The sequence below is a fragment of the Hippocampus bargibanti genome, linkage group LG05, assembly GCF_051943395.1.
Source record: "Hippocampus bargibanti isolate YZ-2025 linkage group LG05, ASM5194339v1, whole genome shotgun sequence".
Lineage (NCBI taxonomy): Eukaryota > Metazoa > Chordata > Actinopteri > Syngnathiformes > Syngnathidae > Hippocampus > Hippocampus bargibanti.
In genome coordinates this window covers 28,635,628-28,779,806 of record NC_142738.1, presented here as the reverse complement: position 1 = coordinate 28,779,806, position 144,179 = coordinate 28,635,628, and the positions used below count along the sequence as shown (strand labels likewise).

The 144,179-nt window shown below is 42.6% G+C and overlaps 3 protein-coding genes across 9 annotated transcripts; all 3 read right to left on the bottom strand.

Annotated features, from left to right (window-relative positions):
- Positions 1–48,183: 48,183 nt before the first annotated feature.
- chst6 (carbohydrate sulfotransferase 6) lies at positions 48,184–65,730 on the bottom strand. 2 transcript variants are annotated; one of them, XM_088997598.1, is made up of 3 exons: positions 65,397–65,730; positions 61,346–61,398; positions 48,184–50,284 (listed from the first exon to the last, which is right to left on the bottom strand). In XM_088997598.1, exon 3 carries the CDS (start codon positions 50,209–50,211, stop codon positions 49,015–49,017), a length of 1,197 nt encoding a protein of 398 aa, XP_088853724.1. In that variant the 5' UTR covers positions 50,212–50,284; positions 61,346–61,398; positions 65,397–65,730; the 3' UTR covers positions 48,184–49,014. The 2 variants fall into 2 exon arrangements, with proteins under 2 accessions (XP_088853724.1, XP_088853723.1); XM_088997597.1 differs by lacking the exon at positions 61,346–61,398.
- Positions 65,731–77,540: 11,810 nt separating this feature from the next.
- Positions 77,541–92,198, bottom strand: tmem231 (transmembrane protein 231). Of its 2 annotated transcripts, XM_088997596.1 has the most exons (8): positions 91,534–92,198; positions 91,262–91,428; positions 91,040–91,168; positions 90,235–90,378; positions 88,677–88,758; positions 84,257–84,362; positions 77,944–78,110; positions 77,541–77,822 (listed from the first exon to the last, which is right to left on the bottom strand). In XM_088997596.1, exons 1-7 carry the CDS (start codon positions 91,670–91,672, stop codon positions 77,948–77,950), a joined length of 930 nt encoding a protein of 309 aa, XP_088853722.1. In that variant the 5' UTR covers positions 91,673–92,198; the 3' UTR covers positions 77,541–77,822; positions 77,944–77,947. The 2 variants fall into 2 exon arrangements, with proteins under 2 accessions (XP_088853722.1, XP_088853721.1); XM_088997595.1 differs by having other exon boundaries at positions 77,542–78,110.
- A 10,212-nt stretch (positions 92,199–102,410) lies between these two features.
- Positions 102,411–143,891, bottom strand: sntb2 (syntrophin, beta 2). Of its 5 annotated transcripts, none has more exons than XR_016115121.1 (7): positions 141,911–143,890; positions 132,898–133,102; positions 130,204–130,414; positions 122,661–122,803; positions 112,129–112,325; positions 104,793–106,955; positions 102,411–103,532 (listed from the first exon to the last, which is right to left on the bottom strand). XR_016115121.1 is itself a non-coding variant. In XM_088997610.1 (7 exons), the coding sequence occupies exons 1-7, from the start codon at positions 142,611–142,613 to the stop codon at positions 103,440–103,442; spliced, it is 1,701 nt and encodes a 566-aa protein (XP_088853736.1). In that variant the 5' UTR covers positions 142,614–143,891; the 3' UTR covers positions 102,411–103,439. The 5 variants fall into 5 exon arrangements, 4 of the variants coding, with proteins under 4 accessions (XP_088853736.1, XP_088853735.1, XP_088853737.1 ...); XM_088997610.1 differs by having other exon boundaries at positions 106,765–106,955; positions 112,171–112,325; positions 141,911–143,891; XM_088997609.1 differs by having other exon boundaries at positions 106,765–106,955.
- Between the last annotated feature and the right edge of the window lie 288 nt (positions 143,892–144,179).

The following is a 144,179-nucleotide window of genomic DNA, read 5'->3' as shown; positions in this document are numbered from 1 at the left end:
CTCCTGGAGCTGTCTGGGCGTCTCGGGCCGACGTGATGGATGGTGTCCACCACACCAGGGATCTTGTCCTTGGCCTCAGGCAGCACACCCTGAAGTACTTGTATGGTCTCCTGACGGATATTCTGCTGGTTGTTTCCTTCCAATACATGGAGGATAAGATTCCAACTTCGATGATAGGTCTCCCACTTGGAAATGGGGTTTGTCATGTCTTTGTTTAAACTGCGTGGGTGAGACTCCAGTTTTCCCAATCTATCCTTTATTGCAACCGTTTCTGCGTGCATCTGCTCCAGAGAAACTTTCAAGCCATTTATTTGTTTTGTATTTTCTTTTCTCTCTGCTTGTACTTTTGCAATAGTCACGGAGTTCATCTTAATCATAGCCTCTAGGGCAGGGGTGCTCAATACGTCGATCGCGATCGACCAATCGATCTCCAAGGTACTATTGGTAGATCGCGTGACATTTGTCATGAACTGACGCTATACAAATGAAGTTGAGCTTTTTTTGGGGAAAAAAACTTGACGTTAGCCAATCAACCATCCCTTCACTTGATTGACACACCGGACAACCAATCATATGACATCTCATTATTAGGTACACTGTGCGTCCTCGAACAACGCAAAGTTAACAAGCTAGTCGTTAGTTACATCCTAATTTTCGCTAGGTTTTATCTTCTTAAACGTAAGGGTATAAAAACGAGTGGGGGAGCTAGACCAAGTCAGAAGAAAAAAAGCATCACTTTCATATGTAATGGGAGTGGGACTTTTTTTTTTCCACGATGACATTTTCCAAGTGCGTTTGTCTCGACTGCCAGTTATCGGCGTGAACTCGGGTAAGGGCAAAAAATGGACAGAATTATGTTGTGCTACGTATGTGGTTATACATGAACATAAGTTGCAAGAATCGTCAATATAACGACGAATAGAACGACCTTCTCATAGCAGCGGATACCGGCTCCCTCTGGAAAGGAGAGGAATGAAGATCAGTCGCAGCAAGACGGAATAATTTTGTTTTTGTTTTTCCAAGATGGCGCCTGAGTAGGCAGCCGTCAGCAAGTGCTTTGATGAGCCTTGCTTTTTTGTTGTTTTTGTCTTGTTATTGTGTTTTCTTTTGTCACTTTATGTTGTTGTGAGTCATGTGATACGGATACGGATTATTTTCAGAATTTTTGGCCGCGACAATCATCAAGGAGGAGACTGCGCTGAGCGGTTGCGCCTTTCGGCAGCATGAATATGCCAGTACTGTTTTTGAATGGGAGGAATGTCGGTGCCATTTGATTGTCATCGCTGAACAGCTCTGGGGCCATTGTGCTTTTTTTGCGCCTGTAATGGGCAGCATCTTCACAGCCCCGCTTTGTTCAGCGGAAAGGACAGTCTGGGCTTGAGGAGGCCGTGATAAGAAGAAAGGAATGTCAGCGCAGATCTTCTTCTTTTCCTTTCGGCTTTTCCCTTCAAGGGGTCACCACAGCAAATCAATGTCCTCCATCTTTAGAGGTTTGATCTGCATGCGCCGATGCATATGTGGAACTGTCGCGGCTTGGAAATGAAGCAGATTTATGTGGAACAAGAGATGTGAGACAATCTCTTTTCGTCAATAGATGCTACAGCTGCGTATTTGCTTTCAACATTTAGCTTGTAGTCGCCGTGCACATTCCACCATGACGTCCCTGATCCACTGGTGGAAAGACGCTTTGATCCTCTCCTCTTTCATCTAGTACTGCTTCATGTCATCACAAAGAGGATACAGCAAGTCCTGAAGAATGAATGTCTCTCTGTGTCTTTGTTTTGTCATATTGTCTCTATGCTGTCATATTATTTGTTATTTAGTTTTTTTTTTGTTATTTTGACTTGAAGACGGCGCCACGAGAGTAGCTGCCTTTCCAGAAGTTCATGTATTTTGTTTTTGTACTTTCATTCCTTTCATCACTTTGCTGCTGTGAAATGTAATGCTGAAGCCTCACCGAGACCGGGCTGAAGATGGCCTCGATGGGGAAGGGACCCGTGAAGCGTGGCCCCAGTTTAGCTGAAGTCCCCGCCAGCCGAAAGTCCCTCGTGGACAGCCACACCTCCTGCCCGACCTGGTAGCTGGGTGCCTGTCAACGACGACGGTCCGCGACAAGTTGGTTCCGGGACGCCGTGCGCGACAGGGCGGCCCTGGTCGCCTTCCAGACTCGGTGGGCCCGTCTGAGGTGCTGTTCAATGGATGGGACTTCCACCTGGCCCTCCTGGGTGGGGAACAGAGGCGGCTGATAGCCATAGGCGGACATGAACGGGGACCGACCTGTGGCTGTGGAGACCAGGGTGTTGTGGGCGTACTCCACCCAGGGTAAGTGGAGGGCCCACGACGAATAGAACGATTCTCATAGCAGCGGATACCGGCTCCCTCTCTCTCTCTCCGTCTGTCTGTTGGTCTGGGGATGGTATCCAGACGACAGGCTCGCCGACGCCCCTAGGGACCGACAGAAACGTTTCCATACCTTGGACACGAACTGCGGTCCCCGGTCCGACACGATGTCCGTCGGAATCGCGTGGAGACGGACGACGTCGTTAACCAGGAGTTGAGCCGTCGCGATGGCAGATGGCAACCTGGTTAACGGGATGAAGTGGGCCGACTTCGAGAAGCGGTCCACCACGGTGAGGACCACCGTCTTGCCACGGGAGGGGGGAGGCTTGCAACGAAGTCGATGGAGATGTGGGACCAGGTTCGGGAGGGTACCGGTAGTGGCTGGTGGAGTCCTGCCGGGGGTTGGTGGGAGGCCTTCCCACGGTCGCAGGCCGGGCACACCTTCACGAAGTTAGTGACGTCCCTCCTGTACTCCGGCCACCAGAACCGTTGCGAACCGGCGATGAGTTGGATCGTCCTGTTGACCCCCGGGTGACAGGCTACCGTGCCTCGACTGGGATCACCACCTTATCGTGGTGAGGCACTTTGCGCGTCTCCGTGACCCCGAGAGCTATGTCGGCTGGAGTCTTGTACTCCTGGCAGGGTCACCCAAGCCGAACAGGTCGGAGGGTAGAGGCCAGACAAAGAGTGATCCCAAATCCGCACCCGGGGGTAGGCGTAGGCGGAGTCCAACAGATCGGACCACCGGCAGCCCCTTGCAACCGCACTCACCTGAAGGTCGTCTCGAGTCTTCACTCTTGCCACTGGAATACAGTGGGTGCGGCCAAGTATGTGGGGGAAGGAATTGCGCGCCCCGTCCCTCACACTAAATCCACTAGTAGCGCAGGTTTCAGCTTCCACCATATAAGTCCACTGGCGATAGGATAAAGTGACGGGGGCAGGTCATGGATGTGACTGGAAGCTTCTAGCTTGATTCCTACACAGGGGCGGTACAGGATTGATGGTCGTTGCGAAGATGGGATGGAGCAACATTATCCTTCGGCAGCATCCTGTGCGTCTGAGCAGCCCTATTCAGGGTCCGCACTGCTCACCCCTTATAGGGGAAGGGCTCTATTCTCATCCTTCTTGATCTATCTGCGGCCTTTGACACCATTTCTCACCCCATCCTGCTCAACCGACTCTCCACTCTAGGCGTGACACACACCCCACTCAGTTGGTTTCACTCCTACCTCACTGGCCGCTCACAGTTTATCCAAATTACCTCATTCACTTCACGGTCCTCCCCTGTGTCTTCTGGTGTGCCCCAAGGTTCTGTCCTGGGGCCCCTTCTCTTTATTATATACCTTCTTCCCCTTGGTGATATCTTCCGCAAATTTGGAATTCATTTTCACTGCTTCGCGGATGACACCCAGCTCTACCTCTCCAGTAAACCCGACGCCTCTCTTCCACCTGCATCCCTTACACTTTGCCTCTCAGAAATCATAACTTTCTCAAACTAAACAGCGAAAAAACTGAACTTCTCCTTGTCGGTACAAAATCCACCCTTCACAAAGCAAACAGTTTCTCTCTCACCATTGACAATTCTACCGTGTTTTCTTAATATAATGGGTAGATCATTTTGACGTGGTCATTTCAAAAGTAGCTCCCGTGTTGAAAAAGTGTGAGCACCCCTGCTCTAGGGCATCAGCTCTTGTGTTCATTAGTTGCCGCAGAGACTCAAATTCAGCGAGCAGAATTGCCATGAGGTCTGGGGGAACTGGACCTCGAGTATTGCGAGCTGTTTTGGCTGCTGGTGAGGTAGGGGAGGAAGCTGTGGTAGAGGTAGCCGCAGGAGAGAGTGGAAGCGAAGGGAATGAATCTCCCACCACATTCTCATTGGATGCCACATTAGGTTCACCCCCCAGGTAATCATGCATATTAGCAATAATCATGGCATGACTTTCTTTTGGACGACATACAGGAGGCAATGAAGCAGTATTTTCACTTTCACATCCTGTAGTAGCAGCCGACACCACGGTCATCGGTCTCATCAAAGACGGCGACGAGTCTGCGTACCGACAACAAGTGGAGCAGCTGGAGCTCTGGTGCAGCCGTCACAACCTGGATCTGAACACGCTGAAGACAGTTGAGATGATCGTGGACTTCAGGAAACATCAATCACCACAGCTACCCCTCACACTATCCAACTGCCTTGTGTCAACCGTTGAGACCTTCAAGTTCCTGGGAATCACAGTCTCCCAGGACATGAAGTGGGAGGTCAACACCAACTCTATTCTGAAAAAGGCCCAACAGAGAATGTACTTCCTGAGGCTGCTAAAGAAGCATGGCCTGCCATAGGAGGTGCTGCAACATTTCTACACGGCTGTCATCGAATCCATCCTGTGTTCTTCCATCACCGTTTGGTTCGGGGCCGCCACAAAAATGGACAAAATCCGACTTCAACGGACAGTTAGGACGGCGGAAAAAATCATTGGCACCGCCCTACCCACTCTCGAGGACTTGCACACTGCAAGAATCCAAACTAGGGCGCGGAAAATCTTACTGGACCCTGCGCACCCTGCCCACCACCTTTTCCAGCTACTCCCCTCAGGCAGGCGCTACCGATCCATGCGCACCAAATCCAGCAGACATTTAAACAGCTTCTTCCCCCAAGCCATTAACTCTTTGAACTCTTTGAACTCTTTCAACAGTAGCCAAAATGGAACTGTGTAGTGCCACTTAGCAGTTTTTTTGACGACGATACGAGTGCAGCGTGTTCTACCGGAAACAAATTCCTTGTGTGTTCTACATACTTGGCAATAAAGATGATTCTGATTCTGATTAAGGGGTACAGGGCTGACGTTAGCTTTGGTGTTAGCGTCTGTAGCCCTGCCTTTTCTTTTAGTCATTGTAGATCTTATCTGGCGGTGGTGTTCCTGACTGGGTTATTCAACAAGATCTTAAATGGTGAACAGATGCCTGAAGAATGAAGACGAAGTGTACTCGTGCCCATTTTTAAGAACAAAGGAGATGTGCAGAGTTGTACTAACTACAGAGGAATAAAGTTGATGAGCCATACAATGAAACTCTGGGAAAGAGTAGTTGAAGCAAGACTAAGAGCAGAAATGAACATTTATGAGCAGCAGTATGGCTTCATGCCAAAAAAGAGTACGACAGATGCAGTGTTTGCTTTAAGAGCGCTGATAGAGAAGTACAGAGAAGGTCAGACGGAATTGCATTGTGTCTTTGTAGATCTGGAGAAAGCTTACGACAGGGTGCCCAGAGAAGAACTGTGGAATTGCATGAGGAAGTGTGGAGTGACAGAAAAGTATGTCAGCGGGATGTAAGAGATGTATCATGACTGTAGGACAGTTGTGAGGTGTGTGACCGGTGTGATTGAGGAATTCAAGGTGGAGGTGGGACTCCACCAGGGGTCAGCTCTGAGCCCCTTCTGATTTGCTATGGTGATGGACAGGCTGACAGACGATTTTAGACAAGAATCTCCTTGGACCATGATGTTTGCAGATGACATTGTGATCTGTAGCGAGAACAGGGAACAGGTGGCGGAGAAACTAGAGGTGTGGAGATATGCCCTGGAAAGGAGAGGAATGAAGATCAGTCGCAGCAAGACGGAATAATTTTGTTTTTGTTTTTCCAAGATGGCGCCTGAGTAGGCAGCCGTCAGCAAGTGCTTTGATGAGCCTTGCTTTTTTGTTGTTTTTGTCTTGTTATTGTGTTTTCTTTTGTCACTTTATGTTGTTGTGAGTCATGTGATACGGATACGGATTATTTTCAGAATTTTTGGCCGCGACAATCATCAAGGAGGAGACTGCGCTGAGCGGTTGCGCCTTTCGGCAGCATGAATATGCCAGTACTGTTTTTGAATGGGAGGAATGTCGGTGCCATTTGATTGTCATCGCTGAACAGCTCTGGGGCCATTGTGCTTTTTTTGCGCCTGTAATGGGCAGCATCTTCACAGCCCCGCTTTGTTCAGCGGAAAGGACAGTCTGGGCTTGAGGAGGCCGTGATAAGAAGAAAGGAATGTCAGCGCAGATCTTCTTCTTTTCCTTTCGGCTTTTCCCTTCAAGGGGTCACCACAGCAAATCAATGTCCTCCATCTTTAGAGGTTTGATCTGCATGCGCCGATGCATATGTGGAACTGTCGCGGCTTGGAAATGAAGCAGATTTATGTGGAACAAGAGATGTGAGACAATCTCTTTTCGTCAATAGATGCTACAGCTGCGTATTTGCTTTCAACATTTAGCTTGTAGTCGCCGTGCACATTCCACCATGACGTCCCTGATCCACTGGTGGAAAGACGCTTTGATCCTCTCCTCTTTCATCTAGTACTGCTTCATGTCATCACAAAGAGGATACAGCAAGTCCTGAAGAATGAATGTCTCTCTGTGTCTTTGTTTTGTCATATTGTCTCTATGCTGTCATATTATTTGTTATTTAGTTTTTTTTTTGTTATTTTGACTTGAAGACGGCGCCACGAGAGTAGCTGCCTTTCCAGAAGTTCATGTATTTTGTTTTTGTACTTTCATTCCTTTCATCACTTTGCTGCTGTGAAATGTAATGCTGAAGCCTCACCGAGACCGGGCTGAAGATGGCCTCGATGGGGAAGGGACCCGTGAAGCGTGGCCCCAGTTTAGCTGAAGTCCCCGCCAGCCGAAAGTCCCTCGTGGACAGCCACACCTCCTGCCCGACCTGGTAGCTGGGTGCCTGTCAACGACGACGGTCCGCGACAAGTTGGTTCCGGGACGCCGTGCGCGACAGGGCGGCCCTGGTCGCCTTCCAGACTCGGTGGGCCCGTCTGAGGTGCTGTTCAATGGATGGGACTTCCACCTGGCCCTCCTGGGTGGGGAACAGAGGCGGCTGATAGCCATAGGCGGACATGAACGGGGACCGACCTGTGGCTGTGGAGACCAGGGTGTTGTGGGCGTACTCCACCCAGGGTAAGTGGAGGGCCCACGACGCAGGACTGTGGAGGCACACGCAGCGGAGGGCCGCCTCCAGGTCCTAATTCTTCCTCTCCGTCTGTCTGTTGGTCTGGGGATGGTATCCAGACGACAGGCTCGCCGACGCCCCTAGGGACCGACAGAAACGTTTCCATACCTTGGACACGAACTGCGGTCCCCGGTCCGACACGATGTCCGTCGGAATCGCGTGGAGACGGACGACGTCGTTAACCAGGAGTTGAGCCGTCGCGATGGCAGATGGCAACCTGGTTAACGGGATGAAGTGGGCCGACTTCGAGAAGCGGTCCACCACGGTGAGGACCACCGTCTTGCCACGGGAGGGGGGAGGCTTGCAACGAAGTCGATGGAGATGTGGGACCAGGTTCGGGAGGGTACCGGTAGTGGCTGGTGGAGTCCTGCCGGGGGTTGGTTCCCACGGTCGCAGGCCGGGCACACCTTCACGAAGTTAGTGACGTCCCTCCTGTATTCCGGCCACCAGAACCGTTGCGAACCGGCGATGAGTTGGATCGTCCTGTTGACCCCCGGGTGACAGGCTACCGTGCCTCGACTGGGATCACCACCTTATCGTGGTGAGGCACTTTGCGCGTCTCCGTGACCCCGAGAGCTATGTCGGCTGGAGTCTTGTACTCCTGGCAGGGTCACCCAAGCCGAACAGGTCGGAGGGTAGAGGCCAGACAAAGAGTGATCCCAAATCCGCACCCGGGGGTAGGCGTAGGCGGAGTCCAACAGATCGGACCACCGGCAGCCCCTTGCAACCGCACTCACCTGAAGGTCGTCTCGAGTCTTCACTCTTGCCACTGGAATACAGTGGGTGCGGCCAAGTATGTGGGGGAAGGAATTGCGCGCCCCGTCCCTCACACTAAATCCACTAGTAGCGCAGGTTTCAGCTTCCACCATATAAGTCCACTGGCGATAGGATAAAGTGACGGGGGCAGGTCATGGATGTGACTGGAAGCTTCTAGCTTGATTCCTACACAGGGGCGGTACAGGATTGATGGTCGTTGCGAAGATGGGATGGAGCAACATTATCCTTCGGCAGCATCCTGTGCGTCTGAGCAGCCCTATTCAGGGTCCGCACTGCTCACCCCTTATAGGGGAAGGGTCTAGAAAAGGTGACCTAAACATTGCTTGTTCCACCACACCTGGGTGGCCCACCGCAGCCACCAAGGCATCCCCCCTCTGCGGTCGAAAACGAAATATAATCAAACCCATGACTATGAACCTGGCTTCCTGGAATGTTCGCACCCTCCTCGATGCTCGAGACGGGATGGAGAGACCTCGGAGACGAACTGCCCTCATCGCACATGAGCTGAGAAGGTACAACATCGATATTGGCGCACTCAGTGAGACTCGGTTCTCAGGCGAGGATTCACTCACAGAAGATGGTGAAGGTTACACCTTCTTCTGGAAGGGTCTCCCAGAGAATGAGCGAAGACTCCATGGAGTTGGCTTTGCTGTGAAAAGCAGCTTACTCAGTAACATCCCTGAGTCCCCCCAAGGCATCAGTGAACGGCTTATGACCTGGCGTATTCCCCTGGTAAAAGGTCGCTTCGCAACTTTAATCAGCGCCTATGCTCCCACCTTGGATGCTGACGATAACACCAAAGATGCCTTCTACGAGTCCCTGGATGCTACCATATCCAAAATCCCTGCCTCTGATAAACTTGTTCTGATGGGTGACTTCAATGCCCGAGTAGGTACTGATGCCAGGCTCTGGAAACAAGTAATCGGAAGGCACGGGACGGGGAAAATAAACAGCAATGGCCTCCGACTCCTCACTCTGTGCTCTGAGCATCAGTTGATTGTAACTAACACCATCTTTCAACTGAAAAAGAAATACATCACATCATGGATGCACCCCAGGTCCAAACATTGGCACTTACTGGACTACATCATCACAAGGCAACGGGACCAAAATGATGTCTGCATCACGCGGGCCATGCGTGGGGCTGAATGCTGGACTGATCATCGACTGATCAAGTCCAGGCTCAAGCTGAGAATTCGACCTCCTCATAAGAAACAGCAACCCCAAAGGCGTCTTAACACCAGGGCCCTGGAGTCCCCAGAATGTGCAGCCAGCTACCGCCACAAGCTGGCAGAGGGACTTGCCAGCCTGGACAACGACACCAGTAACGGTGACCTTGATGTTGAAAGCAGGTGGAAAAAATTGAGGACAACAATTCATCAAGCTGCCTCTGAGACCATCGGCTTCACTCAGAAACGTCATCAAGACTGGTTCGATAACAGCTCAGCTGCCATACAGGAGCTTCTGGAAGCCAAGCGCAAAGCCCATACCACACTTCTCTCCAACCCTCATTCTCCACTTCTCCTCTCTCACTACAAGGCCATCCGTGGTGAAACACAGAAACAGCTGAGGATGATGGAGAACAAGTGGTGGCTCAGCAAGGCCCAAGAAATCCAGAGGCATGCAGACAACAACAACACACACGCCTTCTATGATGCTGTAAAATCCCTGCACGGCCCACGAAGACAACACATTGTCCCAGTTAAATCTGCAGACGGTTCTGTACTACTGAAGGACAAACAGCTAATACTTGAGCGCTGGGCCGAGCACTTTGACTCCCTGCTCAACCAAGTAAACCCTTCAGACACATCTGTCCTTGACTCCCTCCCAGAGCTTCCATCAGTTCCCTCCCTTGATGAACCTCCTCAGTTCACAGAGGTCCTCTCTGCAATCCGGAGCCTTAAAAACAACAAAAGCCCTGGCCCTGATGGACTTCCAGCTGAGGTCTTCAAGAGCGGCGGTTACCTCCTGACACGGAAGCTTTACCACCTCATCTGCAACATCTGGCAAAACGGGACACTTCCTCAGGAATGGAAAGACAGCAACATCGTCACCATTTACAAAAGGAAGGGGGACAAGTCAGTCTGCGGCAACAGCCGTGGCATCTCCCTACTTTCTGTTGCTGGCAAGATTCTTGCAAAAGTAATGCTGTTCCGTCTTACATCGCACATTACCGAAGACATCCTCCCAGAGACACAATGCGGCTTCAGGAAGGATCGAAGCACTCTGGACATGATCTTCGCTGCGCGCCAAGTTCAGGAGAAATGCAAGGAACAAAACAAGGACCTCTATATCACCTTCATTGACCTTACAAAGGCATTTGACACAGTTAACCGTGACATTCTCTGGACCATACTGCAGAAATTTGGCATCCCCTCCAAATTTCTCGGCATCCTAAAACAGTTCCACAGCGGCATGCAAGCAACTGTACTTGTTGGTGGCCAGCAATCTTCCCCGTTCCCTGTGGAAGTCGGGGTGAAGCAGGGCTGTGTACTGGCCCCTGCTATATTCAACCTGTTCCTGATGGCAGCTACGCTCCTCTTCCATAAGTCCATCCAGGAAGGTGGCGGCGTAGAAATCCAATTCCGCCTGGATGGTAACCTGTTTAACATCAGACGCCTACAGGCCAAGACCAAGACCCTGATCAGCGGCATCCACGAGCTACAGTATGCAGATGATTGTGCTCTGCTGGCCCACAGCCCAGCTGCCATGCAAAATGCCCTTGATACCATGTCCTCCGTCTACCGATCACTCGGTCTCGTGATCAATGTAACCAAAACGGAGGTCATGGCAAAAGAGAGTTCTCCAACCCCAGCGTTCACCCTCAGTGGCACACCCCTCAAGGTTGTCCAACAATTCAGCTACCTCGGCAGCATTCTAACACCCTCCTGTCTAATTGATGATGACGTCCAGGCCCGCATCCATCAAGCCTCCAAAGCTTTTGGCAGATTGCGTACTCGTGTGTTCGAAAACAACCACTTAAGAACTCCAACAAAAGTCGCAGTCTACCAAGCAGTGTGTGTGTCCACGCTGCTATATGGCGCAGAAGCCTGGACCATCTATCGACGCCATGTGAGACGCCTTGATGCATTCCACATCAGGTGCCTCCAACGAATCCTTGGCATCACCTGGCAGGATCGTGTTCCACACACCGACATCCTTCAACGCACTGCCTCCACCAGTATCGAGGCCATACTGGCAAAGAGGCAACTTCGGTGGGTTGGACATGTCATCCGGATGCCTAGCTGCCGCTTGCCTCGACAGGTGCTTTATGGACAACTCTTGTCAGCGAAGAGGAAGCCTGGTGGTCCTAAGCTGCGATACAAAGACCAGCTTAAACAGACTCTAAAGAACTGCAACATCAAGCCCAGCGATCTGGAGTCTGCTGCAGCGAACAGGCCACTGTGGCGCTCCTTATGCCACGAAGGGGTGACACAACTTGAAGACAAGCGCACCCAGAGGAGGATCGTGCGGCACGAGCAAAGACACCTTTGTGCTGCTTCAGTACCGTCTCGCCAGCCCGGTCCTGGCCTCACATGTCCTGAATGTGGCAGGATTTGTGGCTCCAGAATCGGGCTTCATAGTCACCTACAGTGGCATCGCCGCCAGCGCCAATAACCACTGTCCAATACCCCACAAAGCAATGGAAGCGACGTCATCCTCGACTTCGATGGACTGCCAAGAGACAGGCTACCTTGGAGGTGTGTCCCCAGATTAGCACCTCGGTGCGTAGAGGGGGGGGGGAGGGGGACGAACAGGCGATCCACGGGGCAGCCCCTGGGGATTGGGCCGGTGCCCTGGGCTTGCTGCACTTTCCTCTCAACCTCCCACCGCAGGGCGCCCAGGATGCGTTGGGCCAGCAGGATGTTGGCGGTGGTCTCCTCCCTTTCTGCCGTCTCGTGAATACGGGATAGGGCGTCAGGCTTGTTGTTCTGCGACCCTGGGCAGTAGGTGAGAGAAAAGTTAAAACGGGTGAGGAAGAGTGACCATCGGGCCTGTCGAGAGTTGAGTCTCTTGGCAGAACGGATGGCCGCCAGGTTTTTGTGATCGGTGTAAACGGTGAAGGGGTGTTTGGCCCCCTCAAGCCAGTGTCTCCATTCTTGCAGCGCCAGGACATCCGCCAACAGTTCCTGGTTTCCAACGTCATAGTTGGCTTCGGCGGGGCTGAGCCGGCGGGAGAAGAAGGCGCATGGGCGAAGCTTCTGGTCAATGGGAGAGCACTGGGATAAGACTACTCGGATGCGTCAACCTCGACCGTAAACATGATGTCTGGGTCGGGATGACGAAGGACAGGGGGATTGGTAAAGGCTTGGCGGAGGCGGTTGAATGCCCCCACCGGGTCGGGCGTCCACCTAAAGGGGACTTTAGTGGACGTGAGGTTAGTGAGGGGGAGTGCCTTCTGACTATAACCGCGAATAAAGCGGCGGTAGAAATTGGCAAACCCCAGAAACCGCTGGAGCTGCTTGCGTGTCTTCGGGGTGGGCCACTCTACCACCGCTTTAGTTTTAGAGCTGCACCTGCTCCACGACAAACCCCAGAAAAGACAGAGAGCGGACATGGAACTCACACTTCTCTGCCTTCACGTAGAGCCGGTTTTGCAGGAGCCACGACAGGACCCGTTGGACGTGCTGCTGGTGCTCTTCTGCGGATTTGGAAAAAATAAGAATGTAATCTAGGTACACAAATACGAAGACGTTGAGGAAGTCCCTGAGCACATCATTGATAAGATTTTGAAATACGGCGGGCACGTTGGTGAGTCCGAACGGCATCACCAAGTACTCAAAATGCCCCAAGGGCGTTTTGAATGCTGTTTTCCATTTGTCCCCTTCTCGGATGCGGACCAAATGGTAAGCACTTCGGAGGTCCAATTTCGAAAAAATGGTTGCCGATTGTAGGGGCGCGAAGGCTGAGTCCATGAGCGGGAGAGGGTATTTATTGCTGATGGTGATGTCGTTCAGAGCCCGGTAGTCGACACACGGGCGCAGGGATCCATATTTCTTATCGATAAAGAAGAACCCTGCACCGAGCAGAGAACACGACGGTCGAATAAGTCCCGCCGCAAGGGAGGAATCTATGTAGGTGCTCAGGGCTTCTCGTTCCGGTTGTGAGACGTGGAAGAGTCTGGAGTCCGGTAACGGAGCCCCTGGCTGCAGTTCAATTGCAGTTCAGTTCAATTGTCATACGGTCGGTGGGGCGGCAGGGATTGCGCGCTGTCCTTGCTGAACACCTCCCGCAAGTCGTGGTAGCACTGTGGCATGCCCTTTAGGCAGATGCCGTCGGGCGGGCCACCGCGGGAGGGGTATCGCCCTGCCGTCGCCGACCGCAGGCAGTTGACGTAGCAGTAGGGGCTCCAGCCCTGGATGGTGGGGCCCTCCCAAGAAATGGAAGGGTCATGAGTGCTGAGCCAGGGGAGGCCCAGCACGAGTGGCGCCTTGCTGGAGGGCATAATGAGGAATTGGCGGTGCTCGACATGGTTACGTGCTAACCGGAGAAGGGGTGCAGTGATCCGCGTTACCCGGGCTAACAGTCGGCCATTAAGGTCCAGGATCTCCTTGGGGATCTTGAGGTCCTCGATGCCTCCGCTGGCCGTCGCGGTCGCCGTCTGGCCGGGGACTTGCGGGTGCTGGAGGTCTTGGGCGCGGGTCCTTAGGTGCGGCGACCGCCGGGGTCGGCTCGATCGCCCCCGCTGCCCACCTGCAGCGGCTCGGGGAGCTCCTCCTGGCGTCCGCTGCTCGTGTCCGGGTTCGCGACGGTGAGCCAGGCCGATGACGATGTTGACCAGGGCGTCGAAGGTAGTGTCAGCGTTGCGGGTGGCCAACTCGTCCTTGAGAGCGGTGTTCAATCCGCGTCGAAACATCCCCTTCAACGCTCGGTCGTCGTAGCTGCTGGTAGCGGCCTGGATACGGAAGGCGACGGAGTATTCAGTGGCCGAACGGGACCCTTGGACACAGTCATGGAGTCGCCCCTCTGCCTCGACCTCCGTCACCGGATGATGGAATACCCGGCGTAGCTCGGCCACGAAGTCCAGGTACGAAGCACACAGGTCTGGTCGGGACTCCCGGACGGCCAGCACCCAGGTCTCAGCGGAGCCCGTGAGCAGGCTGGTGATAAAGGCTACCTCGACCTCGTCGCTATCGTAGGCGTCGGGTTGTTGTTCGAAAACGAGCGCGCATTGCATGAGATGAGCGCTCTGTTTCGCCTGCGTAGCGGGAGGGGTGGGGTAGTTGTATCTCGCGCCTACCCACGGGGGCGAGGGGGCCGTGTGGGTGGCGATGCGTGTCTCGACCATCTCTAAGCGTTGAGCCAGCGTGGTGGTGATTTGGCGGACTTCCACGATGGCTTGGGCCAGCTGGCTCGAACGCTCCGCCTGCATAGTGAGGGCGGGATCCATAGGTGATCGGAGTATTTTGTCACGGCACTCGAGGCTTGAAGGTAGGACTCGAGTGACGAAGGAAGGTGGTGCGGTTGGACATCCGAAATACACGGTGAGACAGATTTCCAACAAAAGGTCTTTACTGAGACACGCATAGAAAATAACAAACAGTGAGATAGATAATGGTAACTACTAACTGGACAGACCTGACGGCGAGGTAGTAGCGAGGGTAACTTCCGGGAATACTCCGACAGAGACGGTAAGGTGAGAGTGGCTTTTATAGCCAGAAGGCACAATCAAGGGGATAGGACACAGGTGCGGGAGCCCAGGTGAGTGAGGAAGGAAGGGGCCGTCTTCAGGAGCAGCGGAGGAGGTGACAGGAGGGGCGCGCTGAGGACGGCGACGACAATGTGACAGTGGCTACCCCTCAAGGGAAAAGCCGAGAGGAAAAGAAGAATAATAATTATGTGCACATCCTTAAAAATCTGATCTTCCTATAAATTTCTACTCTTTTGTATTTCTTTAGTTTAGTCTGAGTTGTTACTTTAAATTTTTGTAGTTTAGTGTGAACTGTTACTTTAAACATTACTAGTACAGTATGATTGTGAACTCCCACTTTAGTACGGTATCTAGTAGCTGATAGGCTCTTTTGAAATTATGTCATTCCCGCCATATAACTACCTCAGGTGAGGGAGGCAATCGTGCTCTCACCTCTCTCCTTTAAAGGAGTAACATGTTTTTACACTGTCCCGAAGATTAAAGAATCTTTTTGTCTTCTACTTTTCCTGTTCCTGCTAGATTTTTGTATTCAAACAAGTGATTACTCGATTTTCAATCACAAAGTTGGATCTATCAGTATAAGTAAATGTTGGAGTCTAATTCCTGTTTCTCTTCTGGTTCGGAGTTGAACGGGGTTTTATGATGAAATACCAGCGGGGACGATAGCTGGTGAACAGAAAAGACTACTTTATTCCCGTAAAACAAATGGAGAACATCTCTCGTCGGAGCGGGAAGCCAAGAGCACAATGCCCGCCTCCTCAAACTAGTTTAAACACACAGCAGTTGATGACATCGTCTCGACTGAGCCTATCAGCTACGGACAAGTGTTGGGAGAACATTAGACTGAAAGTTGATACTTGTTACACTCTGCATACGCAACTAGTTAACTAATAAACTACATACATCCATATAGACTAAACTGAACATAGAATAACATAGTATGTACTAACTAAACATGAAATAACATGATGTTTACGGATGTGTATAAACACACTCTATCAGTAAACAATGAAGGACTTTTTGTGTTTTATTTACTTCTAACTTGCACTACTGGAACGCTCACATTATTTTACACCACAGAGTACGAAAATTTTGGATTTCTGAAACTTAACGTGTGCTTTATGCCCATATTAGAGGCCCGTTGTTTGGCTATGTTTTTACCCAACACAGCCCCTCATGGATGAGGACTTAGTAGAATGGTTTAAGATGACAAGACGAGGGGATGCCTTGGCTATGGAGTATTTAGTGTGTATTTTTGTCATTGTCATTCGTTTTTGTTTACCCTGCACTGGTTATTTTCTCAAGAGAAGAATTTCTCAGTGCTAGGCCGTCTCCGCTCTCAGTTATACACCAACACACACGAATCCTGAAAGGACAACCGACGCCACCGGACAAGTTGTGTCCATAATTTGTAAAATCACTTCAAATGACTTCTACTGAGCGTATTTTACAAAGATTCCACGGCATATAGCTATATTTTATGTTTTAAGACTCACGCTGAATATTCAGGAAGTGTTGTTTTCGAGTTGGTGACGATTCCTGACGTGACGTCACGTCAGGAACGCCCCTGACCGAGAAAGTGACACACAATGCATTTTGGGTACCGTATTTTCACGACCAAACGGCGCACCGTGTGAAAAGGCGCAGTCTCATTTATGTGTGCCAGTTCTGTATTTAACACACACATTGGGCGCACCGGATGAAAGGACGCAAGTTTTATATACCGGTAAATATCCTCTACTGCTATACTTGCATCCGCCTCACAACAACACACTGCCATACAAGTATGCGTATTTAAAAAAACAGATCGGGAGCAAAACTGAGTTTGGTCGTGCTTTATTTATTAATTACAAAGGAATAACATTTTGTAATCTTCACTCAATATGCGTCGGCATGGTAAAAAGGAGCACATTACCGGTACCGACTTTTCCGAAAATTCAAACCACCGTGCTAGCAGACACGTTAGCCCAAGCATCCACAATCTATTGGCAAACTGTGGCGTAACATCCAGCCCTTTTTGTTTTCCTTAAGAATGACGCCTGCTGGAAATGTCTCTTTAGGCAAAGTCTTTCTTTTAAAAAAATCACAATCGCCGGGAGTTTCTCTCCGTTAGCATGGCAGCCTTTTCGCCAGCTTTTCAGAATAATTCGCCGGCCGTCGCTACAGTAGTCCCGGTCCGCATGGAAAAATCGCACAGTTTCATAACACGCCAGCACCAAGACGGACCTTGCTTGAAGCTTTCCTCCAACTCCGGCCACCTTGCCTTATGTCCGCGTATTATGTCACGGCGGCTCCATTCCCATGTTCCACGGCGTAGTTGATAGCCTTCAGTTTAAATAAACTGAGCTTCATAATCATGTCTCATTGCCATTTTCAGGGTTGTTAAAACAGCAATGTTCTACATAAAGCACATACCTGTTCGTTTATACACAAACCCCGCCCGCACACCCCCCTCGTTTTCTCTACACGTCCTCCTCATGGTGGTCTCTAACACGTCCGCACTACAGGGCGCACCGCACATTTTGATAAAAATCTGAGACGTTTATATGCGCCTTATGGTCGTGAAAATACGGTACTTTGTTTGGTCTGAAAACTTCGTGTTGATCCGTGTTGATGGCGAAATTACAAGGAAAACACATAACGCGATGGTGAATCATTGTGTGGTTCACAAAGACTACTATTTGATATTCGCTGACACAAATTCCCAGCAGACAAATCAGCCCATTTCCAACGGAGCGTGGGCGCCATTTTATGCATTTTCTGGGAAGGCTACATTGGAGTCCTGACGGCTCGAATTGATACGGGAGGACTTCTTTAATCGCTTGCAAATATTTATGCTTTCCTCTTCAGAACTATTTCAATCATATTCATAACTGGATGAGTAACAAGAAAGCATCTTCTCCAAATCTGAAGCCATTGTTTTGATTTTATAACAAGGCAAGACATCCTGGCGTGATGTCACAAACAAGGGGGCGGGACCTTCTGAAACTCGGCATCTCCGAGGTCATTTTGAAGTAGTTTTGGGACACTTTAACTCATTTTTATTGGTGTTTTGCATTTGGCTAAAAATATCAGCCTGCGTGTTTTGGGTATTTTAGATGCTCTAAAACGTTTTTCTGATGTCAGTTAGGAAACAAAAAATGTTTTTAAGCTTGTTTTTAAGGTTTTTCTAAGATAGTAGCTGACGGAAAAGGTGCACAAAATGGGAGATGGAAACGCTGCTCTCTTCAATTTGCTTCGATCTCTAGCTGACCATGTAAACAAGTTAAATCTAAATCATCCAGTTATCATCTTGGGTGATTTCAACAGAGCACAACTTAACTACAGTGAGACCTCAACTTACGAACTTAATTGGTTCCCAGACAGAGTGTGTAAGGCGAAAAGTGTGTATCTCCAAAAAAATTCCCATAGGAAACCATTAAAATGGGAATAATCCGTCCCCGGGTTTCCATAAAATATACTTTTCAACTAAATACGCCTTAAAACTACACACAACATACCTTATTTTATGTATAATAAATGCTATGGTATTGTAATGAATGTAATACACTGCAATGCATCATAAAGTCACTTTATTTACATTTGTCATGGTCATTGATGGCTTGATGGAATGGCGTTGGAGGTCAAAGGGAATTGCTGTTTGGAAAGATATGCACATTACATGAGGACTGTTATTAAAGAAATAAACTGTGCTGTAAAATAAAGTTTTATTTAACTTTGTGATGGTCGTTGATGGCTTATGGAAGGAGAGTCACCTTCCATAAGGACTGTTGGTAACTTAACCTCTGGTGTGGTTTCTGTTCTCTTTTCTTTGGAGACTCTCCTCATCATTTTTGCTGATTAAAAACCTCTTAATTGACACCTGTTGCTTTCTGACTTGTAAGGTCTTACGAAGCTGAGGCATCACATTATTGTTCATCATGTTGATGATTGTCATAGCCACAGTCTTTTCTGAATGGCACTGTTCGATAAAAGCCTGCACATCATTATACTTTGCCAACATTGCCTTTATGAGCTCACGTGATGCTGCAGGCATCTCCTCCTCAGATGTTCTGTTACTGGCTTTAAAATCCTCAATAAGTGCCAAACTTCCAGGTTGGCGCATGGCGATATCGGCATGAATTAGCCGTGCTTTCTCGCATAAAATAGCTTTACTCACCCTGTCGCCGGATAGCTGCGTTTCGTTAATCCAAATTAACAGACGTTTTTCAACTTCTTCGTTTGCCCGAGACCGTCGCTTTGAGAGCACGGAAACACCTTTTGCAACAGACGCACCTTTGATGGCTTTTCTGTTCCGTAGAATGGTAGCAATGGTTGACTTAGCATAGCCGTGCTCGGCCCCTAAATCCCACAAACGCACACCTTGTTCGTGTTTTTCAATTATCTTCTTCTTCTCAGCGACTTTGTGTCTTCTTGGGCTGAACACGAGCCTGTGGTGGGTTTTTTTTTCGGTCCCATCATAGTAAAATTATCAGCAAAAAGCTCCAAGTAGGAGATCGACGTGTGCATTCATGAGAGGGGGTGTGGAAAGGAGCGCTGTTCGGTCGTGTGCTTCCGCCGAAGATCACTCCGCCAGATCCGAAGGTCGTGTGTTTGATGAACCAGCCGTGGTGGGTGTATATTATGAAAATAGTGCTTATTATAAGTTTTAATTTTCATAAATTTGACGTTCGTAAGATGAAAAGTTCGTAATATAAGGTGTTTGTAAATTGAGGTCTCACTGTATTAACTTCTCAGATATCAGCAGATCATTGAATATGACCTCTGCATTGTGAATTGGACCTGTGCATCATGTCGCCCCCACTTAAATACGGTGCAGCAATTATCTGCATCAACTGCACAATTGTCCGTTTTGTTTTGAACCTGTCATGATGCCAAAAGAAATGTTTTTTCTAGATTTTGGATGGGAGAAAGCTGAAAACTGATATCCATTGAGACTTCAAATAAAGCAAACTCACAATACCCTTCCTGGATCTGGTTGAGTGAACTTTTATCCTCTTTCCACCTGCTTGCTGTCTCGCCAACTGACAATTGGTGGCAGTGGTGGGATCGTTTCGCCCTGCATGAGAAGGTGGGATCGTTACGCCTTGCTGAAGTAGAAAAGATAAGAGGAAGCTGAGATGAAGAAGGTGGGACGAGGAAGAAGTCGTGCAGCACGGGCCAACCAAACTGAACTGGAGAGTTCTGAAGAGGATCAAGGAAAACAGCAGCTTGAGTTGCCCCAAGAATATGCCGTTCTTTTTGTCCATGAGGCATCAGACAGTTACCAAACCAAGGCTGGAACCGAGCAGAGTGAGATGGAACCAGTGGTGAAGCCTAAGACTCAGACAGTGAGTACAAGCAGAGCTCAACTTGATGAGGAATTGGTGAAAGAAATCAGAAATTTAATGCAATATTCTCAAATTAGAGAGGGGATGCTGATTGAACAGACCAACCAATTAAGAGTTCAGATGCACCACAACAAGGAAGAATGGACATTTGATAGTCGATCGAGTCAACATTATCCTTCTCTCAAACCACAGCCCCAAAACACTGACCCTTGAACATCCAGGCCAACAAACCTTCCTCCGGCACAAGAAACTCCCATGTTGGGTTACCTAACATGCCCAACCTCCACAGTGTCCTCGTCCAAGACAAGCTGAAATTCCCATTGTTTCTGAACCCAGAATTCCAGAAAGAAACGGAAGATGCAGAACGTCAGAAGCTGGAAGAGGATCTCGAACGAAAATAACAGCAAAAATTTATCAGGGAGAGATTGGCACCCTGGACAGAAGGTTTTGTTGGTGAGTAGGTGAGTGATATTGTTGCATACGGGACCAAGTAAGCTACTGGCAAAGTGGCAGGGCCCATACGCTGTGTCTAGGACGGGGGTCGGCAACCCGCGGCTCTAGAGCCTTTAGCGCTCCCTAGGGGCTCCCTGGAGCTTTTTCAAAAATGTTTGAAAATGGAAAAAGATGGGGGAGGGAAATATATTTTTTGTTTTAATATGGTTTCTGTAGGAGGACAAACATGACACAAACATTCTTAACGTTTTCCAATGCTGTAAAAATGTGTAGAATAAATATTACATTTCAACGTTTCTGTCAACGAAGATTTGCGTCATAGCCTGCGACACACGTTTCTATCAGCAGGGCGGGATGCCAGGCAGGTGGCCGTTGTAAACAAACCGGCGGCTGTATGATGGGCCATGGATCCCAAAGGGAAAAAGAGAAAAATAACTGAGGAGAACAGAGGATTCAACGATTCTTGGACCGAATCATTTGCATTCATTGCCAATGCGGAAGGATTGCCTGAATGCTTGCTCTGTAGCGAGAAGTTGTCAAATACCAAAAAGAGTAATGTGAAAAGACAAAAGAGAAGAGGATGCTGCTGCGTTTTACCCTTGCACTGACTTGCTTGGCATTTGCACAGAAATCAAACTTAAACTGTATTAATTTGATTTCATATACAGTAAAGTCTCGTTATATCGATATCGGATATATCGATAGTCCCGGTTATATCGATACTATTTCTATGCACGCACGGAGAAAATTACATGCAAACAGGGTCGGATATATCGATAGTCCCGGTTATATCGATATTTTTTCAGACTCCCTTGAATATCGATATAATGAGACTTTACTGTACTTTACCTTTTCAAAAGGCTGCTGTTTTATTTTCATAAATCCAGGCTGCGTTTTAATGCACTCTGTTTGTTGCACAGATAAGGGGCACGATATGCACGTTCCATTTGGTTGTCAAAATAAAAATGACATCAAAAATCGGATTTCTTTATTGCATTTCTTTAATTTTATCAAAGCAATGAAACATAATTCATTAATATTGTAATGAAGTTAAACTCGAGGTGGCATCGTACAACAGAGTAGTCACGTGGTGCGTCATTCTCTACAGCAGGGGTCGGGAACCTATGGCTCGCGAGCCATATATGGCTCTTTTGATGATTGCATATGGCTCGCCGATAAATATTACATATTATAATACATATTGTCGTTTTTTTTCGTCGTTCATTTCCCGTTGGGGCTGCAGTTGGCGGAAAGCGCAATTTTGATTGGATGACACTGACCTAGAATGGCCGAAAGCGCCATGTTGATTGGATGATAGTGGCCGTCATGTTGAAATAGGTAAACGCCCCTTTAAATGAGCCCAACTTGTGCATTTTAGCCTGAATGCACTGGAGCATTAGAGGAGAGAAAATGTTCTGATTCTAATTTGCAATGAAACAATACCATCGATGAAACAGTTGAATGTCAGTGACATTTTAACAAGCCCCATGTTAACGTTAGCATCGACATACTTCTGCGAGAAGTAGATTGCAGATAGCAAGTGTGGAAGCTTATGAGCCGTGTGCAGGCTAGCTAGCAGTAACTTCACTTTTCATTCCGATCGTTTTCCTGGATTTTTACCAAACACGAGGAACGGAAAACCATCCATGTTAACAGTGAGTACTATCACAAAGTTATTTTAAATAATACATTCTGATATTTTGTTGAAAAGTGTGCGCGTGTGCGCGTGTATGTGCGCGCGCGTGCGTGTGGCTCTTGCTGAAAAACATTTCTAAATATTTTACTTTTATGGCTCTCTTAGTCAAAAAGGTTCCAGACCCCTGCTCTACAGGATGCGCTGCAGGGAAAATAAACATTTAATCATGAAGGCTCATTATGTATTTGTAGCCAACTTAGTCATTTTGATAGTAGGCTAATATAGCTAATATAGATACATACAGCATGTGTTGCCTTCATTATAAGGCTTATATAAGGCTTTTAATTTTTTGAGGCTCCAGACATATTTGTTTTTTGTTTTTTTGGTCCAATATGGCTCTTTCAACATTTTGGGTTGCCGACCCCTGGTCTAGGAGAATAGGACCTGTCGCAAATGACATTCTCTGCCCTGAAAATTAAAAGAGAAATGTTAATGCTGATTATTTGAAAATAATGTCTGAACTCTGAGGAGAGGGTGTGAATGATGTCATGATGCCAAAAGAAATGTTAAATAATGTTGTGTTTTCTGGATTTTGGATGGGAGAAAGGTGTGCATTTCTCCCCATCCAAAAGAGTAGAGTTGGGCGACCACTAATTGACTCTGAGAAGGTGATTGCAACCACCTGGGAATGGCCAATTGCCGCTGGGACCTGATTGGCCAGAAGCTCAGGTGAAGCACCTTTAAAACCAGACTGAGCCAGTAACTTTGAGGAGGGAGAAGATTTATTGACTTTTCACAACAAAATGCACGTATACACATAATATTTAATTCTACCCACCTTGTCTGAAAACATCAGGTCTTGTTAAAGACAGCTCACAATCATGCTTCCCCCGGAAACATCAGGCACCAAGATGTGTGTAGGTACCAAGGTATGTGTGCACAGCGAAGGTCTCTTCCGGGGGTGCTCTGTTGTTTCCCAATATGTGTTGACTTACATGGGGCTCTGACTTGAAAATCGTGATTCAGAATGATTCAGCCAAAGCAGGCAGTGATTGCCACGTTGATGTTGCTGGGGACTGACTTTAAACTGGAGAACCAGTGCCTCAGACCAAGTTGGTCTCTTCCAAAGAGGCTGATGGGGCCCTGTGTCTCTCACCTACTTTGTGTTGCTCATTATGAGAGACCAGACCTCTGCCATCAGATGTTATTTCTGCAGTGGTAGAACACATGAGTGTTTGACATTGACTAAAAGGCCCTAAAAGAGCAAATGTGGTCTTGAAATGGATTACATTTACAAGCTAGAAATAGCAGTATAAATCAATATTTGGTACAAAATTAACAGCGACAGTCTGTCATACAACCTTGACAAAAAATGTTTTTACCAGAAGTCGATAATGTAGTCCATGGACATGTACAGTAAAGTCTCGTTATATCGATATCGGATATATCGATATTCCCGGTTATATCGATACTATTTCTATGCACGCACAGAGAAAATTACATGCAAACAGGGTCGGATATATCGATAGTCCCGGTTATATCAATATTTTTTCCGACTCCCTTGAATATCGATATAACGAGACTTTACTGTATATCATGGCTGATACAATCCCCGTGTCGATCAAACTTAAGAAAGGTCGCTATGATCGCTACTTGCTCACGGAACAAGGTGGATGTGAATATGTGGCGGTGAGCCTTTTTTTTATGCACAGTGATCCCTGTCAGGTCAAGAGATATTCATTGAACTCCAGGGCACCAAACGATGCCCTATTACATCCCAACAGACAAATCGAGCGCATCATTTTCCAATTTCATTGAATAAGGATTGACCGAGCTTTAAGTTTAAAATAATTATTAAACTATGATATTATTGGTATCACGCCGATTCTTTCATTAATCATTTGTGGTGCTCCGTTGATATATATTCAGTCTTAAAGCTTCAAACGTGAAGAGTCCAGCTCATAACACCAGAAAAAGAAAGTAGTGATTTTTATTAAAATACTGTCATATCTCTGTTGTCTTGTTTATATATATATATATATATATATATATATATATATATATATATATATATATATATATATATACACACAAAATCAAACCTCGGTTTTTGAACGTCTCGGTTCTCATCCCATTCGGTTTTCAACCAAAAATGTCATATTTTTTATGCCCGAAACAACCGAAATTTAGTTCTCAACCAAACTGAGTGCATCTGAATGCATCACTCGACTACCCTGTGCTTCCTTGTATGTCACTTCCTTAGATGTCACGTCTTCCTCATTGTCTCATTGTGACCGACGCATTAATATTGCTGTTGTTTTATTTTTGCGAAAATACTGACATATTTGGTTAAGATCTCCTGAATAGTATGATTTTAAAGCAATCAGAGGATGGTTTGAAAAGTTAGTGTGCCATGTGTTTGCCCAAAGACAGCTGGGATAGGTGCCAACACGCCCTGTGGCAGAAAGATACAGAGATTTTTATGTGTAGATGTTAATGTTTGTTAAAAATTGGTGAAAATAAAAGTTTGTTTTTATAGATTTTTACACATGACCTGCTCTATTATTAAGTTTTTATCCGGTTTATGCGATGAAATAGTTAAAAAGTTGTTTTCTAGACTTTGAGCGGATTATGATTTTTTTACATTGATTTTAATGGAAAGTGCTGTTTCGGTTTTTGAACATTTTTTTGTGCGAGTTTGTGTTGAGGTCTGAGATAAGATTTGCTACATTGAAAAATCCCCTTTTGTGAAAATATTTCTGGTTGCAAACATGATTTCATTGTAGAGAAGATCTACTGTACATTCACAAATAAAATAATACAACAAATGAAAAAAAAATCTGATCGTAGAGAAGCGACATAACAAAACAGAGTATAGACTCATTCAAAGAAAAATACCAACGTCTGGAAACACTTTGACGTGATGTAAAAATATGGCAGAAAGAACTAGGAATTAAGAAACAAAATATGATATTTTATTCCACATTACACTGTATCTTGATTTCATCTGAAATAAAAATGTGCATTTAGTTTTATCTCGTGAAACGTTTTCATGTTTCAGCTGTCGATTGTTTTGACAAATATGATGATACAGTAAAGTCTCGTTATATCGATATCGGATATATCGATAGTCCCGGTTATATCGATACTATTTCTATGCACGCACGGAGAAAATTACATGCAAACAGGGTCGGATATATCGATAGTCCCGGTTATATCGATATTTTTTCGGACTCCCTTGAATATCGATATAACGAGACTTTACTGTAAAATAAAAAAAAATTCACTAACTTTCAAGAAAATCACTGTATGGTCAAATCATGTGGTTGTGGCTTAGAGAGCAAAGCTATTCATTTTGACGCACATCAAGTTGGTGAACCCAATGCAATCCTCAACCTAACAACCTTCAAAGGCTTGCAGTCATGCATAAATCTGTATTTATGCTATCCTAAAGAAAAATACACATTTTCAAACATGTTTTGTAACTAATGAATTCTATACTTTGTTACAAAGTTGTCAAAACGACCTTACCAAAGTCTCCTGATTTTCCAAGAGATTAGAACTGTGCTGTCTACATTAAAATGTTTTCATGAGACAGGACGCACATTTCCATGCTGTAAAAAAAAACATTAAATCTGAAGCTCACCTTTTTTAGATCGAAGATTTATTTTTCAAGCAGCCATTATTAGCTACAGCCAAAAACAGAATGAAACTGAAAAAAAACCTAGATTAAAGTGGGTGTGTAAAAAGTTTGAATGAGAATTAAAAAAAAAAACATCCTAAGAAAAATACATTGAAATCTCTCTAAATGCTCTTATCCCTCACTGCAATTACGCAAAACATACTGTAATCCAGGTCATGCGCCACAATAGGTTAAGGAGACGTACTTTATTATTGAGGTTTTTTTATACATTTCCTCGAATTAAACTGATAGGGCGCTAGAGTGCGGGATACACAAAGATAAAAATACAGAATATTAATAAAATGCACGCAGACACACAAATCTGTTTTATTCCATTTTCCCTGTCACCCATCATGGTCCATTGGGACCAGTCGACATGCTCCCGGTAGTCCTCAAACAACTAGTTGGCCACTCCTGATCTAGCTGCTATGAATACGAAGGGATTAGAACTCATGGCCTTAACATGGCCTTAACAATTGAACCATTATAACAAACGTCTATGAGAATGGGAAGTGATATTCCTTATTAGGCCGAAATAGCTGAACAATTTAAAATCTTTTCAGACAAGGGACAAACGTAATTCAGTCAACCAAACTCTGCCCAAATTCCGCAATTAAGTTGTTTTAGCGCCCCGAAAATTCATCACATATCATCATTGCAACCTGGAAAATTGGAGTTTCATAGATTTTAACATTACATTTACATTTTCAATGATTGTGAAATACAACAGACCTTGAAATGACAAGCAGTGAAACAGTCCAAAGATGCTTGTGAGACAGAGTAAAAGCACACCAGAAGTACCCCCACTAGCTGCAGCACTCGAACCAACACCATCTCTTTGAGACATATGACAAGACGTAGAGAGGATATGGGTTGATGGGTAGACGGAGACACTCACAGCAACCCGTCCGTGGTTCTACCCTGTGGTAGAACAGCATAATGTCACCTACCATAGGGTAAAACCACTGACGTGACACCGGAGACAGAGACACAATGGAAGAACAGATGAACAAGCGACATAGCATCAATATTAATATTTTAAAACACACACACACACACACACACACACACACACACACACACACACGCACACAAACACACAGAACGTGGGAGACAATGCAGTGGATGGATGCTTTAAGGAGGAAAGAAAATAATATTGTCCTTCATGAAATCTGATGGAGACATTTAAAAATGTTGATTATGGTTGCAATCATAAAATAGATATCAAATTTGGTCTTCAATAGTAGGGTACTATTGCAGACCAAGTATATTAACCCCATAACGCTCACCTGACAATGCCACAGTAATCAAAGTCCTCCTCTCCGCTCATGATGATGAACAAATCTCTGGATGTAATATGGCTTCATATTCATGATCTCATGATGCAAAACATACAGTAGATGATTCGTTTTTTGCAAAGCAAATTACAAACTGACAACAAAACATCAAACGAACTATTATGAATATTATGGCCATTGGGCAGATTACAAACAGAGTAACATATATTTCTTAAGTTTCACTACAAAACACAGAACTTAAACAAATGGTCTATGGCAGTGGTCCCCAACCACCGGGCTGTGGATCAATCAATATCGGGCCGTGGTCGGTAACATAGGTGAGGGAGAAGGGAAAGGAGAGGGGAATGGAGAGATTTTGAGTCTCTGACAAACAAACATACAGGAGATTCATTCACGGGCGACCAGAGAGTTTGATGTTATAATAGCATTATATTGTTAGAGCAATGTGATAATAAAGTTCCATATGAGTACACACTGGATTCACGTTTGTTATTATTTCACCTACATGTGGAACTGCAATCGGAATGGGAACAGTCCACATTTAAATGATGGCCAATTGGGAGGGCCAGTCTCAGCCTGTAGACCGGCCAGATGTCATCCCAGGGACAATACTTTGTTCAATTCTGTACTGGACTCATTCAAATTACCCTTCATATTTATCATTCACAAGAATGTGTGGAATTACAGTTACAGCATCAGGGGAAGCTCACTACTACTCAACTGTCAAGTGTACTTGAGAGTTTTGAAACACGCTTAGAAAGCGGAGTCCACATGGCTTTTAGCAGACAACGTAACACAAACATTGCATTGTGCACCATGACGACAACTGGAGCAAAATCGTCAGAATGGGATATTTACCATAAATTAAGCAAGGGAGCATTTGTGGTAGGTACGTCCTTAATTAAAAAAAATCATTTAGACTTTTTTTTTTTGCGATTATTCGTCTTATTGTATTGCAAGTTGTGAAAAATGGGTCAGGCAACTTTTTGGCCGGGCAGGCAACTTTTCAGAGGTGTCTGCCCTGGTGTCCACTAACTTTTTGTCATGAGTTTCAGACACTGCCACAGACTAGTATGCTATGATTCTCATGTTTCCTTTTAAATTGCTATCACAGACAAAGAAAAAATGGTGCTGAATTTTAGGTTTAAAACCCCCTCTGTATACAGTCAACAAGGGATCTTAACTGTTATTGTGGCTGTCGTGAGAGCCAACAGACTTTTGGTTGGGCAATCTGAAGTATACATTCAAACAATGATCCCACATATATGCCTCTATAGCAGAGTGATCACTTCACTACCTACATTTTAGAATAGCAGTAGTTCCTTTTCAAGATTTCTATTTTCTCTATTTTCCGTTCGGCTTTTCCCTTCAGGGGTCGCTACAGTGTCTTCCATTTAACCCTGTTTTGTGCATCCTCTTCTCTCCACTACCTTTATGTCCTATTTGACAACATCCATAAATCTCCTCTTAGGTCTTCCCGTCGGTCTCCTGCCTGGCAGTTCAAGGCTCAGAATCCTTCTCCCGACATAGTCACTCTCTCTCCTCTGGACATGTCCAAACCATCTCAGTCTGGCCTCTCTGACTTTGTCTCCAAAGCCTCTAATATGAGTTGTCCCTCTGATGTACTCATTCCTATACTATCCAACCTGGTCACTCCCAAAAAAAAAATCTCAACATCTTCCGCTCTGCTACCTCCAGCTCTGCTTCCTGTCTTTTCTTCAGTGGCACTGTCTCCAGTCCAAACATAATGGCTGGTCTCACCACAGTTTTGTACACCTTTCCTTTCATCTTAGCTGAAACTCTTTTACCGCAAATCATATGTTGCTTTGTGCAAGAGGGTTCGGTAAATGGTAAAACCTCTGGATTGGGTTGAGGTTCTTTATTAGGATGGTTGTGTTGGTTGAAGGAGAAGGCAATTGACATGTGTGCCTCTTGTAGACTCTCGAGCGACTGACTCGCTGCTGTGTTTTGTCTATAGCCAGGCACAGCTAGTCGAACAAGCAAATATGATTTGCTCATATCATTACATCTCCCTTTCTTAAATTAATTATTTACTTTTAACAAATTAATTTAATTATGGCAACATGCACAGTATTTTTTTGTGCACAGTCATTAGCAAGTTTAAAATTTAATAAAGTATTTCCAAATTTTCCAACAATAAACGAAGCATTCACATGAAACATTCACATCATCTTTTCACCACAAGATCACATAGGAAAACATGTTACTCTACATGGTTTCAATCAGTCTCTCAGGCGGTTTCACTTTCCTTGAATATTTTTTGCTAACATGTCCTGGAATTATAGGCGTCACAATGGATGGACTCTCAGCTTTGTGAGGTACTTCAACAGTCTCTGTTCCAACAGACTATGTTAATTGACTTGCTATGGATGGTTCTTTGATAAGTTCTCTGTGGTATTCCTTAAAATGGCACCTTCATCTGTCAAAACATTGATGACATTCATGCTCTGTTTGGTCGATAGCCAGGCATACCATTCTTTTCATCATTTTGCTGCTTGGAAAAGTAAATGTCTCCACTGCGAGACTAATAAAGGCAAATCCAATAGCTACTTGAACAAGCAAATACGATTTGCTCTTATCATTACACATCACACCTGACATTTCTCTCCAGCCATTCCAGCATGGCTGTACAAACGCCTTCATCTGTTTTCCACACTCTCCGTTGCCCTGGACAGTTGATCCAAAGTATTTAAAATCTTCCACCGTCTTTATCTCTTCTCCCTGTGACCTCACTCTCGTACTTGGGTTCCTCTCATTCACGCACATATATTCCGTCTTGCTGCAACTGACCTTCATTCCTCTCCATTCTGGGCAAACCTCCACCTGTCTAGTTCTCCTCCACCTGTTCCCTGCTCTCACTGTAGATCACAATGTCATCTGCAAACACGTTCACCCAAGGAGATTCCTGTCTAAGATTGTCTGTTAGCCTGTCCATCACCATCGCAAATAAGAAGGTGGTCAGAGCTGACCCCTGGTGAAGTCCCACCTCCACATTGAATTCCTCCGTCACACCGACAGCACACCTCACAACTGTCTTACAGTCATCACACATGTACAGCAATGCTCTGACATACTTTTCTGCCACTCCAGTCTTCCTCATGCAATACCACAGTCCTTCTCTGGGCACCCTGTCATACGCTTTCTCCAGATATACAAAGACACAATGCAATTCCTGTGACCTTCTCTGTACTTCTTCATAATTAAATTGTGCCTTCTTAAAGCACACACTGCATCTGCCATGAAACCCTACTGCTGCTCACAAATGCTCATTTTTGCTCTTAGTTTAGCTTCAACTACTCTTTCCCATTGTTTTATTGTATGGCTCATCAACTTTATTCGTCTGTCATACATGTTAAGTTTCAGAAATCATAAATCTGGAAATGTTCTTACTCGCGACTCTGTGGTGCGTGTTAAAATAATGTGAGTGTTACAAATGTGTAAATTAGAAGTAAATAAAACACAAACATGCTTCCATTATTTATTTATACAGTCAATCTGTATACAAATGAATTTGTTTTTTTCATTTTCTTTTGTTTAACTTTAAAAATTATTGTGAGTGTTGTGTTCAAAATGGGGAGTCTCCTGACTAAATCGTGAGACTTAACATGTATGCACAACATGTAGATACAACAACTTTGAACATCTCACTTGTTCTTAAAAATGGACACTTTGCCTCCATTAGTCAGGCATCTTATCTCCATCTAAGATCTTGTTGAACAACCCAGTCAGATACACCACTGCCACCTCTCCTAGACACTTCCATTCCTCCATTGGTAAATCATCAGGCCAAAGTGCCTCAAATATTTAAATGGACTTGCTCCTCCTTAACTCTCAGAGCTCATCCACCCCTATACACCTTCCCGGGGCATCAGGTTTGCTGACCAGACATAATTCTATGTGGAAAAAACAACACAGAGACTCAAAGGGGATTGAGCCTGTTCCGTTGCTGGTCCGACTCTCTGGAATTACCTTTGGCTAAAAATTATGCACGCCCCATCGCTGCCCATCTTTGTAACTCATCTTAAAACTCATTTAAAACTCTTGCACTCACTAAAACTCTTCTGCTTTAGGATAATCATGACTCACACTTGATGTTAGCTTTACTGTTTTTGTACTTTCTCCTGTCATTGTTGTTAAATTATTGCTGTATTTATATTGATGTATGAATTATTTTTCTCCATGCAGAGTACTGGTGTCAAAGTCAAGGACCGGGGGACAAATCTGGCCTGCCACATCTATTTATTTGGACCGCTAAAGGAAATCAAACTTGTGAAATTCCATGATGCTTGATAAAGTCTCAACCAAAATTTCAAATTGTCGTATGTAAACCACAATAACAGTTATTATTCTTGACTTCAGATTTGAAAAATAGGTATTCATTAATTAGTTTTGCGTTCTGTAGGTAATATGTGGAGGAGATTAAACATTGTAATGGTTTTCACAAATTCATAACGGCCCCCGACAGGAAACCGTATCTACAATATGGCCTGCAGCAATTGAATGAGTTGAGATGAGAGTGAGCAGAAGTATGTGTGTGTGTGTCATTAATGAAAAAGTACAACAATGATCTTTGAAACATGATAAGGATGACATGATGACCCTCATGTAATTACTTGAAAAGAGAATTCAGAAGAATCATCCTTTTTTTCTGGTGAAAGTAAAGTCAGACGACTCTTTCATTTGATAGATTTGATGAATGAAAAAAAAAGCCACGGAGCACAATATTCTACTTAAAAGTTCAGTCAATAATCATTGGAACTTCAGTCTTGTGGCCAATGCAAATAGCTAACATTAGACTAGTTAAGGCGAGTGATAAACATTCATTTCTAAATATCAGCATCAGCAAATGCAGACTCACCCTTGTTTCGTCCGTCACCCCGCTGAGCGATTCGGGTGTGGTGATCGAAAAAGTACATTTGACCATTGTCCTGGTGCTTCTCTCTGAACACAAGGACCAGAATATAAAAATCAATTCAAGTTGTAAGAATTTACAATTTAGACCTTGTTTGGAAGTTTTCAGTGGGAGACATAAAAGTCGAAAGAGAGCCGACATTCTCTTTTGAGACTCTCTCTCTCCTGGGGTATTAATGTGGTGTTGGGGTCGGGGGACATTCACTCCAATGCTCGACAACCAGCAAGTTAGTGTGGTATTTCACATGGCTTGGGTCAATTGACTCGACTTTGTGACTTTATATGTCTACTGGGTGTTTAATGGCAGTGTTTGTGAGTCACAAATATTGGCCAAGGTAGCACATGAATATATATTTAAAGTATATTTATCTATCCCTGGAGAACAATGAGTACAGTTGTGAATGGATTGGCATTGGAAAGCATGGGTCTGAAAAGAGAGCTGCTCGTGGAACCATTCCCCACCCTCCGTCATGCTGACATCTTTTTCTCATTAACAACAGCGTGTGGAGCATTCAGAAACAGTAGCGCTCACTGTGGAAGACCTTACGTCTTTCTCCCCAACGGCTTCTTCAATCGAGTCCCAGTTTATTTATTTCACTGCTATCTTTCTTGCCATCGAAACGACCCCCCCTCCCCCCAATTATACCATCGTTTTAAAATTGAAACAAGAGCTAAAAATGAGAAATGGAAGTAACCACAGTTGAGAAGATATGTGCAATAGAAGTAAAACAGGGACAGTGCTACTACCGTGAGGTTTTCTTTTGCACTACTGCAGCATGATGAAAAGCCGCCATGAATGAGATTTTGGGATAGGACTGATGAGGTCACAGCAACATGAATGAGATGCATGAATGTGTGACAAAATAACATTTACTGTTATACATTTCGGCCAATGCCGGAAGATGCAAAAATCTCCATCACCAGATATGCCTGTAAGTTTTGGATCTTTGACTAAAGGAAGTGCTCAAAGTTTTGGTGATGCTCATTTATATTGTATGGCTCTCTGGATACAGGTAATCATCGATCTATGCAATTTAATTATCAGTTCATCTACTGTATCCAGACATCTGCTTGGTGTTCCAGGTGACTGATGAAAAACAGGTCAGTTTTAAAATTCCCGATTGTTTACCTTTAGGGCTAAAACAGAGGCACATTGTCAGCGATATAGTCACTCACTGTCCATTGCGAGTGTTGCTTTCCAGATCCAACGTCGACACACACGCACACACACACATACACACATGCACTCACGCACACACACACACACACACAGAACACACACACACACACGCACACACAAACACACACACACACACACACACACACACAAACACTCACACTGCAAAGTGAAAATTCTCAAAATAGAAATAAATACCTTGTTTAAAGGACAACCGACGTCACTTTTTTGTTTTTTAACTGACACCAGAAAAACGTTTTATAGCATCTAAAATACCCAAAACATGCAGTATGATATTTTTAGTCAAATGCAAAACACCAATAAAAATGACTTAAAGTGTCCAAAATCTGCAAAAAAAATGAGCTGCGAATTGGGCATTTTCAGAAAGTCCCGCCCCCCTTTCGTGACGTCACACAAAGACGTCTTGCATCGCTGGTGAATCAAAACAATGGCTTCAGATTCGGAGAATATGCTTTCTTGTTACACATCCAGTTATGAATATGATTCAAATAGTTCTGATGAGCAAAGCATACATGTTTGCAATCGATTAAAGAATTTATTTGGGCCATTTTGAGGCAAACGGGCGGGGGGGGGGGGGGGGGTGGATGTCTCAAAAAGAGGCAGAAAAATGGCGACCAGCTCCGGTGAGGAATGAATCAGCTCGTTTCCACTGCTCTGATACATTCTTTCCATTGAGTTTGCCTCCCTCTGCTGCCAGCTTTTGGGTGTAAGACATGGTTTAAAAAAAACAGTACAGCAAAATACATTGACGTGATGGAAAGACGCTACAATGCGTCTTTTTCACGGTGAGCAGGCGGTCCTTTTCTGACGTCACGTACGGACTCGTCACCAACTCAAAAACAAGACTTCCTGACTGTTCAGCGCGAGTCTTAAAACGTAAAATATAAGCTATATGCGGTGGAATCTTATTAAAATACGCCCAGTAGAAGTCATGTGAAGCCATTTTACAAATTATGGACACAACTTGTCCGGAGACGTCGGTTGTCCTTTAAATACTCCCCAGGAATGTTTTTTAATTGTGTGGCTGTTATTTTGCAGGTCTTGCAATGATACCTTAAAAATACTGTCAAAACATTTTTCGAGATACATTTACTGAAAGAACGAGCTAACAGTTGGGGAAAAATGCTGTCTGTCTTTATGCTTTTAGCCCTGCTATCTTCACTCAGGTGAGCAATCTGGATGAGAAACCATTTGCGATTGCCTGAACTGTGAAATACCTGTTCTTGGTAAAGTCCAGCACAATACTGATGTTTGATGTACTCACCAAATGCTAAATGCCTTCCATAGTTAGTTGTCATGTCCTGGTTTATGATGATACTAGTGCAGCCTGTAGTACCGGAGACAAGTTCCTTGTGTGGCCAATTAAGATGATTCTGATTCGGATTCTAATTTAAAAAATTGGCTCGAGAGCAGAATAAAGGATAAACATACCACATCCAGGGGCAATGAGCCATTCCAGTTATTTTTTGCAAGAGCACTGAGAACCTGAGGGAGAAACAGAATAAAACAAAAATTACAATTAATCTAATTAAGAAATACAAATATTTAGAGAACCTTTGTGTCTTTTTCGATATATAAGTGCGTTAAGAAAATAATGACGACGTTGTTGGAGACAAATGAAATGATCCAAGAATCAAGGACAGTCAAAACTCACTCAAGAAGCCATCCAACTCTCCGAGTGTGAAGATTGAGATCTGAGTGTCTCACCGAGAGATGCCCTCTGGTATGTGAGGATGCTTAGGATTCCGAAAGTCTCTTCTCTGCTCCTGTAGTCTGGGGCGACTGAGGGAACTGGTGTACTAGTGTCTTGTATGCCTTCCAAAATCTACATGCTTGGTAGGAGGATAAAATAACATTGCTGTTCCAATGAGCTCAGTGCCTGTTTGGCTAAACCCACCCCCTCAATTCCCGCTCCCTCACTGATACTCTTCATACTCCTTCCACTTTCGCTCCGGGCGCCCCTCCTGACTCCACATTCAGGTCCACCTCCTCTCTTCTAGCGCCGCTGTGAAAGTAGTCAGGGAAGCGCGATGTCTGGGGGAACTGAGGGTACATTCATGTTTGTTCCACACTGGCTCACCCCTGCCCCACCCACTCCGCTTCCTACACCGAGCCTGATGTCTGACAAAAGGCACTTTTATTCATTTTGCTCTTGGACCACGATGGGGTTTACTTAGCCAGCAATCACGCGCGCGCACACACACACACACGCGCACACACACACACACACACACACACACACACACACACACACACACACACACACACACACACGCCTATATACACAAACACGCTGGAAAAGAGCCTGTGTGTGCCAAGAAGTGGAAAGTTTGTTCATGGCAAACAGGCATTCAGTGTGTCGTTTTGCGTGTTACCATCTAACCCCCACACCTACCAGACAAATCCACTCAGTGGAATGGTAAATGAAAAGATGCTTGTTAAGTTTTGGTGGCCACTGATGTTTTATCATGCCTATTAGATGTGAATCAAGCAACTTGAGGTATGTTGCAAACAGATCAGGCTTTTTGTACTTGACCAACAGGGTAGGGGGTGTTACTTCAAAAATATATACAGTTACTGGTTACCTATTACAGAGACGTGCAGTTATGAATGTAGTACAAACACCAACATTCCATAAAAGGTTATAAATACAGTAAATACATATCACGTTGATTCCTATTTTGGATTGGATTGGATTTGGTTTTGGAATGCGGAAGGAAGCCAGAGTACCTAAATTCAAAACTAAACCATACAAACTGTGAGGCAGAAATGCTAACCAAGTGTTTACTGGTCTGCAGATTGAATCGTCAGACAGACAGATTAATTGAACACCATTTGGCGTTTGAAGCAATTTATTTGTTGCGAGAGGTAAGTTATTTTTGACATGTCCCTCAAAAATATTTTCATTACTCGTGTCATGTTTAAATTGCAAATCTGTGTGTGATTTGCGATGGTAGGGTATGTGGGCATTGGGTCAACAGCGAGCTTTGCATTCTGAATAACAGCTCATACATTTCTTTGTACATTTTATTTGAGATTAATCAGTCCTTGAGCGATCATATTACAAACAGTGATTGCTGGTCTCAACTTAATGTGTTCTGAATTTTATTTTTTCTTTTTTTAACTGGACACATTTGGAGGACACAACACAACCCCTTTGTCCACCTTCCCCTCACAACAGAACTGTTTGCTGGAGGTAGATAACTTGTTGGACTGACGGACCTTCATTGTTTTCGTCAATTTTTTAGCTTGAAACACATGCAAGAGACCATTCCTCATTGAGGACATATTTTCCATGTCACACAAAGGTGCTGCACAAGCCAAAATGCAGTCAAATGAAGAAACAACACACACACACACCACACACACGCACACACGCACACACACACACACACACACACACACACACACACACACACACACACACACACACACACGCACACACACACACACGCATACACACACGCATACACACGCAAGCCCAATGTAGTGATTGGTGAAATAAAAAGAATATGGAAAACATTATTAATATTTCTGGGATTGTAAGGTACACTGTTTTTTCTTTCATTCAGTATTTAGCTGTGTGTGGCACATGCAAGTGTCGTAGTACCAGTAAGTCCATTCTCCACGCCATTTCACTTCTGCTAACGGCTCGAACGGATTGCGCTGGCCTGAGTTACTGACGGTAGTTCACTGACGGATTCACTCAACTGACAATGCCCACATCCGCCATTAACTCACAACAACTATGCAAATGGGGTCTGTTAGCACATTGACAATTTATCCATTTGTAGCAATGAGGGCTCAGCCAAACAACTAGGTAATAGCGTCTCTCTACCCAAATGGAAATTGTAATCCTGCAGAATAATCTATGTGTATAACAAATGTGTCTCAATTCTGATTCTGTGGTGTTTTTTTTCTGTAACGGTAAATAAATACAACGAAATTATTTGTATCAGTACATGGTCCCCGTACATGTTTGTTAATGCCCAAACCTATGTTCCACAAAATGCAATTACAGCTCCATTCATTCCGAATGACATTTGGAATAAAGGAGTTGGATTTTTGTAGTTGGTTGAAGTGAAAGTTATTTCGCACCAAGTGATGATTAGTTTCTGAGAAGCCATAGAGAGACCATATGTCAACATTATACTGTGTTTCCTGACCAGAAAAGCTTCCATTTAAAGTGACTCTGTCATGGAAAATCTCAGGATGTCGTAAGGGAATAAACAGGACCAGTTTAAGCACCAAGTGTGGGCATGTAACATGCAAAAGTGAGAGAGAGAGAGAGAGAGAGAGAGAGAGAGAGAGAGAGAGAGAGAGAGAGAGAGAGAGAGAGAGAGAGAGAGAGAGAGAGAGAGAGAGAGAGAGTGAAAATGACCTGGTTTTGTGTGTTTGCGTGTGTGCGTGTGTATGTATGTGTGTGTGCGTGTGTGTGTGTGTGTGTGTGTGTGTGTGTGTGTGTGTGTGTGTGTGTGTGTGTGAGTGTGTGTGCATGTGTGTTTGTGCGTGTGTGTCTGTGTGTGCGTCTGTGTGTGTATGTCTGCGCGCACACATGCATGTGGTCATCGGTATTGCTCCCATCTGGAGACAATCTTTGCCCGTTTTTGGAATAAACCTACAACTAAAATACTAAATAAACAAAGAAACAAACAAATACACTGTAGAAATAAAAGAAATGAATAAATAAATAAATAAATAAATAAATAAATAAATAAATAAACAATATTTTGTCAATGGAGAATTTAAAAACTTCATGATATAATATGTATAATTATCTCCTTAAAAATGCATAATGCCACTTGGTGTGGACTGAAAATTACATTGAATATATTCAGGGCTCATTTAACGACCAATCACAGCTAAGCTTGTGGACTTCATAAGCGCCATGATTGGCTGTTTCCTGACCCATCAATCGGTAGCAAGTGACAAAACACGTGTTAAATTAAGATAAAAAAAAACAATGTTAAAAGTTACCAAACTAATCAATGATCCAATGTATTTGAACTATTTATTTTAATGTGCCTTGTCATTGTTATTTTTTTGACATTAAAATCAGCAGCTCTAGATTTTAATTTGTGGGGCCGTACCCATGTGGTTTTCGAGAGGAAAAAAAAGGTAGGATTCTGACTGAAGCACATTTTACAAACAGTTACAAATGTGCTCTGTGGAAATGTGAGCCAAGACAGGATGTGTGTAAACATTATTGAAGCTGACGTTCAGCCACATCGACATGAGGGAGTTTTCTGTTCGACATATACAGTGATGAAACAAAGGGTTGATTCAGGTGCTGCTGTTAGGGAGCCTTATTCCCTAACAGCCCTGGTTGGGCAGGATGTTAGAGAAGGAAAGTGTGGGACAAACAGACGCAGTAGAGTGAAATGAATAACGAGGAAGGATGGGGCAGAGGTGTGAGGGGTGGGGGATTCAACACGAACGGTCAACATTCTTATGAAATATCTGCATTAATAAGATTTGACACAAAAAAAGATCAGACAGGAGAGAAGTGAGGGCGGTCCAACAGTTAGAGACCTTGCAAAGGAAATTTATTCCTAAACACAATGCACATTGATGAAGAGAATGAACTCTATCCACAGCACTGGTACCGTATTTGGCCTACAAGTGCATGGTAACGATCGCGATGCCAATACATAGCTCTAATAATGACAGTACAACAACTTCTAATAAGATGATGTACATCACAGTGTTACTTTTCTATTCAATTATCGGCGAAGCAAAATCAGCATCCCTATCTGATGGAACATACGTATGCTGCTTCACAATCCGCACAAGTCCAATTGTACAAAGCCGTACATGGCTTGTTTTGAGAGGTCACTTTGTCCAGCACAAACAACCACAACTAGAAATTCTGCAGACTAAGAGTGAATACATTTGAAAATGAAGCTTTGAAAGTCATGTCTTATGGTTTAAATGCAGCAAATGGGAGGTTATGACACCATGAAAATAAAATACTCCTTACAACAGTAAGTAGAGCAAAGAGAAGCTGTGAAGGGCCTTCAATGCCGAGGCTACTTTGGAGAAATGGCGCGTTGGACAACTGACAAATTGAAATGTGATTTTTATTTGAAAATGGAACTATAAACCTCTTCCATGTGGATATTATTGTGCCAGGTCGGATGTTTTAGAGAATTTTTACACAATTCAACCCTCATCTGTGGTGGTCTCTCAAGCTTTCTTCTGCATCACCAAAATGGAATTTTGAGTTTTTCCTTGCCCCGGTTGGGGTTTTTGAATGCGATGCGATGTATCATTGACAAATGGGGCCTTTCATACTTTTTCTATTTTTGTAAAGGCTGTGAAAATAAAACAACTTCTTGTTACTCTTGCATTTGGTATAGGTTTTACTTTCTACTTATAGTTTTGGCTGGCAACAAACGCAAATCAAGTCAAAATAATTTGTTAGACACAATATCTGCCGCTCCACATACATTATCTATGCATGAATATTGCTTCAAAACAAAATGGCTTGTCCTCCGTCCACTGCTCGTCAAGAAATGCAATGTTTTTTTAAATAAGAAAAAGAAAACCTTTATTCTTCTCACAATGGAGAAATTCGAATTTTCAGCAGCAACGTTATGAAAAGAAGAAAGTAGAAGATCAAAAATTATGAGCTGCTGTAAGGGCAGACTCTTGCAGTGTAATCTTGAAGTTGTAATAACATAATAGCAAAAAATAAAATACAATATAATACAAAATCTAAGACAGCAATTCAATCTTAAGCACTTTTCTGCATATTCAATGTTTCTTTTCTTTTCTTGAACTTCATTAAAAACAAGACAGAAGTGTTTGGTCCGACTGGCCCGTGTATATCACATCCTGTAAACTTGGGCCTCCACTTGTCTCATTATCATTGGTCAACAAACTTGTTATCGATATAACGAGACTTTACTGTATTTGATATTCACTGACACAAATTCTCAGCAGACAAATCAGCCCATTTCCAACAGAGCTTGGGCGCCACCTTCTGCCTTTGTCTGGGACGCTACATTGCTGTCAATGACGGCTCGAATTGATATGGGAGGACTCCTTTAATCGATTGCAAACATGTATGCTTTCCTCTTCAGTACTATTTAAATACTATTCATAACTGGATGCTCAAAAACAAACTTCAAGAAAGCATCTTCTCCGATCTGAAGCCATTGTTTTGATTCTCGAGCAAGGCAAGACGTCTTGGCGTGACATCATGAACTGGGGGCGGGACTTTCTGAAAATCCACAATTCACAGCTCAATTTGTTGCAGTTTTTTATTGGTGTTTTGCATTTGACTCAAAATATCAGCCTGCGTATTTTGGGTATTTTAGATGCTATAAAACGTTTTTCTGAGGTCAGTTAGGAAACAAAAAAAATGGTGTCGGATGTCCTTTGTATAAGATAAGGAGACAGGTGGGCGAAAGTCTACAGGATGGGATCTATCAGGGCCACTGGGACCAAACTGTATAACTTCTGTTTTCTTTTCATTGAAATTCAAGAAATGTTGTGCCGTCCAGGTTGGTTTTGATTTACTCCAGGCAGGACAAAAGTGTCTTGAATGAAAAAGGGTATTCTTTGCTTAGTGGGTCATAGATCTTACAGTCATCTTCACATCAGTAGAAGGAAATACCTTGTTTGCTTAATATTAAACCCAACGGGGGAAGGTACAGTGAGAACAGCAGAGTCCCCAGAATTGAGATTTTTGCAACACCACTTGACAGAGGCGCAGTATGTGATTCAGAGCAGCCAAGGTACCGTCAGCGAAATAGGACATAAATCATTGAAGAGTGTTCACGCCAATACCCACCAAGCGCTGAAACCAATCAACAGACTAACGTGATACACTGTATCAAATGCTGCAGTTAAATAAAAAAACAGACACAAGTATATATTCTCCAATGTCCTTTGCAAGGAGGATGCCATGAGAAATGTGAAGGTGAATCACTCCTGTCGGGCAACCGTCGATAATACATTGGCCAAAGTTCACATATTCTTCAGGTCTGTGTACCAGATATTATTAGAGGTACTAAGAACTACTTACAGCATGTTAATTACTAAAGCTATTTTGGGGAATTGTGCATTCCTTCCACAAATATGCTTAAAAAATATGGACCTGTTTTTTTGGTTGTCTGCACGTGCATGATTGGGTCAATCCCGGGAAGTTTGTCTTTCAAAAGTCAATCTTTGCACAAAAATGTTTGCCCTATATGGCAAGCGGACGTAAGTCGAAAGTAACCGCTGTAGCTTGCATGCAGATAATGCCTGCTTCAAGGGGCAACAATTGAGTACAAGCCAGATTTCGAGAGGAATATTAAAGAAAAGGAATGTCCCCGCACTAAGGTACAAAGCAACAAAAATCATAACAAAAAATAGTTGAATAATATATTTTGGTTTTGTAAGCAATGAAGATAGGAACCATAGGAGGGTGAATGCTTTGTCTCCCAAGGAAAACACCCGTTGCTTGGCCAAACATTTACACACGCACACCTGTTTAACTTGGTAGTTCTAGAAGACCCAAGGGGACAAGCCCATAGGAGGTTGGAATAAGGGTTTATTTATTTCAGTAGTTGTACATGCAGTGAATCAATGGTTAAATTAGGAATTAGGAATGTTGTCATGTACAATCATACTTCCGCATCACAGTTTCCGTTTTTAAAGAAATAAAAAATAAGCATACACTAGTGTAGGAGTCGGTAACCTATGGCTCGCGAGCCATATATAGCTCTTTTGATGATAGCATCTGGCTTGCCTGTTCATTTCCTGTTTGGGCAGCAGTTGGTGGAATGCGCAAGTTTGATTGGATGATACTGTCTGTTGTTAAAACAGGAAAACGGCCCTTTTAAATAAGTCTGACGAATAAAAAAAATGACGAGTAATATCCTACACTTCAGGTTGAATAAACATAATGATTTGCCTTTGTGGCAAGAAAAGGTTCTGATTCTAATTTGCAATGAAACAATACCATCGATGAGACAGTCAAATGTCAGTGGCACTTTGACGAGCCCCATGCTAACGTTAGCATCAATATACTTCGAGAGACAGCAGAAAGCAAGTGTGGAAGCTCATGAGCCGTGTGCACGCTAGCTAACAGTAACTTCGCCTATGGACCTGGCAAATTGACTTTCATTCCTATCGTTTGGCTAGATTATTACCAATCATGAGGAACGGAAAACCATTCATGTTAATGGTGAATACTATCGCAAAGTTATTTTGAATAATAATAATAATAATAATAATAATAATAATACATTTCATTTCTAAGCGCCTTTCAAAACTTTCAAGGTCACTTTACAGTCACAGGATCAGTTTTTCTGTAAATAATACATTCTGACATTTTGTTGAAAAGTGCGTGTGTGTGTGTGTGTGTGTGCGTGCGTGTGTGTGCGTGTGTGTGTGTGTGTGTGTGTGTGTGTGTGTGTGTGTGTGTGTGTGTGTGTGTGTGTGTGTGTGTGTGTGTGTGTGTGTGTGTGTGTGTGTGTGTGTGTGTGTGTGTGTGCGTGTGTGTGTGTGTGTGTGTGTGCGTGTGTGTGTGTGTGTGCGTGGCTCTCACTGAAAAACATTTCTAAATATTTTACATTTATGGCTCTCTTACTCAACTGTGGTGACAGAGAAGCCAAGAGGGAGAAGTATGGGTGACCCAGAAACAATGTTTTCCTCCTAACTGAGCAATAACTGCGCAAGAGATATAGCAATGGACCCGAGAGAGAAGATTATTTAGACCTGGGGGTATTCACCAACCAACTGTTAGTTAAGGTGAAAGAAAGAAGAGGCAGAAAAATTACCAATGAATTGCATCAACACAGCACAAAGAAGTAGCCCTCACGAACAATCAGCTGATCTGTGCAGCAGTATCAGTATTGCTAGAGATGTGTGGCTATGGGATAAATATATTCAATGAACATGGGCCACCTCTATGAAAGAGAAGTGTTTGGCAACCGTGACAGAAGATGGACTCCTGACAAAGCACAGCCAACATATGTGTCAGTAGGTCAGCAGAGCACAGAAAGGCATTGATTGGTAAGAATACGAGGCATGCCAAACAACTACTGGGCGACAGGGGAGTCACCCTAGACCAGAGGTGTCCGAACGTTTTGCAAAGGGGGGCAGATTTTATGTAGTAAAATGTCACGGGAGGTGGGGGGTTGTTCATTACATTGAACACTATACAATACAATATATGAAACATTTTTGTAAGCCATTCTGTGTTTCTCATTTGCCTTTTTATTTTAACTCAATGACCGCCATTCCCGATTTTTCTTGCGGGGGGTGGTGATAAAGCGGTGGTAAGACCTCTGGCAACGCCCCCCCCGCCCACAAGGGGGTAGCATTTGCCTTTTGTACGGCTGCCTCCATTTCAAGCTCAGATAGCTCCAGATTCATATAACTTGGGAATTAATTCGTTTTTCTGATGAAAGAAATGAGTCTAATGTGTCTTACAATGCACTGATTGTTTATGTAGTCCTAGAAAGTCAATATTCTGGGGGTCCTCTAATTTGAGTGAAAATGACAAAAACCCTGGCACTGGAGTTGACACATTTTTGCACATTCCATACATTGTGTGAGTGTTTTTGTTGCAAACGAGCAGGGGAAAAATTACCAAACACATTTCCTCCATCTCTAAATTGTTTTGAGATGTCCGATGACACTTCTTCAAACATGTGTGCGGATTTTGGCAAACACTTGCTGCTTCTTAAGAGAGATTTTCTTGACCATAGTCATCACGCAGTCTTTCATAAATTCACCGTTGCAACTAGCCAGTGTGGTGTTCTCATTAGACTCTCGGGCTCTTGCAAGATAATGTCCCTGTGAAATTGAACTAGTTCAAGCTTATTCAATTTCTCTATGTGCTCCTTCCATGTCATCTTGTTGTACAATCCCGCCTCAAAACTCACTTTTTGTCATGTTCAGATTCGGCAGCAGGTGGCGGTGTTGTGCTTCCCAGCTTGTAACACACCTGCTGCCAATCTCCTAATTATTCACCGCCGTATTTAAGGAGTGTCATTCTGCCATTTGTTTGCTAGTGAATTATTTGCCTTGACACTGCTCGTTTTTTGGTAGATTTGGTATAATGCGCTTTTGTCCTTGTTGTTATTGTATCTCTTGTTCGCTGTATTCATTATTCCAATTCTTGTTAATCACCTTTTGGTGCATTTGTGAATTAGGTATGTTTTGTATACCCTTTATTGTTTTTTCTCCTCGCCTTTGTGGTAGTGTTTTTTGTTTTCATGTTGTTTGTATTTCCTGGTCTTATTTGGCCAGCGCATTTGAGGTGATTTTTGTCTGTCTGAAGTTACGGACCTAATTAAATATTATTGTTCGGTCTGCGTTGTACACTATTCACAAGAACCTGGCCGTCATCTGCTCAGCTAAGAGACTGAACTCCCGTCAGTCTCGGTGGGCACTAATGTTGACTCGTTTAAATTTTACACTCACCTATCATCCCACGTCGAAGAACACGAAGCCTGATGCCCTTTCCCGTATCCGGACCTTGCGGAGAAGGAGGATGCATTTGGAGCATTCTTCCCACCCAGCGTATCCTGGGGCACTGAGGTGGGAAATTGAGAAGAAGGTCAGGAGGCCCAAGAGGGAACCCCGGTCCAAAAAGCCTGCCCGACGAGGAAACGGTTTGTCCCCCCCAACCTTGCGCTCAGAGGTGTTGCAATGGGGACACACCTCCAAGGTGGCCTGCCATCCTGGGGTGAACAGGACTTTACATCTCATCTCTCAGCGGTTTTGGTGGCTGGAGCTTCGAAGAGACATTATGGCGTACGTCAAGGCCTGCCAGGCCTGCGCCTGCAGTAAGGTCTCGCACCAGCCTCCGGTGGGATTGCTTCAGTCTCTACCGGTTCCCCACCGACCTTGGTCTCACATCTCCATGGACTTTGTCACGGGCATTCCTCCTTCCCGCGTGAAGACAGTCAACCTCACGGTGGTGCACCGAATTTCAAGTCAGCTCACTTCATTTCACTGTTAAAGTTGCCGTGTTCATTATTCCGATTCTTGTTGATCACCTTTTGGTGCATTTGTAAATTGGGTCTGTCAAATTTCGTTTTGTATACGGTTGATTGTTTTTTCTCCTCACCTTTGTGCTAGTGCTTTTTGTTTTTGCGTCGTTTGTATTTCCTGGTCGTTATTTGGCCATTGCTTTGAGTTGATTTTTGTCTGTCTGGAGTTTACGGACCTAATTAAATAGTATTGCTCGGTACGCCTGTCTCCATCTGCTCCTTTTGGGATCCAGCTACCGACTTAGCTCCCAAATAAAGCGAGACTTTGATTCGCTTTGTTTGGACTCTTTGGAATTGTACTCTGCATTTGACTCAGCACAATTGAGCCTTGATATTAGTCTTATTCACTGGTGCTTTCCAACTTTGTGACAGTTTTTTTTGTCTGTATATGATAGTTGTCCATGTACAGCATTTTGTATGCAGCTTGTCTGATTAAAAGTGCTCTCTAAATACAGTTGAGTACACATCAGTGTGTAACGTTCAGTACTGTAATTTTACATTATACTCTTTAAAAACAGTCACTGTCTTTTGAGTTATTGCGCGTTTTGGAGAATAAATAGTCAAATTTCCATTCATCATTGGAGCGTCATCCCTGCTTTTTTTGTTGACTCTTGCCATTTTTTTTGAATTGGGGGATTAAGTGTCACACGTGGTGATGTCGCCTTGAGTGCTGCTGCCCTCCAGTGCTTTTAAATGTGTATGAGAAATTAGGTGTTCGCTCAAAGACGGGCTGGCAAAACGTTTCAGCCCCACCACATTGATTTTCAAAAATTGACAGGCGGGAAGGTCAGCACAAGATACAGTACTGCAAGTTGACAGTCCATACCAAACATCAACAGAACAACACCACTCAAATATTAACACACTTTTGTTAATGAGGACAATGAAAAAACTGGTACAGAACCAGTCCTGTATGAAGTATGTTTAAAAAAAATCCATGTGTGACAACGCAATCAACAAAGTGAAGAAATATATTTCCCAACAACTCCAGCATAAAGGACAGGTATATAAAAATACAAAATAAAAACTATTGTAGCAGTAGAGGAAGGAGCACACACGGCTGACTGTAGACACATCTTCATTCCAATGGCTAACAAGTGGATCTACTTCAAACATAGAAAATGCTGTAAAACATTCTTCATGTATACACGCCCCCTGCTGTACATCTGCTGGGTGAGATGCATGGTCCTAGTGCCCGCCGACAATACAAAAAAAGATAAAATTAGAAGTGCAGGTCATGGCTTTCTTTCTTTCCATTCACGCATTGTCATTTAACCTCGCCTTGATCAGTACACATGGCAGCATTACTCAGCTGATGTCGTCAAACAAACTTTTGAAGCCAGATATGGAATGCTTCGAAGCCTTCGATGCTCAAAGTTTGAGCTATGGAGCTCGACACCCTTTCTTATTCGCGGTCCAAACCATTCCAGGAAACGTGAATCTACATGACTGTCCAACAAGCTGCAAGCAATTCGCTTAGAGCAGGGGTGTCCAAAGTCGGTCCTCGAGGGCTGCTGTCCTGCCTGTTTTCCAGCTCTACCAGGAGCAACAAACCTGATTCAAATGATCAGCTCATCAGCCAGCTCTGAAGCAGTTCTGCAGCTCTGAAAATGGTCCTGATGATTTGAATCAGGTGCGTTGCTGCTGGGAGAGCTGGAAAACAGGCAGGACGTTGGCCCTCGAGGACCGACTTTGGACACCCCTGGCTTAGAGCATGCCAGAATGGGACTGAATTGGTGTCTTGTTTTTCAAGGCTCATATATTTGAGTTTAATCTGATACATATGACTTTGTTTTCCGCGATCATTAATGTTACTCTTCATTTGGATGTTTCTCATTATTTGTAAGTAGGTTCGTTGTCAGATCTCTCAGGCAAGTGACACGCAAATGTATCCCAGAGCTTGATCGTGGCGTGGAGTCGAGGAAGTCGTGCTGTAAACTCCATCCGACGCTGTGCGGATCTGTGCGGGTCTCTGCGAGTCTGCGTGCGTGTGTCTGAATCCGAGTCCGACTGATTCTGCCCCGTAATTCCCCCGATCTCTCTGTTCCGCGCTCCATATGCATTTCTATGCGTGGGAATGCGTCCGGCTGACTTGAAAGACATCAAAGTGTTGAAAGGCGCACTTCAAAGGCGTACACACGTCAGCGCCGCGGTGCGCACGTGTGACGCCACAATGTCATGGTCTACAAGATGAAAATCTAAATGAATGAAATTAGAAACATTCGCAATTTCAGTAAAACTCAGGGTCAATCGCATGTCGCCGATTGGGATCCAATGATAGAAAATAGAGGCACAGACACATGTATTCTGTCGAATCGAGAGGGAGTTCCTAGAGTTGACGCTGCTGCAGACTATGGTATGTTTCCAGAACGTCCATTATTATGAATGAATCGTTAATATTATATCGTAAGAGCACGTTTAATGAACATTTTCTTTGTTTTACAGATTTCAGGAATTCCCGTTTGACAGAGGTCCACAAGTGGGATATAAAATGTGGAAGATATTGTCAGGTGTGCCGTGGGAAAGGATCCAAAATGTATGCAAGCGTGATCTGTCGCCTGACATTGTAATCGTGTAGTAAACTTCCATACTGGCAGAGAGCAGCAGCAGATAGGTACAACATGCCTAACAGGCTGTTGTTGCATTATAAGGCGCAGGGTCATTGAAGAAAATGAAGGCTTACGGGTGCGCCTGATACACGGGAAAATACGGTAATCAACAGAAACCCGTGGTAAATATATATTTGTTCGGACAATGTGACATTCAAGTTTCAGTATTCCCAAATCTCGCAAAGAATTTACAAAGAAAGAAAAAAAATCTCAGGTTATCAGGTAAGAAAACGTTTTGATGAAGAAATGTAGTAACCCCCCCCCCCCACCCACCCACCATGCTTAAAGACAATGCACAATAAATTACTTCTTTAAATGTTTTATTTCTTTATAATACAGTGTCTTCACTTGCTTCAACAATACATGACATTTATTTTTAACCATACAATGGTTTACAAAAAAGTGTAATTTAGTTTTGGGACTGTAACAGATTAACTGCATTTCCATAGATTTCACTGAGAAACATGAGCTTGATTAATGATTGTTTCATCACACTAATAGTCTCATGGAACCTAGTAAGTTTTAACCTGGACTTTCCAATAGAGGAAATATGTTATTGCCTGTGTTTTTTTCCACATGGTCCTAACTTCTCCTCTGTGAGTCATCGCTACTCAGCAGTTTGACCAATGTCCGCTATTCAATCATTGGCACACGGCATAATATAATATTATGCAATAGAAATAAACAAACAAAAACAGTAAATCCAGTTTAGAGGTTCAGTTGGAACACAAACACATTTTGGAATTAAATTTGAGTCGCACAACCGATAAAGCCCCTTGGTTTCACATATTAATCAAAAATCAAATCACAAACAGCTTTTGTGCATCTCTGAACATGAGATTCCATCCATTTCTTCGTACCGCTGGTCCTCACTATCGTTTGCAAATACAGCAGTAAAATCCCATTAATCAGTACTGCTTATACTGCCGCGAATAAAAAAAAACAAAACAATTTACAGTAATCTTCCCACCACTGACAACCTGAGACTGTGTCAGTTGTCACAAACTATTGCATTGCCCTTACATGTCAGCAGTGTTGCTTCACTTATATTAAGACAACTTATATAAAGACTGCATGGCATAATAACTTCATTCGACAAGAGGTTCTTTTACAATTCATTTTTTAACCTTTACCGAGGTGCCCAGGTTTTTGTGGTAACCAGCTGAACTGGTAGGGTTCACGTGGTGCCAGTAAATCAATATCAAGTCGCTTTTGTTCTTCGTCACTGTTCACAGTTATGTACCCGAGCTGTGCCATGGCCCTCTCACACACTTGCTGGATGCGCTTGACCTTATTGTGTGGCAGTGTAGCACGCCAGGCCTGAGAAACATCTGCAGCATTTCTTGAAGTGATTTCAAAGGCCTCTTGCAAGGAGCCTTTACCTTTGCCATGAGTTAGCTTATAAATCCATTCCTCTAACTGATGTGTCATGTCCAGATCTACAAAGTCATACATAGCACTTATTTCCGCTACTGGATTGCGAACCACATCCTCGTAGCGTACCATTTTGTACCGGCCTTTTAGAAATGGCGGGGGCTTCCGGAGCACCCTTTCGCTAATGCGCATGTGGCTACGACAGATCTCCTGCACAACTTTGTATTGTACCTCGGCTGCAGGCATGTTTCTCTGCTCCAACACAACGGCATTATCACGTACAAAAGAATTGGCAGACTGTTCTCTTGACCGGAATACAGCCCGAGGATCTCGAACCAGATGAATGATGCGAAGGTCAAGGCCGGCATCCTCAAAGAGAGGGTATAGGGATTCAAGTTCAAATATCCGCACTGTTTTTATGACCACGTGACTGTAGGAAGTGCAGGCTTCCTGCACACCCTGTAGGCCTGCCGTGTCACACGTTTGTGAACACTGAGATTGATTGCTGAGATGGCCACGTGGTGTGAGAGAACACGCCGGCGGTGAGCACAACGCTCGACTCTGACTCCACATGAACAAAGAGGAGACATTGTGACGTTCTGGCAGGTATGCATCCAGCACAGAGAAATCGCAATGGAACACACTTCGTATCAGATCCCTAACAGCCATTCGTAGCGCCAGTGCACCAGAGTTCTGAAGTTTGGTCCAAACATGCCAGGCAGGTTCCATGAGGTAGAACACAGATGGGTGTTGGCTGAATACTTGGCCAACAAAAGATGATCCGGATCGCCACGATGAGAGCAGTACAACGTGTATTTTCCGATTGGAAGGGGTGGGGTCAAGACGGCTTAGCTTGACGTACCTGCCGTAGAACAGGATCACTGTGACTCCCAGCACGATCAACAGAAAAACCATAGTTCTGAGGTTCAGTCTGTAACAGGTCATGATTGGTTGTGGATTGGTGTCTTTGGCTCGATGTTGATGCTTTTTTTCAGTGGAATTGCACACTTAGGCCGTGCTGCAAAAGAGGCGGGGCCAGAGGAAATGACAGATTTGAAGAAAGGGACATTCAGAAAAATGAATAAACAGCGATAAACCCAAATACAAGACAATGTCAGAGAGTCCCCGCTGATCAAACATGGTCAGACATGTGATTGTCTAATGAAATAATTGTTAGTCACACAATTTTTAACATGAGATATGTGCAAAGAAAGACGCTACACAGAAGGTTTCAATAGTTAAAGGACAACCGACGCGTCCGGTCAAGTTGTGTCCATAATTTGTAAAATCACTTAAAATGACTTAGACTGAGCGTATTTTACAAAGATTCCATCGCATATTTTACGTTTTAAGACTCGCGCTGAATATTCAGGAAGTCTTGTGTTTGAGTAGGTGACGATTCCTGACTTCACGTCACGACAGGAACGCCCCTGACAGGGAAAGCGACACAATGCATTTTGGGTACTTTGTTTGGTCTGAAAACTTCGTGTTGATGGCGAAATTAGAAGGGAAACACATAAATAATGCGATGGTGAATCGTTGCGTGTTGCACTAAGACTACTACTTGATATTCGCTGACACAAATTCCCAGCAGACAAATCAGCCGATTTCCAACGGAGCTCGTGTGTAGCAGACGAGATTGAAGTGTTTGTGTTAAAAGGTAAAAATGGGAAGCAGAAGAAGATTGATGACTTTTTTAAATTGTATACATAATACAGTAAGATGTAAGCCTTGCAGTTTCCCTGTTGTGTTATGTACATGCCCACTGTACTGTATATGAATGCAATCGTTTTTTGCAACAATGTTTCTTGTTTTGTCTGCTGAAGCGCGATGATTTTGAAAATTATTAACATTCCATACTGTGTATTAAAGGACAGCCGATGTCACTTTTTAGTCAAATGCAAATAAAAATGACTTCACGCCAAGACGTCTTGCATTGCTTGTGAATCCAAACAATGGCTTCAGATTCGGATAATATGCTTTCTTGTTACACATCCAGTTATGAATATGTTTCAAATACACTGTAGTTCTGAAGGTTAAAGCATACATGTTTACAATCATTAAAGAATTATATGTGCCATTTTGAGGCATCATTAGGGGAACATCTCTCACCCCCCAAAAAAAAGGGAGCTAATGGCCAGCTCCGTTTCTTATATGGCGCTTGGCTGCCCTCTTTTGGCGGCTTTTGTTTAATGCAGTTCGGCGCAGTATCGGATATATCGATAGTCCCGGTTATATCGATATTTTTTCGGACTCCCTTGAATATCGATATAACGAGACTTTACTGTATTTCGTGTAATTTTAAAGGACAACCGACGTCTCCGGACAAGTTGTGTCCATAATATGTAAAATGGCTTCAGTTAGCATAGTGATTGTGCAATCCATGGTGAGGCTCAGCCGGCTGCTGCCTCACCACTCGTCTCCACTTAGTATTTGAACGCTAAATGTGAAAATTCAGCGATTTTGAAAAAAAATCCAAAAATGGTGAAGTTAAATGGAAAAGAATGTTAAAGTACAAATCACTAAATAAATATAACTGTTTAATTTATTTTGTCATTTGATATTTCCATGATGACAGGTGAGGCACAGCCTCACCTGCCTCCCCTGACTGCACGTCACTGATAGATAGAGAGAGAGAGATAGATAGAGAGATAGAGTGCTAGAGAGATAGAGTGATAGAGAGATAGATAGAGATCGAGAGATAGACATCGAGATCGAGAAATAGAGAGGTAGATAGAGAGGTAGAGATAGAGGTGGAGAGATAGAGAGGTAGAGAGATAGAGAGATACAGAGGGAGAGAGATAGAGAGATAGAGTGATAAAGAGAGAGAGATAGAGAGATAGAGATCGAGAGATAGAGATCGATTATAGAGATAGAGATCGAGAGATAGACATCGAGAGATAGACATCGAGATCGAGATAGAGAGAGAGGTAGAGGTGGAGAGATAGAGAGGTAGAGAGATAGAGAGGAAGGCAGAGGGGTAGGTAAAGAGGTAGGTAGAAAGGTAGGTAAAGAGGTAGGTAGAGATAGAGATAGAGAGAGAAATAGAGAGAGAAAGAAAGGTAGGTAGAGAGGTAGATAGAGATCGAGAGAGAAATAGAGATGGAGATAGATAGAGAGATAGGGATAGATAGATAGATAGATAGATAGATAGATAGACAGATAGATAGATAGATAGATAGATAGATAGATAGATAGATAGATAGATAGATAGATAGATAGATAGATATAGAGAGATAGGGAGATATATACAGTAAAGTCTCGTGATATCGATATCGGTTATATCGATAGTAGCGCTTATTACGATACTATTTCTATGAACGCAAGGAGAAAATTACATGCGATCGGATATATCGATAGTCCGGTTATATCGATATTTTTTCAGACTCCCGAGAATATCGATATAACGAGACTTTACTGTATATATATATATATATATATATATATATATATATATATATATATATATATATATATATATAGAGAGAGAGAGAGAGAGAGAGAGAGATATAGAGAGAGCTATAGATAGAGAAAGAGAGATAGAGAGAGATAGCTAGAGAGACAGATAGAGAGATAGAGAGAGGGATATAGAGAGATGGGGAGAGAGATATAGAGAGAGAAAGATATATATATATAGATATATAGAGAGAGAGAGAGAGAGAGAGAGAGAGAGAGAGAGAGAGAGAGAGAGAGAGAGAGAGAGAGAGAGAGAGAGAGAGAGAGAGAGAGAGAGAGAAAAGTTATAAAAGGAAGATGAAAGGAATGACAGAAGTAGAAAAAGTAAATACAGGAGCTGCTGGAAAGGCAGCCACTCTAGCGGCGCCATCTTGAAACCAAAAGAACAAAAAAAACTAAATAAATAATATGACAACAGAGACACAGACAGTCATTCATTCTTAAGCACTTTCTGTACTTTCAGTTACATGAAGCATTTCTAGATGAAAGAGCAGAGGATCAAAGTGTCCTTTTCACCAGTGGATCAGGGACGTCATGGTGGAATGTACATGTCTACTACGAGCTAAATGTTGAAAGCAAACACAAAGCTGAAGCATCCATTGACGAAAAGAGATCATCTCACATCGCCTGTGCCACGTAAATCCGATTTGACAGTTCCACATATGCATCGGTACTCCGCGCTGACGCTCCTTTCTTCACATCGCGGGCTCCTCATGTCATGCATCCATCCAGCCATTGAACACTCTAAATTGTCTCGAAGTGTGAGTGTAAGAGTGACTGGTTGTTTATCGTTGTGTGCCCTGCGATTGGCATATAAATATTTTTTTTAGTTTGGGGGGCGGCGCGGTTTCATCCAACCTTGCGTTTAAGATTTTTAGTGTGGCAGATAGGGCGGGAAAATCAGCTACGTTGACAAGGAAGAAAGTCAAGAACCCTGTTGTGCATGTGATTGATACTTTTTTCTCTCTCTCGAGATACCGTGATACCTTGGCTTACGAACTTAAGTGGTTCCCATAAAGAGTGTGTAAGGCAAAAAGTGTGTCTTCCAAGCATTAATTTCCCATATGAAACCATTAAAATGACACAATAATCCGTTCCCAAGTCCCCATAAAACATAATTTTCTATTAAATAAGCCTTAAAACTACACAAAATATACCTTATTTTATGAATAATAAATGTGCTATGGTATTGTAATTAAAGATTATGGATGTGGTCAAAGAGGACATGAAGGTAGCTGGTGTGAGAGAAGAGGATGCACAAAACCGGGATAGATGGAGGACATTGATTCGCTGTGGCGACCCCTGAAGGGAAAAGCCGAAAGGAAAAGAAGAAGAAGGTATTGTAATTAAAGAAATAAACTGTACAGTATAATAAAGTCATTTTAATTGGGGAGCGTTACTCTTTAAACAGAAACCCAAATAGAACTTTATAGTGCCTCTGCAATTTTTTGATGATGATACCAGAGACAAATTCCTTGTGTTCTACATATTTGGCAATAAAGATGATTCTGATTTACCTTTCTGATGGTCGTTGATGACTTGATGGAATGAAGTGGGAGGAGTTGGGAGGGAGAGCCACATTCTATCAGGACTGTAGGTAGGAGGGCTAGCCCAGGCATGGGCAAACTACGGCCCGTGGGCCACATACGGCCCGTTAGCCTTTTTAATCCGGCCCGCCGAACTTGTCTAAATTATAGTAAAAACAGTGTCTGAAACTCGTGACAAAAAGGTAGCGGACAAAAGGGCAGACAACTCTGAAAAGTTGACTGCCCAGCTTTTCACAACTTGAAACACGATATTGTAAGACCAGCAATGCAATAAGCAATAAAAAACAAACGGCACAAAGTATTAAGTTTTTTATATTAATTAAGGCTGTACCTACCACTAATGTTACCTTGCTTATTTTACGGTAAATGGCGAAGACTGCAGATTGCGCTGCAGTAGTCATTTATCACCATGGTGCACAATGCAACGTTTGCATTGCTTGGTACGAGCCACTAAGCCCCTTTCATAACTTTCACGTACACTTTACAGTCACGGTTTGATATAAATTTACGTTTTTTAGCATCACACATGTTGTTAGCTTCTTTTGAATCTTTCTTCTGGGCTGAGGTTCTGTGGATCTATTTTGGAAAATGATATGCAAATCCACAACCTTATAACGCTTGCGAAAGTCCGGAAGAAAGAAGCAGACTTCTGATTGGCTGCCGTGCCGAGTATGCAAATTTCAACTGAAGGTAGCCTATGTCTGTGTGCTTGGCGACGGTACACGTGTACTGTTTGCGTGTGAAGGCGAGGGCATCCGTGGCGAGTTTGTAGGGCGCGCGGTCAGGACAAACCATCCACGATTTTGCGGAATTTAACACAAGTAGATATTATTGAGCTTGAATATTCCGTTGTGTAATAATGTGTTTTGAATGATGAAAGTGATTCAATTTTTCAATAGATGATAGTTGATTTCTTTAACTGTGCACCTTCGATTGAAACTTATTAAAAAAAGATGCAATCTTGATAAATCACAGTGCATATCTATTTCCATTTCGTCCTCCCAGTATCTGCGAAATAGTATGTAAACGCCATATCTTGCATATTCCTTGAGACAAATTTATTAACTCATCAGGGATATTTTTCACATTTGAAAGACAGTTAATAAATTGGGTTGTAGTGTTCCTACTGTGCTGTGCTTTGTACACACTACATTTAAAGGACAACCAACACCATTTTTTTTGTTTCCTACTGAGATCAGAAAAACGTTTTATATCATCTAAAATACCCAAAACACGCAGGCTGATATTTTTAGTCAAATGAAAAACACCAATAAAAATGACTTCAAAATGAATCCGGAAATGGCCAGTTTCAGAAGGTCCCAGTCCCTTGTTCGTGACATCACGCCAAGATGGCTTGCTTTACTCGAGAATCAAAACAATGGCTTCAGATTCGGAGAAGATGCTTTCTTGTTACTCATCCAGTTATGAATATGATTCAAATAGTTCTGAAGAGGAAAGCATAAATGTTTGCAATTGATTCAAGGAGTCCTCCCATTTCAATTCGAGCCATCAATGACAGCAATGCAGAAGATGGCGCCCAAGCTCCGTTGGAAATGGGCCGATTTGTCTGCTGGGAATTTGTGTAAACTAGTATCAAATAGTAGTCTTGGTGCAACACACAACGATTCACCATTGTGTTATTTATGTGTTTTCCTTCTAATTTTGCCATCAACACGGATCAACACGAAGTTTTCAGACCAAACAAAGTACCGCAAAATGCATTGTGTGTCGCTTTCTCGGTCAGGGGCGTTCCAAACGTGACGTCACATGGGGATCGTCATCAACTCGAAAACTAGACTTCATGAATATTCAGCGCGAGTCTTAAAACGTAAACTATAGCTATATGCGGTGAAATCGTATTAAAATACGCTCAGTCGAAGTCATTTGAAGTGATTTTACAAATTATGGACATAACTTGTCCGGGGGCATCGGTTGTCCTTTAATGCTTTAGGTTTAGTATTTCCGGCCCAAACACTCCCTCCAAATGCTCCTGGCCCGGCCCCTCTGTCAAATTTTACAACCCATTGCGGCCCGCGACTTAAAAAGTTTGCCCACCCCTGGGCTAGCCTATCTTTCATAGGCCCAGGGACGGACTTCATAGGCCCAGGGACGGAATTCTCTTACTGTGTAATGAAAGTCCGGTGAGCCATCTTTTTCCAAAAAGGCCGGTCTCATCAGCATTAAACACTTGATGAGGAACGTAGCCTTCTTCTTCCACCATCTTGCGGAATGATCCCTCGGCAGCTTTATCGTCAGAACTGGCTGCCTCACCATGACGAATGACACTATGAATCCCTATAGACGCCGAAACATGTCAGGTATTTGAACACCGACAATACACTGTCTGTAAAATAAGAATCTGTTTTAAATTAAACTATGAATCCCTGTATGACGCTTAAAGTTCTCGAAGCCATCCGTGGCTAGCCTTGGAATCATCATTAGATGACGAACTTCCAGGTTGCCTCTTGACGATATCTGAGTGAATTTGCTGCACTTTCTCTGCAATAATTGCTTCACTCACGCTGTCGCCGGCTAGCTGCTTTTCGTTAATCCAAATTAACAGAAGTTTGTCAACCTCTTCTATTGCCTCAGACCGTTGCCTAGACAACACAGAAACACCCTTAGCAACACACGCACCTTTAATAGCTTCCTTGTTCTGAAGGATGGTAGCAATGGTCGACTTAGTATACTGGTACTTGGCCGGTAAGTCACACACACGCGCACACCTCGTTCGTGTTTCTCGATCATCTCCTTCTTCTGCTTGACCGTAATTTTGTTTTGTGTCCTCTTCGGCTGAACACTAGCCTGTGGTGGGGTCTTTTTCGGTCCCATAACAGCAAAAGTATCCGTGATAACAAATCCTTGAAGACAAACAAACGTATGCACACAGAAAGGATGTGAGTAAAGTAGTCCGGCATTGGCGTTGTTTGGCCGTGTGAAAACTAGTCCGCCAGCCATTGTGGCGCTCCGTGTGTTTCCCGAAAAATAGTTCATAAGCCAAGATGATATTCATTCATCCACGCACCCAACCCAACCACCTACTCGCACCTAAAAAACAACTAATAAAAACACAAAAACTAAAATAAAATAGTTTGGATCGGATAGTTTTAGAAATAATTGTTGGGAGATTCTTTGTAGTCCCACCACATAAGAGATGAGCATCATTCTCTAATGGAGTTGTTTGCCACAGCTTCGTGTTTACTTTCAAAACTTCGCTGGGAGCACACATGTGCACATTTTCAGCATGCCAGCCCTGATCCAATGGTGAAAGGTCACTTTGATCCTCTCTTCTTTCATCTGTAACTGCTTCGGACAACAAAGAGGATGCAGAAAGGTGGTTAAGATTGTATGACTATGTCTTTTGTGTTGGGCTATGTTGTGATTGTTTTATTTTGACTTCAAAATGGAGCCGTGAGTGTGGCTGCCTTTGTGCTGTGTTCTGTGTGCGCCACCTTTGTTCTTCTACTTACTTCCTTTGATTACTTTACTGCTGTAATTTGGGAATGTATCCATTGTGAAACGAATAAAGGTTTTCTTATTAAGAAAAAGAAAAAGAATAATACATTTTATTTCTTAAACGATTAATCTTTCGCTATATGTGTCAGAGTTATACAAGGACACGTTCGAACAAAAGAACTTAACTTAAAGGACAACCGACATCACTCTTTTGTTTCCTGATTGAACTCTTTTGTTTCCTGACTGACATCAGAAAAACATTTTATAGCATCTAAAATACCCAAAACATGCAGTATGATATTTTTAGTCACATGCAAAACACCAATAAAAATGACTTAAAGTGTCCAAAATCTGCAAAAAAAATGAGCCCGGAAGTGGCCAGTTTCAGAAGGTCCCGCCCCCTTGTTTGTGGTGTCACCCCAAGATGTCTTGCCTTGCTGGAGAATCAAAACAATGGCTTCAGATTCGGAGAATATGCTTTCTTGTTACTCATCCAGTTATGAATATGATTTAATCAGCCCATTTCCACAGGCTGATAAATTCCTTACACGGAGCTTTGTCGCCCTCTTCTGCCTTTTTTTGGTGCAACACGAAGTTTTCAGACCAAACAAGTACAGTAAAGTCTCGTTATATCAATATCGGATATATCGATAGTCCCGGTTATATCGATACTATTTCTATGCACGCACGGAGAAAATTACATGCAAACAGGGTCGGATATATCGATAGTCCCGGTTATATCGATATTTTTTCGGACTCCCTTGAATATCGATATAACGAGACTTTACTGTACAGTGAGACCTCAACTTACGAACTTAATTGGTTCCCAGTCAGAGTGTGTAAGGCGAAAAGTGTGTATCTCAAAAAAGAAATTCCCATTGGAAACCATTAAAATGGGAATAATCTGTTCCCGGGTTTCCATAAAATATACTTTTCAACTAAATAAGCCTTAAAACTACACACAACATACCTTATTATATGTATAATAAATGTGCTATTGTATTGTAATGAAAGAAATACACTGAATTGTATCATAAAGTCACTTTATTTACATTTGTGATGGTCATTTATGGCTTGATGGAATGGCGTTGGAGGTCGAAGGTCAAAGGGAATTGCTGTTTGGAAAGAGAGTCGCATTACGTGAGGACTGTAATTAAAGTAATAAACTGCTGTAAAATAAAGTTTTATTTACCTTTTTGATGGTCGTTGATGGCTTATGGAAGGAGAGTCACCTTCCATAAGGACTGTTGGTAACTTAACCTCTGGTGCTGTTCGGTCGTGTGCTTCCGCCGAAGATCACTCCGCCAGCCGTGGTGGGTGTGTATTATGAAAATAGTGCTTATTATAAGGTTTAATTTTCATAAATTTGACGTTTGTAAGACGAAAACTTTGTAAGTTAAGGCGTTTGTAAGTTGAGGTCTCACTGTAATACAAAATGTGTACTTTTTTTGGTCAGGGGCGTTCCTTCAGTGATGTAACGTGAGGACTCGTCACCAACTCAAAAACAAGACTTCCGGAATATTCAGCGCGAGTCTTAAAACGTAAAATATGGCTATATGCGGTGGAATCTTTGTACAATACCCTCAGTAGAAGTCATTTGAAGCCATTTTACAAATTGTGGACACAACTTGTCCGGAGACGTCGGTTGTCCTTTAAAGTGTTCAAAATCTCCAAAAAAATGAACCCGGAAGTGGCCAGTTTCAGAAGGTCCTTGCTGGAGAATCAAAACAATGGCTTCAGATTCAGAGAATATGCTTTCTTGTTACTCATCCAGTTATGAATATGATTCAAATAGTTCTGAAGAAGAAAGCATATTGCAAACACACATGTTTGCAATTGATTAATGAATTTATTCCGTTTCATGTTGAGGCATCAGGGGTGGGAAATGTCGCACCCAAAAAAGTCAGAAAATGGCGACAAAGCCGTGTAAGGAATTAATCAGTCCGTTTCCACAGGCTGATTAATTCCGTACATGGAGCTTTGTTGCCCTCTTCTGCCTCATTTTGGTCCTACACAAGGTTTTCAGACCAAAGTAGAGCAAAATGCATTGACGTCATGGAAGGACTGCTAGAATGTGTCCTTTTTTCGGTCAGGGGCGTTCTTTCAGTAACATAGGATGATGAGTCGTCACCAACTCAAAAACAAGACTTCCGGAATATTCAGCGCGAGTCTTAAAACGTAAAATATAGCTGTATGCGGTGGAATCTTTGTAAAATACCCTCATTAGAAGTCATTTGAAGACATTTTACAAATTATGGACAACTTGTCCGGAGACGTCGGTTGTCCTTTAAGTGAAGGTCGTTGGTGCAGCTGATATGAGCAGATCTCTAGGAGCGAACGACATGCAGTTGCTCCGAGATTACACTCCAAAGTTCCTTGTCCTCCTTGTCGGACTTTTATTGTTTGCAGTCCCACGCCCCCAGTCAGGCCACCCGGTGGGAGATATGATTAATTTTTGTCAAGCTTTGAACCACAGATTCACAGTAATCAACTCTTGTCACGTGAAGGCCTTGAGCGAAGTGAGCTAATCGACCCCTATAGCGCCCACACGTCCCATTGTATATCATTGTTTCTCTGTAAACTAGCGTTTATGCCAGATTACATTTTTAAACCACCTCGTGAGCAGGGTTAAATTTACTCAGGTTTAAGATGTTTTATGGGGCTACACAGGTGTAACTTTGCACGTGTGGGGTCAGCCAAGGTAAAAGCAGCCGCGTGAATGTCCCTTGTGATAAAATGGTCGAAGTGATTGGCCAGATTTTGGATGACCAATTGGGACAGTCGCCCAAACCCCTGGTGCAGATTCAGGATTGACAAAAGCACTCACGTCCCTGTCACACCACAACTGGGTATAGTTGTGAGGTAACATTACTTTGTACAATTCAATTACATTTTCTCTTCAAAATTACTTGAACAAAGAAAGATATTTTGATGTTTAGATTTTTGTCATGTATGATTGAAAAAAAAATACGAGCACTCAAGAAGAAATCGCAAAATACTGTATGCACGACGAACAGGTTTTTTTTCAGGTAGAGACTGTGGTCTTGGTTCAGTAGCGGTATGAAGGTATTTTATGCAGATCAGTGGTGGGCCGTCAGAGCCAGCAAGGCCTTCTCTGCTGGCCTAACATAATCAGACATCATTATCATAATTATAATAAAAGTCAATTTCATTAAAAAAGTATTTTTTCTAAATATATATATATATATAATTATTCTACATACTGTTTTCTTGATGTTATATTATATCCATCTGGTTATGCTCCTTTCAGTGTTGTAGTTTTAGGTCAGAGTTTTTAATCCAATCAGAATTCAGCTAGATTGTGTCGCCAGGCTGTATGAAATCTGACCGACGCCTTCAGAATCAACAGTGAGGGCGTCTGTGCGCTGTACATGAATGGGCACATGTAGTTGATATATAGTTGCGATAGCCAATCAGATCACGAGTTGGGACAGTAAGGCCAGCTAGAGGGCCTCGCGTTGAACATGACATGTACGCGTCCTGTGATTGGATACTCACTTTACCTCAGCCCTCAGCGGAGGCCGCGCTATGCAAATCAACCAAGCTACAACAGATCAGACCCGGAAACTTTAGCAGAAAAACCAAGTATATCTACTCACTTTTTTAACCCACAATGGCTGAAGGAGAGGACAACTCGCTGTCACATGTAGGCCTATTCTCAAGAACAAATGAAAAAGATTTGTTTACTTTTATTTTCAACAAATAGTTCGTTTTGTGAACGTCTTGTTGTTTTTCTGATATTAAACTGACATTTTGTAATTTAGCGTAAAATCTTGTTAAAGATTGCATATTCTTGGTGGACTTAATAAAACTTTGTGGACAAATGATTTTAAATTTCCTTTTATTTTTAAGTGTTTGCAGTAGCCTGTGTTGTAGACGATTAAGGTGATGCCACGCCCAGTACTGCATGCGTGTGCTTTTGTAAATGATATCTCCAGCCGTTGTGTCATAAATTACGGTATTACAAGGGATATTTGTTCAAGTCGGACTAAGCAGGACTTCACTGAAGGCCTAGGTGTGAAATGCACGGACCACCACTGCTGCAGATATAGCATAAAGGTCAAAACTTGTCACTTGTCAGCATAACAGTTTCAAAAACGACCAGAAGTTAGTTAACATACCACTCCACCAGACATGCAATAGCAATTTGTTTCGGTTCCATTCACCCAAACTGTCTTGTGTGTGTGTGTGGGTGTGGGAGGGGGTAGATACAAGGTGTAATCATGATCAAGTATTACATTTGATTCTTTTGTGTTGACTCAATTTTAGTGTTTCTGAGAATGCAGTCACCTCCGAACATGCAATGCTTAGCTGTCTGCATCAAGCAAAAATAATTAGCTTGTTTGTCTCGCTTTGGGATTTTGCGCCGCTGCACGGAGCAGCAGTGAATGTTTGTAGAATGGGGCTGTATTGCAAAGATAAATAAACAAGCGAGGCTGTGTTTTTTACAACAGCCGTGCTATGTGTCAACCCAGTTCAGTGAATTGATGCAGCCAAACATTCGAATTAAAATGAAATTTCAACTGCTTTATTGAACTTTATTGAATGCAAGGGTGTGAAACTCATTTTTTACCACGGGCCACATTGTAGTTATGGTTTCCTCTGGGAGGCCGTTATGAATTTGGAGGAGTCATTAGAATGTTGAATCGCCTCCGCATATTATATATAGAACACACAACAAATTAATGAGTAACTAGTTTTCACATTAAACAGTAAAAAACAATGATTTGAAATTTTGGTTTGGGCTTTAGCGAGCATCATGGAATTTCACAAGTTTGATTTGCTTTTGCGGGCCGAATAAAATGATGTGGCTGGCCAGATTTGGCCCCTGGGCCTTGACTTTGACATCTGTGATTTATACAGACTAATTTTCAACTAATGTCTGTTAAAACATGCTCAGGTAGCACATGTTAAGCACATGTAAAACAGATAAAGTAAGGGACATTGAAGTAATCCCCGTGTAACGATGAAAAGGTTTCTTCAGCCGTCATCTGTATTTCTTTGAAGGTGTTGGACGTTTCGCTTCTTATCCAAGAAACTTTGTCAGCAAACTAAAGTCTAACTGGCAGTTTAGGCCCTGTATATATATATATATATATATATATATATATCCCTACTGTCCAGACATGGCGATGTCGGACTAACTTCTAACTAACGACTGGCCTGATTGCCCCACTTCGACCGGTATCACCTCATCAGTATTACTAATCCTATGTTGCCTAAGCAGGCTATTGTATGAACAATCCAAATTGAACCTCACCCCACCAAACCGGTTTAATGAAGGATTTAGTTGTTTTCTGAAAATCGCTTCTTTTACTCCCCTTTCAAACCATCTATGTTCTTTCGCTAAGATTTTAACCTCATTGTCGTCAAATGAGTGGTTGCTAGCTTTTAGGTGCATATGTACTGTCGATTGAGGCCCACTAGTATTATCCCTGCAATGTTGATAAAGTCTTTTTTTGAGAATGTGTTTAGGCTCCCCAATGTACTGCTCTTTACACTTTTCATTCTTACAATGTATTGAATAAACTACATTACTTGGTTTTGCATTTGGCAGCCTATCTTTTGGATGCACTAACTTTTGCCTTCAAGTGTTTATTGGTTTGAAATAAGTAGGAATTTTGTGTCGCCAAAGGACTCGTAGTTTTTCAGAAACTCCTGCAATGTAAGGTACTGCCTCTCCTCTCCTTTTTGTACCTTCAGAATTTTTTGTTTCATTCCCTATTCTTTCTTTCTGACATTTGTTAAATGACCGCTGAGGGTCCCCACAGTTTGTGAGTGCTCTCCTGATATGTTTTGACTCCTTTTCTCTACCTTCCACGCTTGTTGGTATTAGTTTAACCCTATGCTGGAGGGTTCTGATAACTCCTAGTTTGTGTTGTAAAGGGTGGTTAGAATCGAAAAGTATTGGACAGTGTGTGTTGCCTTCCTAAAGACTTCTGTTTTTAGCGCTCTGTCCTCTTTTATAATTACTTTACAATCCAAAAAGGCTAGTTGGTTCTCTTTAATGTCCTCACGGGTAAATTTAATGTTGATGTCTATTGAGTTGAGGTGATCTGTGAAGGATTGAATTTCTTGTTTTTTTAATTATGACAAAAGTATCATCCACATATCTAAACCAGTGTCGAGGTTTTGTCCCCGGGAAGGATGTGAGGGCCTGTTTCTCCATCTCTTCCATGTACAGATTAGCCACCATGGGTGAAATTGGTGAGCCCATAGCACAACCATGAATTTGTTTGTAAAGTTTCTCCCTAAATTGAAAATACATAGTATTAAGGCAGCTTTCCAATAATTGGCAGATGTGGTCCGGTTTAAGTTTGGTTCATGCAGAGAAACGTCCGCCAGCAGTCACGCCCTCACCACTGAAACTGCTGCTGGGGTTGGGACAGATGTAAAGAGAGAAGTCACATCGTAAGATGCCAGTAAAGAGAGAAGTCACATCATAAGATGCCAATGTTTCCTCAGGTCTGTGTAAGCTCTCAGTCGTACAGGAGTGGTCCATCGATGAGAAGGTTTCTTCAGCCGTCATCTGTACAATTTGACGAAGCCTCTTGGATAGGAGGCGAAACGTCCGAAACCTTCACTTTTGTACAGATGACGGCTGAAGAAACCTTCTCATCAATGTTTCCTCAGGTTCCAATATGAGGTCTTTGATCCTCTCTACAAACCCTGTGGTGTTCTCTATGTGATATTCTGTGTTACCAACCAACGGAGCTAAGATAGTTTTTAAATATTTGGCTACATTGTATGTAGAGGAGTCAATGCTACAAACAATGGGTCTGAGGGAGAACCCTTCTTTATGTATTTTTGGCAGGCCGTAGATGCATGGCGTGGCCTCCCCTGTGTATAATCTAAAATACATCTGTTTGTCTATATGATTTCCTTTCTTTAACTCTCAGAGACAGAAAAGGCGGTACTAACCAAAGGTTTAAATTTCTCAGTAACTCATAAAACAATACCTACTATAGACTACATCACAGCTACTGAATCGGCTATTAAAAATAAACTTTCCTATGCCGAGGCAGATGATCTGCGCATTAAAATATCAGCCCTTCTTAGAAGTGCCAAACAACCTCCGTCCAACATATTGGAAGAGAGAAAGGCGTGAACTACTCTACAAAAAGATAAAAAATATTACTATTTTGCCAGCAGACAAGGGTAGGTGTACAGTGCTTCTCAACACATAGGATTATGAAGACAAAATAAATAGGTTTACCAGTGATTCTTCCATTTATGAGCAACTAAAAAGGGACCCTTCCAATAGATACAAGAAAGAAATGATAGACTGTCTCCAAAAGTTAGAGAAAGGAAAACATATGGATATATGTTATCCTGTATATTATATATTTGTTATACGATTGTGTTTTCTTTTATGTTTCCTGTCGATGTGGAAAAATCCGCATAATCCGGTATTTAACATCACTTTATTGTGGCGACCCCATGAAGGGAAAAACCGAAAGGAAAAGAAGAAGAGATTACTTCACGCTCTGAAATAAATTAACGGACAAAACGCAACAACAAACGTGATTTCGGTCGCATTGAAACTACAAGTGACGTCATCTTGAATAAAATAGTCATGATTCGAGAGTTCAAAACTTGTCGTTGTTGGTTCGTGATACTGTTTCAATCAATTCAATTACTCAAATTTACCTTTCGGCTTGTATGGGATTGCACTGCTTCTAGACGGAGCCGGCTTCTCGCACTTCCCGAGACATCCACAATTCTCCACACAGTTTTTTTCCCCCTGGTTTTCTGCTGTTCCATCAAGCGGCAGCAGCTGCTCGCCAACCTCCACCTTGAATCCACCCGGTTGTGTGCAAAGAGAAGTTTGAGACGTGGCCAAAGATTGCTGGCGTGCCACCAACAAGAGCCTGGGCGGGGGGATTGAGTCAGAGGGTAGTTTGGGTGTTGGGTGGATGTTGAGGCAGGACCCGAGCGAGTGAGGTTCTCTTGCCGCGGGACATTTTTTAACATAGGTACTAGTGATGTGTCGTTCGCGAACCAGCCGGCTCTTAGAGCCGGATCTCTGAAGTGACCGAAGAGAACCGGCTCCTAAAAAGGAGCCGGACATGGGGGTCGACTTCCCCCGTCCCCTCTATTCCCCGCCCACAAGCTTTCTGATTCTGATAACACTTTCTCAAAGAATCAATATAAGACAAAAAACGTGCTGGAGTCGAAGAACGGGCCAAAAAAAGCCACAGCTGTTTGTCTCACAACTGACTGCTGGAATCTTGAACCACAACACCCTTCGTCAGTTACATGGCACTTTATTAAAATGTCAAAGTGGGGACCTGTCTGCTGGGTTGTTTTGAGTTCAATGAAAGACACATTTCTGAGAATTTAGCAGAGGAGCTGGGGAGGTACTGCAGGACGCATGCACAGTTTTGGAGCCGTTTGAGCAGGTCACTGGAGATCAGTGTAGACATGTACAGTGGACAAATGTTATCAGATTATGCTGTTGTCATTATTATTATTCAATTATTATCAATTTTACTAGTTGGTATTATAGCATTATTAATATGAAAAGCAAATTAGTGACAGCTGATCATCAGACCAGAGTAACCACTGGGAACGTAAAAGTTAGTGGATGCTCTCTGTGCACATATAAATAAAGCCATACAAATAAAAATACTTGACAATGTATTCTTTTACAATTCGTTTTTCACACAATTCTACATGATTTTTGGTAAATTAATTTCATATATATATATATATATATATATATCCCTACTGTCCAGACATGGCGATGTCGGACTAACTTCTAACTAACGACTGGCCTGATTGCCCCACTTCGACCGGTATCACCTCATCAGTATTACTAATCCTATGTTGCCTAAGCAGGCTATTGTATGAACAATCCAAATTGAACCTCACCCCACCAAACCGGTTTAATGAAGGATTTAGTTGTTTTCTGAAAATCGCTTCTTTTACTCCCCTTTCAAACCATCTATGTTCTTTCGCTAAGATTTTAACCTCATTGTCGTCAAATGAGTGGTTGCTAGCTTTTAGGTGCATATGTACTGTCGATTGAGGCCCACTAGTATTATCCCTGCAATGTTGATAAAGTCTTTTTTTGAGAATGTGTTTAGGCTCCCCAATGTACTGCTCTTTACACTTTTCATTCTTACAATGTATTGAATAAACTACATTACTTGGTTTTGCATTTGGCAGCCTATCTTTTGGATGCACTAACTTTTGCCTTCAAGTGTTTATTGGTTTGAAATAAGTAGGAATTTTGTGTCGCCAAAGGACTCGTAGTTTTTCAGAAACTCCTGCAATGTAAGGTACTGCCTCTCCTCTCCTTTTTGTACCTTCAGAATTTTTTGTTTCATTCCCTATTCTTTCTTTCTGACATTTGTTAAATGACCGCTGAGGGTCCCCACAGTTTGTGAGTGCTCTCCTGATATGTTTTGACTCCTTTTCTCTACCTTCCACGCTTGTTGGTATTAGTTTAACCCTATGCTGGAGGGTTCTGATAACTCCTAGTTTGTGTTGTAAAGGGTGGTTAGAATCGAAAAGTATTGGACAGTGTGTGTTGCCTTCCTAAAGACTTCTGTTTTTAGCGCTCTGTCCTCTTTTATAATTACTTTACAATCCAAAAAGGCTAGTTGGTTCTCTTTAATGTCCTCACGGGTAAATTTAATGTTGATGTCTATTGAGTTGAGGTGATCTGTGAAGGATTGAATTTCTTGTTTTTTTAATTATGACAAAAGTATCATCCACATATCTAAACCAGTGTCGAGGTTTTGTCCCCGGGAAGGATGTGAGGGCCTGTTTCTCCATCTCTTCCATGTACAGATTAGCCACCATGGGTGAAATTGGTGAGCCCATAGCACAACCATGAATTTGTTTGTAAAGTTTCTCCCTAAATTGAAAATACATAGTATTAAGGCAGCTTTCCAATAATTGGCAGATGTGGTCCGGTTTAAGTTTGGTTCATGCAGAGAAACGTCCGCCAGCAGTCACGCCCTCACCACTGAAACTGCTGCTGGGGTTGGGACAGATGTAAAGAGAGAAGTCACATCGTAAGATGCCAGTAAAGAGAGAAGTCACATCATAAGATGCCAATGTTTCCTCAGGTCTGTGTAAGCTCTCAGTCGTACAGGAGTGGTCCATCGATGAGAAGGTTTCTTCAGCCGTCATCTGTACAATTTGACGAAGCCTCTTGGATAGGAGGCGAAACGTCCGAAACCTTCACTTTTGTACAGATGACGGCTGAAGAAACCTTCTCATCAATGTTTCCTCAGGTTCCAATATGAGGTCTTTGATCCTCTCTACAAACCCTGTGGTGTTCTCTATGTGATATTCTGTGTTACCAACCAACGGAGCTAAGATAGTTTTTAAATATTTGGCTACATTGTATGTAGAGGAGTCAATGCTACAAACAATGGGTCTGAGGGAGAACCCTTCTTTATGTATTTTTGGCAGGCCGTAGATGCATGGCGTGGCCTCCCCTGTGTATAATCTAAAATACATCTGTTTGTCTATATGATTTCCTTTCTTTAACTCTCAGAGACAGAAAAGGCGGTACTAACCAAAGGTTTAAATTTCTCAGTAACTCATAAAACAATACCTACTATAGACTACATCACAGCTACTGAATCGGCTATTAAAAATAAACTTTCCTATGCCGAGGCAGATGATCTGCGCATTAAAATATCAGCCCTTCTTAGAAGTGCCAAACAACCTCCGTCCAACATATTGGAAGAGAGAAAGGCGTGAACTACTCTACAAAAAGATAAAAAATATTACTATTTTGCCAGCAGACAAGGGTAGGTGTACAGTGCTTCTCAACACATAGGATTATGAAGACAAAATAAATAGGTTTACCAGTGATTCTTCCATTTATGAGCAACTAAAAAGGGACCCTTCCAATAGATACAAGAAAGAAATGATAGACTGTCTCCAAAAGTTAGAGAAAGGAAAACATATGGATATATGTTATCCTGTATATTATATATTTGTTATACGATTGTGTTTTCTTTTATGTTTCCTGTCGATGTGGAAAAATCCGCATAATCCGGTATTTAACATCACTTTATTGTGGCGACCCCATGAAGGGAAAAACCGAAAGGAAAAGAAGAAGAGATTACTTCACGCTCTGAAATAAATTAACGGACAAAACGCAACAACAAACGTGATTTCGGTCGCATTGAAACTACAAGTGACGTCATCTTGAATAAAATAGTCATGATTCGAGAGTTCAAAACTTGTCGTTGTTGGTTCGTGATACTGTTTCAATCAATTCAATTACTCAAATTTACCTTTCGGCTTGTATGGGATTGCACTGCTTCTAGACGGAGCCGGCTTCTCGCACTTCCCGAGACATCCACAATTCTCCACACAGTTTTTTTCCCCCTGGTTTTCTGCTGTTCCATCAAGCGGCAGCAGCTGCTCGCCAACCTCCACCTTGAATCCACCCGGTTGTGTGCAAAGAGAAGTTTGAGACGTGGCCAAAGATTGCTGGCGTGCCACCAACAAGAGCCTGGGCGGGGGGATTGAGTCAGAGGGTAGTTTGGGTGTTGGGTGGATGTTGAGGCAGGACCCGAGCGAGTGAGGTTCTCTTGCCGCGGGACATTTTTTAACATAGGTACTAGTGATGTGTCGTTCGCGAACCAGCCGGCTCTTAGAGCCGGATCTCTGAAGTGACCGAAGAGAACCGGCTCCTAAAAAGGAGCCGGACATGGGGGTCGACTTCCCCCGTCCCCTCTATTCCCCGCCCACAAGCTTTCTGATTCTGATAACACTTTCTCAAAGAATCAATATAAGACAAAAAACGTGCTGGAGTCGAAGAACGGGCCAAAAAAAGCCACAGCTGTTTGTCTCACAACTGACTGCTGGAATCTTGAACCACAACACCCTTCGTCAGTTACATGGCACTTTATTAAAATGTCAAAGTGGGGACCTGTCTGCTGGGTTGTTTTGAGTTCAATGAAAGACACATTTCTGAGAATTTAGCAGAGGAGCTGGGGAGGTACTGCAGGACGCATGCACAGTTTTGGAGCCGTTTGAGCAGGTCACTGGAGATCAGTGTAGACATGTACAGTGGACAAATGTTATCAGATTATGCTGTTGTCATTATTATTATTCAATTATTATCAATTTTACTAGTTGGTATTATAGCATTATTAATATGAAAAGCAAATTAGTGACAGCTGATCATCAGACCAGAGTAACCACTGGGAACGTAAAAGTTAGTGGATGCTCTCTGTGCACATATAAATAAAGCCATACAAATAAAAATACTTGACAATGTATTCTTTTACAATTCGTTTTTCACACAATTCTACATGATTTTTGGTAAATTAATTTCAGCAACAAAAAAACGAGGAGCCATTTAGGAGCCATAAGAGCCGGACATTTCAAGTGAACCGAGCCAAAAGAACCGGCTCTCTGAAAGGAGCCGGAATTCTCATCCCTACGAGGTACGTACCTCAATCACCACCACAATAAAATATGCAGCGAGGGGGGAGAGTGTTACATAACTTCCTCTTTGCCCAAATCTCTGTCCCGGACAACAAAGGAGCCTCTTCCTCCTTAGCTCAGAGACTGAGATTTATTACAAAATATTTGTCCAGACCCATTTTTAGAAAGTAGAAGAAACACAGAGGTTGGCGAATACAAACAATCAAGGTTAAAAAATGGTAAACAATAAAAAACAGTCCATATCAGTATGACTAGAAACGCACCTTTACAACATCCAGAATTCTTCAGCCCGGACCATCACCAGAAACTCATCCTTTCACCACATCACCCCCCATCCTCCAAGAGCTCAAATATAGAATCAACTTCAAAATTCTTCTTTATACATTTAAAGCTATCCACAACCTTGCCCCCCATAAATTAAAATGGCATTTTCTGTGTAGCTCTATCTCTTGTTTTTATTTATAATTGTATTTTATTTATTATGGTATCCATGCTTGTCTGTCACTGTAAAGTGTCCTTGAGAGCTTTGAAAGACGCTTGAAATAAAATGTATTATTATTATTATTTAGCCTGAATTTCCACATTTTGAACGTTGTGAAGAAAATGACAGGATACCAGCCCACTGTCATTCATTAAAATGAATTATAGTACAACTGTATTGTCAAATGTTCAAAATACAGCACAGATGCTGCTTAAGACAATACTTTGGAGCATCTCAAGTACAAAAATCAATCCATTCTTGTGAAAGAAACCATATGCGTTCCACAAATCTCAAAGTGATACAGAAACTATCTGCCATATTAATAATTACAATTTATTTCAACATATGTACAGTAAAGTAAAAAAAAAATGAAATCATTATTTTTTTTATCACAATAAATTGTTGGAGAGCTTAGTATGTCATGATTCATAACAGGTATGGGATTGATGTGATAGTTCAAGAGGAGTAATTACCAGTAGTTAATTGGCTGTCGAGATCAGCAAACACAATGAGGGCTCTTTATAAGCTGGTATAGTGTGGGACCAAATAGCGAGTAAGAGGTTTTTCTGAGAGTGGGCAACTTGCTGCTCTGGATATCTTATAATTGGTTCATGACACACAGCTTTTGACCATAGGTGAGGGTTGGAACACAGATTGACCGGTGAATTGAGAGTTTTGCCTTTTGGCTAAGCTCCGAGAAGGATGCTTCCTGAATTCCAAAAGACTGATACAAAGTACACATCACAGTCGACACATCCGCCTGTTTATCTCTGGCTTTCTCTTGCTCTCACTCATGAACAAATTAAACAAAATGAATTATTTAGATTTACTTTCACCAGAGATGCAACCAAATTGACTCATTTGTGCTTGATATGTGGTGAAACAGCACTATGGTCCCAAGTAAGCTAAAACTCCACGAAAAACATCCAAACACTCTTCACTTCAAAACAACAATGTGCAGTATTTTGTTCGCCTGTGTGAATATGTAGAGAAACAAGCAATGTGAATGAGAAAAAGTGCAGAGGTGAACAGGAGAGACTTGCAAGCACATTTACCACGTTCTTTAACCTGTGGTTAAATAAAAAAAAAAGGCAGATCAATTAATTCTTTCCACCTGCAAAGTGGTTGTCAATGAAATGTTCGGACCCGAAGAGCCTAAAGAAATAGCCCAAACATAAAAAGAATGAGGGCTATGGAGCAAGAACTTCATGTGACTTTTATCGATTTCTGGCAGGATATCAGATCTGTGTTCATTCAAATCACAGGTGTAAGTCACAGGGGGCTAAATCAGGAACGCCACATCATTTTCAGCCCGCGAAATTGTCAGAGATTAAATAATGATAATAAGAAGAAAACATTTATTTCTCTTCAGATGGGTTTTTTGCCCCTGATGTTTTCAAATTGGCGGCAGTGAAGTCACTTGTGAAAAGAGAAGTTTTGACCTCAGCTTTTTTAAAACTTAGACCTGTATCCTATTCATAATTTTTATGTAAGATTTTAGATAAACTAATTTTTGTCCAATTTAAAACAGATTCTTATTTTACAGACATTGTATTGTCGGTGTTTAAATACCTGACACGTTTCGGCGTCTACTTCCGCCTTCGTAGGGCATAGACGCCGAAACATGTCAGGTATTTAAACACCGACAATACACTGCCTGTAAAATAAGAATCTGTTTTAAATTATATATCAAGTAGACACGATGAACTTAATACAACTAATTGTTGTCTAGTTTATTATTTTTTACAATCAACCTTCACATTGTGTAAAGAACATGGCCGTCATTTTTCACTCTGACCTTAGTTTGATTTCATACAACAATCATCTCAAAAATGTTGTCACAGTGCGGCCATTTCTCTCTAGTGCTGATGCATGCTTTTATTCCGTCGCTTGGATTACTGGAATGCTCTGCTCTCTGGTCTTCATTACATGCACAGTATTCTAAGCCTACGGGTAGTCCAAAACCCAGTCGCAAGAGTATTGGAATTGACCAGATGCTCTTTCATTTCATGCAAGTAGAAAGCAATCAACCGTTGCACTATCCAACTGCAAGAAAAAGTACATGGTTTTAGCTTCAACTGTCCAGGAGTTTATGTATTTAGACCAGTGATTCAATGGTATGGATAGATACAATTATTGACCAATCAAGGTTTATGAGAACGACCAAGCGGCAATCGCATGAGCAAGGAATCAGTTGACTGTCCAAGATATAAACAACATCTTCTTTTCCTTTTGCCTTTAACCTTCAGGGGTCACCACAGAGAATCAGTGCCCTCCATCTTCAGAGATTTGATTCGCATATTGGGTTTGGCCAAGCTTTTACGTCAGATGCCCTTCCTGACACAACCCTCTGTATTTATCCAAATATCACTTCATATGAGAGGCAGTGACACTGGATGGGTGCATTGTGTGGAGGGTTTGCTTCCGGGTCCGGCCCTCCGGTGTGGAGTTTGCATGTTCTCTCTGGGCCTGTGTGGATTTTCTCTGGCAGGTTAATGGAACACTCAACATTGTTTCTCGGTGTGAGTGTGGATGGTTGTTTGTCTCTGTGTCACAGTTTGGAAGGTGGTGATGGCGGGTGCGGATCCCAAAAAGCAGGCAGGAGGGAGCAGGAGGTTGTGTTTGATAAATTGTATTAAAATAAAGTCAGCAGGAACAAAATCTAAAACATCAAAGTCATCTGAACAGAAAAAATACAAAGTATCAAAAGAAAAACAAGATTAAAAGTCTGCCAAGGTTAAACAAACACATGCACTGCACACAAGTATACAATTGCATACAACAGTAATACAATGCGTTCAACATCATACAACAGTGCATCAAACAACAATGACATTCAACAATTAACCGACACCGAATGGTCATGCCGGGGGTCCTTTTGAGTGTCACTGATTGGAAACGACCAGCACCTGTGTAGGTGCAGGCGGGGCCGACAGCGCCCCCCGTTGGTTGCCAACCAGATCATGACACTGTGTGCCCTGCGATCAGCTGGTAACCGGTTCAGCGTGTCCCCCGCCTACCTACTGCGAGTCCACAAACCACGTGAAGATACAGTGGATAAGAAAATTGATCAATTTCTAATTAAAAATGTAAAATCAAATGGTTATCTGGCACCCGCTTGGTCAGCAGAGGCCGTACACATAGGAGGTGATTGCGGATCAGACGCGGGTGTGGGAAGAGCAACGAACCCAACCTGATAATTAAAGGGAAGAGATGAACAGAGGAGAAAACACTACTCCTCCATTCAGAAAAACGGGCAAATGACAATAAATACATACTCTTGTTTCGTGGAAGGGAGGGCCAGTCAAAAAGTGTGTTCATCCCAGCCCAAATCTGTCCAAGTTTAATTGATACATGAGCGACATAAAAGTTATGAACAAAATTGGTGACAAAGAGCAGCCTGGTCGGGTTTGAAACCTCACCGGAAACAAATCGGACTTATAATGTGAATCAAACTCTGACATTGGTGGTGCAGGGAACATGGGCTGTAAGATGGCGCCCCCCTGTGTGGCTGCCTCCACAGCAGCTCTTTCCCTTTCTTGTCTACTTTTTCACTTCTTTACTTTTCCGTTTTTGTTTTGCCTGATCTCGCTCCATAAACCTACGGAGAGGAGATGGGCATCTTTTCTTTTGCTCATCGCCGTTATTTTTTACTTTTTCATCGCTCCTGTGAACGGGGAATCCACGCGCACGCGGAATCCCATTGTTTACAGTCGAGACCAGCTACTAGCGTGGCGGGCTAATAGCGGACTAGCGGCCGCCGCACCAGACATCCCCGATGAATTGAAGAGGAGGAAACGAGGATGTCGGGCCGGGAAAGATCGCCGCAAAAGAACGAGGAAATACCGACACGTTCTCCCGTCCGTCATCATGGGGAACGTGAGATCGCTCCCAAATAAAATGGACGAGCTCGCGGCGCTAACGCGACATCAGAGGGAGTACCGGGAAGCCAGCTTGCTACTCGTCACGGAGACATGGCTTTCGGCAATCACTCCGGACGCCCACGCAGAGTTGGAGGGCTTCCAACTCGTACGAGCGGACAGAAATGAAGGCAGCGGTAAGCAGAAAGGAGGGGGGATTGCTGTATTTGTGAATGACAAATGGTGCAATCCTGGGCACATCACGGTGAAGGAAAAACTTTGCACTCGGGACATCGAGCTGCTAGCCGTTAGCCTTCGGCCGCATTACCTGCCACGGGAATTCTCACACGTCATAGCCGTGACGACGTACATTCCCCCTACGGCAAATGGCGGCGCTGCCTCCGATGCCCTCATATCTGTTGTAAACAAGCTGCAAACCCAGTCCCCCAACGCCTTGTTTATCATCTCAGGGGACTTCAATCACATTTCCCTGAAATTCTCCCTCCCAACATTCACACAGTATGTAACTTGTGCCACCAGAGACAATAACATATTGGACCTATTTTATTCAAACGCCAAGGATGCATACAAACCCTCCCCCCTCCCCCCTCTCGGAAGAGCAGACCACAATATGGTTTATCTCAAGCCTGTGTACAAACCCCTTGTCCAGAGGCAACCAGCTGTGACCCGCACGATCAAAAGATGGTCCACAGAAGCTGAAGAAGCTCTGCGGGACTGTTTTGATTCAACCAGGTGGGAGCTCTTTACTGAGATTCATGGGGAAGACATTGACTCACTCACCAACACCATCACAGACTACATTAACTTTTGTGAACAAAACACCGTACCCACCAGGACTGTGCGGTGTTTTGCCAACAACAAACCATGGATTAATCCCGACATAAAAGTCCTCCTGAAGGAGAAGAAAAGGGCTTTTGTGTCGGGCAACAGAGAGGAACTGAAGGCCGTGCAGATCCAACTGAGGAGGAAGATCAGAGAGGGGAAGAAGGCCTACAGGATGAAAATGGAGGAGCAGCTGCAAGCCAGCAATGTCGCTGGTGTCTGGAAGGGCCTGAAAAACATCTCAGGCCACAAAAGCCCAGTGACATTGAACGAAAAAGACAAGGACTGGGCAGATGAACTCAACCGCTTTTTCAATCGGTTTGACAAGACGCCAGCCGCCCCCGGCCCACCGTCAACTTCACCTGTAGCTGCACCTGCACCAACTCTCACTGTGGCCTTACCCTCCCTGCCCCCTCTCACGACCAGCTTTCCACAACCAACATCTGCCCTCCCAACCGTTGCCACACCCTCAGCCGCCACTCTGCCTCCTGGTTCCTGCCTGTCTGTCACAACTGCGCAGGTGAGGAACCAACTGAGGAGGATGAAGGTGAGGAAGGCAGCAGGTCCGGATGACATCAGTTCCCGACTCCTCAAGACCTGCTCCGACCAGCTGTGTGACATTGTCCAGCACTTGTTCAACCTGAGCCTGAAGCTGGGCAGAGTTCCACAGCTGTGGAAAACGTCATGCCTGGTCCCAGTGCCCAAGATTGCCAACCCCAAAGAGCTCAACAGCTACAGACCGGTGGCGCTGACGTCTCACCTGATGAAGACGCTGGAGAGACTCGTCCTCACCCACCTGCGACCGCTGGCAAGCTCATCGCTGGACCCGCTGCAGTTTGCCTACCAGCCCAGCATCGGTGTGGAGGATGCCATCATCTACCTCCTCCATACGGCGTTGCTGCACCTGGAGAATGCTGGGAGCACGGTGAGGATCACATTCTTCGATTTCTCCAGTGCCTTCAACACCATCCAGCCCAGTCTACTGGGGGACAAGCTGCAGCATGCCGGAGTCGACCATCACCTCACATCCTGGATTACAGACTACCTCACAAACAGGCCACAGTACGTGAGGGTAAAGAACTGTGAGTCGGACAGGCTTCTCTGCAGCACCGGAGCGCCGCAGGGAACAGTCCTGGCTCCATTCCTCTTCACCCTCTACACCTCGGACTTCAACTACAACACCCCAACCTGCCACCTTCAGAAGTTCTCTGACGACTCAGCTATTGTCGGCCTCATTACAGAGGGAGACGATAGGGAGTACAGGGGACTGACAAAGGACTTTGTGGACTGGTGCCAGCAGAATCACCTCCAGATCAACACTGGCAAAACCAAGGAGCTGGTGGTGGATTTCTGCAGGAAACAATCGTCACCTGCACCATTGAACATCCAGGGTTCGGACATTGAGAGGGTGACCTCCTACAAGTACCTGGGTGTTACTCTCAACAATAAACTGGACTGGACAACAAACACAGATGCCCTAATCAAAAAGGGACAGAGTCGCCTCTTCCTCCTCAGGAAACTGAGGTCTTTTGGAGTTCAGGGGTCACTCCTAAAGACTTTCTATGACTCTGTGGTGGCATCAGCCATCCACTATGGCATTGTCTGCTGGTCAGGCAGCATCACCACCCGGGACAGAAAAAGACTGGAGCGCTTTGTCAAGCGGGCCAGTTCTGTCGTGGGCTGCTCGCTGGACTCTCTTGAGGAGGTGGGCAACAGACGGACGCTAGCTAAACTAAAAGCTATGACGGACAGCCCCTCCCACCCCCTCCTGCCCATCCTGACAGCTCTGGGTAGCTCCTTTAGCCAGAGACTATTACACCCGCGCTGCAAGAAGGAGAGGTACCGCCGCTCGTTCCTACCGACTGCTGTCAGGCTTCACAATTCCCAATGATCACATGTGAAAAAAAAAAAAAAAAAAAAACTGGACACTTGTAAATATGGGTTGTTGCAATATATCTTAATGCATCTCTTGATTCTGCACTATGTACAGTCTTGTTTATAGAACGGTTTTTGCACATCTACATTTGCACAGTATACAGTTGACATTTTTATTTTGTTATGCTTGAATATCTTGTTTTCTATCCTTTCACTCCCACCCCAACCCCATCCCTCTTCAATTGCTGCTGTGGACTGCAAATTTCCCCATTGCGGGACGAATAAAGGTATTCTGATTCTGATTCTGATTCTGATTCTGATTTCATAACTTGCTGCTGTGAATTAGGAATTTCTCCAATGTGAGACAAAAAAAAAAAAATCTCATCTCAGAGCACCCCAACAGGACTCCCCAAGCGACAGTCGAACGCCTTCTTCAGCTTTACAAAAAAAATGGAGACTGGTTGGGCGAATTTCCATACCCCTTCAAGGACCCTGCGAGGGGGGTACAGCCGGTCCACGAAAATCACATATCATTGCTATTTTTTTTCTTCCAAAGAACTGCCTTCACATTTATAGATACAGGAACCTTTCCTAAGACATTGAAAAAATGAAAAATTGCAGATATCAGTCCTTAATTAGCCAGTAATGTAAAGATAGAAGAGTGCATGCTCCATATTAAGTGCATTAATTTGAGAAATTACAACTGTCATACATTGTCACTGCTGATGAGGTTTTCCTGGAGTTATAGGTACAGTGGATAAAACCTGGTTCTGGAATACAAATGTTTGGATGCGTTCAAACACCCAGAGAAAGATCAGGAGAATGCAGACATATTGGATCCAGGCAAACTTGATTGTTTCCCAGAAGCCAGGAAAATAGGTGATGGCAAACAAGTCAAAGAAAAAATGATTTTGCAAGAGTGCATAATAATAAACCCAACATTTATGATTAATGCATGTTATGTGCAGAGTGAAAAACACACACAATATTTTCACCCTTTCTGATTTAGTTTCTTTTTTAATAAGTTTACGTTTGTGCCGATTCTTTGTCATTGTTCTGGAGTCATTTTCACCAACTTCTCTTTGTAGAAGGAACATTTTCGATTACTAAACCGCCTGGATATGACTTATTTGGTCTACCGTAGGACAAACTTGTCTCGGAGGACAGGCCCTCTGTTCTGCTACATACATTGAGCAATATACGATACACAACATAAATTGGGCAATTTCAGATAACACATGACAATATAGTCCACCCTCATGTTCTCCCACTTGTCTGTCTGCATCCCTCGAAATAATTGCTGATGAAGACGATAGTCTGCGGCATGAAAGAGTTTTTATATCGGTTTAATTTGCAGAGAAGAGTCCAATACCCATTTCCTGAATTTAGGAGGTCGAATTATGAGTGCAGCACATGGGAAGAATTGTCTAACTTGTTGTTGGCCTATTGAACAACAAACTAATAATATATTTAGTCTATTAGCGCCTTTCAAAACTCTCAAGGTCACTTTACAGTCACGGGATAAGTTTTTTCTGTGGGTGAGCAGCGGCAGCCACACGCGCCAGCGTTCACTCAACCCGGAAGTAACTCAAATAGATAGAAAGCTAGCCAGCTAATAGATGGCGTGCTAGTTTATTCTCGACTTTGCTTATCCTTTTCTACACACCGACTTCAAAAATGTAGTCGCTTTATAAAAACAAAATGGCATTCCGGTCACTTTCTTATCCCGATTGGGTATTTTTTCCCCTCACATTTAGCAAACTGCATAAATATGTACTGGGAGCAGGTGGGGTGGGGGCTACCCGATTACCTTCCGTGCTGTCGTAACCAAGCTGGTTATTTGTGCTTTTGATTTTACAGTCAGGTTCCCAAAACAATTGGTTATTCCGAAAGGCAGGACTGACTCAATGGTTGCTCTATAAAATATCAACACAATGATTATGCCAACTCCAAATATTCTTAGACGTCACAGAAAATAAAAGAGCTGATCCTCGAACTGACTTTTGATACACGTGTCTACCAGTTCCATACAACCCATATAAATCAAACTGCAGATTGTACAGCAATTTATGACTTCGGTATTTTCAGGGATGCATCTGGGAAATTAAAAAAGGGAGCCAGTTGGCACCCATGTGTCTGAAATTGATGGGGCCCGATTTACCCAGATTGCCGAAACATACTAAACTGTTAAAAAAAAAAAATACAATCATTGGATCATGATATTTCTAAATTGTAAATGAAAAAACATTATTTAAGTCAAAGTAATTTTTCTAATATATCAACAATTTTAATTCAAGTCAAATAATATATTTATACATAAAATAAACAAATATATTGAATTAATTTTCTTTTGTTACTACACAATCAATCGTGTGCTATTTTGATATTCTACGGTATTGCAGAAAAGAGAAAAAAAAAGAACACTGAGCAGAATATTTCTTACGATTGCCTACTTAAACAAATTTCTTTGCTCTGTAGATTTCCAATGCGCTGCAACAGCTCTATCATCATTCCCATTAGCCACTAAATTCGAATCATGAACAGAGGTTTGCTGCAACGAATTGTCACTACCCTACGCAGACTTATTCGATTGTTTCTTAAAAAAAACGAGAACGTGTTTGTTTGCTTCCTGTTTTTAATGTCTTTGAGTTTTACTCCCGTTCTCATGCTCCATGTAGCAAACATCCGCCATGTTCAATGTAAATACTGTAATGTACCATGGGTAAATGAATATTCGCTTATCTCTTTCGGCAGTTTCCGGCGGATCACGGAAAAGCCCGAAATATCCTCTACGACGACTTTGAAATACACAAACCAAATTTTATGGTACAGGTCGTAGTCCTGCCGCTAATCAAGACTGGAACATGACGGAACGAGTTTGGTGTGATGTTCTGAAAAATCAAAGTTAGATAAATATACAGAAATAATCAGAAACCAGAAAGGGGGAAAATCAGCAAGGCATCTTAATTTAATTCAGACAACTCCCCAACTTATGAACATTCGAGTTACGACGTTATGGTGCATACGAACATTTTTGCGGGTACAGTACGTCGAAAAATGTTCGGGCAGAGATGCTGCAAGTTAGATTTTGTATTGCGTGATTTTTTCCGACCGAGCTCACTTGCGATTGGCTGCGCACTGTGCTTCACGCATATGCACACACACAGGCACATTAGGGGTTTCAAGTGCTGGATGTTTACACGACGGACACCAAGGCTGACCAATCAGCATCCGCTATGCTAAAGTTTTGCCAACGAGTTCAAGCCCCGATCCACCGAGCTCGCTTACGATTGGCCGCATAGAGTATGTGCGCGAGGAGGAAATCCCTCTTCCCAGTTGACGCTCTGAGGAGGAGGTGCCAAGCTTGCTTACGATTGGCTGTGGAGAATATGCGAGTGGGGAGGAAATCCCTCTTCCCAGTTGAGGCTCCGAGGGGGAGACGAATTGTGATGCATAACAAAAAGTAATAACATGTAATTCGGACATCGTGACAGCAGCTTCGGTAATGGCTTACTGAAGACACAAGGATATAAATTGTCATACTACAGTAGGTATGAATTTATTTTACGACTGTTAGAGGAAAGAATGAGAGGAATGAAGATCAGTTGCAGCAAGACGGAATATATGTGTGAATGAGAGGGATCCAAGTGCAAGAGTGATGCTACAGGGAGAAAAGATAAAGAAGGGGGAGGATTTCAACTACAGTGAGACCTCAACTTACGAACTTAATTGGTTCCCAGACAGAGTGTGTAAGGTGATAAGTGTGTATCTCGAAAAAAAATTCCCATAGGAAACCATTAAAATGGGAATAATCCGTTCCCGGGTTTCCATAAAATGTACTTTTCAACTAAATAAGCCTTAAAACTAAACACAACATACCTTATTCTATGTATAATAAATGTGCTATTGTATTGTAATGAAAGAAATACACTGCATTGTATCATAAAGTCTCTTTATTTACATTTGTGATGGTCATTTATGGCTTGATGGAATGGCGTTGGAGGTCGAAGGTCAAAGGGAATTGCTGTTTGGAAAGAGAGTCGCATTACATGAGGACTGTAATTAAAGAAATAAACTGTGCTGTAAAATAAAGTTTTCTTTCCCTTTTTGATGGTCATTGATGGCTTATGGAAGGAGAATCACCTTCCATAAGGACTGTTGGTAACTTAGCTTCTGGTGCTGTTCGGTCGTGTGCTTCCGCTGAAGATCACTCCGCCAGCCGTGGTGGGTGTGTTTTATGAAAATAGTGCTTATTATAAGGTTTAATTTTCAGAAATTTAACGTTTGTAAGATGAAAAGTTTGTAAGTTAAGGTGTTTGTAAGTTGAGGTCTCACTGTACTTGGGGTCAACTGTCCAGAGCAATGGAGAGTGTGGAAAAGAGGTGAAGAAGCGTGTGCAGGCAGGCTGGAACGGCTGGAGAAAGATGTCAGGTGTGATGTGTGATAGAAGGGTTTCAGCTAGGATGAAAAGAAAAGTGTATAAAACGGTGGTGGGACCAGCCATAATGTTTGGACTGGAGACAGTGCCACTGATGAAAAGACAGGTAGCAGAGCTGGAGGTAGCAGAGCTGAAGATGTTGAGGTTTTTTGGGGAGTGACCAGGTTGGATAGGATCAGGAATGAGTACATTAGAGGGACAACTCATATTAGAGGCTTTGGAGACAAAGTCAGAGAGGCCAGACTGAGATGGTTTGGACATGTCCAGAGGAAAGAGAGTGACTATGTCGGGAGAAGGATTCTGAGCCTTGGACTGCCAGGCAGGAGACCAAGAGGAAGACCGAAGAGGAGGTTTATGGATGTTGTCAAAGAGGACATGAAGGTAGCTGGTGTGAGACAAGAGGATGCAAAAACCGGGTTAGATGGATGACATTGATTTACTCAGGCGACCCCTGAAGGGAAAAGCCTAAAGGAAAAGAAGAAGAAGAAGAGCGTCTGTTTTATACTTCCCCGTTCAGTGTTTGACTTCAACATACATTCCATACAAAATATAGCACTGAAGCAACTTACAATCAAATTAATCTTATGAACGACAGCTCGGAACGTACCTCGTTCGTAAGGTGGGGAGCGTCTGTATTTACATTTTTTTTTAAATCCCTGCCTTTATTGTTTCTGTCAGCGGGTTGCCTCTTTTCTAGTCTTTGATGTGTTGGCAACCTTTGTTTGATGTGGTGAACGTTGGGAAACAACTGTCAGTCACACCATGAGGCGGACAATGATTAGCTGCTATTATATTGGACCCGTTTCGCCAAAGCTGATAGGCTTCCATTGGAGTTGGGCAGGATTAGCAAGCAGCGGTGAGCATGTGAGAGTTCTTGGCACAAAGACTGTAAAATGTGCATTCCAAAAACGCCCTGACGACACAATTGATAAAGGTAGAGGATGACCAAATCTACGAAATATTGTTTTGAAAGAGGCTTCATCATGTTAAAACACAACATCTGTGAGTTTTAGCGAAACGCTGTTAGACAGTCAACATTAAATTTAGAGGGTTTAAAAAATCACAAAAATAAAGAGTTGGGTAGTGTCTGTCTATTCACCTTCCAAGCGGCCGTTCGTAAGGTGAATTTGATCATAAGTTGCTTCAGTGCTATATTTTGTATGGAATGTATGTTTAAAGGACAACAGACGTCTCTGGACAAGTTGTGTCGATAATTTGTAAAATGGCTTCAAATGACTTCTACTGAGCGTATTTTACAAAGACTCCACTGCATATAGCTATATTTTACGTTTAAAGACTCGCACTGAATATTCCGGAAGTCTTGTTTTTGAGTTGGTGACGAGTCCTCACGTTACGTCACTGAAGAAACGCCCCTGACCAAAAAAAGGACACATTGTAGCAGTCCTTCCATCACGTCAATGCATTTTGATGTACATGTTTGGTCTGAAAATTTCGTGTTGCACCAAAAAGAGGCAGAAGAGGGTGACAAAGCTCAGTGTAAGGAATTAATCAGCCTGTGGAAACGGGCTGATTAATTCCTTACACGGAGTTCTGTCGCCATTTTCTGCCTCTTCTTTGGCGCTACATTTCCCCCCCTTATTGCCTCAAAATGCCACAAATGAATTCTTTAATCGATTGCAAACATGTATGTTTTCCTCTTCAGAACTATTTGATTCATATTCATAACTGGATGAGTAACAAGAAAGCATATTCTCCGAATCTGAAACCATTGTTTTGATTCTCCAGCAAGGCAAGACGTCTGACACCGCGACCAAGGGGGCGGGACCTTCTGAAACTGGCCACTTCCGGGTTCATTTTTTTTTTGTTGCAGATTTTGGACACAAAGTCATTTTTATTGGTGTTTTGCATATGACTAAAATATCATATTGGATATTTTAGATGCTATAAAAAGTTTTTACTGATGTCAGTTAGGAAACAAAAAAGTGATGTCGGTTGTCCTTCAGGCTTATATATGTATGTTTAATGTTCAGATAAGTAGCCTCAAGCAAAATGGTGAGGTTTCTCCATCTCTTCTAGGATTTTCCCTCTTTTCTTGCTAATGATCGTCAATTGCATCGGCACTGCACTTTTCACGTGTTCCCCTATAAATGGTACAGATGGTCGAACGATTCATGTTGTATGCACGTGCAACGTTTGCCATTTTCTCACCCGCATCAAGCTTCTTTATTATTGCCACTTTCATTTCAAATGAAATGGCTTGCCTCTTTTTTACACTTCCACTCTCACTAGAAGCCTTTCACTTTTCACCAACCATATTGAATAATGGATGCACGAGATATTTAACAATAAAAATGTCAAAGTTCTTAGACTGCTGGAGATACGTTTACACACTCGGGCACTGCGACGAACTGGGCAAAGGAAGCAGGATGACGGGTGGATGCTGAGTGAGCTCTGACAGCGCCTCGCATCGGTATTAGCAGTGGAAAGAGGCACTACACGGAAAAAGGCACGCAATATAAAATCTAACTTCTTAATATGTTTAATATTTTTCGACGTACCCGGAAACATTTTCATATGCAACTCGAATGTTCGTAAGTCGGGAGCGTCGGTATTTCTGAAAGGATATCTAATGACCTCCACAGGGTAGTGAATTTCTGCATTTAGCTGGAAAGGAGAGCCAGCAGCCCGTCCAGTAGTCCACACCGGGATGGGACAGGAAAGTACCGTGGTCACTGAAATACAAAAGTAGGAAAAAAATCATACAATGTGGTGGATTTTAAAAGTCTTGACATCTATCTAAAAGCCATGTTCGTATTTGGGTCTGATTTCTTCAGAAGATATTTGCTCTTAAATCAGATGATTCGTATATTTCTTTACACAACACAAGGGTACTGAACTCCCGACTCCCACAAAAAAATAAAAGTCGCTGATTTTCCTTGGCTGTTAAGTTAAATACTCATCGGCACACCGTCTTATGTTCTGCCTGTAAGTTACCTTTATTGTAAACACCAATGGACTCCATTATTATGATTTTATTTAATGTAAATTATATCTACTTTTCCTTTCGGCTTTTCCCTTCAGGGGCCGCCATAGCCAATTAGTGTCCTCCATCTTCAGAGGTTTGATTCGCATGTTGGTTTTGGCCAAGCTTTTATATTGGATGGCCTTCCTGACACAACCTTCTGTATTTATCTGGGCATGGGACCGGCACAATAAGACACTGGCTTGTGTCCCTTTGTAGCTACAGAACAAGCAACTCTATGAATTTAATAAAGATGAAGATGCTCAGTAAAACGCTCCCAACACAAAATGGTCATTGGCACAGCAGCATTCAAATAAAGTAAAACTATACTCGCCATTTGATGACAATGCTCTGATCTTATATATGTATATACAGTAAAGTCTCGTTATATCGATATCGGATATATCGATGGTCCCGGTTATATCGATACTATTTCTATGCACGCACGGAGAAAATTACATGCAAACAGGGTCGGATATATCGATAGTCCCGGTTATATCGATATTTTTTCTGACTCCCTTGAATATCGATATAACGAGACTTTACTGTATATATATTAGTGGTGGGCCGTCAGAGCCAGCAAGGCCTTCTCTGCTGGCCTAACATAATCAGACATTATTATCATAATTATAATAAAAGTATATAATATAATTTTATAATATAATAAAATAATAAAAGTAATAAAAGTTTTAATTTCATTAAATAAGTATTTTTTCTAAATATATATATAATTATTCTACATACTGTTTTCTTGATGTTATATCCATTTGGTTATGCTCCTTTCAGTGTTGTAGTTTTAGGTCAGAGTTTTTAATCCAATCAGAATTCAGCTAGCTTGTGCCACCAGGCTGTATGAAATCTGACCGACGCCTTCAGAATCAACAGTGAGGGCGTCTGTGCGCTGTACATGAACGGGCACATGTAGCTGATATATAGTTGCGATAGCTAATCAGATCACGAGTTGGCACAGTAAGGCTAGCTAGAGGGACTCGCGTTGAACATGACATGTACGCGTCCTGTGATTGGATACTCACTTTACCTCAGCCCTCAGCGGAGGCAGCGTTATGCAAATACTACAACAGATCATACCCGGAAACTTTAGCATAAAAACCAAGTATATCTACTCGCTTTTTTAACCCACAATGGCTGAAGGAGAGGACAACTCGCTGTCGCATGTAGGTAAGCCTATTCTCAAGAACAAATGAAAAAGATTTGTTTACTTTTATTTTCAACAAATAGTTCGTTTTGTGAACGTCTTGTTGTTTTTCTTATATTAAACTGACATTTTGTAATTTAGCGTAAAATCTTGCTAAAGATTGCATATTCTTGGTGGACTTAATAAAACTTTGTGGACAAATGATTTTAAATTTCCTTTTATTTTTAAGTGTTTGTAGTAGCCTGTGTTGTAGACGATTAAGGTGATGCCACGCCCAGTACTGCGTGCGTTTGCTTTTGTAAATGATATCTCCAGTCGTTGTGTCATAAATTACGGTATTACGAGGGATATTTGTTCAAGTCGGACTTAGCAGGACTTCACTGAAGGCCTAGGTGTGAAATGCACGGACCGCCATATATATATATATATATATATATATATATATATATATATATCGAGAGAGAGAGAGAGAGAGAGAGAGAGAGAGAGAGAGAGAGAGAGAGAGAGAGAAAATAAGTACAGTAAAGTCTCGTTATATCGATATTCAAGGGAAATCCGAAAAAATATCGATATAACCGGGACTATCGATATATCCGACCCTGTTTGCATGTAATTTTCTCCGTGCGTGCATAGAAATAGTATCGATATAACCGGGACTATCGTTATATCCGATATCGATATAACGAGACTTTACTGTATTTGAAAACCCTGCTATTTTGCTATTTCTCCCACTTAGAAATCAGGGGAGGGGTTTTCATGGTAGGTGCATGTCTACTGTGAGAAAGATAAACTAAAAAGAAACACCCAGAAATCACAATGCATGATGTTTTTAACAATGTATTTGTGTGATACAGCTGCAAATAAGTATTCGAAGTCCATCTGCACTCCATGTATCGTCCTGAATCAGATGCACCTGTTTGAGGTCCTTAGCTGCATCAAGACAACTGTCCACCCCATACAATCAGCAAGACATTCACTTGTAACATGGCGAAGACCAAAGAGCTGTCTAAAGACACCCGAGACAAAATTGTACACCTCCACAAGGCTGGTGAAAAAAGCTCGGTGAAATAAGGTCCACTGTTGGAGCAATCATTAGAAAATGGAAGAACCTAAACATGATGGTCAATCTCAATCAGAGTGGAGTTCCATGCAAGATGTCATCATGTGGGGTCTCAACGAATCTAAGAAAGGTGAAGAATCACCCTGTCACTACACGACAGGAGTTGGTCAATGACCTGAAAAAAGTCATTGTAGGTAATACACGAAGACATCATGATTTGAAATCATGCATGGCACGAAAGGTTCCCCTGCACAAACCAGAACACGTCAAGGCCCGTCATAAGTTTGCATATGGGAAATCTATCATCCACAACACGAACCACGAGCACTGGAGCCCCGCAGGGATGCGTCCTCTCTCCATTGCTCTTCTCTCTCTACACGAACGACTGCACCTCAACGCACCCAGCTGTCAAATTCATAAAGTTCGCAGACGACACCACGGTCATCGGTCTCATCAAAGACGGCGACGAGTCTGCGTACCGACAACAAGTGGAGCAGCTGGAGCTCTGGTGCAGCCGTCACAACCTGGAGCTGAACACGCTCAAGACAGTTGAGATGATGGTGGACTTCAGGAAACATCCATCACCACAGCTACCCCTCACACTATCCAACTGCCTGGTGTCAACCGTTGAGACCTTCAAGTTCCTGGGAATCACAGTCTCCCAGGACATGAAGTGGGAGGTCAACACCAACTCTATTCTGAAAAAGGCCCAACAGAGAATGTACTTCCTGAGGCTGCTAAAGAAGCATGGCCTGCCACAGGAGGTGCTGCAACATTTCTACACGGCTGTCATTGAATCCATCCTGTGTTCTTCCATCACCGTTTGGTTCGGGGCCGCCACAAAAATGGACAAAAACCGACTTCAACGGACAGTTAGGACGGCGGAAAAAATCATTGGCACCGCCCTACCCACTCTCGAGGACTTGCACACTGCAAGAATCCAAACTAGGGCGCGGAAAATCCTACTGGACCCTCCGCACCCTGCCCACCACCTTTTCCAGCTACTCCCCTCAGGCAGGCGCTACCGATCCATGCGCACCAAATCCAGCAGACATATAAACAGCTTCTTCCCCCAAGCCATTAACTCTTTGAACTCTTTCAACAGTAGCCAAAATGGAACTGTATAGTGCCACTTAGCAGTTTTTTTGACAACGATACTAGTGCAGCGTGTTCTACCGGAAACAAATGCCTTGTGTGTCCTACATACTTGGCAATAAAGATGATTCTGATTCTGATATGACAATTTGGATGATACACAGGAGTCATGGGAGAATGTTTTGTGGTGACATGAGACCAAAATATGACTTTATTTTTGTCATAATTTTTTAATTTTTAATTTTGTGGCTGCCTTTCCAGCAGCTCATGTATTTTGTTTTTCTACTTTCATTCTTTTCATCACTTTGCTGCTGTGAAATGTAAATTTCTCCACTGTGAGACTAATAAAGGCATATCCAATCCAATCCAATAATTCCACTAAGCGTGTTTGGAGGAAGAACAATGAAGACAACAATCCAAAGAACACCATCCCTACTGTGAAGCATGGGGGTGGTAGCATTATGCTTTGGGGGTATATTACGTCACATCCGCAGATGTTAATAAATGCTCTCCCAAACAGCAACGGTGCGCTCTTGTCCCCACATCAGCAGGACACGCACCCGTACCATCTTGGCGCGGGTTACAGGCCTCACTTTGTTCCATCTCCTTTCTCATTCATCCTCTTTGCCTGATTCTTATATTTTAGACCCAACTGAAACTTAAATACAAGATTCCTATTTCGTTGAAACAGCAGAGAAAAACTTTGAGCTTACAGTTGCGTTCCTGGTAGCGCCTCACGATATTGTCGAGATCATAAGCACTTGCAAATGGACTGGAGCCATCGATCACGGAAACCTTGAATAAAAAGAATACAGACCAAACCAATTCAGAGTGGAATTAATGTAATTAGTCCTTAGATTAACTAACTGTAGTGAATGATGTCCACTTAAGGAGCATATAATGTTGTGAATTTGCATAAATCTGAAACATTCCTGCTGTACAGTTAACCAAATTCAAATTGATATTACAATGTAATAGAATAACATTTTCCAACGGATACAATGGTGCCATGTTAGCCCGTTTATCTATTGAATGTTTCAAGAAGGTACAATATTTTATGTGCATTCCTCAAATTTCTGTCTTTTTGTCACCTGCCCTTGCATGTTTCATCATATACACCTTGAAGACATTCATATGACAATAATGCACCATCTCATGACAACTACAAATGTCTTGTTTTGTTTTATTTAACCCTTTAAAATACTGTACAGTCAAGACAATCATGCTCGATTCTGAATATTATGACTTTTCATTGAAGAGGTGGTGCAGCAAAATCTAAAGATTCACTGTGTAACGAGACCTGGATGATTCCATTTTCTCCAAATTTGACATATTTGATGAAAGCCCATGCACGATGAATGCTACAAAGGTATATTTCATTGCATCAGCACCGCTTTGTCCTGGCGATAGGAAATACTTTTATTTTTTTCCGCACAGGAAAACCACACTACATGATGATGCAAAACAAAAGCAACATTAATTTTAAGGATCTAAGCACCCATCCGTTGTCCCAGCAATGCACTGTTTGCAAAAAAAATAACACTCGTTTTCATGGTAAATAAATAAATATATCCGTGTACTTCTTACAAAATTGGTTCTGGAAGAAATTTTTAACTTGAAAATGTGCCGGATTTTCTGATGTATAAGGCCCACCCAAAAGCCTTCATTTTCATTTACCTTATATGCAGGTGCGCCTTATATATTAAGTAATATTGAGCCACAACAGGTCTCGCAACTCCTGTCAGCAGCAACCGACTCCACTTCCACCTGTAGGAGTAGTGCGTAAACCCAGCCTCTACTGTCGCGCCTTATAAAATGGTGTGTCTTATACTTGGAAAAACTTTGAAAATACACCACCTTATACACCGGAAAATATGTTAAGTAGAGACGCATTTTCATGTAAATGCCCAAATTCATTCCAAGAACCCCCAAAATTTCAGACGTTTCCTAAAGCACAAAAATGTGTCAAACTACGTAACAAATGCATGTTACAAATATATTACTGCACAATAAATGAGAGTTCTGCAGAATGTAAAAAAATAAATACATAATAAAAAACATTAAAAAAAATATTTTTTTTGCCCTATTCACTTCATGTTCTTGCCTGGTGTTTTGTAATGAACTGATCCAAAGACGTTTGCTTTTGAAAATGATTAACAATCCTTAGAAAATGTCCAAGGCAAACATCAGCAGAGTGAGCCATACATATGAGCAGCAGTATGTTGCATTCAGAAAAAAAAGGCTTATAATGAGAGTAGCAGTTATGCTCACATTGTAAATGTTGAACAGACCACGGTGTGGCAAGGGCGTTCTCTGCTGCAGCTTCAGGTCTCCACTGATGAAAAGCTTTGCTCCAGGAATAGGCGAGGAATGCTGTATGTAGGCTAGGCTCTGCATCACCATTGTTGACTTTGTCTAACATACACAGAGTATGAACTGTTTGTCATGCACATAAAGGGCAGTTACATTGCAGCTATGTAATAAAAACTGTGGGGACTTAATGATTAAAGGGGAAGGATACGTGCTAACTTTTTGTTCCCACCTGTTCCAATAACTTTGTACTTCTCCAAACCAATACTTTCTTTTCTGTAGACCACAAATATATCTGTTGAGGCATCTTAAAACAAATACAAAATCAAGGCCGCGTGTGACTAATTTAGCAAGCATTTCCCTTTATGTGATGTGAAATGTCTTGCACTCTTGCAGCTATTGTGAAAGCATTATGGATGGATGGATGGATATACAGTATATATATATTTTTTTTAATTTCTTGGTCATGGAGCAGGGGCCTAGAAAACAAAGTGACAGTAATCAGACCAATGTCAGTGTATTTGAGGTAGCTTTTAACATTGGTCTTTTTTTGCTACTATCAGAGTGATGAATGTGACATAATTTTCCCGCAATATCAGTAATATAATTATTGTGCATGTTTAAGTAAATAAAATACATTAAATTCAACACCAATACATTTTGGATTCAAGGAGTTCACCTGTTATAATCACAGCACTACTCTACACGCTGCTCAACTGTTTTAGTACAAGTTGAATTATTTTACTGCTTGTAACATAATACATACATAGAGCTGGTAGCTGAATATCAGTAGCAGCTGGACACTGTACACATTTTCCTCATCCTTTAGTGGTAACTGCAGTTGAAAAATCAGACGGTCCAACTTCCCATCCTGGTTCTGGTCCTCTTCCCTCACCTGAGGATTGCGTGAGTGAAAATTATTTGAAGAATCAAAAAACAATTCAAACTTATTAAGTATTTGCAGAGGTTATTGAGAACAATATCCTACAGAGACAGCAGGGATTCTCAGTTTTTCTCCAAGCATGTTGTTCAGATGGGGAAAGGTGCTCCATGCCACATGATCACCATTTGTACCGGTTGCAACCATCAGCAGTGTCTCATACTGGAATCGAACTACTGCTTGTTCTTCATACGTGTTCCTTTTAATCCAGAAACCTAGAGTACGATAAAATATATTTGTTTAAACCCATTAATAAGTTTGCTGTTCACTAATACGCCAACACTGCAACAGCTCAATTTCATGACGTAACTTCACAGTACCTTGGCTCCTGAAAGCCACCAGCAGCGGTGAGATGTAAGTGAGGCACACGGCAACCACGAGAAACACAGTGGCGCTCGTGCAAACGCCTGTTTTGTACCGCATTAAAACAGGATGAGAGTAAACTTCATAAAAAGCCATACTATCAATTTCAGCGTTGGTTCCCGTCTGTTAGAAATGACTTTGTTGTGTACCTGCAAGAAGCTAATCTGATGGCGTCTGTTCAATTATTTTGATTCCAATTGACAAAGTAGCAAATAGAGTGGATACTACCAGAAAACACAAGATACTGACGTCATCCCAAAACGCCAAAGCACTTGTTCGACCTCTGCAGGCAAAGTATATTTTGAAACAATATTCATGGAGTGCGTCGCGCCATCTTTCAAGTTATCTCGAGCGTTTATGTTGCTGGGGTGATCTGTTTTTCCTGTCTTTCTTTTTTTACCGGCTGATTACATTACTTTAGTGACACTGCCACCTACTGCATAGGAGTGTGCGCAAGGACTTGGCAGGCTCAAAACCACCTACAGTTTCACGACGAAAGAAGTAGAGCAAACATTCATTCATTTTCCGGACTGATTTATCCTCGTTAGGGTCACGTGAGTTCTTGAACACATCCCAGCCATCTTTGGCCAGTAGGTGAGGGACACCCTTAACCGGTCGCCAGCCAATCGCAGGGCACATAGAGACAAACAACCACTTGCGCTCACACTCACATCTAGGGGATATTTGGAGTGTTCAATCAGCCTGCCATCCAGGTTTTTGGAATGTGGGAGGACAACCGGAGCACTTGGAGAGAGCGGACCCAGGGACAACGTGCAAACCCCACACAGGGAGGCCAAAACGGGGTTTTGCATTGTGGTTAGCACACTGGCTTCACAGTGCAGAGGTCGCCGGTTCGCGTCCCGGTCCGGCCTCCCTGCGTGGAGTTTGCATGTTCTCCCCGGACCCGCGTGGGTTTTCTCCGGGTCCTCCGGTTTCCTCCCACACTCTAAAAACATGCATGGCAGGCAGATTGACCACTCCAAATTGTCCCTAGGTGTGAGTGTGAGAGTGACTGTTGTATGTCTTTGTGTGCCCTGCGATTGGCTGGTAACCAATTCAGGGTGTCCCCCGCCTCGTGCCTGAAGACAGCTGAGATGGGCTCCAGCAACCCCCGCGACCCTAATGAGGAATAAGCGGTACGGAAAATGAGATGAGATGAGAAGTTGCCCTTCTTGTCACTCATCTACCAGGCCGGCTGGTGCAAAAATTTGTTATTAAATTTCATCGATACTGAACAAAGCAGATCACAAAACCGATGCATGTACACAATTTGCATAATATATTGTGAACATTATATGACAGAAAAAATATATGCAAGCCTCAAGAGATTGTCACAAAAACATTCATCTAGAACAGAGGTTCTTAATCTGGGTTAATCAAACCCCAGGGGTCCGTTCGACAGACTCTGCTATGGAAGTTAAGACATACGAAATTAAACATGTTAATGCATTATGACACGCCCACTTGGCCAATCACTGGCGACCAAACATTACTTGTCCAATCAGTGATGTGGGAAATTTAGTTCGCTGAATCATTATAGTATGTCGTACAAAAAAAGGATACTTGTCTTGTGAAAGATATTTATTTTTTTCAAATTTTAATAAATGCATACACCAGACAGACAGACAGACAGACAGACAGACAGACAGACAGACAGACAGACAGACAGACAGATAGATAGATAGATAGATAGATAGATAGATAGATAGATAGATAGATAGATAGATAGATAGATAGATAGATAGATAGATAGATAGATAGATAGATACACCCTAATTGCACAAATGAATTGCACCACCCTGTGATCTTGACTGTTTGCTGGTTTAAAGCATTCTAAAGGTTGTGAAAAGTTCAGAACAATGTTAGCCAACCAATGTTGACCAACCACATTCCCTAATTTCTTGTTAGGCAAGTCTCTGATTGGATAAATAATGGATACCATGTTCTAATCCCCTTTCCGTCTGGTATAAAAAGGGGTTTTTGGCTTGTAAACCCGTTCTTCTTCAACGAGATGGATATAACACCACGGACACGCGGTGCAATTATAACGCCAAAGGAACGCACCAATAAATCGAATCGAGAAATCGCCAAAATCTTCGGTGTCAGCCACACCACAGTCAGCCGGATACTCAAAACCTGGAAGAGGAATTATATCAAAAATATACAAAGAGCTGCAGGAATTGGAAGGAGGAGAAACAACATATATAAAGAACAAGTGATCGGAGGAGGGATGCATTACAATCCAACAGGAAGCATGGGAAAGAATAATAGCACAGCAATGGAACTGTACATCCCCTCACTCTTGGAAAGAATTTTGCTGGAGAACCTGTGGCAACGACAAAGCATCACATTATCATGTGTTTTGGGAATGCCCGCTCAGCTCCAAATACTGGAAAGAGACAAGAATGACAATGGGTAGGATTGTGGGAAAAGTGGTTCCTCCAACCTTTGAAGCCCTGTGTCTGGGACTGGAACCTGATTTAATTATTAACTCTGCCCAGAAATACATATACAACATCATGTTGTTATCAAGCAAGAAAGCAATCACGAGGAGATGGCTAACAAAAGAACCCCCAACAAAGACTGGATTAAGGTGGTGGGTGAAATTTATGAAATGGAAAAGCTTACATTCATTGTCCCAGGCGAGCGAAAGAAATTTGAGATACTTGGGAAACATTTACAGCAACCTAAGTACTTATAAAGCTATTTAAGTTAACCTATTAACCCTAATCCACTCAAGTTCGTTCAAAATTGTTAACTATTGCTATTATTATAATTACAATTATTTATTATTTTTATTAGTATTAGTATTTTTGCTCTAATTTTTACTTTATTTTTACATTATTTTTGTATTTTTTCTTTATCATATGGCACATTGAACAGGACATTGCATCAGCAGAATTGCAAGAAATGTAAAACGTTTTCTTGAGATGGTTATGTGATCTGTTTTGTTTTGATATCTAGATCAGATGATTCCCAATGTGTGTCGGTAGTCCTTTAAGAATGCTCATTCACAAGAAATGTTCCTTCAAAAGTCAAAGTTGATTTGTGAACTTTCTCGTCTGCTTACTTTGACTATTACATTGACAATTATGTGACAATTTTGCACCAGCTAACAAATGGGCTTCATATGGCACTGCTGTCAACTTAACAGGAGCTACTAAAGAGTTTGTCAAATCTCTTTATTTGTTGAATGGAGGTTGTCAAATCTCCCAGGGAAGTGACGCGCAGATGTCTCGCAGAGCTTGATCGTGGCGTGGAGCAAGTCGTGCTGTGAAACTCTGTCCGATGTTGAGCAGGTCTCTGGGAGTTGCGCGTGTGTCTGAGATGAATCTCTGCTGCTGTCCCGCGACGGCTGCTCTTTTATACTGTCCAAGCGTGGGAAAAGTGTCAGGCCGAGATTCCCATCAAAGCCGCGGTGCGCACCTTTGCCGCCACACTACTCAGTATTTTAATGTGCAGACTGTCAATATCACATGAAGAAATTGAAACAAACAACGACAAAAAATAATAATCCTGACAAACTGATTTCAGATTTTTTTATTACTATTATTAAAGATTACATTGCATGCTGTTTGTTGTTTTAAAAAAAGTCCACAATATATTGCATATATCGCAGTTGACTGTTTGCTCAGACACAATTAATCCTCTTGTGACATTATCTCTTGATTGTCTTGGGCACAACCTGCCAAAAATATTTTACTTTACCTCTGAAGCATCGTTTTGTAAAGTGGATTCCAAGGGTGACAAACTCATTTATGGCCCGGGGCATATTTTAGTTACCATTTCACTTTATGAAACTATATGATGTCAAAAATAACCGTTGCTTCAACTATTGTTTAAGTTACTAAAATGCTTAGAATATATCTCTTCTTCATTATATATGACAATTTAAAGGACGACCGACACCATTTTTTTGTTTCCTGACATCAGAAAAACGTTTTATAGCATCTAAAATACCCAAAACACGCAGGCTGATATTAGTCAAATGCAAATCACCAATAAAAATGACTTAAAGTGTGCTGAAACTGCAAAAAACTGAGCTACGAATTGGGCATTTTCAGAAAGTCCCACCCCCAGCTCGTGACGCCACACCAAGACGGCTTGCCTTGCTCGAGAATCAAAACAATGGCTTCAGATTCCGAGAAGATGCTTTCTTGTTACTCATCCAGTTATGAATATGATTCAAATAGTTCTGAAGAGGAAAGCATCAATGTTTGCAATCGATTAAAGGAGTCCTCCCATATCAATTTGTGCCGTCAATGAAGCACCCAGAAAATGCAGAAGATGGCGCCCAAGCTCCATTGGAAATGGGCTGATTTGTCTGCTGGGAATTTGTGTCAGCGAATATCAAATAGTTGTCTTGGTGTAACACACGATTCACCATCACATTATTTATGTTTTCCTTCTAATTTCACCATCAACACGAAGTTTTCAGACCAAACAAAGTACCGCAAAATACATTGTGTGTCGCTTTCTTGGTCAAATATAGCTATATGCGGTGGAATCTATGTAAAATACGCTCAGTAGAAGTCATTTGAAGCAATTTTACAAAAATTATGGACATAACTTGTCCGGAGCGTCGGTTGTCCTTTAAAATTTTGGTTGACATTTCAGCAAAGGCTCATGGAAGTTGACATGTTTCAGCTGCTTTTGTGGGCCACATAAAATGATGTGGTGTACCAGATCTGGTCCCTGGGCCTTGAGTTGTGACACCTGTGGTGTAGGCAGTAATTTTCAAATCGCGAATGAACAGTTTTTAATATTAGTCATAATGTACACATATATAATCTGTCAAGAAAAAAACTACATAACCTGAATACATAAAGCATATTACTGCTGTCCGAAAGAATGACAAATACCATACGACAAATTACAATAAAGAAACTCAGAAAAGGAATCATTTAAACAGACATTTAAAATGTTTTTCTTGAGTTGCTGAGGAGTAGCATTCTGTCAGGGTAGGCATTTGCAAAGTCTTTGTACAAGTTGACACAGGCACAGATTTTAAAGAACAGATGGGAACATTTTCACCCGGCCAACAGCGTTTAGAAATGAACCGTTGTCCACATTTTTCTTTTCTGCGTTGAAATGTCAGTACATACAGTACTACAGTGTCTGTATTGAAACAAATCAATTCGGAAAAAGATCTGAGAGAAACCTGAAATTGCGAAAGACTGGGGTATTGGGATGAGAAAAAACAACAGAAACTTTGGGGTTTTTGGATTACATCAGAGAATACAGGTGTACACCCGGTCATTGTATAAACATTTTGTTGTACTAAATTCATCCTGTCTACTTGATAACTAATGTTAAGCAGATTCCTTACTTACAGACAGTGTATTGTAGGTGTTCAAATACCTGACATGTTTCGGCGACTACTTCCGCCTTCGTCAGAGTGTCACGGATGTTGCTGTGACGCGCCATTTTCAGCTGGTGTTGCTATGAGGGCGTGACCTACCTGTCAAGCCACGCCCCCGGGGGGCGTGGCTTGCCTGTCAGTTCTGACAGGTAGGCAGAACAACAGTTATTATGGACACAGAAAAATACGAAAAATAGATGCAGCAGTTATTACAGGACGACGCCTATGAAATATTAAAGAAAGACCCAACAGAAGAAAAGAAAAACAAACTTAAAGCACTACTCAAACCCCTATTAAACGAAAATAAAATAAACAAAGAGTCGTACAACCACCTGGTACCTACAGCAAACATCATCCCCAGGATTTACGGCACGCCAAAAATACATAAACCCGATACACCCCTCCGCCCCATAGTAGACAGCATCGGATCAGTCACATACAACCTCTCCAAAGCACTATCGGAAATAATAAAACCGCTACTGGGACACACGGACCAACACTGCGAGAACTCAAAGCAACTCGCCACAGAACTCGCCACCATAAAATTACAGAAAGACGAAATGTTCATATCACATGACGTCATCTCACTTTTCACAAAAACACCCACCAAAGCCACCATTCAGATAGTACAGGACAGACTCAAAACAGACAGGACACTCAAAAAACGCACAAATCTTACAGCACAAGACATAACCCAGCTACTTCAATTCATAGCCACATCCACATATTTCCAATACAGAAACACCATATACAGACAAAAAGAAGGGTTCGCCATGGGGGACCCACTCTCTGCCATCATGTGTGGATTCTTCATGGAGGACCTGGAACAGAAAGCACTTTCAACAGCCCCGGAAATATACAAACCAACACTATGGAAACGGTATGTGGACGACATCTTGGAAAAAATCAAAACAGGACATACGCAACAGCTTACTGAACACCTCAACTCCATAGACACCACAGGCAGTATCAAGTTCACCCATGAAGAAGAAACAAACCACTCCATCGCCTTCTTGGACTTGAACATACACCACACGGACAACGGGGACATCAAAATAAAAGTACACAGGAAACCTACACATACTGACCAATATCTCCTTTGGACATCTGAACACCCCACTATTCATAAGTTGTCAGTCGTCAGAACATTACATGAACGCACCACAATAATCACGGACCCGGAAGACAAAACACAGGAGGAAAAACATATACAACACGCACTGAAAAAATGCCAATATCCCCAGTGGGCAATAACTAAAGGGGCAGAGCAGGTCAAAAACAAAAACAACACAAGACAGGGAAGAAAGAAAAAGCAAACAAACAAACAAGAACACAGAGCAATGGTAACACTACCGTACATAAGAGGAATCACAGAACGCATACAAAGGGCACTGAGGAAACACAACATAAACACACCGGTCAAACCACACACAACTCTCCGTCAAATCTTGGTACACCCAAAGGACAAAATACTCCCGGAAGACAAATGTAACTCAATATATGAAATCCCATGCAAGTCATGCAATAAATCATACATCGGGGAGACAGGAAGGAGTTTCAATACAAGAAAAAAAGAGCACAAGAACGAGTGCGAGAAGGAGACGGCAACAATCCAAACAAGAGCAATAAAAGAACAAGCACAACAGGAGCACCATAAATCAGCCATCACGGACCACTGCAAAAGAGAGAACCACATCATGGACTGGGAGAAGGCCAGAGTCATCCGCACCGAAGACAACAAACATCAGCGCTGGATCAGGGAGGCCATTGAAATCCGAAAGCGAGGACCAAGGACCATCAACAGGGATGAGGGAGCTTACATGCTCTCTACTACCTGGAGCAGCATCCTGGAGGGACGAGCGGACAGCGGGGGGCGTGGCTTGCCTGTCAGTTCTGACAGGTAGGTCACGCCCTCATAGCAACACCAGCTGAAAATGGCGCGTCACAGCAACATCCGTGACACTCTGACGAAGGCGGAAGTAGTCGCCGAAACATGTCAGGTATTTGAACACCTACAATACACTGTCTGTAAGTAAGGAATCTGCTTAACATTGTATAAACAGATGAGTCATTGGAAGTTATGCATTGATTTGCGTCAGTCATTTTATGAGTTTCAAAATGTGCGAACATTTTAAGTTATATCAACAAAATATGTAGAAATTTAAATTTTACATTATATTAGGGTAATCAGGAAATATAAATTGTATCAACTTCACTTAAAAAAAATAAAAATATTAGATGCTCACACCTGAAATCTTCCACATGCATGTAAAAATGTAGTTACATTCAAAGAATAATTCAATTCATTTGCTACAAATATGTTTGTAAGTTAAAGCTTTAAAAAAACCCACAGATATTTAAACCTGGGACAAAATTATGAATTTGTCAAAACTGAGGTCACTTTGGACCATGGGACACAAAAATATCTTCTTCCCCAAGCTGTCATGTACACACACATTGTTCATATGTATTTACATGAAATTATTGACCTGCGCACAAAAGTAGTGACATACTGCTGAAGACAATGAAGACACATTTGGGCATTGCATAGAAAAGTAGCACCAATTTTTAAGGGAGATGATATCTATTCAGGGTAGTTTCCATATATGACAATTGAATATTTGCTGTCTGGCATTTCTGTTTTTAGGTCAACCAAGGTCTCTTGCTTCCCCTCAAGTCATCTGGTGCCCCCCGGGTTGTGCACCACATACTATTACGGACTGTTCGCAACACAACTTGCGAAGGTGTACACTCAGTGACAGAGTCAGTGGCAGGTAGAGTGAACGCTGGCGCAAATGGCTGGCGCTGCTCACCCGCATAATATATATATATATATATATATATATATATATATATATATATATATATATATATATATATATATATGTGTGTGACTGTAAAGTATCCTTGAGAGTTTTGAAAGTCGCTTATAAATGAAATGTATTATTATTATTACATACTATTTACATTTGTAATCATGTTAACGGTATAAGGTTCAGTAACCTTTTAATCAGTGACAACAACATTACCACTGTATTCTTAATCCCAATGACCACTCAAGTCAATCCAATTAGGTTAGGTCGGGGATTGGCCACCCATAGCTACAGAGTCACATGTAGCTCCTTAGCGCCATCCTAGTGGCTCCATTGAGCTATTTCAAATACTGTATATTTTTGTTTTAATATGGTTTCTGTTGGAGGAAAAATATGACAACCACATTTCATGGATTCCAATGCTGTAAAAATGTGTAAAATGTCTATTACATTTCTGTCTACCAAAATTTGTATCATAGTCTGAGACACACATATTTACTTGCAGCGTGGAATGCGTGGAAATAGCTTAATGTACAATTCCCTGAGGATACTGGCAAAGAAGAAGAACATGGAGTGCCGAGAGAAGCATTTCAAAATGGAACACGAGCTAAGATGGTTAACGCGCTGAAATAGTACATGACATGCCACCACATCAGTTTTGCGATTACTGTGATTTTCACAAACTCTGGTCTCTATTTTTCTGTTTCATTCATCTTAAGGGCTGTTTAAGGTGTTTCTCACTATGTGGGGGATAAGTGCATGCGTTTTCGCGCATGTGCGGTCACGGGTCGATTGCGGGAGTTCAGTTGCTGAAAAAGTAGAAAAGGCTGGGAGCTTTTGGTAGCTCCAGATAGGTTTTTCTTTTGTGTTTTGGTCCAAAATGGCCTTTTCGACATTTTGGGTTGCCAACCCCTGGGTTAGGTGATGATGCATCAGTGACGTGCGGTGAGGTTCATGGCTGGTGAGGCACCGACGTCATCAATGAAGTCACCGCTCGTCTCTACTTCGTATTTGAACGGTAAATGTGAAAATTCAGCGATTTTGAAAAAAATCCTAAAACGGTGAAGTTAAATGGACAAGAACTTTAAAGTACAAATCACTAAATACATCTAACTGTTTAATTTATTTTTTCATTTGATATTTCCATGATGACAGGTGAGGCACTGCCTCACCTGCCTCCACTGACTGCACGTCACTGTGATGCATCCATGACATTCGCCATTTAAAATGAATCAATCAAGCTTTGGATGGAGAATTGGAGGGACAAGGCCAGATAAGAAAGACGAGAATTATGAGCAACAGTGAAATGTTTGCCACAGATAACTGTAATAATGAAACTATAGGAGTGGTTCCGATCTAAAGTATTGTTTCTGTAAAAAAGCCTGAGGAAATATAGTATGAAATAAAACTTAGACAAAAATATTAAGTATACACATGGGGAAAATTGGTTGGTCCACCCATGTTAAAAGTAACATAAAAGCCGATGAAAGAAACAAGACAAAAAATATATATACATTTAAATAAATTCAACAATGAAAATCATACAGTGCTGTTGATTTGTGGTTCAAACAGATTCTTAAAAGCAAGAAAGCAAGAAAGCTAGCAAGCAAGAAAGAAAGAAAGAAAGAAAGAAAGAAAGAAAGAAAGAAAGAAAGAAAGAAAGAAAGAAAGAAAGAAAGAAAGAAAGAAAGAAAGAAAGAAAGAAAGAAAGAAAGAAAGAAAGAAAGAAAGAAAGAAAGAAAGAAGCAGGTCTGGACAAAAATGATGGTGTGTATGGTACGTTAATAATAATAATAATAATAATAATAATACGTCTGTGTAAGCTCTCAGTTGTACAGGAGTGGTCCATCGATGAGAAGGTTTCTTCAGCCGTCATCTGTACAAAAGTGAAGGTTTCGGACGTTTCGCCGGATAGGAGGCGAAACGTCCGAAACCTTCACTTTTGTACAGATGACGGCTGAAGAAACCTTCTCATCGAATAATAATAATAATAATAATAATAATAATAATAATAATAATAATAATAAATTACATAGTTTCCCAGCACAATCTTTGGACTGATGCGTCAGCCAGTTGCTCAATTTTGATTTTATTCTTACTTTCAAACTTTGTGCCCCTCTACTGTGAACTTCTGAGGGAGGTCAAGAAAGACAAAGAACAAACGGCAGGGTCATCAGTCAAAGAATTTTGAATGGCGGAATGCCTTGCTTGCACAGCTGCCCAAACGGTGCACACCATCAACATCAGCTTGGCTTGGAACTGATCCCTCATCCTCCTTAAAGCCCAAACTTTGCTTGTCTGCTTTCACCGGTTTGGTCCCTTAAAAGCATTCACGAGAGGGAGCAAATTTGCTGATGAAATCAAAAATGTCTTGAATGACTGGCTGAGAAATCAGTGCAAATATTTATATGCTGAGGGAATTGGGAAGCTTGTGCAGAGTGCTGGGATACAATGTTGAATATTATTTTAAAAACCAATGTTCGTTCTCGATTAGAAGTGCGTGAACCACAAAAAAAATCACTTTTTTATTGAATGACCTTCACGTATTTAGTAATTCGCTTCCATGTAAGTTGATCAACTCAAGAAAATATGTTTGAAGTCACTATGTCTGAGCAGCTACACCCTGTGGCTGGGGGGTGACTGGTTGGAGAGCTGAGCCTTCATATCAATATACAGTAGATGTATGCCAAACATCCACGCGTTCTGACTGCAATATGAAATAGAAAGAAACAAACAAAAGAAAATGAGAAAAAAATGATGGAGTTTCCATCACACCTTTCAAAAAGTTGGAAGCAAATGAAAACGCACAAAATTTGATTGATGGTAGTTCCATTTTTTCCAGTCTTGTGAATATTGAGAAGAGAGGAGACTGTGCCATGAGATGACATCTGACCGAGTGCTGCTCTACTACAAGACTGACTGTTGGTTGACTGTCAAGAAAAGCGATCATGGAAAGATTGCTCAAATTTTTGTAGTTTGGATGATCTCTTTTTAAAAGTATGTACAGGTATGTTCTACAGATCCTGAGCAGGGTAAAAGTGCAAAAAATGCTCAAGTTGAGTTGTGAATAGACAAAGTGATATTTTAGATTAAATACTCACACTTTGTAGTTGCTCTGGCCAGAGTGCGTACAATATTTGGCTGGAGGGTTGCATAAAAGGCAGACAATGGGAGAATCTGCATACTCAAAAAGTGTGCAATCTTTTTACTCTCATGATCATGGGAGACAACAGCCAAGAGTGTTTTTAACAGGGGTCTCCAAGTCCGGTCCTAGGAGGACCTTATACAGCCTGTCTTTTTTTCCCTCCTGGCCACCAGATTCATCAAGTGGTGCACCCTCATTTGAATCATATGTGTCAGAGCTTGGGAAACCCCCAAAACAGGGTTTCTGAGGACCAGATATCGAGACAATCACAAAAATATGGAATGATTGTGTGTCTGTGTGCGCGCGCATGCTTTCTTATGACTCGATCTTGCAATAAAGTTGTTGTGGTAATTATAAGCAGAAATTTGAAGTAAAGGCACATTTTTATGAAAGAAGAGAGTGATGACAGTATTTATGCCTGCGATGTCAGGTCCAATGGTTCTGTGAAGGTGTGAAGATTCGGAAGCATATCACCGTTGGGAGAAAAGTGTCCGAGGTGCGTTGAGGCTCTTTGGTGAAGCGTTCTCTCAGGTTGATGTGACTTCATGTGAGCAGACCCATACGAGTGAGCTTGGCTGAAAGGAAAGCATGGAGGACAAACACAACTGGCTTTGGACCAGAGTGGAGGTCAAATACCTAATTGAAGAAAAGGACAGAAAATGGGAGAAAGGTTATGAATACAATTTTAAAACAGGTTGAGTTAAAATAAACTACGTCTGTGTAAGCTCTCAGTCGTACAGGAGTGGTCCATCGATGAGAAGGTTTCTTCAGCCGTCATCTGTACAAAAGTGAAGGTTTCGGACGTTTCGCCTCCTATCCAAGAGACTTCGTCAGCGAACTAAACTCTTTAGTTCGCTGACGAAGTCTCTTGGATAGGAGGCGAAACGTCCGAAACCTTCACTTTTGTACAGATGACGGCTGAAGAAACCTTCTCATCGTTAAAATAAACTAGTTACAGTGAAGAAAATAAGTATTTGAACACCCTGCTATTTTGCTATTTCTCCCACTTAGAAATCTGAAATTGACACTAAACTGACGCGAGTCAATCCAAAGAACAACACGGCCAAAGGCCTGGTCTTGGCAGTCAGATGAGAGAGTGAGTGAGTGAGCCTGGGGCAGTTTATGTAGGCTGCTCAGGATCCATCAGCAATTAGCAGGCTCCATGTGGTCTCCAAAGGGGAGGAGGGGAGAACAGGAATGACTGAACTACCCTCACCCCACATCACTGACCTCTCGAGGAGGGAGGAGCCCGGAACAAACATGTCCCAAATGGGGTGCCCCACCAACAACAGCCTGGAGCCAAACTCAAAGAAAAAAGGCTTTATATTTTTTGTGTATAAAGCTGTTCACGATATTCATAATTTATTAGTTTATGTGTGCCTATTTTGAGCATGACATCTCTGATCCACTAGAGTGCGTACAAAATCACTCCTTACCATTTAAATCTAAAACTGCTTTCTCAATTAAAAACCGTGAAACTGGTTTATAAGAAAGTCCTTCTTAAATCATTGTGTGATCGCAAATAAGTATTAAGGGGTATTCTCTACCCATTGGAAGGAGAGCCAGTCAGGAGTGTTCCCTAATTGGTCCTGCGGGTAATCATGATCTGAAAATTGCAACAATGTCTGAAAAGTAGCATTTATGCTAAATCTAGTGCATTTACGTTGCTGACTTTTCCCATTTCACGGGAAGATCAGAGCAGATGGCGATTTTGTGTTTGGGAGCCTTTTACTGAGCATATTCATCTTTATTAAGTTCATACAGTTGTTTGTTCTGTAGCCACAAGGGTACATAATCCAATGTATTCTTGTGCCGGTCCCATCACTAATACAGAGGGTTGTATCAGGAAGGGCATCCGACGTAAAAGGGTGGCCAAAACAAACATGCGAATCAAACCTCTGAAGATGGAGGACACTGATTCGCTGTGGCGACCCCTTGGAGGGAAAAGCCGAAAGGAAAAGAAGACTCTTGTGTATATCAATGTGCACTGTACCAACGGAAAAAGTACATGAATAAATAAATAAACAAGTAAACAAATAGAAAAACAAATAAATAAATAATGACATACCGTATATTTCCATTGTGTTAAGTGATTTACTGAGTGAGTGGAAAATTTGCAAGTATGCCTTGTTGCTCATTGATTTTGGTTCATTACATATCTATATTTTTGCATTTTTGCTTTAACAGATAAGACAATCAGCAACATTTTATAATTTTTAATTCTGCCTTGGAATAAAGCATTCCGTTTGAAGAAGTGTAAGGTCTTTGACTTTTCTTGGGCAACTTGTATTGCCCCCAGTGATGGGGATATACAGTGAGACCTCAACTTACGAACTTAATTGGTTCCCAGACAGAGTGTGTAACGCGAAAAGTGTGTATCTCAATTTTTTTTCCCCATAGGAAACCATTAAAATGGGAATAATCCGTTCCCGGGTTTCCATAAAATATACTTTTCAACTAAATAAGCCTTAAAACTACACACAACATACCTTATTCTATGTGTAATAAATGTGCTATTGTATTGTAATGAAAGAAATACACTGCATTGTATCATAAAGTCACTTTATTTACGTTTGTGATGGTCATTGATGGCTTGATGGCGTTGGAGGTCGAAGGTCAAGGGGAATTGCTGTTTGGAAAAAGAGGCACATTACACGAGGACTGTAATTAAAGAAATAAACTGTGCTGTAAAATAAAGTTTTATTTACCGTTTTGATGGTCGTTGATGGCTTATGGAAGGAGAGTCACCTTCCATAAGGACTGTTGGTAACTTAACCTCTGGTGTGGCTTCTCTTCTTTTTTCTTTGGAGACTCATCATTTTTTCTGATTAAAAACCTCTTAATTGACACCTTTTGCTTTCTGACTAGTAAGGTCTCACGAAGCTGAGGCATCACATTATCGTTCATCATGTTGATTGTCATAGCCACAGTCTTTTCTGGATGGAACTGTCCGGTAAAAGCCTGCACATCATTTTACTTTGCCAACATTGCCTTTATGAGCTCACATGATGCTGCAGCCATCTTCTCCTCGCCCTCAGATGTTCTCGAACCATCCGTTGCTGGCTTTAAAATCCTCAATAAGCGGCGAACTTCCAGGTTGGCGAATGGCGATGTCAGCGTGAATTAGCCGTGCTTTCTCGCATAAAATAGCTTTACTCACGCTGTCGCCGGATAGCTGCTTTTCGTTAATCCAAATTAACAGAAGTTTTTCAACTTCTTCGATTGCCCGAGACCGTCGCTTTGAGAGCACGGAAACACCTTTTGCAACATACGCACCTTTGATGGCTTTTCTGTTCCGGAGAATGGTAGCAATGGTTGAATTAGCATAGCCGTGCTCGGCCACTAAATCACACAAACGCACACCTCGTTCGTGTTTTTCAATTATCTCCTTCTTCTCAGCGACAGTGATTTTATTTTGTGTCTTCTTGGGCTGAACACGAGCCTGTGGTGGGTTTTTTTTTCGGTCCCATCATAGTAAAATTATCAGCAAAAAGCTCCAAGTAGGCGATCGATGTGTGCATTCAATGAGAGGGGGGTGTGGAAAGTAGCGCCGGCTGGAGCGCTGTTCAGTCGTGTGCTTCAGCCGAAGATCACTCCGCCAGATCCGAAGGTCGTGTGCTTTGGTGTTCTTCCGCCGAAGAATACTCCACCAGCCGTGGTGGGTGTGCATTATGAAAATAGTGCGTATTATAAGGTTTATATTTCATAAATTTGACGTTCTTAAGACGAAAAGTGCGTAAGATAAGGTGTTCGTAAGTTGAGGTCTTATTGTATAAATAAAATTTGATTATGGAAATAATGACATGTTACATTACTCATTCCTCTGAAAAAGTAGTGTTGATAACTGGCATCACAGGTCAAAATTTACCATTTCTCCCTCAGGACCCCCAAAATCAAGGTAAAGGAGACGTATTCCATCGTCGGCAGACATTTTAAGTTTTTCATAAGGGTATCTGAACAGCACAGCACCACTGGCTGGTTCGTCTGGCTCCTTCATCACAGTGAAGCCTTTCTCATAGTGCAGGGTCAGCTGAACATCTTGTCTGTTCAATGTGCATCCTGGGGGGGGGGGGGGGGGGGGGGGGAGATCATGCATGAGTGACAATTAGTGGATTTTTGTGAATGGAAAAGGGCGGGTATGTGTGCAGAAATAGAACTAGGAAGAAGGTCAAGATCTTTGCACTGAGAGTAAATCTTCTGTTGGTTAAATCTGCACTACTTGTTATTAGGTACAACAATCCCTCACTTATCGCATTTAATGGGGATCGGGACCACCAACAAAAGACAAAAATCCACGAAGTAGAGTTTACCCCCCACCATACCCCTAGAATTTGTGTTAAAGGGTTTGTGGGTGTCAAATATGTAAACAGTGTTTATACTTTACACATTTTAGATAAAGCCAAGACCAGGACACATATTTACTTAAATCTTTAATTATAAAACTCAGTAATTAACTACAGTAATTAACTTATATAAGTAATTAATTATAAAACTACAGTAATTAACATTAATCAAAGTTGTCTTTATGCAGCTCTGATCGTGTGGCCTCCATTAGTTTTCACCTAACTGCTGGCCAGCGATACCAAGGCAGTCACACACATGCACGCACGCACGCGCGCACACACAGACACGCACGCGCACACACACGCACGGATGTGAGGTCCTGTTTCTCCATCTCTTTCGTGTACAGATTTGCCACTATGGGTGAAACTGGTGAAACAATAATTAGCAGATGTGGTCTTGTTTGAGTTTGGTTCTTCCATTCAGAGAGGAATCTTCCAGCAGTCTCGTTCACCACTGAGACTGCTGTTGGGGTTGGGACACATAGAAGGAGTCACATCACAAGAGGCCAATGTTTCCTCAGGCTCCAATTGGAGGTCTTTGATACTCTACAAGCCCTGTGGTGTTCTCTATGTGATGTTTAGACCGTGCTTACAACAGACTTCTTCGGTCGTTACCACGTAGGCTTAGTCATGCTGATGAGGTGATAGCAGGGGTAATGGGGCGTAAAGGGCCAGTATTGAACATTAGTGGTAATCAGACAGGACAAAAGAATTAATAAGGATCAACTTCAGGCAGCAGTCCACTGCTCCCCCAACCTTACAGCAGGGACCTATCAGAGCAGAGGTCTGGCACCGCCACCCCTGTCCATTAGATATATATATATATATATCTATATATATATAGATATATATATATAGGGCCAAAGTTACCAGCAGAACTTTAGTTTACTGACTAAGCTCATTGGATGAGGAGTGAAACATCAGACACCTTCAAAAAAGTACAGATGAGGGCTGAAGAAACCTTTTCATCAATCTGAGCTGCAAGTTGCAACTGATCTCGTTGTTTTTTCCCTGTTGTATTTTGACATTTCTTTCGGAACTTGAGGAAATATTTTCCTGTTGAGGCGTTTCATAACTTTGAAATTTTGTCTTAAGAGACATTTGTAAGTAGAGGTACAAATGCACAAATAAACACAAATAGTTGTTTGTTTGTTTTTCTCTCCTCCACACCGCTCACGATCGACTTGGGAACAGTCCGCATTCGATCTGTAGCTCGCTATTACAATAGGCACCCCTGAATTGTGGAGTAACAATGATAAATTTCAGTGCATTTATTTTCTTTCTACTGTTTATGAAGTTAATAATAATGATTCTTAATTTATTATATATCTGACTTCAATACACTTCATGTTCCATAAACTGCACCTGTCATGAACAAACGTGATAAAAATAATAAGTAACAGAACAAGATCTGGAAAAAGTGAAACACTTAAATTACTTACAGAATACGCTACACATCTAGACACAGCAACAAACCCTTCGAGAAGTGAATGGGTATCATTTAAAATGAATACCATGCAGTTTTCTAAAGAACTATGACACTCATACTATTATTGAACATACGTCTGTGTAGGCTCTCAGTCGTACAGGACTGATCCATCAATGAAAAGGTTTCTTCAGCCGTTCTCCACCTGCTGTCAATTCTCTAATCACGGACATGGGGCATTTATACGGTTCGCGATCACTTCGCCAATGCCGGATGATTGACTCAACTCGCCACCGCACCTGGACTCTTCCTTCGATGCGCGAGTGTATCCGGTCCGATTTTCCCTGCGTCCCGTAAATTTATGTCATCTTCCGGGATTGCGTAATATATATAGCGGGTGGATATCTCAGTTGATAAGGCATCGGTTTGGCATATGGGAGACGAGGGTTCGAATCCCACTTGTGGCAGAGAAAATGAGCACAATGACATCATCCAGTGTGGGTCCTTGGGCAAGACCCTTCACGCTAATGCCTACCTCATAAAAATGATGAGAGACAATAAATGGAATGACATGCCGGCTCAGACGTCGCCCGGCCAAACAAGGTCTGCGTCAGGTGCTGGGGAACCAGAGCACCCTGATGAAAAATGGGCTACTGTAACAAAGCGGAGATGGACAAGATGCGATAACATAGCTCTGTTGGAATGCTACTACTCAAGCAACCCTAATCAGAGGGGTTACATGCGGAGAATGGGGGCTGAATGGTTACTTCGAAACCTACAGTCACGGTTGACCACGAAACAACTAGTAGCTCAGTGTTCCAATATCCACAAACGGAGATTGATGAGGTACAACACAAATTCCGACGTGAAGGGCCTCAGGCTGCCACATCAGAGGAAGAGGTTCAACCAGAGATTGGGAAGCCAGCCCCAATGAATGAAATGTTGAGCGAGGCAGCAACTGACCTGAGAGATAAGATCATGGCAAGATTGAAAACTGGGCAACTAAGACACCGATTACAACGGCTATGTGAAGTACCACCTGAAAGTCTCATGGAAACTGTGAATGCAGCACTGAGAACGATCCCGACCGGAACGATCACGGAAACTAATGAGCTGATATACACCTAAGCATCAGTGATCCTAGAGATGCTTGGCTACAAGAGCAACCATGAGAGCCACGAGATTCATTACCCAGAGGCCAAGATCAAGGCAGCTCGGAAAGATGTGAGTGAATTGACGGAGATCCAGAGAGGTGTGAATAAAAGGCCAATACCCAAGAGGTACATGCAGATAACCATACCTGAAGCACTCGAAACTGCCAAACAAAGGCTCCAGGCCTAAAGAGGTACACGAAAGAGAATGAGGCCAGAAGAATAAACAAGCTGTTCGCAACACAACCTGCGAAAGTGTACGCTCAGTGGCAGGGTTCTAACAGCAGAGCAGACCCTCCAAGGCTGGAAACTGAAAGATACTGGAAAGGCATATGGGAGAAGGAAGTCGCACATAACAGCAGTGCACAATGGCTGGTGACTCTGAAAGAGGAGCATAGCAACCTCCCTGAACAGAACCCAGTTACCATCACAGCGGCAGATATACAAGGAAGAGTCTCAGGTATGAAAAACTGGACGGCACCAGGCCCGGATATGGTCCACACCTACTGGCTAAAGAAACTCACAGCTCTCCACGAGCGCCTAGCAGCACAAATGAACCAGTTGCTGATGGATGGGACTCACCCAGGATGGCTAACCGAAGGGCAAACAATCCTGATAATGAAGGATTCCTCAAAGGGTGCAGTTCCTTCCAACTATCGGCCAATAACCTGTCTCTCCACAACATGGAAGCTCATGTCAGGCGGCTAAGATAAGTGGACACATGGATCAATACATGAGCAAAGCACAGAAAGGCATTAGTAGAGATACTAGAGGTGCCAAACATCAGCTGCTGGTTGCAGAACAGTCACTCAAGACTGCAGGTCCCGACATACCAACCTGTGCACAGCCTGGATTGATTACAAGAAAGCATATGACTCGATGCCACACACATGGATTACTGAATGCTTGGAGTTGTATAAGGTCAACAGGACCCTGAGAGCCTTCATTGCAAACTCGATGAGGATGTGAAAAACCACACTTGAAGCCAATGGCAAGCCACTAACGCAAGTGTCCATCAAATGTGGCATATATCAAGGTGATGCACTCTCCCCTCGGCTGTCCTGCATAGGACTGAACCCCCTCAGCCAGATTATCGCCAAGACAGGCTATGGATACCGCCTCAGAAATGGAGCTACGATCAGTCACCTCCTCTACATGGATGACATAAAGCTGTATGCTAAGACCGAAAGAGACATAGACTCCCTGATCCACACAACCAGGATCTACAGCAGTGATATCGGAATGTCATTCGGGCTGGAGAAATGTAGTCGGATGGTGACTAAGAGGGGCAAGGTAGTCCACACTGAAGGGGTCTCACTCCCTGAAGGAACAATAGCAGACATTGAAAACAGCTACAAGTACCTCGGTATACCACAGGCCAATGGCAACCTCGAACTAGCAACAAGGAAAGCGGCTACGACCAAATACCTCCAGCGGGTGAGGCAAGTCCTCAGAAGCCAGCTCAATGGCAAGAACAAGACCCAGGTAATAAACAGCTATGCCCTGCCAGTGATCAGATACCCTGCAGGAATAATAAGGTGGCCAAAGGAAGAGATTCAGACCACGGATGTTAAGACCCGAAAACTCCTCACCATGCACGGAGGGTTCCATCCCAAGTCCAGCACCCTGAGACTGTACACAAGCCGTAAGGAAGGAGGCCGGGGACTAGTGAGTGTGAGAGCCACTGTCCAGGATGAAACATCCAAGCTCCATGAATACTTCAAAGAGAAGGCTCCAACGGATGATGTACTCAGAGAATGTCTCAGTCAATGGGGAACAGAGGATGAGGTGCTGGATGAGGGACAATCATGGGAAGAAAAGCCCCTACACGGGATGTACCACCGAACCATAGCAGAAGTGGCTGATCTCAAGAAGTCCTATCAGTGGCTGGAGAGGGCTGGCCTAAATGACAGCACTGGGAACAGCACGGATACTGCGCAGAACCCTCAAGCTTCCTGGCCTCTGGTAGAGGACGCGAGCTGAAATGGGGGACAGACACCACCCATGGTGGGTGAGACGAGGATTTATATATATATATATATATATATATATATATATATATATATATATATATATATATATATATATATATATATATATATATATATACACACACACACACACACGCACACACACACACGCACACACACACAGATAAATGGACAAAGGTTGCGGTGCCAGAGCGAAACGGCTGAGTGACGGCAATATGGTTTCCATCAAACCTTGTGCTAATCGTTCTTACTTTGGATCAGCAACTCTTGATGTTACTGTAGAGAACCTCATCTTCAGAAAGAAAAAAAAATCACCCTCACCAATAGTGACTTCTTTGATGAGTTCTGCAGCTGAATGTGCACCTTGTACGAGGGCTCTTGTCCATGAAGACAGATCCCAATGGGTCTCTACACGAAAGATGTGTGATTCAATGCCTCGCCCTGTGCCGGTCCGAGTGGCAAAGACCAGGTCAGAACTCTGGGGAGGAGAGCCGCAGACACTGCCAGAATGCACCAGTCTAAATGGAGAGTTACAAATAAAACCTGTCAATTCTTTTTAGACAAATAGCAAATAACCACTCCTTCCAGTATCTTCCGAATTTTTTGTTTCATTCCCTGTTCTTTTCTTTTGACATTTGTTAAAAGACCACTGAGGGTACCCACAGTTTGTGAGTGCTCTCCTAATATGTTTTGACTCCTTTTCTCTACCTTCAACGCTTGTTGGTATTAGTTTAGCCCTATGCTAGAGAGTTCTGATAACCCCTAGTTTGTGTTGTAGAGGGTGGTTAGATTCGAAAAGTAAGTATTGGTCAGTGTGCGTGGCCTTCCTAAAGACTTCTGTTTTGAGCGCTCTGTCCTCTTCTATAATTACTTTACAATCCAAAAGTAGCAGTACCTTACATTGCAGGAGTTTCTGAAAGAGTAACAAACAAAGAGTAGTTTGCCAACACAAAATTCTTACGTATTTCAAACCGATAAACACTTTAAGGCAAATATTAGTGTATCCAAAAAGATAGGCTGCCAAATGAAAAACAAAGTAAAGTAGTTTATGCAATACATTGTAAAAATGAAAATTGTGAAGAGCAATACATTGGTGTGACTAAACAAATTCTCTAAACACATTGGATTATGAAGACAAAATAAATAGGCTAATCAGTGATTCTAACACTTATGAGCAACTAAAAGGGACCCTTCCAATAGATACAAAAAGGAAATGATAGACTGTCTCCAAAAGTTAGAGAAGAAAGGAAAACATATAGAAAAACAGATGTATTTTCGATTATACCCGGGAGAGGCCACGCCATGTATCGATGGCCTGCCAAAAATACATAAAGAAGGGTTCCCCCTCAGACCCATTGTTTGTAGCATTGACTCCTCTACATACAATGTAGCCAAATATTTAAAAACTATTTTAGCTCTGTTGGTTGGTAACACAAAATATCACGTAGAGACAACACAGGGTTTGTAGTGAGCATCATAGACCTCATATTGGAACCTGAGGAAACATTGGCATCTATTATGGCATCTTCTCTCTTTACATCTGTCCCGATCCCTGCAGCAGTCTCAGTGGTGAGGACGAGACTGCTGGCGGACGTTTCTCTGCATGAAAGAACCAAACTTAAACCGGACCACATCTGCCAACTATTGAAAATCTGCCTTAATACTACATATTTTCAATTGAGGGAGAAATTTTACAAACAAATTCATGGTTGTGCTATGGGCTCACAAGTTTCACCCATAGTGGCTAATCTGTACATGGAAGAGATGGAGAAACCGGCCTTCACATCCTTCCCGGGGACAAAACCTAGGCACTGGTTTACATATGTGGATGATACTTTTGTCATAATTAAAAAAACAAGAAATTCAATCCTTCACAGATCACCTCAACTCTAGTAGACATCAACATTAAATTTACTCGTGAGGACATTAAAGAGAACTAACTCGCCTTTTTGGATTGTAGAGTAATTGTAAAAGAGGACAGAGCGCTAAAATCAGAGGTCTTTAGGAAGGCTACGCACACTGACCAATACTTACTTTTCGATTCTAACCACCCTCTACAACATAAACTAGGAGTTATCAGAACCCTCCAGCGTAGGGCTAAACTAATACCAACAAGCATCGAAGGGAGAGAAAAGGAGTCAAAACATATCAGGAGAGCACTCACAAACTGTGGGTACCCTCAGTGGTCTTTTAACAAATGTCAAAAGGAAAGAATAGGGAATAAAACCAAAAATTCTGAAGATACAAAAAGGAGAGGAGTAGCAGTACCTTACATTGCAGGAGTTTCTGAAAAAAGTACAAAGATTCCTTTGGCAACACAAAATTCCTACTTATTTCAAACCGATAAACACTTGAAGGCAAAAATTAATGCATCCAAAAGATAGGCTGCCAAATGAAAAACAAAGTAATGTAGTTTATTTAATACATTGTACGAATGAAAATTGTAAAGAGCAATACATTGGGGAGACTAAACAAATTCTCAAAAAAAGACTATCAGCATCGCAGGGATAATACTAGTGGGCCTCAATCGGCAGTACATATGCACCTAAAAGCTAGCAACCACTCATTTGACGACAATGAGGTGAAAATCTTAGCGAAAGAACATAGGTTTGAAAGGGAAGTAAAAGAAAAGACTTTCTGAATCTCCCTCGTTTTGAGCTCATTAATGGCAGTTTTGGGCAAATTTAAGTCATTTTTATTGGTGTTTTGCGTTTGACTAAAAATATCATATTTGGGTATTTTAGATCCTATAAAACGTTTTTCTGATGTGAGTTAGGAAACAAAAAATGGTGTCGGTTGCCCTTTAGTCCACGAGTTTATCGTGACAGAAAAAAAGTGGCGCCAATGATAACATGAGTCAACTGAATGTACAAATTGCAAAACAAAATGAGGACTATATGGTGCTACATAAAGCACAGGGCGACTGCGTAAATAGCGGGTTAGGGAATGGACATTTGCATAGTCATAGTCTCTCCTGCTTGTCAGTTATTTCTACAACTGATTTTTCTCTGATAGAATGATTGGAACAGATACTTCTTTATCACAAAAAAAACATTCATGAAGTTTGGTTCTGATATGACTTTACGATGGAAAAAAAAAACAGAAAAAAGTGATCACATCTGCTGGGTCAAAAATATACATACACATACAGCAGCGCTAATATTTGGTAACAAGTCCCTTGGCCATTTTCACTTTTGGTAGCCATCCACAAGCTTCTGGTTGAATCTTTGACCACTCCTCTTGGTGCAGTTCAGTTAAATTTGAGGGCTTTCTGACATGGACTTGTTTCTTCAGCATTGTCCACAAGTTTAAAGGACAACCGACGTCACTTTTTTGTTTTTCAACTGACACCAGAAAAACGTTTTAAAGCATCTAAAATACCCAAAACACGCAGTATGATATTTTTATTCAAATGGAAAACACAATTAAAAATGACTTAAAATGTCCAAAATCTGCAAAAAATTGAGCTGCGAATTGGGCATTTTCAGAAAGTCCCGCCCCCAGTTCGTGACGTCACGCCAAGACGTCTTGCATTGCTGGAGAATAAAAACAATGGCTTCAGATTTGGATAATATGTTTTCTTGTTACACATCCAGTTATGAATATGATTCAAATAGTTCTGAAGAGGAAAGCATACATGTTTGCAATCAATTAAAGAATTTATTCCGTGTCATTTTGAGGCAAACGGGCAGGGAGGAATGTCGCACCCAAAAAGGCGACCAGCTCCCGTGAGGAATGAATCAGCCCGTTTCCACAGGCTGATAGATTCCTTTCATGGAGCTTGGACTCCCACTGCTGGCGGCTTTTGGATGTAACATCAAGGTTTTCAGATAAACAGTACAGCAAAATACATTGACGTGATGAAGGACTGCTACAATGTGTCTTTTTGTCGGTCAGGGGGGGGGGGGGGGGGTCCTTTCATGACGTTACGTGAAGACTTGTCACCAACTCAAAAACAAGACTTCCTGAATGTTCAGCGCGATTCTTAAAACGTAAAATATAGCTATATACGATGGAATCTGTAAAATACACTCAGTGGAAGTCATTTGAAGCCATTTTACAAATTATGGACACAACTTGTCCGGAGACGTCGGTTGTCCTTTAAGTCAGGAGTTTGGGAAGGCCATTCGAAAACCGTAATTCTATCCTGATTTAACCATTCTAATACCACTTTTGATGTTTGTTTGGGGTCATTGTCCTATTGGAACGCGCAACTGCGCCCAAGACCCTATCTGTGGGTTGATGACTTTAGGTTATCTTGAAGAATTTGAAGGTAATCATTCTACTCCATGATCCCATTTACTCTCTATGAAGGACCAGATCCATTGGCAAAACAGCCCCGCAGCATAATACTACCGCCACCGGGCTTGACAGTAGGCATTGTATACTTGGGGTTCAAGGTCTCACTTTTTCTCCTCCAAACCTATTGCTGGGCATTGTGGCCAAACAGCTCGATTTTTGTTTCGTCTAACCACAGAACTGTCCTCCAGAAGGTCTCATCTTTGTCCATGTGATCAGCAGAAAACTTCAGTCGAGCCAGAAGGTGCCGCTTTTGGAGCAAGGACTTCCTTCTTGCATGGCAGTCTCTCAGTCCATAGAGATGCAAAACACGCTTGACTATGGACACTGACACCTGTGTTCCAGCAGCTTCTAATTCCAGGGAGATCTGCTTTTTGATGCTTTCCGGTTGAATCGTCACCTTCCTGACCAATTTTTTCTCAGCAGCAGGATAACCTTTTCTTCCTGACTTTGGCAATGACAAAACAGTGCAATGCACTTTATACTTACAAACAATTGTTTGTACTGTTGCTCTTGGGACCTGCAGCTGTTTTGAAATGGCTCCAAGTGACTTATCTGACTTGTTCAAGGCAATGATTCGCCGTTTCAGATCCATGCTGAGCTCCTTTGACTTTCCCATTGTAGCGTTTGTGGGCATTTGCATCCAATGAGCCCTATTTGAATAGCCTCAGAGAAGTCAATAACTGGAGTCACTTATAATCACTCACAAGGAGTTAAGACGCTATGCTATGAAGCTCATTTCGCTGACACAACTTTCTAAATCACCAAAATTGCTAATTCGTGCTGCTGTATGTATATCTTTGACCCAACAGATTTGACCAGTTTTGTTTACCTATGATAAAGTCGTAAAAGAACCAAGCTTCATGAATGTTTTTTTTTTGTGACGAAGAAATATTTGTTCCAATCACTCAGAAACGCAGAAATAACTGGAAACTCAAGAGAGCCATGACATTATGTTCTTCACAAGTGTATGTAAACGTCTGACTACAATTGTAGGTCATAGAAAAGCAATGATGATACTTTTGTATTGGTCCACCATTGTGAAGAAGGAGGAGAACCAAAAAGCCAAGCGCTTAATTTATCAGTTTAAATGCCTCTTTGCACAACCTACACCTTGGGTCTTGTGTGGTATATACGTGCCTCTACGGCTCTGGGGCTCAGGGCCTACTCTTGAGCAGCCAGGATAAGTGCCTCTGTGCTGTCCATTAGGCCAGCCCTCTAGCCACTGATAGGACTTCTTGAGATCAGCCACTTCAGTTATGGTTCGGTGGTGCATCCCGTGTAAGGGCTTTTCTCCCATGATGGTCCCTCTTCCAGCACCTGATCCTCTGTTCCCCATTGTCTGAAACATTATCCGAGTACATCATCCATTGGAGCCTTTTCTTTGATGACAGGACGGACACAACAGGTCAGACTGGGAAATATATCATCCACAACACGAACCACGAGCACTGGAGCCCCGCAGGGATGCGTCCTCTCTCCATTGCTCTTCTCTCTCTACACGAACGACTGCACCTCAACGCACCCAGCTGTCAAATTCATAAAGTTCGCAGACGACACCACGGTCATCGGTCTCATCAAAGACAGCGACGAGTCTGCGTACCGACAACAAGTGGAGCAGCTGGAGCTCTGGTGCAGCCGTCACAACCTGGAGCTGAACACGCTCAAGACAGTTGAGATGATGGTGGACTTCAGGAAACATCCATCACCACAGCTACCCCTCACACTATCCAACTGCCTGGTGTCAACCGTTGAGACCTTCAAGTTCCTGGGAATCACAGTCTCCCATGACATGAAGTGGGAGGTCAACACCAACTCTATCCTGAAAAAGGCCCAACAGAGAATGTACTTCCTGAGGCTGCTAAAGAAGCATGGCCTGCCACAGGAGGTGCTGCAACATTTCTACACGGCTGTCATCGAATCCATCCTGTGTTCTTCCATCACCGTTTGGTTCGGGGCCGCCACAAAAATGGACAAAATCCGACTTCAACGGACAGTTAGGACGGCGGAAAAAATCATTGGCACCGCCCTACCCACTCTCGAGGACTTGCACACTGCAAGAATCCAAACTAGGGCGCGGAAAATCCTACTGGACCCTCCGCACCCTGCCCACCACCTTTTCCAGCTACTCCCCTCAGGCAGGCGCTACCGATCCATGCGCACCAAATCCAGCAGACATTTAAACAGCTTCTTCCCCCAAGCCATTAACTCTTTGAACTCTTTCAACAGTAGCCAAAATGGATCTGTATAGTGCCACTTAGCAGTTTTTTTGACAACGATACTAGTGCAGCGTGTTCTACCGGAAACAAATTCCTTGTGTGTTCTACATACTTGGCAATAAAGATGATTCTGATTCTGATTCTGATTGATGTATTCATGGAGATTGGATGTCTGATCATCGACAGTGGCTCTCACACTCACTAGTCCATGGCCTCCTTCCTTACGGCTTGTGTACAGTCTCAGGGTGCTGGATTTGGGAAGGAACCCTCCATGCATGGTTTGGAGCTTTCGAGTCCTAACCCCATTGGTCGCCGTAGCCGCCTTCCTTGTTGTCAGTTCAAGGTGGCCATTGGCTTGTTGTATACGAAGGTACTTGGAGCTGTTTTCAATGTCTGCTATTGTTCCTTCAAAGAGTGAGACTCCTTCAGTGCGGATTACGTCATCCTCTTTTAGTCACCATCCGGCTACATTTCTCAAGCCCGAATGTCATCCCGATGTCACTACTGTAGATCCTGGTTGTGTGGATCAAAGAGTCAATGTCCCTTTCACTGTTAGCATACAGCTTTATGTCATCCATGAAGAGGAGGTGACTGATCGTAGCTCAATTTCTGACGCGGTATCCATAGCCTGTCTTGGTGATTACTTGGCTGAGGGGGTTCAGTCCTTTGCAGAACAGCAGAGGGGAGAGTGCATCACCTTTGTATATGCCACATTTGATGGACACTTGGGTAAGTGGATTGCCATTATCTTCAAGTGTGGGTTTTCACATCCTCATAGAGTTTGCGATGAAGGCTCTTCGGCTCCCGTTGACCTTATACAACTCCAAGCATTCAGTGACCCATGTGTGTGGCATCACGTCAAAGGCTTTCGGGTAATCAATCCAAGCTGTGCACAGGTTGGTTATGTCAGGACATGCAGTCTTGTGCGACTGTTCTGTCAACCATTAGTTAGTGTTTGACCCCTCTGGTATCTCTACCAATGCCCTTCTGTACGTCGCTCATGTATTGATCCATGTGTCCACTTATTTTAGCCGCAATTATGCTTGACATGAGCTCCCATGTTGTGGAGAGACAAGTTATTGGCCGGAAGTTGGATGGAACTGCACCCTTTGAGGGATCCTTCATGATCAGGATTGTTTGCCCTTAGGTTAGCCATCCTGGGTGAGTCACATCCAGTAACTGGTTCATTTGTGTTGCTAGGCGCTCATGAAGTGCTGTGAGTTTCTTTAGCCAGTAGGCGTGGAACGTATCCGGGCCTGGTGCCGTCCCGTTTTTCATATTTGGGACTCTTTCTTGTATATCTAGCACTGTTATGGTAACTGGGTTCTGTTCAGGGAGGTTGCTGTGCTCCTCTTTCAGAGTCACCAGCCATTGTGCACTGCTGTTATGTACAGTAATGTGCAGTCAGGGGAGGCAGGTGAGGCTGTGCCTCACTTGTCATCATGGAAATATCAAATGACAAAATAAATAAAACAGTTATATTTATTTAGTGATTTGTACTTTAACGTTCTTTTCCATTTAATGTCACCATTTTTGGATGTTTTTTTCAAAATCGCTGAATTTTCACATTTACCGTTCAAATACTAAGTGGAGACGAGCGGTGAGGCAGCAGCCGGCTGAGCCTCACCATGGATTGCGCAATCACTATGCTAACTGTGCTTGCTTGCTTTGCAGCGAGACCGCATTGCAGCGAGACCGCATTGCTGTCCCTCTGCATATCGCTATTAAAGTGTTCAAAGGCTTAGTATATGAACAAAATTTCTACAGTTTAGCTGGTGTATATAATGTACATTATAAACACTGTACTACAGTGTTTATTTTATTTTTATCAAAACTGGGTGCATAGGTGAGGCACACAGTTCTCCTGCCTAATGACAGGCGGCGCTGGTGATTAGATTCTTCTTGCGACTCCTCGGCTGCAGAATAATAGAATTAGTGACAGCAAGCTACAGTAAACAGCAAGTGCAACCATCCAGTCATTTTTTCGTGTTGCTTGGCCTTATTTTCGGAATGGCGGATTACATATCTAAATTGAAAGAATTTTCTAAACTGGACTTTCAATCGAAGCAGGAGATAATAATTAAAGGAAGACCAACACCGGACTGTATAGCTCACAAACGGTGAGGGATGAATGTAAATCTCCTGTACAGCTTCTCAGCTTTTTGGCCAAAAAGGATCTCATTGAAACTATTCCTGAAGCGACAAAGTTGCTCCATCTCGTGCTCACTGTTGCAGCTACTACAGCATCAGTGGTCATTCAGCACAAAAGACTGAAAACATACAGTCGGAACAGGACTGATCAAGAATGATTTTCTTCACTGGCAGTGATCTCCATTGAGACAGAGAGACATGGACTTCACATGGACTTCATTTATAAGTAAAGGGAACACGATATTTTTTTTATTATTTTTTTCTATGCTACAGTTTGTATACAGTATATAAAGAATGCTGACATGACATTTTAAACAAAACACGTTAACTGTTGCCAATCAAATGGTGAATAAGCTACTCTGTGGAGTTCATATGTCTGTACTTTTGACTGTGATGACGTCAGTGCCTCACCGCACGTCACTGAACCCTGCCGCTGACGTACACTTTCGCAACTTGTGTTGCGAACAGTCTGTTTCCTTTTACCCCTCCACCCCATCTCCTTTCAAATTACTGCTGTGGACTGCAAATTTCCCCATTGTGGGACGAATAATATGTGTATATATATGTAATATGACCATGATGTTTGCAGATGACATTGTGATCTGTAGCGAGAACGGGGAACAAGTAGCGGAGAAACTAGAGATGTGGAGATATGTCCAGACAGAGTGTATAAGGTGAAAAGTGTGTATCCCAAAAACATATTTCGCACAGAAACCATTAAAATGAGAATAATCAGTTCCCAGGTCCGCATAAAACATGATTTTCTACTAAATAAGGCTTAAAACTACACAAATTATACCTTATTTTATGCATAATAAATGTGCTATTGTATTGTAATGAAAGAAATACACTGTACTATATACGTCTGTGTAAGCTCTCAGTCGTACAGGAGTGGTCCATCGATGAGAAGGTTTCTTCAGCCGTCATCTGTACATATTTGAAGGTTTCGGACGTTTCGCCTCCTATCCAAGAGGCTTCGTCAGCGAACTAAAGTCTGACTGGTCGTATCGGCCCTATTTATATATCCCTAATGTCCAGCCATGGCGGCGCCGGACACAGCTATGATAGGTCCCTACTCTCAGGTTGGGGTGAGCAGAGGACCACTCCCTGTGGCCCCACTGATTGTTCCTACATTCCTGACTAACGACGGCCCCATTTCCCCCACTCCCACCGGTATCACCTCATCAGCATTACGAATGTTGCCTAACCTGTTTTGCCTAAGCAGGCTATTGAATGAACGATCCAAATTGAACCTCACAAAGATCACGAAGCCGCTTGGATAGGAGGCGAAACCTTCCAATTTGTACAGATGACGACTGAAGAAACCTTCTCATCGACTGTACTATATAATAAAGTCGTTTTATTTACCTTTGTGATGGTCGTTGATGGCTTGATGGAATGGAGTGGCCGGTTTTATCAGCATTAAACACTTGATGAGGAACATAGCCTTCTTCTTTCACCTTCTTGAGGAATGAGCCCTTGTAGTCTTCGGCAGCTTTATCGTCAGAACTGGCTGCCTCATCATGACGAATGACACTATGAATCCCTGTATGACGCTTAAGGTTCTCGAATCATCTGTGGCTAGTCTTGAAATCATCAATGGATGAGAAAATTCCAGGTTGCCTCTTGACGATATCCGAGTGAAGTTACAGTGCTTACTCTGCTTTTTGCATCAAGTGTACAGATGGCTTGTGCGTTTTTTTTTATGGAGCCTGATTGATGGGATATTTTAACCTTGCAGTCTACACTCTGCCTTTGAACTATCAAAGTTGAAACGAGTCCAAATTTCACTGTTTTCTATACATTTTCTCTCTCTCTGTCGTCTGTGTATCGATTTAATGTTTGCAGCTCTGTGTTTCTGTAATCCCCCCCACTGCTGCATTCTTGCCCAATCATGTGCCTTTAAACAAAGACTGGGGGCGGGGAATAGAGGACAAAAACAATTCGGCATCCATTTTCTTGTTAGGAGAATGGGCTCGTTTGCAAACGACATCACTCATTTTAGCGCTCCGTGTGTATCCCTTTCTCACAATACACAAATAAGATCTTAATGATTTAAACAGACTTGACGTGCGCAAAGTGCAAACCTGACTGTAGGTTCCCTTATTTTTAATATTACTTTTATGTGATGACATGAACAATGAAGCAGCATGTTGAATCAAATAATTGTACCAAATCACCGACCTTGTTGCCAGCAATGGGTGTGTGACCAAAGGCAATGCCCACGATTCTCTCCCCCATGGCACAGACTCAAAGAGCAGAATGTCCTTTTCTGTAAGTGCCATGACAACAGGTCTGTGCTGCTGTCTTCCACCTTCCAGCTGGACCTAAGAATCACGCAACAAGATCAGCACTGTTTTCGAGACTGAATATTGCTTTAAACCAGCCCCTTTTAAAACAAAACAAGTCATGGGTCAGTGTATATTGTCTTGCCGAATGAGAGTAAATACCTGGAGCAGGCACATTTTCTTTAGCAAAGGGCTATTTGATTTTTGTTTGTGATGTTATATTTAAAGGTGCTAAATTAGCATGTTCATTATTTAGTAATTAATTAGACTTTTGGTGCATTCGTTTTTTAATTGCATTATTTAATGTTAGGTTTGATTCGCCGGGAAAAGCCGAAAGGAAAATCTATCTCTCTCTCTCTCTATATATATATATATATATATATATATATATATATATATATATATATATATATATATATTTTTTTTCTTTTTTTTTTGTTTCTGTCAGCGGGTTGCCTTTTTCTAGTTGCCCCCAACACCTTTGTTTGAGATGTTGAGTGTTGGGAAACAACTGTCAGTCACACCGTGATGCGTACATTGATTAGCTGCCATTATGTTGGGCCCGTTTTGGCAAAGCTGATAGGCTTCCATTGGAGTTGGGCAGGCTTAGCAAGCAGCGGTGATCATGTGAGAGTTCTCGGCACAAAGACTGGAAAATTTACCTTCCAAAAACACCCTGATGACACAATTGATAAAAGTAGAGGCTGACCCAATCTGCTGAATATTCTTTCGAAAGAGGCTTCATCATGTTAAAACATAAAATCTGTGAGTTTTAGCAAAACACTGTTCGACTGTCAACATTCAATTTAGAGGGTTTAAAAATTTACAAAACCACTAAACTACATACAGTACGTCAGGCCTGCCAAAGCCACTGTTATTTTATTAGTTTATTTGAGATTTGTATTTAAAAATGCACAAATAAAGCCTCCGGGCGGCCCGGTAGACGAGTGGTTAGCACACTGGCTTCACAGTGCAGAGGTCGCCGGTTCGCGTCCCGGTCCGGCCTCCCTGTGTGGAGTTTGCATGTTCTCCCCGGACCCGCGTGGATTTTCTCCAGGTCCTCCGGTTTCCTCCCACACTCCAAAAACATGCATGGCAGGCAGATTGACCACTCCAAATTGTCCCTAGGTGTGAGTGTGAGAGTGACTGTTGTACGTCTTTGTGTGCCCTGCGATTGGCTGGCAACCAATTCAGGGTGTCCCCCGCCTCGTGCCCAAAGACAGCTGAGATAGGCTCCAGCAACCCCCGCGACCCTAATGAGGAATAAGCGGTACGGAAAATCAGATGAGAAATAAAACCTCCAAGAAAGTTGAAACAAAGTAGCATGGGTTGTGCATTTCACCTCGATCTATGCAAATTTTGTAGTACAGTATAAGTAATTGCTCCGGCGACATGGTGACAAACTGGTTGCACATCTGCCTGACAGCGGAGAGGTCTTTGGTTCGAATGTGGCTCAAACCTTCCCGTGTGAAGTTTGTATGTTCTCCCCATCCCCGCATGGGTTTTCTCCAGGTACTCAGGTTTCCTAAAATATCCAAAGAAATGTGCATACATAGTCGGTTAATTGAATTATCGATCTTGTCCGTGGATGTGACTGTAAGTGTAAATGATTATTTATGTGTAGCTTGTGATTGGCTGGCAACCACTTCTGGGTGTTCCGCACCTACTGCCGGAAGACAGCTGGGATAGCACATCCGTGAACCATGAGGATAAGCACATTGGATAAATAAAGGATGGATGCAACAGGCAAAGTTCTTCAAACGAAGTCTCTTGAATTGACTTGAAAACTTGACCCATATGATGAGATCCTAGATATCTCACATTTGACAATAGTCGCACGATGAAAATCTAGAAGCATTTTTCACCTCAGTGGTATCACCACCTTCTGCTTAAAGGAAATATGTTTCCCAGCAGATAAATAAGATTTTTCTAATATTTACCGAAAATATGGTTTAGGACTTCATATTGTTGCCACACAGTTTGAGAATTTTTGGAAAACACTGTTGATGCAACAAGGCGCAGTTGACTAACACTGATTTTGAGGGTCTAAACATGCACAATTTCACAAGGAACACACATATGAGGACTTTAAAAACCCTCAATATTTTATTAGTTCACTGCGCAATTAAAAATGTCAAATGGTCAATGGGTTATCAGTTGTATATCACTTTTCTACCTCGGTTATTGAAGGTGCTTTAGTTACTTCATTCACCTGATGATGATGATGCAGCATAAGGATAAGTTGGGGGTTCAGTATCTTGGTCAAGGACACTTTGAAATGTTCATAGTGCCCCGGGGTCCAACAACCAACCGTTGGGTTGGGAAACGACCATTTTGCCACTTTTTAACAAAGTATCCCGGGTTATATTTTTCACTGAGAACTATGAACAGTTTGCCGGTACATGAAACTACCCAACAAGCACCCCATTTTGAATTTACTTTCAAATGTGGCATCTCTGTGAAAAGAAAAGCTGCTATAACTGGACCCACAAGGTTATAGCTCAAAATCGGAATCATATTTATTGGCCAAGTGTGTAGAACACACGAGGAATTTGTTTTTGGTAGAAAATGTTGCACTAGTATCATCATCATAAGAAAAAAAAAAAAAAAAACGATACTCAGGAGCGCGCAACCGAGGCTGCCATTTGCATCGCCGCCATAATGGTCAGAGCTTATCAATATTTGACACATTTGATGTAAATGGTTACGAAGATTTTTTTAAATAATTTGTTATGAAGACATCTTCAATTTTATTTTTCTCATAGTGGCAGCACCACCAGCTGGCTGAAGAAAATATGTGACCGTATCTTTGCACAGAAGTGTGCTTGGGTGTTGATGAGAGTGCAGCACAAGTTTTTGAATTATCGCTAAAAGCTGTTAATGTGCAACGCGCTCTGTGCCAAGAAAATAACACTACTTTTAAGGTTCTCAACATGCAGAAAAACTCATGGAACTTTGATAACACAACATTATGAGACTAATAGTTTTTGTTTGTGAGCCGAATAAAGGTTTTCTTATCTTTCCATGCCTGGCCACAGGATCAATAATTAATTAGATTCAATACCACCCCTCCCACAACATTTATTTATGTATTTGTTTATTTATGTGTTTGTTGGTTTGTGAACATGTCACCAAGTTTGTCAAAGTTTGAAATATTGTATATGTAACAGCCCAAGGCATACAATCAAGTCTCCTGGAGCCATATGCTTGAGCTGGAAAACTGCAATTTTGACTTTCTCTCATATTTGGAATCATTTTTGGGCTTTTATATTGGTCATGTTTTGAAAAACGTCATCCTAACACTGTGAAAATATTCACCCCAGTAACGTCCACTAGTCATTATTTCACGTAATCAATTTCCCATTTATCGATTTTGCTTACAACAAACATCTTTTGAATATAAAATCCATTATGACTAAATACTGTATTTCCCACCAAAAAGGCCTTCCGAACATCCAACTGTGCAAATTAAAAGCCGCCGCGATCGCCTCTCTATTGCTTACCAACACTACAGATTGGCTCGTATATTGTTGAACTCCCAGAGGCACGGCTCAGTTTTGAGCAGATAGTTTGAAAGAATGTCTGGTAAACAGAAACAAATCTCACCTGCTCAAATCTCACAAGCTCATCTGTGAAGGCTGAAATTGTTTCTCAATTACAAAAGGGAGTCTCGCAAGACGAAGTTTAGCCGCGAATAGGAATTCGCAAAATTATGAGATTTTGAGGCCAACAGATTATCATAGATGGATTTGGCACACGGCACATTTTGAAATGGAGAAGGAACTTTTCCTTTGCTTTCAGAGATTACGTAGAAATGTCAGTTTGTTTCATGTCTCAAAATAATTTTGTGCATCACATGTTTATGTTTTTACATCTATAAATGTTTGTATATTTGACATCGTAGCTGGCAGCCATCTTATTGGAATTGGAAAAAACAAACTACCATCATAATGCACAGATGCGTTATGAATCGGTACCATGTAGTGAGGTTCAACTGAACATGTAACAAACAGTCCGACAAAAAGGTCTGGGTGTGAATTTTCAACAAAATTTTCACCCATATTCGGCCTTTTACTGAGGATGCGTGTCATCTTAAAATATTATTTGATTCACTTGTCCAAACGAGAGTAGCATGCATGCAGGTGCCTAACTCAGCCGTTGTCGGGCAGTAAGCTTGAAATGATTGCCATCCAATCACAGGGCACACAGATAAACCACCATTTGCACAAACAATAACACCCAGGTACAATTTAGAGCACCGGTCTCAAACTCGCGGCCCACAGTCCAACTGCGGCCCACCTTGACATGAAAGATTAATGTTAGTGCGGCCCGCATGATTGATATGAATGAAACTTGTGCGTGGACCTGAACAAACCATGGAACAAACCACCATTTTGGAGATACAGAGGGAATTTAATCACAGATTTGCAGACTTCAAGACGCACAAAGCCACATTTCAAATTTTTGCCGACCCATTCTCTTTTGATGTGCAAGATGCCCCTCCTTTGATCCTAATAGAACTCTGTGACCTACAGTGCCACTTTGCACTCAAAGCCAAGTTCAGGGATGTTCAAGCGGACCATGTGTCTTTTTGGGAGCACATACTTATGTGAGAAGCTCTTCTCCACCTTGAACTTCAATAAGTCCGAGTACAGGTCGACTTACTGATGAGCATCTTCAAGCCCTACCCAGTCTCCACTGCCTCCTCCCTCAAGCCAAATGTGGCTCGGCTTTGTGAAAAGAAGCGCTGCCAGGTCTCTAGCAGCAAGAAGCAGGCAAGAGAAGCCATGTTTAGGACAGTGCATGTTCAATATTTTATTAATGTTCAGAAAGTTAAAGGTTAAAGAACTATGAATACAGACATTTGAAACTTTATTAAAGTAATTAGTTTCCTGTGTTTTTTTCAGTCGTCTATATCTGCCTTATGATCATTATAATTATTTTATTTATTTATTACTGGTTAATTTATTTTTTGTGTGTTAAAAATAAGTATTTTGAGAACATTGGAATGTTTTATCAGTGCTTTTCTTGTGAAAATCCTGATGCGGCCCAGCCTCACCCAGACTGCCTCCAGCGGCCTGCGGGTAAATTGAGTTCGAGACACCTGATTATGAGGATTCAATTAACCTACATTGCATTTTTTGAATTCGGGATTTACCCGGTGTACCCAGAGAAAACCTACACAGGCAGTGAGAGACCATGAAAACTCCACACAGAAAAGGATATAACCTTACTACTTAGCATGACCACCTCACAACGCAGATGTTCCACAACCCTAAAGCCCTGGTACCAAAATGGATATCGCCTTGTATTTTAACTTTAGCCATTTGCATGATTTTTCTTTTTAAAAGTCTGTTGTAATTTCATTGTGAGAGAAGAGGATGCACAAAACCGGGAAAGATGGAGGACAATGATTCGCTGTGGCGACCCCTGAAGGGAAAAGCCGAAAGGAAAAGAAGAAGATTGTAATTTCATTGTGCAGTTGTCGACACAAAAACCTGAAACTGTATTATGAGAGTGAAAGTTTCTCCTCTAATAAAAGAGCTTAGTTCTCATCCTTATCTCCTTTCTGTGGTAAGTATTCAAAGATCTGCATTGTAAAAAAAAAACAGTGTTTTTCAAACCCTTCCTCTCGGGGGCTATTATGAATTTAGAAACACCATGACAATGTTTCATGTCTTCCACATACTACAGACAGAACGCACAACAAATTAATAAAGAACTAGTTTTCAAATCTGAAGTTAAGAATAATGACTGATTGTGGATTACATATGACAATTTGAAATTTTGGTTCGGACTTTTGCAAGCACCATGGATGCTTGATTGCTCTCACAGGCTGAATAAAATGATGTGGCGGGCCAGATTTGGCCTCCGGGCCTTGACTTTGACACCCGTAATTTAAATTTCCGTTTTACAGGAATGCAACGGCACCAATGTTCCTTCTAAACTGTGCAAATGCGTACTGGTCGTACACTCAGTGCACGAGAAAACCTATCCACACCGCACTGAACGCGATGAAATGATGCTTTGCAGCTAATCATGAAATTGATAGTACATGACATTGTCCTCTGCTTTAAAAAATGGCATGTTAAGCAGAAAAGTCACGGTAATTTGAATGGTGTTGGAATTATACAAAGACTCAAGGTGGCATAGGCTATTCAAGGATGCATCTGGGAAATTTAAAAAGTGGGCCAGTTGGCCCCTATGTGTCTGAAAAGGGGCCAAATTCTAAAATTGATGGGCCTGATTTAACTAGATTGCCGAAGTATACAAAACTTGATTGAAATAAACCAAAATGCATTCATTGGAGCATATTTCTACATTTCTTATACAAAAAAATAATTATTTGACTAAAATCTATTTTTCTAATACATAAACCATTTTAATTTAAGTCAAATAATTTATTCATACATACAATATTGTTTTTTTTCTATTTTCTGTAGTTACTACACAATCAATCCTGTGCTATTTTGATATTTTGGTATTACAGAGAAGACAAAGAGAACAGACTTAGCGCAAACATTTCTTATTGGTGTCTACTTACACAAATGTCTTTGCTTTGAAGATTTCCAATGTTCTGCAACAGCTCTGAAATAATTCCCATCATCCACAAAATGTAAATCGTTAACAGCAGTTTGCTGAAACAAATTGTCACTACCCTCCATTGTTTCTTAATAAACGAATGTTTGTTTGCTGCTCGTTTGTAATGTCTGAGTTTTACTCTTATTCTCTCGCTCCATATTGCAACCATCGAAGTCGATGTGGTTCAATGTAAATACTGCAATGCACAATGGGTGCATTCGGCAGTTTCTGGCACATCACGACACAACTTAGAACCTCTGAAGGAAAACAAAGTTTTCAATTACCGTTTAACTAACTTATCTAACTATCCAACTTTCTTTAGCTATTTTAACAGAAGTTTATCATATATGGCGCAGATCATGTAGCACTATGCGACAATCCTAATACATGTGTGCCGGTGCTGGCGCAGTGAAGTTACAAAGTTGCGCCGGTGGCTGTCAAGATGTGCAAGTAGCGAAAGGCCGTGGCCCAGATGCATCCCTTGGTAATGGTCCAAGATTGCGGGAGAGCACAAAGGACTGGGAAAAAAAACTACCGTAATGTCACACAAAGAAAAAAAAGACTGAGCAAGTTCTAATATACATGCATTTTACATGCCATTCAAATGAATGCACCAAAGATTGGATTGGACTATTCAATGTGTGGTAATACAGAATTGTGTTATTTTTCACTGTAAAAAACACTATTAGGAAAAATAATATAATTAGTAATACAACATAAGCTTCTTTTTCACAATTTTAGTTAGTGGTGTGCCGCTGGATATATTTCAATAAAAGAAATGTGCCGTGGCCCCCCAAAAAATAATAATTGAAAAACACTGGTGTAAAATATTGTGGAGCTTTTACTTATTTCACCACCTGCTCAGCCAACCACCCAATATGTTTCAGGTGAGGATGTGGGGAGATGGAGGTAGAGGCTCTCAGGTAAGCATTAATGTGAGCAAGAGTCTGTAGGAGCAGAGCAGCAATATTTGTGTGGATGGCAGTGAACCAGGAGTTGGCAGTGGGGGCATCTTTACAGCGAAGTACCACTGTATGCTGCCCATCAGGGGAATGGAGCTCCAACAGTCTGAAAATGTGAACAAAAAATATATTGGCTGGTGTTGGTGAAATCTTGCATCTCAAAAAACATAACTTTTCCGGAAACACGCACACATGCGCATACACACACACAACGCACACAAAAGCATTTTTTAAAATTTACACTGAATTGTCAAACTGCGCTGCACAGACCTCTGGCAATGTTTTATTTTTCCTTCCACAAGGGAGCAGCATTTCCCTGTTTTCCATGTTTGCCCATTGTTACAGCTTCAGCTGTTAAAACGCTATATAAACCAATATGTATGTATTGCATTGTATTTTGGACAGCCGCCCTCATTTCAAGCTTATATAACTCCAGACCCATATAATTTAGGAATTCAATCTTTTTTTCTGATGAAAGAAGAGAGTGACAATGACAAAAACCCTGGCACTGGAGGGGACACGCCTGGCAGTGAATGGGTTAATGCTGTCAAAATTAAGACATTAAACCATTTCTACAACTCATTCGATGTACTTCATTGACCTTGTGTATGTCAAACTTGTCCACTTAGGGGCAGTGTGGTGCATGCATGGCATGTGTGAAATTAAAAGAGCAGGGGGTGGGTGGGGTGGGGGGTCACAATTGAACTAAATTACTAGAACACAGAATGGAATAGGAACAGAAAAGAACAGTATAGAAAGGATATTCTTTCATTCACTCTTCCCTGCTTATCTGAGGTCAGGTCACAGGGGCAGTTGCCAATGAACAGAAGCCCAGGAGATTAACAGACTCAGTGACAAAGAGCAGTCTTGGTGGAGGTACACAGCCCAAACTCTATCACCAGTTGACCAGGGATCGAACAACCCTACTAAGGTACCCTGTGCACCATACTTCGGAGGTACCCCTCACAAGATCCACAGCGGTACATAGTCAAAAGACTTCTCCAAGTCCACAAAGTACAGGTAGATTAGTTGAGTGCACTCCCATGCATCCTCGACTGGCCTGCCAAGGGTGTGGGTACCATAGCCACAGGAAAAAACATACTGGTCCTCCTGAATCTGAGATTCGCCTTCCGGACAAACCTTCCTCTCCAGCACCTATGAATATATCTTACCAGGAATGCTAAGGAGTATGATGCCCTGCAGTATGAACACACTTTCTGGCTCACCTCTCTTAAAATGGAGAACCACCACGCTAGTTGCCAATCCAGAATCACTGTCTCCGAGGTCAATGCGATGTTGCAGAGGCTCATTCTGGGGCCACTGAGCTGTTTTCGAACGGCAGTTAATTTTTGCTCAAAAGTGCTAGGCATTCTTCTGTTAAGCTAAAAGCAGAAAAACCTCGTTTAACATATAAATGAACCAATTTTAAATACAGGACAACAATTGATAAACAAAAAGAAGGTTTCGTCATGGGAGACTCACTATCCACAAAGATGTTTTTCACGGAAACCAAAGCTATTCAAACGGTCCCACAACAATACAAACCCACAGTGAAATGATACAGAGATGACATTCTATAAATATAGGTGTCACACCAATGAGAAATCAACCGATCACCGTAACACCATAGATCAAACCGGAATCATCAACTCACGAAACACACGGGGTGATATCCTTTCTTGACCCAAACATTCAACATTACAATGACTGCAGCAAAACAATCACAATGTGTATGTAGGAAACACACACACACACACAGACTCACCCTAACCCCCCCTGGACATCATAACATCCCACAGCACACATGCTCCCCACACAAATACTGCGAAATTGAATTTAATTTTGCATTTATGATTTTAGCCACAACTATAAAAGCTTATGTAACTTGACCAACATCTCAAAATGTCAAACATTTCATGAGAATGCAGACATAATGACATCTATGAACATGTTTTATTGTAGTGGTAGTGCCACCTCCTGGCAAAAGTAAATATATTTTTAGTCCACAATATTTTAATAGATGACTGAGTTACCAAGATTGTTTACATTTTGGAGGTCTGTAACAACCCAACATCGACAAAAAAGTCTCTTGGAGCCATATGCTGAAGCTAAAAAAAGTATTACATTTCAAAGTTTCTTTCAAGTTTGGAAGAGTTTTGTGCCCTCTATCCTAGTATTGGACAATGCATATTAACAAAGATATCTGCAGGTACCTAAACACAGCTGATTCAAATAAACAGGTTCAATGTCAGGCTTTCAGTGAGATTGCTGATGATCTGATCATTTGAAACAGGTGCGTAGCAACAGGGAGATATGGAAAACATGCAGGACAGTGGCCCTCCAGGACCTGAGTTTTGGTTTGACACACCTGGTCTATGTCTATGTAATTGTCTGGCAGGCAACTGTCCCCTGCCTACTGCCCAGATTCAGCTGGGAAAGGCTCAAACATGCTTGCGATCTCTGAGGAGAACCATTTCAGACAATGGATGGATGGTAAGAATATACAGATATTGAGTTACAATTTTAGTTAGATACACATTTTTTATGCTATCTCAGCAGGTAAATATAATGTTAATGTTAAATTCAGACCTGTTCTCCAAGTCTGGCATGGTTAGGTTTCGACTGATGAAGCACATCTTCAAGCTCATAACCTTCCTGTCTTTGGAGGAGCTGCGTCTGGGAGATCCAGAATCCTCATTCCCGTTGTAGCTCGGAGCCCCAACACCATTCCAAGGCAAGTCAGCCACCAAGGAAATCTTCTTGAATAGTGGAGAAACCTCACGGATGTACTTGACTGTGAAGAGAAACAGATTTAAGTAAGAATGATTACATTTGTCTAACCTGGGAGTGGTAAACTCTTGGTACTCCATGACACGATACAATAGGCAATTCAAGGCTCACAATAGCGATCATATCACGAGATGACAATACAGCGATTATTGATATATTGGTCAGGAAATCAATCCACTATATTATAGGGATTTTTCCAATCCCTTCCGTTTTGCGAAGCAGCTACCCGGGTACAAGCACAGTGGCTGGCTTGAGTGCACAAAGACAAAAGAGGAAGTGAATCGTTTCCTCAAGAACACCATGAGTGATCCACTGAGGGGACAAGAACTAGGGCAAAACAGAGCACTCTTCAGCCCTGCCCCACCAACGGCAAAGTTCCAGTTGACAGAGCCGAGTCTGAAAGAAGTCAAAGAGGTCATCGTGGCAGCCCACTTTACATCTTCCCCCGGCCCCAGTGGTCTACCTTACCGTGTCTACAAGTGCTGTCCAAATCTCCTCCGGCTTCTATGGAGGGACTTGAAAGTGATCTGGCAAAGTCGAGGCGAGAGTGGCCGACCAGTGGAGGTGTGCAGAGGGAGTTAGGAAACCCAAGGAGGACCACTCGAAAAACATCAACCAGTTTCGGATCATCTCACTATTGAGTGTGGCAGGGAAGGTGGTGTTAAGCATCATCTCCCTAAGACTGACCGGGTTTCTCCTCAAGAACAATTAAATCGACACTTCAGTGCCGAGCGATGATCTACAGCAGGGGTCGGGAACCTTTTTGACTAAGAGAGCCATAAAAGTAAAATATTTAGAAATGTTTTTCAGTGAGAGCCACACGCACGCGCACATACAAACGCTCGACTGCGCGCGCACACACACGCTCGCGCGGCCATATTTCAACAAAATATCAGAATGTATTTAAAATAACTTTGCGATAGTACTCACCGTTAACATGAATGGTTTCCGTTCCTCGTGATTGGTAAAAATCCAGGCAAACGATCGGAATGAAATTCAATTTGCCGGTCCAGAGGCGAAGTTACTGCTAGCTAGCCTGCACACGGCTCATAAGCTTCCACACTTGCTATCTGAAATCTACTTCTCGCAGAAGTATGTTGATGCTAACGTTAACATGGGGCTTGTCAAAATGTCACTGACATTCGACTGTTTCATCGATGGTATTGTTTCATTGCAAATTAGAATCAGAACATTTTCTCTCTTCTAATGCTCCGGTGCATTAAGGCTGAAGTGCACTAGTTGGGCTCATTTAAAGGGGCATTTACCTGTTTCAACATGACAGCCACTATCATCCAATCAAAATGGCGCTTTCGGCCATTCTAGGTTAGTGTCATCCAATCAAAATTGCGCTTTCCGCCAACTGCAGCCCCAACGGGAAATGAACGGCGAAATAAAACAAAAATATGTATTTAGTTTTATCGGCGAGCCATATGCAATCATCAAAAGAGCCATATATGGCTCGCGAGCCATAGGTTCCCGACCCCTGATCTACAGTGTCCCTGGCTTTCTGGAGCACAACGGAGTAGTGACACAGCTCATCAGAGAAGCCCACGAGAACAGAGGCGACCATGCTGTTTTATGGTTGGACCTGACCAATGCCTATGGGTCCATTCCACACAAACTAGTTGAGCTTGCGCTGCAACTCCATCATGTCCCCAGTAAGATCAAGGACTTGATCCTGGATTATTATGATAATTTCAGGCTCAGGGTCACTTCTGGGTCAGTAACATCAGACTAGCATCGCCTTGAGAAAAGGATAATAACAGGTTGTACCATATCTGTTGATCTCTTTGCACTGGCGATGAATATGGGGGTAAGGCTGCTGAGGTAGAATGCAGAGGGCCTCTGTCCAGATTAAGTGTTTGACATCCCCCCATAAGAGCCACATGGATGACCTGACCATCACAACAACATCAGTTCCAGGAAGCAGGTGGATCTTGCGGGGATATGAGAGACTCATCGGATGGGCTCAAATGAGCTTCAATCCTGCCAAGTCAAGGTCCATGGTCCTGAAGAGGGGGAAGGTGGTTAATAAATTCTGGTTCTCAATTTCAGGAACTGTGATTCCATCAATTACAGATCAACCAGTCAAGAGCCTGGGAAAGCTCTTTGACTCCAGCCTGAAGGACTCTGCCGCTATCCGGAGGACTACTGAAGAGCTTTGCAGTTGCCTAAGCCCGGTGGACAACTCTGGCCTGCCTGGCAGATTCAAAACCAGGATCTACCAGAATCATGTGGCCTCTCCTCGTCTATGCAGTCCCAGTAACGACTGTGGAGTCCTTTGAAAGGAAGATCAGCAGCTACCTGCGGAAATGGGTTTTCCTCGCAGCCTCAACAGCTCTACCCTGTATGGAACAAGCAACATCCTGCAGCTGCCCTTCAGTGGGCTTTCTGAAGAGGTCAAGGTGGCATGCGCAAGAGAAGCCCTGCAGTATAGAGACTTCAGAGACGGCAAGGCGTCATCAGCAGGCATTGAAGTGAGGACAGGAAGGAAGTGGAAGGCAGAAAAGGCATTGGAGGTGGCTGAGTCAGGCCTTAGGCGAAAGGCACTGGTTGGGACAGTGGCAAAAGGGAGCGCAGGCTTGGGCCCAAGGACCCAAATCAGCCAGGTTCGGGGCAAGGAGAGACAACAACTACTCCAGGAGGAGGTCCGTGTAGGCCTGGTGGAAGAACGAGTGGGCAAGGCATTGGGACTCTGGAGGACTTTCTATGAGCCCATAGAAGTCGGCTGTCGTGGCTTCGCGGGACACTCCCTCTGTAAAGTCTTTGGCTGCCTGGGAATCAGTCTGCAAGTGAAGCGGCAGAGAAAGCCACAAGGTGGTTGTGGCTGAAGAGAGCAGATCCATGGGTTGCTACTGTACTTTGTGAATAAACATCCTGCTTGGGTAGTACGTCTCTGCCACCTGCTTTGGGATCCCAAACATTCCACTACGTTCCGACGAGTCAGCTGCCGTCACTCTCGCTCGGAACGTGACAGCTACGGATGACTCGGCTACAGGATGTTCTTTTCTCTTAAAATATCTATCCAATTACACTTGCTCTCACTCCCACAGCCACATCACTAGATTTCACAGTCTCCTTATTGTTTAAGGAACTAAAAGAATACTGATCGTAGATTTCGCCATGCTGTATTCCCTAGTCCAGGGGTGGGCAAACTTTTTGAATCGCGGGCCGCAATGGGTTCTAAAATTTGACAGTGGGGCCAGGAGCATTTGGAGGGAGTGTTTGGGCCAGAAATACTAAACCTAAAGGATTAAAGGACAACCGACGCCTCCGGACAAGTTATGTCCATAATTTGTAAAATCACTTCAAATGACTTCGACTGAGCATATTTTACAAAGATTCCACAGCATTTAGCTATAGTTTACGTTTTAAGACTCCCGCTGAATATTCGTGAAGTCTTGTTTTCGAGTTGGTGACGATTCCTGACGTGATGTCATGTCAGGAACGCCCTTGACTGAGAAAGGACACACAATGCATTTTGTGGTACTTTGTTTGGTCTGAAAACTTCGTGTTGATGGCGAAATTAGAAGGAAAACACATAAATAATGCGATGGTGAATCGTTGTGTGTTGCACCAAGACAACTATTTGATATTCGCTGACACAAATTCCCAGCTGACAAATCAGCCGATTTCCAATGGAGCTTGGGCGCCATCATCTGCATTTTCTGGGTGCTACATTGCTGTCATTGACGGCTCAAATTGATATGGGAGGACTCCTTTAATCAATTGCAAACATTTATGCTTTCCTCTTCAGAACTATTTGAATCAGATCATAACTGGATGAGAAACAAGAAAGCATCTTCTCCGAATCTGAAGCCATTGTTTTGATTCTCGAGCAAGGCCAGATGTCTTGGCGTGACATCAAGAACAAGGGGGCGGGACCTTCTGAAACTGGCCATTTTCGGATTCATTTTGAAGTCATTTTTATTGGTGTTTTTCATTTGACAAAAAATATCAGCCTGCGTATTTTGGGTATTTTAGATGCTATAAAAGTTTTTCTGATGTCAGTAGGAAACAAAAAAAAAAAATGGTGCCGGTTGTCCTTTAAATGTAGTGTGTACAAACCTCATAGCACAGTAAGAACACGACAACCCAATTTATTAACTGTCTTTCAAATGTGAAAAATATCCCTGATCAGTTAATAAATTTGTCTCAAGGAATATGCAAGATATGGCGTTTACATACTATTTCGCAGATACTGGGAGGACGAAATGGAAATAGATATGCACTGTGATTTATCAAGATTGCATCTGTTTTTAATAAGTTTCAATCGAAGGTGCAAAGTTAAAGAAATCAACTATCATCTATTGAAAAATGGAATCACTTTCAACATTCAAAACATATTATTACACAACGAAATATTCAAGCTCAATAATACCTACTTGTGTTAAATTCCACAAAATCATGGATGGTTTGTCCTGACCGCGCGCTCTACAAACTCGCCACGGATGCCCTCGCCTTCACGCGCAAATAGTACACGTGTAACGTCGCCAAGCACACAGACATAGGCAACCTGCAGTTGAAATTTGCATACTCAGCACGGCAGCCAATCAGAAGCCTGTTTCCTTCTTCCGGACTTTTGCAAGTGTTCTAAGGTCGTGCATTTGTATATCATTTTCCAAAATAGATGCACAGAACCTCAGCCCAGAAGAAAGATTCAAAAGAAGCTAACAACATATGTGACGCTACAAAAGTTTACATTAACCCGTGACTGTAAAGTGTACTTGAGAGATATGAAAGGGGCAAAGTGGCTTGTAGCAAGCAATGCAAACATTCCATTGTGCACCATGATGACAAATGACTACTGCAGCAAAATCTATGGCCATTGACATTTACCGTAAATTAAGCAAAGTAGCATTTGTGGTAGGTGTATCCTTAATTTAAAAAAAACTAAATACTTTGTGACAAAGTTTTTTTCAATGTGATTAGTCGTGTTATTGTGTTTCAGGGTGTGAAAAATGGGGCAGGCAACTTTTCAGAGTTGTCTGCCCTGTTGTCCGCTAACTTTTTGTCATGAGTTTCAGGAACTGTTTTTACTATAATTTGGACAAGTTCGGCGGGCCGGATTAAAAAGCCTAACGGGCCGTATGTGGCCTGCGTGCCGGAGTTTGCCCATGCTGCCCTAGTCAGATCAGACACTCGCACACCTCCTTCATATTTTGCGATTATTTCTTTCTTAAATGCAATAGTTGTACGCACTACTTTTCTTTTGTCACTTTTAGCAGCACTTACTTTCTTTGGAGGCATGATTAGGGGCGAAAACTCTTCGTACACCTATATTAAACGCTGGAGCAAAACGCAGCACTTCCGCAAGCGACAACAGTTGGTCACGGAGACAGCGATACACCCGTACGCCGCTCAGCACCCCACCCTCGCGTACGCACTCACACGTCGTATTGGCGTTCGAACACCGATTGGTGTTCGAACTACGAAGCAAGAATATCTCGAATATTTTGTTCGAACTGTGAGGCGTTCGAGAACCGAGGTACCACTGTATAAAGGCATGAAGTTTAAGTATCAAAAAGAACCATGATGTAATAGTACAATCCAATGACAGTTGTGCGACAATATGCAGCGTCATTGAGTATAAAGTGATTAGTGTTGTCATATAATACTATGACAACTGTACAATTGATGAAGTGGTGGTAGTACAATTCACCCATTTTAACATCAGTAATACGAAAACAAGATGAATGTGTGCGTGCTCTACATCACCATTGTTTTCTCCAATTGCAAAATATCAGCAATACAGTCAGCACCCCGAGAGAGTCAAATAAGATTTGCCTTGTACGCCACCAAAACAAGCCTCTTCAACTTTCTAAAAAGGCAGTGTTGCATTGATTCCCTGGTACAGGGAACAGAATCGTCACATGGGGAAGTACATCTCACTACCAATTGCAAATGTTGAAAGACGACCTGCTCAGTTAAAGTTTTGTCATGTCATTAGAGTAAAGTCTAAATCAGGACTCACCAAATCCATACACACGCATGCATACAGCCATAACATAAACGAAACACAAAATTAAAGCAGACAGAAAAGTTTGTGAGTTTCTGAAAAGTAAATCACCTTAAAGGACAACCGACGTCTCCGGACAAGTTGTGTCTATAATTTGTAAAATGGCTTAAAATGACTTCTACTGGGCGTATTTTAATAAGATTCCACAGCATATAGCTATATTTTACGTTTTAAGACTCGCGCTGAACATTCAGGAAGTTTTGTTTTTGAGTTGGTGATGAGTCCGTACGTGACATCAGAAAAGGACCGCCTCCTCACCGTAAAAAAAGACGCATTGTAGCGTCTTTCCATCACGTCAATGTATTTTGCTGTACTGTTTTTTTAAATCATGTCTTACACCCAAAAGCCGCCAGCAGAGGGAGGCAAACTCCATGGAAAGATAGTATCAGCCTGTGGAAACGAGCTGATTCATTCCACACTGGAGCTGGTCGCCATTTTTCCTGCATCTTCTTGGGTGAGACCCCCCGCCCGTTTGCCTCAAAATGGCCCAAATAAATTCTTTAATCAATTGCAAACATGTATGCTTTGCTCATCATGTGTAACAAGAAAGCATATTCTCCGAATCTGAAACCATTGTTTTGATTCACAAGCAATGCAAGACGTCTTGGCGTGACGTCACGAAAGGGGGGCGGGGACTTTCTGAAAATGCCCAATTCGCAGCTCAATTTTTTTGCAGATTTAGGACACTTTAAGTCATTTTTATTGGTGTTTTGCATTTGACTAAAAATATAATGCTGCATGTTTTGGGTATTTTAGATGCGATAAAATGTTTTTCTGATGTCAGTTAAGAAACAAAAAAGTGACGTCGGTTGTCCTTTAAGGGGAGACCTGACAAAGCAAAACATTTTAACAGCACATTAAGTGCACAAAAATCACTATGGTACTGTGGCTTCCTACCATTTTATTTTAATATGCTTATCCTGGTTAGCTAAATTTTAGATAATGTCATTGGTGAATGGCCGATCAAACAAACTTTGAATGAGAATTTTAAATATACATTAAAAATACATATACTGCAACAGCATTGACTGCAAGGTGCAATTGAGACTGCTAATTGTTACCAACGGCCGGTGATGCAAGTCATGCACCATTGTAAATTAAAGGTGACCTGCTTTTTCATTCATTTTTTGAAATACTTTTCTGTGAAAGTGATAGGATGCACTGTACAGAAATACAAAAATATATAAAGCACACACACACACTTTTTTCTCCATTACCCCAACAATCCTTGCGGTCAACTTGGGAGCAGTCTGCACACTATTGGTCGACCGCGATAGACTGGTTGGGCATATCTGGTTTATGTCAATAATGCAAACTCCCAAAAAGGAAATCTGGAGTTGAACATCGACATCAAATCGCATAACCGTCAGGCAGATGTACTAAGCACTAGATCATGGTTTTTTTAGACTGAAAATGTCATTTGCCTTCTGGGTTTAGCAGGGGTACCAAAGATGTGGCCTTATGGCTATGGGATAATCATAAAATGCAAATGTTTTTTGTAGAATACTAGAAATGACTCAGACACAAACAAGTTTAGTTTGAGACCCTTGGTTAAAGGCATTATGTTGCCCCTCAATCACTGTATTATTGCTGTCATCATGAAGATTTATAAAGTGACACTTTTTTTTCTTTGACTGAGTTTGGGTGGACTCCAGAGCATCTAATATTTACATGGCCGGCTGTAGGTGATCTACCCTTAGAGGTCAAAGGTATACTGATGAGAGGATTAATATACAATGCAATACAATACATCCTGATTTATATAACATTTTCACAACACCTGAAGCAAAACTGAAGCACCGTAACAAAGTGCTTAATAAAACAGTTAAGATTGAGTAAAATAATAAACCCAACACATAATATAAAACATGGACGGAGATGCAATCCATATCACCTTTCCCTCATGCATATTGTTTAAAGGACAACCGACGTCTCCGGACAAGTTGTGTCCATAATTTGTAAAATGGCTTCAAATGACTTCTACTGAGCGTATTTTAATAAGATTCCACCGCATATAGCTATATTTTACGTTTTAAGACTCGCGCTGAATATTCAGGAAGTCTTGTTTTTGAGTTGGTGACGAGTCCGTACGTGACGTCACTAAATTTATCAGCCTGTGGAAACAGAGGTGGCCACAGGAGGTCGCCATTTTGTGCCTCTTTTTCGGTGAGACAATTCCCCTCAACGTTGCCTCATAATGGCCCGGAATAAATGTTTTAATCGATTGCAAACATGTATGCTTTCCTCTTCAGAACTATTTGAATCATACTCATAACTGGATGTGTAACAAGAAAGCATATTCTCCGAATCTGAAGCCATTGTTTTGATTTTCCAGCAAGGCAAGAAGTCTTGGCGTGACACCACGAACTGGGGGAGGGACTTTCTGAAAATGCCCAATTCGCAGCTCAATTTTTTGCAGATTTTGGACACTAAGTCATTTTTATTGGTGTTTTGCATTTGAATAAAAATATTATACTGTGTGTTTTGGGTATTTTAGATGCTATAAAACGTTTTTCTGATGTCAGTTAAGAAACAAAAAAGTGACGTCGGTTGTCCTTTAAAGCAAATGTGTCAAATTATCATGGAAACAAGATTAACTTTTCACATTTTCCTTTTCGGCTGCAGGCTCCATTTAAGATTTCTATTTGAAGTTACGATTTGCTCTGTACTAGAACTAAATTTCATAGCCAAAACAGGTGTCTGCAAATAAACAGTGCACGGGAATTTGTGGCGGGAAGACGCCATTCTAATCACGGTTTCGATAAATCCCTGTTCAAACGTGATCGCACTTACCCTCCAGCGTCACTTGTTTTCCTGCCTTCTTCAGGGCCTGTACCGCCAGGTCGTGGGTTGCCTCCCGGAGGTCGTTACCGTTCACTGACAGGATAGCGTCGCCCACCCGAAGCGCGCGACTTTGGTCCGCAGCGAGCCCCGGGAAAATCTTGGAGATAAGGATCGGCATCCGATTCTCGCGCCCTCCTTTGATACTGATCCCTAGCCCGCCAGACTCTTGTTTGACTACTCGCACCTTTCGCACAGCCTCCGTGCAGAGGTCTCCACAAACTGGAATTTCGCCTTGCCCCGAACCGAAACTGGACCCTGGACTCCCATCGCTCGACCCAGGACTTACAAAGTCACAGTTGGGGCCGTTATTCGAGTACTTCCCGGGGCTGCTTAATCCGTTGACGCCGTCACATGGACGAGCCACGCGACCAGGGCTGCTGCTGCACCCTTTCTGGGGTTGTCCTTGCCCAGAAGACAGACTCCGGCCAAGTTGCCCGGACCTGTGTCCCGATTCGCTTCCATTCGACATACCATTTCCCATATCATCGAGTGGAGTGCTGTGACCCCAGTGGTTGGTCCCCTGTCCGCTTGTATCCGCTTCTGCCGTTAGAGTGAGCGTTTCTCTGGTAAGTTCGGCGGAAACGCGGATCCAGCGATCGCGCAGAAGTAGGTCCAATTGACCGTTTTTATCAGCTCTGGTCCAAACTGCCATTCCCGAACAGTTAGCTAGCACCGATGAAACTCCGTTCACGTGCAGCTAGTCAAAAACTTGGCCTCGTTTTGCTTGTGCGTACGAGGCCCCACTAAAACCTTCCAGTGGGCGACATCGACACACGCTCTCGCATACAACAAGGAATGCCACAGAGAACTTGCATACAGAATCCAATAAACGAGGACCAGCCAGTCAGCCTCTTGCGAAGTTCAGCAACCAAGGCTATTCGTGCTCCACTTTAATGATTTGCATTTGAAAAACTCCATATCCATAGATGTCCTTCAAAGTAAAGCATACGCTTTTTCTTTACTGTCGTAATAATGTAACTTTTTTAGCATTCAGTTGTAAACTGGAATTTAGTCATAGTAAAGCATTTGTTCAGAGAAAATTGCCAAAAAGTTGGAAGAAAATAATGAAACTCAATATTGTGACATCCCGTTCTCGAACCCCTCGGTACTGGATTGACGTATATAGCTTTTATTGTGAATAACGAAGCTCCACTTCCCGTAATGGATTGCGCTATGGTGTGATTTGACTGAAAGTAGTCAGTGAGTGGCAGGCACTCACGGCAGGAAGTTTGTCTAGTCTATTTGGATAATTTATTCATTATGATTTTCAAGCGGGGTCTGTTTACGTGTGTAAAGAGGTGGTTTGAGAGTACAAGCTCACAAGCCATGAACATGTGATATTGGAAAACCGAAGGAACCAAGACTTCTAGATTTTCCAAATGCACTTGTTTGGCTACAAAAAAAGTTAAAAGGCTTTACTACGTGTTTTTTCATGTGTACCGCTGTAGTGTACACCAGACCGTGTTCGTGACAATAAATTGAGGGGAGAAGTTAAAGGGAAGAGTACGCAGCCCCTAAGGTACAGGTGTCAAAGGGGCATTTGGCCCGCCACATAATTTACGTGGCCCTCGGGTGCAAATCATGTGCCTTAACTCATGATTGTTGCTGAGTTCTGTACCGAAATGTAAAATTCTCATCGGCAAGGAACAACGTGGAGATTTTACAATGGCCCTCCAAGGGAACCCATAACTCTGAAGTGACCCGCGACAAGAAAGTATTTTGACACTCCTGCCCTGAGAGAACTTTGCATTCCCTCGCAAAGTTATGCGTTCCCGCCCAAAACGTTGCGTTAGCTCGTAAAGTTTTACATTCCTTCGCAAAGGTTGCATTCCCTCATATACCGTATTTAAGCGCAACAACAGTTTTAATGTATTTGTATTTCAATCTAAGTCAAATTCTATTAAACTCACCATGTTTTGTTGTTTTTGGTTACACGGACGATCACCCGGAAGTACATCATGAGGCTTCATTTGTCCTATTGCGCCATCATGTGGAAAACTCATTCAGAATTCTTCAGCCCGGATCATCACCAGAACCTCATCCTTTCACAACATCACCCCCCTCCTCCAAGAGCTCCACTGGCTCCCGATCAAATATAGAATCAACTTTAAAATTCTTCTTTATACATTTAAAGCTATCCATAATCTTGCCCCCGCTGTAATGATATGAGCAAATCGTATTTGCATGTTCTAGTTCTACTAGTGATGCCTGGCTATAG

Coding starts and splice junctions, on each gene's coding strand:
- sntb2 (XM_088997609.1), bottom strand. CDS start 142,613: ATGGCAGTTTGGACCAGAGCTGATAAAAACGGTCAATTGGACCTACTT. Junction 122,804..130,203: donor TTGGGTGGTTGGCTGAGCAG/GTGGTGAAATAA, acceptor CGTGATTCTTAG/GTCCAGCTGGAAGGTGGAAG. Junction 112,326..122,660: donor CACCCATTGCTGGCAACAAG/GTCGGTGATTTG, acceptor CTCTCCATTTAG/ACTGGTGCATTCTGGCAGTG.
- tmem231 (XM_088997596.1), bottom strand. CDS start 91,672: ATGGCTTTTTATGAAGTTTACTCTCATCCTGTTTTAATGCGGTACAAA. Junction 91,429..91,533: donor GGTGGCTTTCAGGAGCCAAG/GTACTGTGAAGT, acceptor ATCGTACTCTAG/GTTTCTGGATTAAAAGGAAC. Junction 88,759..90,234: donor GTCTGTTCAACATTTACAAT/GTGAGCATAACT, acceptor TTTTTATTCAAG/GTTTCCGTGATCGATGGCTC.
- chst6 (XM_088997598.1), bottom strand. CDS start 50,211: ATGACCTGTTACAGACTGAACCTCAGAACTATGGTTTTTCTGTTGATC.